Raw genomic sequence first — 140,009 nt, 5'->3', positions numbered from 1 at the left:
ATGTTTTTATAGACACTGGTGATGCTCTCGCTGCGGTGATGCCTAAGCTGCATGCTCTACTGCTGTTTCGCGGGCTCTCCTCAGGGTGGGGGCTCAGCTGACCTGCACATAGGAATATGGCAGCTGCAGATGCAGGAGGATTCCCAAAAGGGCACCAATTAATCCAGCGGCAGTGACAGGCGAGGGCGCAGGCCAATGGGAGAGCCCGGTCGGGGTGGTTGGGGGGGGAGAGCTGCGCTCCCCGTGCCCCCTGCGCCTCCGCGCTCGGTGCCTGGTTCACCGATGTGGTGAAGAGTTTTGTTATCTGCTTGTTAAATAAACAAGCAGATAGGAAAAGTCTTCACGACAAGCCGGAAAACAGGCCATGCTGTCCGCAAGGCCGGTCCAAAAAGCGGACAGGGCGGCAACTAAAAACCCTCCTTTTCAATGGGAAGCCAGCGTTTACCCTAAATGCTGATGCTACCCAATGAAAAGGAGGGGCGGGGCTTGCAGTACCCCTTTTCTTACAAAATCTCTCACAGGGCGTGGCAGCTTCGCTGCTTCACCCACACAAGACCTAAAAAAGATGCACACAGATTTCCCTACACATTCATGGGCATACCATACTATTTGCACTCCACACCTTCAAGTCACAGCTTCACAGGCAAACATAATTAAACACAGAAAGCAATCACCTTAAAATAAACATAGCTCAGGTTCTCAAACTTCCTTATTATATGGTTTAAACCTATTTTACTTTGCTTTCAAATGTATTGTATTTTTATGTTTCATGAATTTTTGCATCCATCCATTCAGTTGAATACTTTTTTTAATCACTGCAGTTTGCTAAAAATATAGTGGGTGCTATGTAAGAGTGCATGCATACTTACCCATTCATTTATTCAGTCAGTGTGTGAACTTATATTTACCAAAATACATTCCCCAATTAAATCATACCCTAACATGCTAACTCTATTTTCTTTCACAGTTCATTTCTACATTATCTGCTCCTGCAAACTCTTGCCTCACATTATTTGTTGTCGCTTCCTGCCACTCCTCATGTTCAGTACTCTGCGTTCCCTCTTGTCTCAAACACATTTGGGATCAAGTTAACCGTTGTATTACCTTAAATTACCTTAAATCGTAGCCATTATTAGAGATAGCAGGAAGTAGCAGTTGGGATCACTGGTGTGATGAAGCCATCGCTACCCCTGGTCTAAGCAGCCATGTAGGCAGAAGTACTCTTTAGGTCTCGACTAGGCAGCGCGCATGTGTTGTTCTAGGAGATGACCTTTAGAAATTGGACAGCTCTTTTCAAGCACTCGTGCTTGTGCTGGCATCTACCTTGCGGGAGCAAGCAGTGGCGTGCGCTCTAATTGAAAATAGATGGCCCGCGCGCCGCTGCTCGCTGCCGCAAAGTGGAGCACAAGTGCTTGAAAAGCTTGAATTAGAGTGGTCGCTTTCACCTCGCTAATTCGAAAAAATGGCACCCTGCATGTGATTGTTAATTAGCGCGTTCGCCGTGATGCACTTCATCAAAGTACTTCAGTTCAACAGCAGTTTCCCTTATGTACTGCTCCCCACTGTGCCACACTCCAGGTTGCTTTCTGTTGCATGTTTGCTGCTCTTTTGCCCTCTGTGTTGTACTTTCCTTTGTGTACTTCTCTCCTCCCCCATATGCTTTCTGTTAGACCTGGCACCATTGGCGTGCGTCTCCCTTCCATTTTTGCTGTTGCCTCATGTGTTTTTGCTGGTGTTAGATGCTTTGGGCACTGTGCCACTGCTGTCCAAGGCCACAGTGCAAGTGCTACCTACTGTAAATTAATGTATTGATTAGTGATTCCATGATTGGCTTGTTTGGTTTACTTGTCAGACCTTAGTATAGTGCACTGAGTGTTCCCAGGGCTTGTAAATCCAAATGTTGCTCGCGGGCTTGCAGTTCTGGTTGTGCCACCCACAGAAGCAGCCTTGTAAAATGTGTCTAAGGTCTGCCATTGCAGAGACTGTGTGCAGTCTGGTACGGTCATGCTGATTGGGCAAGTGCACTCACTTGCCAGTCCCTAAACCTTCCCTTTTCTTCATATCAGACACCCCTATGGTAGGTCCAAGGACAGGGTGCATTGTAAGTATAAGGTAGGACATTCCCTGATGTGTGTGGCATGTCCTAATAGTGAATTACAGCCATTTTCGTTTTTCACTATTGCAAGGCTATCTGTTCCCTATAGGCCAGAATGGGCAGTTAGATTATTACTTCTTATAATCCTAGCTGACTCAGGGAAAACGGTAGAAAATTGAGTTTGTATGCCTGAACTCTGAATGATAAAATACATCTTTTAGTGAAGTTGGTTTTAACATTCTGTGTTTGAAAATACCACTTTTAGAAATTAGATATTTTCTTGTCTAACTATCCAAAGCCTGCCTCTGCTAGGATGTGTATTTCTTGTCTGGAGTTTGAGTGACAGGGCTGGGGGATTCCAAGAGACAGAATGAGTTAGCCCAGTGGTGAATAGAGAGATCTGCATCTAGATGGGTGGGATGAGTTGCACCTGGGACCTGAATAGGGCTGTGCCTGCCTTCCACAATGCTGGCTCCACCTCCTGGGGTGCGGCTGATGTCTCTGCCCTACACTGTGAAAGAAGAGAAGGAATTATGTCAACAAAGTGCTCCAGGGCTGTGCTTTCCCTCCACAATGCTGGCTCCACCTCCTGTGGGGCGTCTGATGTTTCTGCCCTGCACTGACAAAGGAAAGAAGGAGTCTTGTAAACAGAGTACTCCAGAACTGGTTTGGACTGGGCGAAGGCCCCTCTGCCCTCAGAGGACAAAGGATTTTGGGGTATAAATATTGGGACCCTGATCCAAAGAAATTAGATCACTTTTGGACTACAAGAACTGCACTTTCTTTTGGCGCTGGCGGTTTGCTCTCAGCGTGTCTTCTCGTAAAAAGACGGTCACACCTTCTCAAAATGGAAGGGGAAATCCAAAGCAAAATGAAAACGGAGAGCGCTTGATGACGTGCTCTCTTCCTGTATTGCTGGGGCTGGGCTATAAACGGAAGGCAGCGAGCGAGCTGTCAGCTTGCTCAAGCACTGGTGTTTCTGTTTTGACACATGCATCCAAAAAGCCCTACATTTTCACCGATATCTGCCCCACTTCATGTCCCATAGGTCTTTCATTCCCGTCTTGTCCACCAGTAACTCCTCCGGCTGTCTCTCACCCTCATAGTTAAGTCATTTCCTGTCTCAACCCAACTTCCTTGGCCCTCCCAACTTTCCGTCTCCCATGCAGGTTGTAACTGCATGTGGCACTATGCCAGTTTGACACCTCCCGCCTGCCTTGGCTTTCTTTTCAACACAACTTTCCATGCTGGAATTGTCCGAGCCCACCCAGGATAATGTGCTGCATGACTAACCACTTATAAGGTCCCAAAGGCAAGAACTATTGGCTATGCCAATGCTTGTTTCCCCTTCCTCTAGACATTCAGAAATAAGATGCTATTCAGGGACTAATGGTGGACAAAAGGGTAAATCCTGTGGTGTCACCGGGGCAAAAGTCTGCAGTACGTCACTTTCCTAACCCATGGTATTTTTTATAAATCAAAGGTCTATGCCTTAAACTGACTCTCATTGTATAAACCAGTGTCATATGGTTATTACGTTTCTATATATTGTGTTAAGTTAGCATGTGCTTATTAAATGTTTAAACGCCATATTTTCTTTCTGCTTCGGTTTGCACACGACACCTAATTGTTATTACAGCTTTTAACCTAGACGAAAGATGTGATTTATTTGAGAATAATATATTATTGTACTGGTATCAGTCGTGCCTGGAACACTTGGTACAACTGTCTGCACACTGAGAACTGCACACTCTAACACAAGGTTGCTGCAGGCCTGATCTTCGCACTACGTTAGTCATAACACAAATAATGTTTGTGCCAACTTTGGGCTTTACGTGAGTTCAAGATACAGTTACAGGGAATGAGAAAATACACTTGATGCTGGACATGCTGAGAGCTGGTAGCTGTTGATGTGATCTCCTCCTACTGAGAATTTGAGGTATGGGTCCGCCCAGCTAAGAGCCCAGATGAGACCTTCTTAGATATAATATAATATGCTAATTAGGGTGCGCGAAATATAAGTGATACAGAATTCTATAGATTTTTGCATCATAATATGTTATCACCATTTGCTTACTATGGATTAGTGACTATGCTGCTGACTCTGATTTTTATAATATGTATGTTGATATTATACAAGATACTGCGTTTGAGAATGCTGCATTGAAAAATAAACATTTCAAACTAGCACGTGTTTTCATTGCCTCCCAGTTTCGGTTTGTAATGATAATATAACGAAAGAGTGTTCATGTGTTCCACGATACCTGAGGTATTCTAAGTTCATGTTCTGGATTGTCTAAGACATTGGGAAGTATATACTACCGATGCGATACTGTAGCTAGCTAGGTAAGGGGATTTCTGAAACATAGGTGAGTTGTGGGTCACCCTGGCTCACCCAGGTTCTAGATCTCTGTGCACAGTTCTGTGAGAGAACGGAAACCCTGCGACATGGCGCCCATACGTTGGTTGGCCTTATAACATGACACTCGAGTAGTATATCATTCAAACCTTAACGCCTACATTCCCGTTTCCGGAAAACGGCAGTGTCGGAAAAAACCTACCTATTTTTGAAATAGGTCCTTTTCAAGCTTGAATCTATCTAAAACGGTTTCTTTGAATTACTACCCAGTTGTGCTACAAAGTATAATTTGTTTTTTCTAGTTCCTGTGCTAACATGGCTCAAGCCGTGGACATCCCGCAGCATAGTCGCATTGCGGTGCGTGACCATTTGCGGATGTATGATGTTCCTGTGGAAGGCTTGGCTGTGGTTCTGGTGGTGAGTGCGGAACATGCTTACCCATACGAATTGTTTTATTCGTGGGTGACATTTCCGCCGGTGGACGCTAATTCTGGTGTGTTCCACTCATACACTGCTTCAGATGTACCGGCTGCGTACGCTCCGTACAGAGCACTGGAGGTTCCTATTGACGCTTGGCAGCATGGAGTTTGGTTTGGTGGCGCCCTACCGCACGCTTTAACCGCTCCGAGGTTAGGTCCTTTGTCCATTCCAAGCACTACTTGGCCTGCTTTGGCTGGATTTACTCCTCACCCTCAACGTGCCACTTGTAACGTGGCTGATCTGCGGCGGCTTCATGAAGTCGCGGTGGGAGTGATTAGAGCGCTTGTTCATTACATTGGCCGTAATGTTCAGGACGCGGCCCCTAGAGGCGCACAGCTTCGAGCAGAACATGCTGGTCTGAAAATCAACCCGGTCATGGTTAATTCCGTGATGGGTAAGAAGCCCCAGGAAAAGGACGATTTTCCGTTCTGGCTTGCTGAGAAATTCGGCCAGCTGGAAGCTGTGTTTCCCAATACGAGTCCGGGTGATAAACACCGGATTCTTACACTAAGTTTGCCGAAAGATCTGGCTCCTGACCTTGCTGACTGTGAGACCTGGGGAAAAACTTTTGCAGCGGTCTATTCGAGGTGCTATGGCTCCCCGTCTGTGACCAATCTAGGTGGGGTCCTTAAACGTGTTCAGGACGAACACGGACCGGAGGCGGCTGTTGAATTGGGCATGCGCCTGTGTGGCTCCTTTGATGTGGTTTGCAATCTGATCCTTGCGAATGTCAAGGGGGATGCAGTGAACTTTCAAGTTGCTAACGCGTTGGCGATGGTTCCCGAGGCCGACCGGCCCCGACAGTTGGCAAAGATTATTGTGACTGCTTACAAAATGGTGGGTCGCAATGCAAAGGGGGTTAAATCTTTTCCTGACAAGGAGAAGAAACAGCCCCAGGGTCAGACATCGGAAACTGGTGGTCAACAAAAGTCCAAAAAGCAAAATTGGCCTAAAAAGCAGAATCAGGGTAAGCAACAACAACAACAAATACAGGTTTCTGCTCCTGCGTCTCAATTGCCAGCGCAGTCGGAACGTGTTTATGATTTGCGCGACCGCGCGATGATTAAATCGCCTGAGAGGTTTCAGGCTTCTGACCAACGCTCTCCTCGTTCCTTTCAGGACTCATCGGCTCCGTCAACCGGTGGTGGAGGGGGCGGCAAGGGCCGGGGTGGCCAACAAGGACGTGGTCAGCCCCGCCCGCGTACCAGTGGAGATCAGCAGGAAGGCTCTACGCCCAAGAGACCACAGTTTGCCACGAAGAAAGTCGCTGCCCTGACCGCGCATCGTTATGCCGAAGATAGTGAGAACGCGGCTTCGGAATCTGACGTGGGCTCTGACCTTGCTAGACAGCGCAGCAGAGATTACCATAGTGAGAGAGGCCCTCCGTCCACTGTTGAAGGTGACAGCGACTGACATTTATGTTGTGATAGAAACAGCAGATACGCATGTTGCTCCCCCTGAACGACTTTTTGAAATTGTCCTGTTAATTGAAGGTGACATGCAGCGAACTGTAAAAGGGGTATTTTGGGAAAATCTCTCGTCTACGTATGACATTTTGCTTTCGGAGGCTGACTGGCCCCCACCTTTTGTTCTCGCAGCTCCGCGAGGGGAGGAGGTAATCCTACCCAGCTTCGCGCACACTGTGCCGAGGGTGGAGGCGCTGCATTTTGCAGAAGAGTGGGCTCTGGCGCTTGCGCCGGCTGTGTACCGCAATCAATGTGGCTGGGATAAATTGTCACCAAGCCATGAGATTCCTTTACGGTCACAGCCACAGCCTCAACCTCAATATCCCATACGGCGTGAAGCGAAAGCTTCAGTCGCAGCTATCCTTGAACAATTGGAATATCAAGGTGTAATTGAAACGTGTGTGTCACCGATGAATAACCCCCTTTTTACTGTGAACAAGCCGGACGGCTCATATCGTTTGGTTTTGGATTATAGGCATTTGAACTCGCATTGCCGTAACTGTGCAGTACAGAATACGCACGGCTCTGCGTTAGTGAATAGTCTTGAGCGTAAACGGTTCAAAACCACGCTTGACATTTCCAATGGTTTTTATGCACATAGATTAGACGGTGTAAGTTCCCAATGGACCAGTTTTACGTGCGCCGGTGTGCAAAAAATGTTTTAACGACTCCCAATGGGCTACAAGAACAGTCCTGGAGTTTTTTCCGCATGCATAGTCTCTCTTTAGGAGAGCTTCGACCCAGTTGCTTGTTCGTATGTGGATGACATTTATCTCACAGACGACGATCTTTGGGAGCATCTGTGTCGAGTAAATAGCATAATTTGTAACTTTGCTGACATGGGTTACAAATTTAACTTTGCAAAGTCGCACATTGCAGAGTACACGGTGTTGTTTCTAGGTTACGAGCTTAACCATGAAGGGAAGGGTTTATCACCCCATTTCCTGGAGAAATGCGCACATTTGTGCTCTCCGACAACACTGAAAAAATTACAATCTCTTCTGGGCTTTCTGAATTTCGGGAGGACTTACATTCCGGAATATGCCCAGCGTATCAAGCCTTTGTATGCTTTGATACAACCAAATTTTTCCAAATCATGCTGGCTGCCTGAGCATTCGGCCATTCTGCAGTCTTTGCAGGCTGATTTGCTCGCTTCTGAATACTTACAGACTCGTGATAACCAGACCAACCTGGTGATAAGAATTATCCCTGGGGCGGTGGGTTTCACGTACCTGACTTTTAATGAAGGAGATACAGTACCTATTGCTTACAAGTCACACTTGTACACTTCGGCTGAATTGCGTTTTTCCACTGTGGAGAAAGTTTTAACGGCTGTGCAGATGGCAATTCTTAAAGAACGTGCCCTGTCACAAGGAAAGCGCATGTTGGTTGTTACCCCGTGTCCTGCCTTAGAGGCGGTTACGAAAGCCAGTGTACCTAATTCCAAAGCTTTGCACCCTCGGTGGATTCAATGGGCTGCGTCCTTGACGTCCCAGGATGTCACGTTTATTTTTGACGCCACTTTACGGTCACAGGAGTATTTACAGTATGAATTTGTTCATCCTGCTCCATTAGCAATGCGGCCGTTGGAGGATTTCCATTGCATCATTTACACTGATGGTTCGGCGCAGGTTGCGCATGGCTCTAAACATGCCTACGTTTCCGCTTGCGCCATTGTGGTCGGTGCCATGGTGAACGATGAGTTCGAATCCAGTGTCGTGCACACGCAGACGCTTGGAGACTGCACCGCACAATTAGCAGAGCTTCGTGCTCTGATGCTTGCATTAGAGTACGCTGATCCTAGTGTGACGACTTTGATCGTAAGTGATTCTTACTACTGTGTCCAGTCTTACAATGAAAACTTGTTCTTTTGGATTCAGAATGATTTTCGTGACTCCAAAGGTAGCACAATAAAACATAAAACTATCTGGGTCCGAGTGGCGGAACTTAAAGAGACGCTGCCACTCGTGTTTGTGATTCATACTCTCGGTCATCGGCGCGTGGGGGTCCACGCTGTTGGCAACTCGCTTGCTGAAGAAGCAGCGAAGTCAGCGGTATCAAAATACTTAGTTGCAGCAGTCACGAGGTCCAAAAGCAAAATAGATGATGACATCTTGGCAGCTATAGCTGCAACGGAGAAGGGAGGTAAATATCCTGCGGGATTCCCTTCTAAATACACATACCACTTAAGTCCCGATAAGGTTCCTTATGTGAAAATCCCTGAAGTTGGCGAGCGTTTGGTTCCCAACTCGGATCGCAGAGCTGCTTTGATTACAGCGGCACATGAAGGTGTGGCGTCTGCGCATGCGGGCGTCTCGGCCACTGTAACTCAGCTACAACAGAGATTCTGGTGGCGGGGACTGTACAAACAGATGCGTGAATATGTTCTTCAATGTGACATTTGCCAGCAGATTAAACCTTCGACTGCTGCGCGTCCGCCTCAGACACAGTTGTACATCTCGAATAAACCACTTGGATGTGTTTATTTGGATCACTGCGGTCCATTTTCTTCTGATACTGCATATAAGTACATCTTAGTAGCAGTTGATTCATGCACACGCTTTGTGTGGGTATGGCCGCATCGGAGCGCTGATTCACGTACTGTCATTAAGGATTTGCGAGTCTTTGTGGGAATTTTTGCCTGTGGTACCTTCCATTCGGATCAGGGTCCGGCGTTTGCCTCTAAGGCATATAAGGATGCTATGGTTTCGATGGGGGTCCAAGTCAAATTTTCGAGTCCCTACAGACCCGAGGGTAATAGTGTAGTAGAACGAATGAACCGCGACTTAAAGCAATCTTTGACAGCTCGAGTTATAGGCACTGGCAGTAACTGGTTAGCCCACCTCATAGGCGTGCAGCGTGCGCTTAATAATCTCCCTAGAAGGTCTCTGGGTGGGCGGACCCCATACGAAATGCTCTTTGGTATCAAGATGTATGTACCTGACCTTGATGGGCCGGACTACAAGGCCCAGGCCGGGGCCTTTGACGTAGATGAACATTGCAATGTTTTACAGAATCTACAAAAGACCAGAGACAGTCTTGCAAAGGAACATTTGCCCTCCACATCGGATGATGCGTTGCAGATCCCGGTAGTTGGCTGGCTACCCCAAGTTGGAGAACTGGTTCGAGAGAAGATCGATAACAAGAAAGAGTTTAGTCCCTCGTATCGAGCACCAGTTCGAGTCCTTGGAGTGAAGGGAACAAGAACAGTCATTTTACCACCACTTCCAGGTCGTAAGGAAAACAGATTTATTTCTATTAACAATGTCAAGACACACAGGGTGGCCGATTCTTCATAGCATGACACCGGCTGTATCCTGTCCTTCCATGGTGAGGCACTCTGTGCTGGCTATTACATCTGGTGCAGAACAGGAGGTGTCCCTCGAGATGCCTGCCATATCCAGTCCTTTATTAAATACTATTCCTGATACTAACATTGATGAGCTAAACTACACTTATCCTGCTGATTTATCGATGACCCGTTTGGCAGGCCAGTCCAGATTCTCTTTTGACTCTGTTTCGGAAACTTCAAAGAAACCCACAAACATTGCAAGATATGCCACGTTGTTTAAAAAACATTTTTTAATTCCGCCTTGGACATACATTTGGTTAATCCTATTTTCATTCTATCTTTTTATGTCAATTGGTTTTGTGTTTTATTTTTTCCGCCTGATTGATGGTCACTACGTTAAAGAAAGAACAGGAATTCGGTACCTTAATGGAACATTGGCCCCTCTTTCCTCTTCACATTCTGCGCACAGACTGAAACGAAACTTAAATACAGTTAACATTACTGCTTGGCCTGTCCTTGATGGGATTGTGTGGGATGCGGTTAGGTTTCAGATACATGGGCCTACTGAAGTGATTAATGTTCCAAATGTGCTTAGAGTAAACATGGGAGATGTGATTAAACAAAATGTACGTTCTGATGATTGGGATATTCAGGCCGTAGAAGCATTATTCTCGGATTTGAAGTATTATGCTGCCTTCGATGCTGAGGATCTGTATACAGATTCTATTAATTATGGTGATTTGTTTTGTTTTCAACACTATGGTAATCATTTTTTACATAAGACAAATTCCAGGAGGGTTGCTGTAAATTATACACAATGGGAACATTGCCCTGCTCCATTCAGTGGCAGTTCCCATACATTTCTGAAAAAATATACCTATTTTACAGACTTTAATCAGTCTAATCCCGAGTCATTTTATTTTAAAATGACACAAAAGCCCATTTCCAAAGTTAGACTTACCGATACAAAATTGCTGTATTCGAAGTCCTTTTTAGACAGGTTGGCTGTAGATGGCTACGAGTTCTGGAAAGGAACAATTGACCTTAAATCGGTTTGGGGTACCAAAGATTGGCAGGTACAAGGCACTGAGGCTTTGCACCGTGCATGTCTCATCCCGAATCACATGTTGTTTTTAAATTCGACCATTTTCCAGACAACATGCTTTGGATTGGCTACTTCTAAAAAATTAAATACACCGACCATCCCAGATTTAAATGAATATACAGGTTGGGGTAATTTCACTGGTTCCTCCATTCAAGAGTTGCAAACTCTTTTACACAATTCGTCCTTTAACATTTCCAGTTTGGATTCCAAGGGTTGGCTGGTATGGCAAAAGAGTGCTGATTCTTGCCAGCGCCGTTTTATGGGTTTGGCTGAGGGGTTCACAAAACTCAGGCCCGATCCACGTTTTGAAGAAGACTATACTGTCACGACTTACTCTGTGGGGAAGCTGTGTCAAAATTGGTTACAACATTCCACTTTAGCTGCAGTTAAACTACATCTGTCTCAATTACATGATAATGTGGATTTGAACGATTTTATAAAAGGCCCGGCTAAAGGTAGATCTAAAAGATGGCTGTATGCGATTTACAATGAAATTTGGAAAGTTACCCAGGTTGAGGCTGCTAAACGCCTGAGAGCTATTGATCAAGCTAATTTAGAGAAAGTGCTTGCAGTGGTTGATAACAGCATTAACACGCTTTCTTCCCGAATTTACACGTTAAATAATATTGTGTCTTCTGTTGTCGACATTGTATATGATGAAGTGTCCGTGTTATATCATGGTCAAAATCAATTGCGTTCTGTGATGCAGTTTGCGTGGACACTACAGACTCTTAAGTCTGGTCGAGTGCCATGGACTTTTATGAACGTATCATCATTATTTGCCCCGTTTAATCTGACTGAAAAACAGCGCATGTTGTCAATGAGAGATGCTACATTTTCTATGTTACATATTGAAAAATTAGAATCCCTGCCATTTTCGGTGGCTGAAGTGACTGCAGCAACATGGCTTATTCATGGTGTTATAACATTACCTTTTGCTTTGTATAAATTTACAAATTGTATGAAATATATAGCCATTGGGCGATATGAACCATTAGGCAGCGCTTTCCTCCATGAGACATGGTCTTTACCATACACTTACAGATGCCTTAAGGAGGGGAATGAAGTGAATCTGAATGGTGAAGAATGTACACAGTCGCCTGACCGCTCACTTATTTGCAGACACATCCAGTTGCATGGTTCTTGTAATCAGGACAAACCAAATTTGGCCTGTGTTTTGAAAGGGACACCAGTTCCTGCAATAGTTCCCACGTTCACGTTGTTGTCCAACGGTAGTTATTTACTTTTGAATAACGAGTTTTGTTGAGGGTTAGAGGCCGTTATCGCATATGTGGTTACCGTGTCAGAGAGAGTGGTTTGCTGCAAGAATGTGTTGTATCCACCCACGCATGGGAATTCAGAAGTTTTAATTTGGCCAAGAATACCAACCTTGAGAGCTGAATTCAATGGTTTAGGCCGTATAAGAGCCCTTTTGTCTCAAAAACAGGTGGCCCTGAGCTCTGCCCGCGAAACTTATGTCCTTCACATAGCAAACACACGCACAGAAGTACAAGCGCTTTTAAGTACTGATTTGCCGTTTCATTTTTGCGAGCTGGTTCATCAAATCTTTAATGCCTCCTCCACAACAAGCCTGGCTCATTTTTTTAAAATGGTTAGCAGTGGTCTCGTGACTACGTTTGAAAAAGTATTTGGTATTATCCCTGCGTTCTTTCATTCTATATTCGCTAGCCTGTTTGGCGGATTTCCTGTTTTGCTGGCTTTGGCTGCAGGCGTTCTGGTGATATTTTATTTCATAAAACATGGATGCCCGTCATGCGCAAGGAAACGCACAGCCCCTACTGATGCAGTTTCGCAACCGGATGCTTGATTATTATGGATCCCTGCCGCTTGCGACCTTAAGCACGGCTTTTGGATTATCCTTCAGATTTTCCTATTTCACCTGTGTCCAGCCTGTGTTTCATTGCCTGAGCTGTGATTTCGACTGGGCCATTGATTTGTGTCTCTGTTTACCGACTTCTCCTGACGTCAACTTTGATCAGCTGATGTCCCCCGTAGTGGCTCATGAGTTGGTCTGTTCTGGCGAAAGGGTTATGGCTGTGGCAGCGATGCATGGACTAATGGGTCAGTGGGACATATTCGCAGCGGCGCATGACTTTCTGGCACAGAGCGTTCTCGAGAACCCACTGAGTTGTCCTCTGATGTTGCTAGAGGATTCGGTGCTGGAGGAGCACGTATGTTCTTTCCCATTACTTAATTGGATGGCTGAACTGTTTTCAGATGATGACAGTGATTTCATGTTGGAAGCTGTTGCTACATATTTTGCATATTCATTCAACGAGGAATGACTCTGAATACTTCCATCATTATGGCACGTGACTTTTTAGTAATTCTGAATGGTGCCAGTTTCAATACGAACATTCGATTTTTTTCATATGTTCTAGGCCTGTTATTAAAAGTTTAGTTTAGTTTAGTTTAGTTTAAAGGAGTTTGTAAAGCGCCTGGTGACGCCTCCCGGCGTGTCCCCGCGCTGTGGAGAGAGTGAAGTTTTATGGAGAGAGGAACCTATCACAGATTAAAGAGGCATGTTTTCAATTTCTTCCTAAAAGAGGTCTCATTGACCTCTAATCTGGTGTCCAAGGGCAGGAGGTTCCAATGCCTCGCTGCCATCGTGCGGAAGGATCTGCCTCCCATTCTGGCCTTTTTAGGACGGGCAGTTCTGAGCAGACCTGTACCTTTAGATCTGAGGGTTCTGTTGGGTTCGTACAGCGATGCCAGATCCGACATATAGGCAGGTGCCTTGTTATGGATGATCTTGTGACACCATAGCAGAGCTTTAAAAATGATCCTTTTTTTGATAGGCAACCAATGGAGAGTTGTCAGAGAGGGTCTTGAAGGGGCTCTACGAGGCAGTCTTAATACTAGGCGTGCTGCCGAGTTTTGTAAGACCTGTAATTTCTTTATATTTTTCTCTGAAGTACCTAAGAGTAATACATTCCCGTAATCAATCCGGGAAGTTATTAATGCCTGCGTCATAGTCCGTCTGGAGTTGAGAGGCAACAAGTCAAGGGTGCGATTGAGTGTCTTCATCACTCCGAAGCACTTGCCTACAGTTCTCTATATGGCTATCAAAAGATAGCTTGTTGTCAACCCAGACTCCTAGATTCTTCGCCTCCCGGCTAGGAGGGGGCAAAGGACCCAAGCAGGTGGGCCACCATTCTTTTGTCCAATTGGTCTCATTACCTCCAATGATGATGACCTCCGTTTTGGTTCCATTCAGTTTTAAACAGTGCTCTGTCATCCAAGAGGCCAGCTTGCTCATACAGTTATTAAAGTTATCAGCTTCCCTGGAGGGGGCTTGCGTCAGAGATATTAAGAGTTGCGTATCGTCGGCGTAAGAGACAAGCTCCACGCCGAACGATTGCACCACCTCTGCCAGGGGGGCCATGTATAGGTTAAACAGGGTGGGACTCAGGGCAGAGCCCTGAGGCACCCCCTGTTCAAGCAGCACGCTGTCTGAGAGGGAAATCCCTCTTTGGACTTGGAAGCTCCTATTGATCAAGAAGGCTTTCAGCCATCCCAGTGCCTTGTTGGTAACTCCGGCTTTGTTTAGACACTGTAGCAAGATGGAATGTGCTACAGTGTCAAACGCGGCACTGAGGTCGAGCATGATGAGGGCCATGGTCTTGCCCTCGTCTGCTCCCTCTCGTAGGGTTTCAGTGGCCCTGAGGAGAGCCGTTTCCGTTGAGAAGTTGGATCTGAAACCCGACTGGGATTTATGGAAGACATCATGTTCTTCAAGGTGTTCCATGAGTTGGATGTTAGCAATTTTCTCGGCTAGCTTAGCTAAATATGGTAGCAAAGAAATTGGCCGGAGGTTGTCCATAATGTCTTGGCTGATATTCGGCTTTTTCTTGATCGGTAGCACAACTGCCTGTTTCCAATCCGCCGGCAAACAGGCAGTGGAGAATGAGATCTGGAGTAGATGTCTGTAATGAGGTTCTAGAGCAGGGAAGGCTTCAGCTAAAATTTTCGGAGGCGCCGGGTCTCGGGGAGAGCCCGATTTGATTTTATTGCACAATTTAGACAGGACTTCGTACGGGGGAACTTCAAAAGATTTTAGGCACTTTAGAGTCTTAATAAGACTGTCATTTTCTGTGAAGTCAGAGGCCGACTCTACATGATTAGAGAGTTAGGCCTCAAGTTAGTCTTTTTATACTTTGTGTGGCCACCTTAGGCATTCATACATATAATCTTGTGTTTTTGATTTTTACATACATTTACATACATTTAGCTTGGCTCAATATCATTGAACTCTGCTTTCATGTCTTGCCTCTCATATAGTATTGGTATTACTATATATAGTATTGGCTTATATTTTTGTCTTTTAACCGTCCTCGGATCATTGGGGGGGTGTCATATGGTTATTACGTTTCTATATATTGTGTTAAGTTAGCATGTGCTTATTAAATGTTTAAACGCCATATTTTCTTTCTGCTTCGGTTTGCACACGACACCTAATTGTTATTACAGCTTTTAACCTAGACGAAAGATGTGATTTATTTGAGAATAATATATTATTGTACTGGTATCAGTCGTGCCTGGAACACTTGGTACAACTGTCTGCACACTGAGAACTGCACACTCTAACACAAGGTTGCTGCAGGCCTGATCCTCGCACTACGTTAGTCATAACACAAATAATGTTTGTGCCAACTTTGGGCTTTACGTGAGTTCAAGATACAGTTACAGGGAATGAGAAAATACACTTGATGCTGGACATGCTGAGAGCTGGTAGCTGTTGATGCGATCTCCTCCTACTGAGAATTTGAGGTATGGGTCCGCCCAGCTAAGAGCCCAGATGAGACCTTCTTAGATATAATATAATATGCTAATTAGGGTGCCCGAAATATAAGTGATACAGAATTCTATAGATTTTTGCATCATAATATGTTATCACCATTTGCTTACTATGGATTAGTGACTATGCTGCTGACTCTGATTTTTATAATATGTATGTTGATATTATACAAGATACTGCGTTTGAGAATGCTGCATTGAAAAATAAACATTTCAAACTAGCACGTGTTTTCATTGCCTCCCAGTTTCGGTTTGTAATGATAATATAACGAAAGAGTGTTCATGTGTTCCACGATACCTGAGGTATTCTAAGTTCATGTTCTGGATTGTCTAAGACATTGGGAAGTATATACTACCGATCGATACTGTAGCTAGCTAGGTAAGGGGATTTCTGAAACATAGGTGAGTTGTGGGTCACCCTGGCTCACCCAGGTTCTAGATCTCTGTGCATAGTTCTGTGAGAGAACGGAAACCCTGCGACACCAGTGTCTAATTCAACATGAGTGCCACTGGTTTTTCAACTTGGCCATTTTACCCAGGTGATTAATAAACACAAAATCATCAATAAACAACACTGAGTCTGCTTTGCTCACTACTCATTGATTTCTCAAAATCAATAGGGTTCAATTAATAGACTTTTAGGGATGTAACTAAAAACAAATTATAGTGAAAATATGATTTTTTCCCTCATCTAGACTTGGTTGCAACATCTGACTATTGCACTGTTAGTAATAATTAGGTAGAAGACAATTACTTCTACAAACATAGGATATTTCAGTGCAGTATATTCTTACCAGTCACTTTTAGAAATGTTGAGCTCGCTTGCACCCACTGTTTAAAAAGTGTCTTTTGTCAACATTTCTGGGAAGATATTCAATATAAAGCACCATACTAATCTTTTGCACTTATACCACGCTTTAAATTGTATATGCTGGTTGTACAGCCAAAACAAAAAGAAATAACATAACTGAAAGTGATTCCTAGATAACATTTCTTGTTTGTTATCTGTCCCCCATGACCTTCTAGAATATTTGAACCTACTTGCTCTATGCAATAAAAACATTTGCACAAGGAATGGTAGAAATACTAACAGTTCTACCATTGTGGGATGGAAAAAGAAGTGCCATATTTTTGCTCCAGGAGGGTTTCAAGCCAGACAGCACTGCACTAATTCATGCCAATTGAAAACAGAAAGTTAAACTGAAGGACACTTAGGGGTTAGGTCTTAACAATTCTGAGCCAGAAGGGGTAAATACGGGCAAAAAAAGAAAAAGAAAACATCAGTTCTAAGAAAGAAACTGGAGTATCAATCCTAAAGAAGGGCAGTTCTAAGGACCAGCAGTATCCCAAACTTCAAATCTGAGTATGAACTCTTGGACTTTGGATTCACTAAGCTGACTTTGATGCCTCGGATTGCTCTTAAACCTTGAACTCCACTTGGTCCACCCACCTAAATGTTTGTGCCTGCAACGGTTCCATCACTGAGTTTACAGCAGAACAGCCCTATTACTCCTAAATCATCCACCAGTCCTTACTCCAGATCAAATATTTTAACCTCTTAGCTCCTGAGGCTCCATCCCCCATCCCCCTCCTTTTTTTGGCTATTTGGGGTAGTTGGCACTGAGACAATTTTTGTCTTTTTGCCCAACATCCTGGGGATTCTATAGTTAACCAGCATTTGTAGATTACCGTGGAGGAGAAAATGGCCAAAATATAGCTACATTTTGAGTATTTGGGAAAATAAGATAAAAAGTGCTCCACAAAAAAGTGTCTGTTTTTTTCCAGAAAATTAAATCAACAAAAGGTTTGCTGTGGTAAAGACGCCATCTTCCCAGCTTTCCGGAACAAGCAAAGCTGAATCAAAGAAAGATTATTTTACCACAGTTTTGGAAGCCAGTATGAAATCCATGGGTGATCCAGGGAAGCCATATATTTCTGGAAATCAGACAATTCTGAATTCAGCAAAGGGTCATATATGTAGATCCATAAAGGCTTCCTCAAAGAAACCGACTGTTGAAATAAAATGAAAAGGAGTAGAAACAAATGGCCATTTGTGATATGTTTTTATCTGTAACTTTTTGTCACATTGGCCGATTTATAAAAGCAATATATCATTACGTCCACTAGACCTCTCTAGTTGGGAGGATATGTCTGGTACGTAGAATCTCCAAGAGCAACAACCGAGCTGCACCGTACAATGTTTTTTCTTTGTGTACCGAGTAAAAACCAATTCATATGGTGGAATATGTAGAATGAAAAATGAGTATCAAGAAAACCTATGTATTTCTGCAATGGACACAAGATATTGAGTTTAGGAGCAGTAGTTATTTGTACATCTCTGAATTTATGGGTACCCAAACTAGCATGTGAATCAGAGGACATTTTTCAAAACATCATCTCTCTTACACTCTGGAAAAAAAACATCAGATTGGATCATTGAGTGTCTACACACTGGAGGAAGACCGGAGAATGTCCGGGCAAGGGGCCCCCTGTTCCATGCGACATGGAAAACACACTGTTTCATTTCTGCCCCAGGTGCCACCATAGGTTTTCGCAGAAAGATAGCCACAAATTGCGCAACCTCTGTCTACCGATAGCTCACTGATGCGACAATCACAATGCCTGTCCAATGTTCAAACCCAAGACTATGAAGGTGAGGGACAGGCACACTATCTCAAGCAAGGCCAGAAAGAAACTCCATCGCTGAAAGATCTAGGTCTGTCGAGCGAGGAAGAGGATAGTATTACTGAGGTGGTCAAAGATGAGGGCTCGGACATCGAAATGAGGTTCATCAACATGCAGAAGACCGAGCACATGTCGAAGGATAAATGTTGCAGGTGATACCAAAAAACAGGAGGGGAGTGAGTCTTGTTTATTAGACTCAAAAACAGGAAATGTTGCCTAGGTCTCTAAAGTTTTGTTGACCGAGAGCAAGCAGAAGTCGAAAGAACCCGTAATGTCCTATTAGAATGACACAGCAGGCAGCAGAGCTTCAGCTTCGTGGGTTGACTAAAGTCGAGAAATGGCGCAGAAGCAATGAAGTGATATTTAGACAACAGGAAGCTCCGCACTGTAAAGGAAGTTGACACCCCCTACTCGAAGATTGTTCGGCCGGAATCGAGAAAAGGCATCTCAAAGTTGAGATGGCTGCAATTCTTCAGAAGAAGAAAGAGTCTCTTACGATGTTCAAAATTCTGACTAAAGCTTTGATGGAACAGATAAAAGGCGATTAGGACGTTCAAGAACTCAAACCCCCGATAACTCCAGAACTTCCAGAAGGGAAAGAACAATAGATTGTCTTTGTGGAAGGGGAAGACGGGGAGTCTAAGGACATGTTTAAGGACTCCGAAGGGTCTTAATACCACAAGGCCCAGTGGCGAGACCTCAAAACAGACTTCCCAGAAGAGGGGATGGATACTTACTTACCCATCGATCACCTCTAGACACCAACACCATGTATAATCACCTTATTAATGGGGCATCTGATAAGTACAACGAACAGCTGGAGGAAGAAAAGTATTGTCACGCTTTTTATTGGGGACTTTACTACCATCTCAAAGCAAAAGTCAATATCTCCCTATGCTGCCAAGAATAATAGACCACAGTTGAGAGACCTGCAAAGAACCAGCAATATGCAGGTCTGTAACACCAAAGGCTGAAAAAAAGTATAAACATTCATATAAAGACCCGTCATATATTAGAGGAACAGTACCAGCAGACACTATTATTGCAGCAACAGTAAGAAAGAGAGGAAATATTCCCACAACATCTAGCACACCTCTGGACAAAGAGAGGAAGAAAATGGACATGGTGAGAAGAAAAATTGAGAGGGGTGCTGCTACACAATGGCGCATTGCCAACTTTAATGCAATGGTATGCTTATTATCATTGAGAGGAAACCGCAGAACTCACTTCCACACCCAACCACTAGATGGTAGAATAATGCACAGCATGTGAATCCAGAAAATAGTCATGCGGTAAAACGCAACATGGACACATATCTTTAAAGTCAAAACTGACCTTTTTGTTTTTTAGCAAAGTGGGTAGCTGTAGGTTTTGGGCCCTAGCTCAACCAGCATCTAGGGAAACCTGAAAAACTAGACAATCAGGGGAGTGCATGGTTTGTGTGGCTCTTACTAGGTAATTTTAACCAGAATCCCTTGCAAACAACAAACTTTGGAAAACAAAGCACACACTTTCCCCACAGTTCTGTAACAAAACGTTCTCAAATCTATGGGGAGCCTCAAATTTCCTATCACCTTGAGTTCCCACACATCTCCCTATAAGAACAGTACCCCACTTGTGTGGGTGACCCAAGAGACCATGGCACTAAAGGCCCGAAAGCTCTACATGAAAAGATCATCATAAGCGGTTGTTGCATGATTTGGGGCTGTGCTCCGCCACCATCCATGGAAACCTACCAACTGCAGACATTTTTGAAAACTAAGCAACCAGAGGATTCTAGGGTGGTGTGCTTTGCACTGATCCCACAAAGTTTTCTTAGCCACAACATCCTTCAAACCTCAAACTTTACCTGAACTCGCACATTTTCCTTACATTTTAGTGATGGAGTCTTCTGTAATCAGCAGGAATCCACAAAAATTCTACTACCCTGCCTGACTCCACTTGTGGCAATAGAAACGCTGCCCCACTGGAGCGGCTGGGTCTAGTATATGCAACAGAAATGGGTTAAAACAAGGTCTATGGGAGTCCCTTGGCGAGGTACCCACACAAATGAGGTGCCTTTTGTATCAGGAGACATGTGGGAACTCAGGTTGGTAGGAAATGTGTGGCTCCCCACAGATTCCAGAAGCTTTTCTCACATAAATGTGAGGAAAATGTGTGTTTTAGTCAAAGTTTAAGGTTTGCATGGCACTTCCCCGAGTGCCTAGTTTTCAGAACTAATGTGGTCTGGTAGGTATTCCCAGGTGGCAGCCTACCCAAGACTAAAAAGAAAAGCCATTCACCATGCAAGTAGGATGATACTAGGAATTAGCCACACTCTCTGGGCCCATTTGGAAAAACTACACCCAAAAGAATTAAATGTCCTCTCACTTGCCATTGAGATGGGTATCTTTAGTCCACAGAAGAGCAGAAAGACTGACACTCTAGGGGTGAGGGTGGTGCCTGATGTTAGGGAGGCCCAGAGCTATCACAATATTATCTTTACAATATGTATTTGTGCCATACAGTGGGCTTTTTCACCCCCAGGGGCAAATGGGTCAATCCTCCTGTCTGCCCGGGGTGGGGGGCAAAAAGTCTGATTTGTCCCTTTTGAGGTGGCAGCCTCCACCAGTATATATATATATTTTTTTTAAAGGTTCCTGGTGTCTAGTAGACTTTTGGCTCCCCATGTGGGTCAGATTGGGGGTTATCGTCCCAATCCACCGTTCAGGGGGGGGCAGATTGAAGTTAATCATCCCCATCCATCCGCCGGGAGGGAGAAAGACTGTCTGCCTTGTTGGTGGGGTGGGGTTGCGGCCATTCCGATGGTAGCCAGCCCTTAATTTTTTCTTAAATGGCTGTGTTTTTTGGGCTGTCTACCCCCCGGGTGGCATATTGAAGGTAATCACCCCATCCACCCCCCAGGCAGGCAGAAAGACTGTCAGCAAATTTTGGTTTAGATTGGAAATATGGTCATGCCTACCCCTATATTTTATTTTTAATAATCCCTGGTGTCTTTTGGGCTTTCTTCTACCCAGGAGGGCAGATTGAGGGTAATCTACTTCATCCATACCCACCGTGGACTGCCCTCACACCTATATTTTTTTAAATGTCGCTGCTGGGGAAATGGTCATGCCCATGGTGGGCAACCCCTCGCCCTATAAATGTCCGCGATGAAACAATGCAGTATATCCCTACCCCTAAGGACTATTTTACTGAGGCAATAAACATTAATTTGTGAGTTTGTTGGCACAGCCACTGGCTTCTAACTGTAATTAGTTAGCTGTAGATTGGCAAACCGATAATGGTTCGCATCGTAGGTAATACTAAAAATAAGGAAGATCAGCAATCAAGTATGAGAGATCACTCTATCCCTTTGTGAACAGGCGATTAATTTAACATCGCACTCCCTTAACCAATGTAGATTGTAGAGGAATACTAGGCTATGTAACGGTAGTTAGTTCTATGTTCTACCGGACTATTACTGAGCAGATAGAATGACCTTACCTTACCATTCTATGATTACAGGCCTGTCAGGAGAAAATTTTAACAAAACCTGCACAAGTGATCTACACAGACATCAATTTCAGGTAATACATACCTTGTCCCCTAAAAATACTCCAGACAACAGGAAACAAAGTTGGGTGATTTTGTGTATTATTAATAACTTCTATATATAATTCTGTTTCTAAACAGTGGGTAAAACCCATGAATGGTTTCAATTCAAGTCGGTATCCAGTCGCGACTTACAAGTTACATAGGCTCCTTGACAGGCCACCCTGCTTTCCGAGATCCAGTCTCTATAGGCAAGTAATGCTCTAGTTACCATACAGATTTATTGTCTCAAAATTGGAGAGTATAACAGTGGCACAATAGTCAGTTTTGGTTTATTTCCTGCCCAAACAGTTCATGTTTTTATCTTAACAAAACGGTGGCTCCAACGAATGTCATATGTCTCTTGGCATTGACTCAGTGGTATGTAAAATAAATTTGTTATTTATCTAGCTTAATTGGTGAAGGTAGTGGCAAGTAAACTCTCCACCACTGTATTTTGTTTGATGTGATATAGGTTTAACTTTTGGGATATCACCAAGATCCCGTGCCTTCATTTCATTGGCTCAATCTTGATAAGGAGGAAACACAGCCTTCCTTAGATTAGAGGTATGGGAGCTAAAATTTGTTTCACCATATTCATTGTGAGTTGAAAGGAAAAACAGTTAAAGTATAATGTTGACTAGATGACACTTAGTCGTTTCAAAATGTTTAAATAACTGTGATAATAAAAAATATGATATCGATTATGAAGTTCCTCGAATGTAGATAGTTCTTTTCCTTTCTTCTATTGAATGTTATATGTTAGGATTTTAATTGTAAATAGCTATTTTATAGATTTCGTCAGCAACACAAGAATGTATAAATAATAAATTGTTTCCATTATTTAGAAAGCTGTCCTGAAGAAGGTGAACATCTGCTAACTCACCGAAACGCCGCGTCGACATTGTTTTCTAAGAATGTCATTATGAAATGTTTTTTATGTTTTCAAACTCTTGATTGTAATAAATATATGGAACAACTTTTTTTTTATTTTTAATAATTCTTTTTATTTGCAAAAAGAACAACGTAAGGTGGTCGTCGCACACAAGGCATACATTTGGTACATGATGTCTGTCTGAGAATCACAGGAATTACAATTCTGTCAGATCACATTTAATCACAGGAGTAAGTCTATTGCTACGGAGCTCGTCACTGGGAGCAACATGGGGGGAGTTCAAATATATTTCGCCGGTAAGCATTCCAGTAGGACCACACCGCTTTCGTGGACATCCCCGGGCCACGTATACTGTCTTCTCCTGAACCATACTCCAATCCATATCCTTCTTCCAGGAGCTGAGTGTTGGTGGTGTGACAGCCCCCACAACCTTGCGACGTTTCTCTTTGCGATCGCAAGGCCCAACGTCACCCATAGTTTGCCTTTTGATGAGAGGTCGGAGGGCTCCCAGCTGTTAAGAAGGCACCTCTTAGCCTCGGGACGTAGTTCCACCCCCCACACCTCATACATACAATTGAACACCCAAGCCCAGAAGGTCTGTATCAGCTGGCATTCCCGTAGTATGTGTAAGAAGGTAACAACCTCCACACACCCCCTGCAACACAGTCCATCCTCGCTACGACCCATCAGGACTAGCCTAGTGCCAGAGACATAGACTAGATGCAGGATCTTCAACTGGATCAGTCGTAGTTTTGCCGAGATAGCTATCTCCCTGGGGGATGCCAGCGCCTCTCGCCATTCTTCTTCATCAATTTCGAGTCCGTCTGCCTCCCATTTCCCCCTTAGAGCTATTAGTAGGTCCGGGGTATGGTTAATGAGTTTTTTATATGTAAGAGAGATGGCCCACTCCAGGAGGTGGCCGTCAAGTAGTCTGTCTTCGAGTGGTGAGGACTCCGGGAGCTGTGTCCCTGGAGGAATGTTGGCCTGAAGTGCATGCCGGACTTGCATGTAGCGGAAGTGTTCCGTCCGGGCCAAGTCATAGGTGTGTTGGAAGGTGTCAAATGGTATTACCCTGTCTGGCCCAACATATCTTTGATTCGAGATATCCCTATCAGGTCCCAATTTCGAAATCCTTTTGTACAGCTAAGAGTCCCAAAGCGGGGTTGCTAGGGTAAGTTTGTCAGCCCATCCCAATTTCTTTTGGACTATGTGCCACAGCTGAACTGAGTGCTTAGTAGGTCCCGTGAGACGGTACTTACCTGGTCTAGAGTAGAGGGCCGCCTCAAAATTCCCCCCGGAAGAAGCCATTTAGCCATCTCATACCCTGGGTCATTGCACAGTATGTACCCTGGTTTATGGCCGACAGGTGAGGGGGGGCGTAGAGGAGGGATTTCCCCCAATTAATGCTATAGCTGGAGTGTTCTCCAAACCTATTAAAGATATCTAGTGCCCTTGCAATGGACTCATGCAGCGTTGTAAGGTAGAGGAGGATATCGTCCGCGTAGAGCGAGATCCTAGAAGAACTTTTTTAACACTATTTTTGCTGGTGCTTTCTGTTGTTGGTGTTGTGTTATGCTGACGTACCTTAGATTATAATATTTTCAGTTGTCAATAGGCTTTTATCAACAAGTTCTGTGATAGATCCTGGGTAATTTTGTGCCTCCAAGTAGGGACACTCTTTGACTTTTGGTAGGAATAGGAACACGACAGGGTCTAGCATGACTTACTTTACATCGCTCTCAATATGTAAGATGGGCAACACTCCCTTGACGAGTCTAAGGTTGGCTTTTTCGAACAGCTAGTCCTGTGCACCAGATTTCAATTCTAACGGTAGGAAAATTGACTTAATTAATTCATCAGTGGGTCTTCCTTATTTCTACATGGGAGGCCCGAGGCTCTGTAAATCGTTAGGTTGGAAGACAAGCTTGATCTAATCAAACTGGGGGCGGGGCAAGCACTACTCTGCATGTTTTTGCAACTCTGCAGAATTTGGCAGAGTTTTCTGGCAACTTTAGGTAACTCTGCGAGCTCTGCCATGCCTTAATCATGTGCCCTGATCGTCATTACAGTACAAGAAAGAAACGTCTCAGGCCTCTTGGGAACCCCTTCCTGAGCAGCCTCAGTTTAAAATAGAATAAAAGAATCGATCTGGCCTCTTTGCCTCGCCGTTGTCATCCAACGGCTGACAGACTCACTGGGGAGGTAGTGCAGATGTCAGCAATTGGCCAACACCCGCCCTTAAGAGCAGTAACGGCTCACACAGGTAAGAGCACAGGGGGCAGGCGGGGTGCGGGGAGGTGGAAGTGGACAGATGAGGGGTTAAATGATAATAAATACATAATCAAACAAAAACCACTTACTTTGCGATGGCTGTGGCAAGCGTAAAATAAGTGGTTTTGTTTATTTTTTTATTTATCCCGTTGTCTGTCAACTTCATCCACCTCTGACCCCGCCCCATTTCACCACTCTTAACTGTGCAAGCCGCCACTTCTTAAGAGGCTAAGATTTCATCAGAATTTCTAATGTGCAACACAGTCCAGACAAAAGTGCAATGAACAACCAGCAAAAATGAATTTAAGTAGTGGAAAAATTGATTTCTTTTGTGGTTTTGTTACACTTTCTTCTTCAATGATAACATACCACGTACAGCAGGATGCCATCTGTTGTGGGTTTGTTAAAGCCAAAGAGAGATGTCATAAAAAAAGGTTAGTGACTCAAGAGCAATCGCAGTAATTTCTGATATACAGGGAAAATAATCAAGCAAATGAACTGAAACAGTTTTTAGGCACCAAAGAAAAATCTATGAAAATTAACAATTGAATAGTTACTTTACCTCGCAACCCATAGACATCAATCAAGTCGTCATTCAGCAGAAAATTAGGTGTCAGGTGGATATATCTGCCTTGTTGGCCACATCCGCCATACTGCAAGGTGTAGGGGTCATCTCCGTACTTTACGTAGAAATCCGCAACAATGACACTCGCCTAATATTATAAAATAACGTCATGTTAAAGATCACAGTCACCTAGCATGCAGCATAAAGTATAACATGCATGAAACAAACAAGGCTAATCATCCAATATCTTTTATAAAAATATTCAGATATACATACATTTTCAATCTATTATGATAAATTCAACACAGATAATTACCTTCATTGGGTAAGCTGAACGTTACATAGATCAAAGGTGGAATAGCTCCCCCACAAATACAACCTATTACAAGACATGTAGAGGATTAGGAATGTGGACAAGGGACCTACAGGAAATTCCTGAAATGGTAAGCAGTGTAAGGGGGTAAAGGAACTATTAGTAATAAAAAGGTCACTTGGTTTTAAGAGTGCCAAACTAAACAAGCAAGTAATCAAAAAAGATAAAAACATACTGTACTGTATAAAATAGAAGAATTTTAAAGTAATTTCATTTACACAAACAACATATAAGAGGAAAAAAGATAAAATGCAAAAAAACAGGGTCGGATGAGCATCTCTCCTAGTACTACATATAACTGGAGCTGGAATCTGGTAGAACACAGGTGGTACAGAGACACAAGCACTGGCAAAGCCTTTTGGACCTTTTGGCTTTGCCAAAGAGGTTTGTTTATTGCGTGCAGCATTGACCAAAGACATGTTTGCCAAAGTTGTGCAGCACTGGACAAAATTAAAAAAAAACACAGGCTTGTTTGTGGGCAGGTAGCATCACATAAGAGAGAGAGATTGTAAACGCATGCACTTTCAGGGAGTTCTGAGTCTGAGGCGCTGTAGTGTCATGTGCAAGCGGTGGTCGTGTTCATTAAGAGTTGATGAGTACACAAGGATGTCATCGTGAATGTTCATGATGCCTTGAAGGGCCGATAGTGTCTTGCGGATGGTGTTCTGATACACTTCAGCTGCCAAACCTCAGTTGCTTGTAGCTTCACAAACTGAGGTGTGTTGAAAAGATAGTAATATCACAGCCCTCCTTGTCTAGAAGCAGCTGATCGAATTGTGCATACAGACTCAGTTTGGAGAACTATTTTGCTATATTCAGTCCAGTGATCATATCATACATGGTGGGGGGAGCGGTCCCTCGCCCTCTTAATTGCCTTCTTCGGCTGGTGCATGCTGATGCTCAGCCAAGTCAATACTGGTTGTTTGCTCTTCTCCACGATAACCATCAGGGACACCCAGGGGTGGTCCCAAAATCGTTCTCAATGACGTCAAGCTTTTCCAGCTTTTCCAGCATCTCCAGTTCCTGCTCCATCTGTGGCTGCAGGTAAAATGATATTTGGTGCTGCCTAAGGACCATTGGCTTTACTGAATTGTCTATGTGGAGTGTTATAGGAGGTAATTTAAGGCATCCTAGGCCTTGAAATAGTTTTGAAATTTACCCCAGGATGTGTTCTACTTGCGACACTCTGACAGACTGTACCATTCTGAGGTCTTCTGCCATGTGGCATGCCAATAGTGTTCCTGAACCTTCTTTGAATGTGCAGAATCTGGCTAGTGTTTTTTTTTCTCAGTACTCTATCATCACATCTATCAAGCCCACCAGTGTGAGGGTCTTCTGGCAGTGATAAGTGTATATCTTTGTCTTGGTCTGTGAGAGTATGGGTCTTGGTTTTCACTATTATACAAAGTTCCTGATGCTCATGGGTGCCTCTGAGTTCATATGGGCTTTGACTTTTGTTCCCATTATTGTTACCACACACGTTGGTTGTGGTCTCCTCTCCCACTTTGCCAGGGCTGTAGATGAGATAAGGAATAAGTCCTCTTCTGCCAAGATGTCATCCTCTTGGTCGACAGGCATCCATGCCGAGAGGCGTATATGGATGGGTTAATCTTTCTCCTCACGTGTGAGGTACTGGACTACTTTTGACAGTGGCATATGCCCTTTTGGACCTCAACTCCTCTCCCCGCTGCGGTAGACTCACGCAAAGTGGTTGTGCTTCCCACATCTCAAGAACATTTCTCCTCAGCCCGGGCAGCTGTCTAGTGGGTGTTCTTCTCTTCTGTAGTGCGCTTCGGTGTTGCAGGTAATGCATCTTGTTGAACCCTGACAAGCGAGTTGTGTGCTTGTGCCTTGCCTGTGGACTGAGGGTTCGGAGCTGGGATGATAGCATCCCCTAGCACTGCAATGGCACCGTCCACCATGAACACGCATTAGATGGCTCACACATGAGCCTGAAATAGTGATGAAGGCAGCAATGCTGTATGTACCTTTGGTGGTCCCTCCAGGTAATGGATGGCTGTTGGCTAGCTGGAGGTGAAGGGTAGGCCTCTGCCTTGGCCTTGGTCTGCAGGTGGTATCACATGTCTGGACAGGAGGAGAAGCTTTGATAACTCAAGTTGGGCTCCCAAATCCAGTTAGTCTCCCCCACCTTCTTAGGTATTCTGCAGATTGAATCAGAAGCAGGAAGTATTGCCAGGGTGTATGGAGCCTTATTGTGCTAGCCTGGTAGGTGCCTCCTTGTCACTTGTGAAAGGCACTGCTGGGGTCACTGCAAAGCAGCTCTGGTGGCTAGAAGTTCCCCACCCCTGTGGTGCTGCCAACCTCCTTTTTGCTGGGGACAGGAAACCGCAGGCTATGGCCTGGGGAGGGGTGTTGGGTAGGGCAATCCCCTTGTTGCCAGTATTATGCCTTCAGGCTGGCATGGTAGCAAGCTTGAGCTCTGGGTGGCATGTGACAAAATAACATGCAGTCAAAAGGGTCAACTTTCTGGGCTGGGTCACAAATGGTCCCAATCCCCTTTGTTTTTACTTTATTGGCGCGTCCGGCCTGAGGGTTGCATGTGACATAATCGGGGTCAGGGGTTGCTGCTGGAGGGCTCACTACAGGTAGCACACTGAATAATGATATACATTTACATAACCCCTTCCATGCTCATGAGGGAGCGGTTCTGTCATGTGCCATGGTGGGCTTGTGCTTATTGCGGAACCGCTCTATCATGGCACCCAACCATGGGGGAAGCGCTGGTAGTCCCAACGTGGGCAGCCCAACAACTTCCCACAAAGGGGGATGGCAGCAGAAGAGTTTCTTCTGCCACCTCCGACCCCCCAACCCACCCATGGGAATCCCATGAGGTAAGCGCGCACAGCGCACACCAACGTCTTCAGGAAGCCCCAAACACCCTGGAAGCCATTGCTTCCAGGCGTCCATGGAGTAAATGTAGGTTTCCTTGCTCCTGGGGGAGTTCCTGCATGCACAGAGGCATTGGGGAGAGGAAAGAGTTATTCCTCTCTCTTGATGTCTCTGTGCAGGGCACTTCTGCGTCATGATCACTCACAGTGCAGCGATCATGCAACATAAATGCCCCCACTAGGCACCAGGGATTCATTTTCGAGGAATGGTGACGACTCCTTGGGCAAAGGTCTCTTCCAAGGGGGCTAAAATTACAGTATATTTTTTCTGCCCCCCTCCTTCCCTTCGGGGCAGATCGCCACATTTCTTTGGTCTTTCTGGCCCGGGTGGCGTGGGCATAAAACCTCACTAGCCACCAGGGATTTTAATTTATATGTTAAGGAAGCGACCCCTTGGGCTAGGGTCACTTCCAAGCGCTCTAAATTTTCTGCATATTTTTGGGAGCAATCAACATCTTTTTTTGTCCTTTGTGCCCTCGGGGGACCCCCTTGGCCAAGGGTCGCTTCCGAAGGGGGTAACATTTTGTTTATGTTTTTCTGCGCCTCCCCCTCCCCCGGGGGGAAGATCGGCTTGTTTTTGGCCTTTTTGCCCCCCCGGGGGAGGGAGAAAACTCCTCTAGGCACCAGGGATTCTTTTTTATTGTAGATGGAGGCGACCCCTTGGCCAAGGGTCACTTCCAAGGTGGTTAAATTATGTTTATGTATTTTCTGTCCCCTTGGGGACAGATCTTCCCCTTTTTAGGTCGAGGTAATACCCGGACTGCCGAAGGCAGACCGGAAGTCCGAGAATTAATGTTTCTTAGTGGGACTATTTGGCCCGCCTCAGTTTTTGCCTCTCTCCCATTGGCTGGCTTCCTAAACGTAGGCCAGCCATTGGAGAAGAGAGCCGTCCCTCCGAATAGGCTCCATCTTTTTCGGACATGGGGGCGTAAGTTTTGCTGTTCTTTAGCTCGTGACGTCGTCCGTCACTCAGGACAGCAAAACACGCCCCCGAATTCGAAAAATTCCGGAAGCTTGCTGCCGCCATTTTTTATTTCTCGTCTGCCGGTGAGGATCGTCTTGGTCTCGTTCCCCATTTTCAAAGAGCTTTTGTTAGGATTTCTAGCCCCTTCCCTACAGCGCCCTCCTCTGCACGTCAGCCTGTTTCGAGCATCCACCCGCCTTTCAGCCAGAGACGTCCGTTTTCCTCCAGACCAGGGTAAGAGCGGCTGGGTGCAAAGATGTTCGGAGTCGCCCGCAAAAATTAAACTGTGCTGTCCGACCTATCCCTGGAGGCTCCTGTTGCTAGGCCTGTCTTACATTCCCGGTCCCGGGAGGGGGAGGGTGGAGAGGGTAAAATAACGGGTCAGTCTGCATAACGAGTGGGGATTATGGGTGCGGCCAGAGTGTGAGAGTTCAGTTGGGCTCTGTGAAGGTAATGTGTCTGAGGGCAAGAAAGGGCGAGGGTACAGCGCCGAGTGATGGAGAGCACAGCTTCAAGGAGCGCAATGTGACAGAACTAAAGCGTTGAGGGGGGCAGCGGGCATCAAGCGGGGGTGAGGGGAAATGTGAGGGTAAACAACGGGACCACAGGGAGAGAGGGGAGAGAAGGGAGCGCGGCCACCCCTCCTCACCTCACTGGCATATCCGCACCCCCGTGACCCCTCAAAGCACCACTGTCCCGTCCGACCCCCCACCCCCCTCACACACACCTCCTCCCCAGGCCCGCACGGCCTTACCTCTTCTCACTCTCTAATGTCACTGCCACCCCCCCCCCCAACTCCACCTCACTCCGCCTCGACAACCCACGCTGTACAGTAATGGTTTCTATAACCTCCGACGCCTCTTTATACCACCCTTCAGCTGTACCCCCCCCTAACCCACACTCAGCCTGACCAGACTCTCTTCTTTCTCCATCTGTTCTAACTGACCTCATGTACCCTCACTGTCTGACCAACCCCTTTACTTCCACCCAACAAACTCTTACCCTATATACACTTGCTTCACAGTTTCCACCGTACCATGTACCTCCACCCACCCTGCTCCTGCCATGTATTCGCCTGCCTCACCGTCTGTACCACCCCTCTACCTCCACCCACCCCTCTCCTGCCCCCGGACCCCACCTGCCTCAGTCTGTTCCACCCCTCTACGTCTTGGGTTCCTCTAGCCTCCCCTCTGCCCCACCTCACCTGCCTCGGAGCCTGTGCTTCGCCTCACCTGCTCTCCACCTCACCTGCGTCGAAGCCTGTGACTCTCCTCACCTACTCTCCACCTCACCTGCCTCGGAGCCTGAGTGAGAGAAGTTCTATTAATAGGTTCAGTCGATTTCGCACGATTTACAGCCCTGAGCTGCAAGTATGTGAAATCCTGAAATTCTGGCGCCTAGGATGTGCTTGCAGTTTTTGCTAGAGGTGGACCCCACAGTTTAAAGGACAATTTGCATAGTCTTGAAGATTGGATTTTCAGTAGAGAGCGCCATTAAAAGCATGCACTCAAAAGATCATTAATTTGGGCTTTATATTGCGAGTAGGCTTTACCACTATTGACTAACACAAGCAGTTCAAAAGCATAGCATAGCAGGTGCAGCATGAGTTTAGGGGGAGTGCTTGCTTCCCCACGCACACAATTGGGACAGTATAAGCAGAGCGGGGTCAAAACAAAACACACACACATACAAGCATGCACGCACACACACACACACACATGTTAGAATACAGCCAGCAGGAGTGCAAGTTTTCTTCACTCACACACAGATCAGCAGTACAATAAAGACAGCAGCGCAGTTTCCCTCACACAAAGACTATATCCCTATATCGCCCCAATATTCGGATCACTACATCGGCTACTGATTAGGAAGATAATTATCTTCACATCCTTCCTTATGATCCACTCCTTTATCCATTCCTCATCTCCTACGTTTATGGCAGCTAAACCGCACTTCCTTCTAGTGATAAACTCATAGTAGAAATCCTAGTATGGTGGGGATTGAGAATAGAGTGTTCTCCTTCACTGCTGCTCATGGATGGACATCTCTCCCCCTTCAGTTTAAAGTTATCTTTCAGTCTTGTCCATCTTCCATGGTAAGGTTTATACAAGCAAGCAAAACCGAGGTACTCTTTTTCACCAGTGTTCTGTTTTTCTTCGAATCACCAGAGCCTGTTGTAGCTCAACCCAAGTTTGACCATTGTGTGCAACATTCCGTTTCATCAGTTCATGCTCTTTATCCCCATCTCCCAGTTGCACCATTTTAGGCGCAGTTACACGCTCAAACGTAACCTGTTTCAGTTCACTGAAGAGGAACCTTCGGACCGTCCCAGGACAAACAAAGGGGGTGGGTAGGCTGAAGGGAAAAGGCGAGAAGTGGGTGTCACTTAAACAACTTGGATTCCAGCCGATCCCTTAAACCTTGGCTTCGAAGGGTGTGAGGATGTGCTAAGTAGTGTCCTTACCACCCCTTGATGCTTTCGCTTTTTTTATATATGGGAACACAGCACACATTCAAAGTGAATGTTTCCTACAATTTTGTTATGTTATTGTTCCACCTTTCTGGCCAGTTTTTGACTCTTCTGAATAGAATATGTACTTTGATTTGGATGAAATTATCTATTGAATGTTTGTTTGCGAAAAAGAACAATTGATATGTACCAGACAAAAGAGGCTTTGCTTAATTTAAGACCGAGTAAAACCCAGGTCTAAACATAGCTTGAAATTGTTTTTGTTTAGCCCTGAGGCTCCTTCACAAAATTTTAATGGTGTTGGAGGTTGTAAGAAGTTGGTAAACTGATAATCATCTGAATCTGGTAATCCAATGATACAAGAGGGTTTTTTAAAGCTGAATACCACCAGGGAAGCACACTAAAAGTGTATGAAGAGATGAGACTTCAACTACTTACTGAATTTTGTTTTGCTTCCCTGCCCCCTGGCCGTGTTTGCTTCACTGCCCCCTGGCCGTGCTTGCTTCCCTGCCCCCTGGCCGTGCTTGCTTCCCTGCCCCCTAGCCGTGCTTGCTTCCCTGCCCCCTGGCCGTGCTTGCTTCCCTGCCCCCTGGCTGTGCTTGCTTCCCTGCCCCCTGACTGTGCTTGCTCCCCTGCCCCTGGCTGTGCTTGCTCCCCTGCCCCCCTCGCTGTGCTTGCTCCCCTACCCCCCTCGCTGTGCTTGCTTCCATGCCCCCTCGCTGTGCTTGCTCTCCTGTGTGTGTATGTGGCTCTGGGTGTGTATGTGGTCTGTGTGTGTGTAGGGCTCTGTGTGTGTAGGGCTCCGTGTGTGTGTGGCTCTGTGTGTGTGTGGCTCTGTGTGGCTCTGTGTGTGTGTGGGGGGGCTCTGTGTGTGTGTGTGGCTCTGTGTGGGTGGTTCTGTATGTGTGTGTGTGTGTGGGTGGCTTTGTGTGTGTGGCTCTGTGTGGGTGTAAATGCAATCGGTCATGCATTTGCGAGCGATTAAGCTATTGGCATTGTAAATGACAATGCCATTTATTTAGGATTTTTAAAAAAATGTCATGAGCAATGCCCATAGCTCTACCTTTAACAATGCAGAGACCATTGCATTGTAAATGCTTGTTTAGCCTTTCTGCCCCAAGGCCGGAGGGGGGAGGCAAAAAACCCTACTAGGCACCAGGGATCTATTTCTTTTGCGAGGAGGCAAATGTCTGCCTGCTGTTTTCTGCCCCACCTGGGGACAGATCGGCCTGGCAGAAAACCCCATCAGATCCATTGGGCAAGATCACCACCCATTTTTCTTGGCCCTATTTGAAGGCCCATCTGGCAGATTGACCATTTGGGTAGTGACATAACGTGTCATAATGTTAATTGTTTCATTTCTTCTGAGTTGCGATTGTAATGTTTTATTTTTTCCTTTTCATTCTAGTTCAAGGCTTTTGCTCTTTAGACTGATGTTCCCAGGTTGCAGTTTCGTTACTGGTGGTTCTGCAGTTTAAGTAGTTGCATGTGTTTGGTAACAGACTTTCTTTTGTACTGTTTACTGTAAATGAGTTTCATTTCCCAGCATGAATGTGTTTTTTGCAAATGGTGTAATAATAGCAGTATGTTTGGCTTCTGTTTTTTGAGTGTCAAAATCTTTTTGCATTTGTGCTCGATGTGTATTTTGTTGTCTTCTGAGTAATTTGTTTTTTCTTTCTAGTGGGATATTGTTGCTTTTTTGCTGTGTCTCAGCAGAGTAGGTGCTGGTGAGTGTAGCTATCTTTGGCAAGTGAGTCATATTGTTTTGAGTATATAGATATTTGTGCTAAAGCCACACTTTGTTTTTTACTTATTTTGCACACTGTTTGTAGTTGTTGACTTGTTTGTGAAGTCGCTTTTCTTTGTAAGGACTATGATTAGCCGCAGGATTACTGCTCAGCAGGTTGTTGGTATGCTTTTTGAGTCTTACTCTAACCATGGTTCAGAGACTGACTCTGCATCTGAGGCAGGGGAGGCAGTGGATGGTAGATTCTGGCAGTGAGGTTTCTGTCCATGAGAAATCATCGGATGATGAAGCCACTCTTAGTGCAGATGAAGTGCCTGTTTTAGAGGAGGACATTGATGTGCCGATAGTGGAGCAAGAGGCATCTGGGTTGCAGCCTGGGGCTGCAAGGCCTCCCATTGGAATTGCTGAGCTCTGGGTTGTCCCATCCATGGTGCAGCCGACATTGCCAGACTGTTGGTGTTCCAGGGTGTAGAGTGGATACTGAAAACTTTTTGCCTATACATTGTTTTAGGTTGTTTATGAACAATGTATTTTTGGCAGAGATTGTTGAACAGACTAATTTGTATGCTGAACAGTTTTAGAGGGACAACAGTTCCAGCCTTAGGCCCCACTCTAGAGCTACCCGGTAGACTCATACAAATCTGGAAGAGATGAAAAAGCTTTTGCGATTAACTTTTTTTGATGGGCTTGCTAAGCAAACCATCAATGTCTTTATATTGTTCTACTAGTCCCTTGATGGCAATGGCTATATTTCTGGCAGTCATGAGTCGTGATAGGTATTTGCTTCTGCTTCGGATGCTGCATTTTGTCGATAATGGTTTAGAGTTGCCACAAGATCACCCTGATTGTCATTGTCTTTTTAAGATTTGGCCTGTCATTGAACACTTTGTAGATCGATTTTCTTAGATCTGTGCTCCAGGGAAACAAATAGCTGTGGATGAGTCGTTGGTCTTGTTCAAGGGCTTCTTGGTTTTTAGGCAATACATTCCTAGTAAGAGGGCAAGCTATGGAGTTAGGATGTGCTGTCTGACAGTAGGACTGGGTATGACTCTAATTTCAGGGTGTACACTTGTAGGGATTCCAGGATTAACCCCCCTGGTTGTCTGTCCACTTTCGGAGTGACTGAGAAAACTGTGTCGGAACTTGGTAGAGGACCTTTTAACCAAGGGCATCATTTATACATAGATAACTTCTACACTGGTGTGCAGTTGTTCAGGGAATTGGCCAAAGTGGACACTATTGCTTGTGGCGCAACCCACTCTAACCGTAAACGTTTCCCAAAAGAACTTCATTGTCAGAAGCTTGTGCTGGGATAGTGCAGTACAGCGCAGTGCGTAATGAGGAACTTCTAGCTGTGACGTTTGCAGACAGGAGAGATTTCTACATGCTGACTACTTCACCTGTGACTGTTTGGGCTCAGGTTGCTGAAGTGCGCAAACCTGTGTGCAATTTAGACTATATTAGGCACATGGATAGAGTTGATCAGAGGCTGGAACCTTACACTGCTCTTCGTAAGGCTTATATTTGGTATAAGAAGTTGGCTATCCATCTTTTACACTTGGCAACCTTTAATGCTTTTGTTGTATTTAAGGATTGTTGTCCTGAGTCAAAGATGACTTTTGCTAAGTTTCAGGAGTCTGTATTAGGCAGCCTTGTTGTAGTGGAATAGGCCAGTGTTCCTAGAGTTAGAGTGGTGGAGGATGTGACTAGATTGAAAAATTGCCACTTTCCTGATCACATTCCTCCCACGCCTTCAAAAGACTTTCCCAGTAGGAGAAGTAGAGTGCGTTGGCAAAGAGGTACGCGGAAGGTGACTCGTATGTACTGCCCGATTGTCCTTATAACCCTGCGCTGTGTGTGTCTGCTTGTTTTAGAATGTGCAAATACATTTTTGGGAGCATCCTTGAGTGGTAAAGTGAACTGCCAAGTCTGGATTGTTTAAAAAAATTGGTTCAGTTTCAAGGTTAGCATTAGTGCAATGTATTTAGTTTCAGATTTTGTGTTAGTAAATTGAATCTATTCACAATTTGTTTGTGCACTCTTTTTTATATAATGTGTAGCGGTGTGTGTAGGCTGGTGCTTGGCTGGCAGTGTGCGGAGGCTGGCTCTTGGCTGAAGGTGTGCATGGACTGGCGCTTGGCTGGGTGTGTGAGTGGACTGGCACTTGGCAGGCGGTGTGTGTGGACTGGTGCTTGGCAGGCAGTGTGGGTGGACTGGCGTTTGGGTGGCGGTGTGCGTGGACTGGTGCTTGGCAGGCGGTGTGTGTGGACTGGCACTTGGCAGGCGGTGTGTGTGGACTGGCGCTTGGTAGGCAGTGTGGGTGGACTGGCGTTTGGCTGGCGGTGTGCGTGGACTGGTGCTTGGCAGGCGGTGTGCGTGGACTGGCACTTAGCAGGTGGTGTGCTTGGACTGGCGTTTGGCTGGCGGTGTGCGAGTAGTGACTTGCTGCTGGTCACTACACACACTGGTAGCCAAACGCCAGTCCAAGCAATCCATCAGCTGGTGTGTTTGCTGTGTCAGGCATGTGGGCATGTGAAAGTGATGGGCCCTTCAATGGCGCTGTCTGCTGATGTGAGTGTTGTAATGTGATGGGTCCCCGACTTGCGGTGTGAATGGTTTTGTATGCGTCACACAAAAAAAAGGAGTATAAATGCCCTGTATAAGAGGTTGGTGCCTTGTTGCGGCTTTCCAGCTCACAAGCTGTGAGTCACTGGTTCCGTTTTTTGTCCTTTTAATATTTGACAGTGCATTTCATATTTGTGAAATCTCTTGTTAATAATATTTTATACATTGAACCATCATTCACCCTCATGCTAAATCCAACCAGTATGTGTGTGTAGTTGAGAAATAGATGGTGGTCGAGTAATATTTGTGTTTTCTGTCTTTCTCTGCCTAGGTGTATATTCCATCTAAGATACACCTACCAACTCTAGATATTCTCATAAACTAAACACCCAGGGGAGTACATGGTGATATCTTTCTTGTGGATCCCAACAAGTTATCTTTCCCACAATGTCCTGCAGACCTTGAAATGTGACTGTCACATTTTGCTTGCATTACTACACAATAATTTTCATGCTTCAGAAAGAAATATCAACATTCCTAGCACCCAAGTTTCTCGATAAAATTTGTAGCTCACTTGTGTGGGTGGACCAAGTACCTGCAGCAGGGAAAGGCCCAAAACGTATTGTGGAGACATCAAAATTTCATATGTTGAAACAACCTGGTTTTGCAACGGGGGTCACCTGAGTTTTTTGCCCCAGGCTCAGTGGTCATCTTGAGAAACCTACCAAACCCACACATTTCTGAAAAGTAGACATCGTGGTGAGTCCAGTGTGGTATGACTTGTGAGGCTCCAATGTTTTCTTACCCAGAATCCCCTGCAAACGTCAGATTTTTCTGAAAAAAACTAATTTTTCTCAAAGTTTTGTGTTGGAAAGTTCTAGGATCACCAGGCTGACACAAATTTCCTAGCACCCAGCGTTACCCCAGGTCTCCCGATAAAAATGGTGCCTCACTTGTGTGGGTGGGTCAAGTACCCGCAACAGGCAAAGGCCCTAAATGTATTGTGGTGACTTCAAAATTACCTGTCATAAAATGCCTTGGTTTTGCGTGGGGGCACCTGGGTTTTGGCACTCGGCTCAGCAACCATCTAGGGAAACCTACCAAACCCACACATTTCAGAAAAATTGACACCCTGGGGAGTCCAGTGAGGTATTGGTTTGCTTGCCCCCTTACCCAAAATCCCCTGCTAACCTTAGCTTTTGCTGAAAAATAAAATATTTCTCAAACTTTTGTGTGGGAAAGTTGTAGGATCACAGGGCTAGTTTGGTTTTTAAAACAAAAAAAGGCATTGTCATTTACAATGTCAATAGCTTAAACTTGCGTAATTGCGAGACCTATTGCATTTCAAATGCTTCTTTCCTATTTCTTTAAATGTTGATAGTGGCCGCCTGCCATTTCCTTTTCTTTTCATTAATTTTGTTACAATTAATGCACCAGCACGGGTCCCTCGATTGCATATAAAGTAAAGAAATAGAAAGGCACTTTTTTTCTATTTCTTACTTTTGATGCATCATGCACCCGCGCTGGTGCAGCGATTATAAAAAAAGTCATGAAAACGAGAGGAAATTGCAGTCGGCCACTTTTAGCATGTAAAGAAATAGGAAACAAGGGACTTTTGGTAAATGCGCTGCGGGGGTGCAAAAACATAAAACACACAAGGAACCAAAGAGCAGTGTCTTGACAATAACTAATTAAGAGACTGCAGATGGTACAGAATGTGGCTGCAAGATTTATCAAAAGAGTGCTTTTCAGGCAACATATCTCTCCGCACAAAAAACAGCTCCATTGGCTGCCGGTCGCCAAACTGATGGAATTGACAATAGGTTTCAGGGGGACCCCCTTGGCCAAGGGTCGCTTCCGAAGGGGGTAACATTTTGTTTATGTTTTTCTGCGCCTCCCCCTCCCCCGGGGGAAGATCGGCTTGTTTTTGGCCTTATTGCCCCCCCGGGGGAGGGAGAAAACTCCTCTAGGCACCAGGGATTCTTTTTTATTGTAGATGGAGGCGACCCCTTGGCCAAGGGTCACTTCCAAGGTGGTTAAATTATGTTTATGTATTTTCTGTCCCCTTGGGGACAGATCTTCCCCTTTTTAGGTCGAGGTAATACCCGGACTGCCGAAGGCAGACCGGAAGTCCGAGAATTAATGTTTCTTAGTGGGACTATTTGGCCCGCCTCAGTTTTTGCCTCTCTCCCATTGGCTGGCTTCCTAAACGTAGGCCAGCCATTGGAGAAGAGAGCCGTCCCTCCGAATAGGCTCCGTCTTTTTCGGATTTGGGGGCGTAAGTTTTGCTGTTCTTTAGCTCGTGACGTCGTCCGTCACTCAGGACAGCAAAACACGCCCCCGAATTTGAAAAATTCCGGAAGCTTGCTGCCGCCATTTTTTATTTCTTGTCTGCCGGTGAGGATCGTCTTGGTCTCGTTCCCCATTTTCAAAGAGCTTTTGTTAGGATTTCTAGCCCCTTCCCTACAGCGCCCTCCTCTGCACGTCAGCCTGTTTCGAGCATCCACCCGCCTTTCAGCCAGAGACGTCCGTTTTCCTCCAGACCAGGGTAAGAGCGGCTGGTTGCAAAGATGTTCGGAGTCGCCCGCAAAAATTAAACTGTGCTGTCCGACCTATCCCTGGAGGCTCCTGTTGCTAGGCCTGTCTTACATTCCCGGTCCCGGGAGGGGGAGGGTGGAGAGGGTAAAATAACGGGTCAGTCTGCATAACGAGTGGGGATTATGGGTGCGGCCAGAGTGTGAGAGTTCAGTTGGGCTCTGTGAAGGTAATGTGTCTGAGGGCAAGAAAGGGCGAGGGTACAGCGCCGAGTGATGGAGAGCACAGCTTCAAGGAGCGCAATGTGACAGAACTAAAGCGTTGAGGGGGGCAGCGGGCATCAAGCGGGGGTGAGGGGAAATGTGAGGGTAAACAACGGGACCACAGGGAGAGAGGGGAGAGAAGGGAGCGCGGCCACCCCTCCTCACCTCACTGGCATATCCGCACCCCCGTAACCCCTCAAAGCACCACTGTCCCGTCCGACCCCCCACCCCTCTCACACACACCTCCTCCCCAGGCCCGCACGGCCTTACCTCTTCTCACTCTCTAATGTCACTGCCACCCCCCCCCCAACTCCACCTCACTCCGCCTCGACAACCCACGCTGTACAGTAATGGTTTCTATAACCTCCGACGCCTCTTTATACCACCCTTCAGCTGTACCCCCCCCTAACCCACACTCAGCCTGACCAGACTCTCTTCTTTCTCCATCTGTTCTAACTGACCTCATGTACCCTCACTGTCTGACCAACCCCTTTACTTCCACCCAACAAACTCTTACCCTATATACACTTGCTTCACAGTTTCCACCGTACCATGTACCTCCACCCACCCTGCTCCTGCCATGTATTCGCCTGCCTCACCGTCTGTACCACCCCTCTACCTCCACCCACCCCTCTCCTGCCCCCGGACCCCACCTGCCTCAGTCTGTTCCACCCCTCTACGTCTTGGGTACCTCTAGCCTCCCCTCTGCCCCACCTCACCTGCCTCGGAGCCTGTGCTTCGCCTCACCTGCTCTCCACCTCACCTGCGTCGAAGCCTGTGACTCTCCTCACCTACTCTCCACCTCACCTGCCTCGGAGCCTGAGTGAGTGAAGTTCTATTAATAGGTTCAGTCGATTTCGCACGATTTACAGCCCTGAGCTGCAAGTATGTGAAATCCTGAAATTCTGGCGCCTAGGATGTGCTTGCAGTTTTTGCTAGAGGTGGACCCCACAGTTTAAAGGACAATTTGCATAGTCTTGAAGATTGGATTTTCAGTAGAGAGCGCCATTAAAAGCATGCACTCAAAAGATCATTAATTTGGGCTTTATATTGCGAGTAGGCTTTACCACTATTGACTAACACAAGCAGTTCAAAAGCATAGCTTTGGCAGTAGCTGGTGAGCTTCCCTCTAACACTGCAGGTGCAGCATGAGTTTAGGGGGAGTGCTTGCTTCCCCACGCACACAATCGGGACAGTATAAGCAGAGCGGGGTCAAAACAAAACACACACACATACAAGCATGCACGCACACACACACACACATGTTAGAATACAGCCAGCAGGAGTGCAAGTTTTCTTCACTCACACACAGATCAGCAGTACAATAAAGACAGCAGCGCAGTTTCCCTCACACAAAGACTATATCCCTATATCGCCCCAATACTCGGATCACTACATCGGCTACTGATTAGGAAGATAATTATCTTCACATCCTTCCTTATGATCCACTCCTTTATCCATTCCTCATCTCCTACGTTTATGGCAGCTAAACCGCACTTCCTTCTAGTGATAAACTCATAGTAGAAATCCTAGTATGGTGGGGATTGAGAATAGAGTGTTCTCCTTCACTGCTGCTCATGGATGGACCTCTCTCCCCCTTCAGTTTAAAGTTATCTTTCAGTCTTGTCCATCTTCCATAGTAAGGTTTATACAAGCAAGCAAAACCGAGGTACTCTTTTTCACCAGTGTTCTGTTTTTCTTCGAATCACCAGAGCCTGTTGTAGCTCAACCCAAGTTTGACCATTGTGTGCAACATTCCGTTTCATCAGTTCATGCTCTTTATCCCCATCTCCCAGTTGCACCATTTTAGGCGCAGTTACACGCTCAAACGTAACCTGTTTCAGTTCACTGAAGAGGAACCTTCGGACCGTCCCAGGACAAACAAAGGGGGTGGGTAGGCTGAAGGGAAAAGGCGAGAAGTGGGTGTCACTTAAACAACTTGGATTCCAGCCGATCCCTTAAACCTTGGCTTCGAAGGGTGTGAGGATGTGCTAAGTAGTGTCCTTACCACCCCTTGATGCTTTCGCTTTTTTTATATATGGGAAAACAGCACACATTCAAAGTGAATGTTTCCTACAATTTTGTTATGTTATTGTTCCACCTTTCTGGCCAGTTTTTGACTCTTCTGAATAGAATATGTACTTTGATTTGGATGAAATTATCTATTGAATGTTTGTTTGCGAAAAAGAACAATTGATATGTACCAGACAAAAGAGGCTTTGCTTAATTTAAGACCGAGTAAAACCCAGGTCTAAACATAGCTTGAAATTGTTTTTGTTTAGCCCTGAGGCTCCTTCACAAAATTTTAATGGTGTTGGAGGTTGTAAGAAGTTGGTAAACTGATAATCATCTGAATCTGGTAATCCAATGATACAAGAGGGTTTTTTAAAGCTGAATACCACCAGGGAAGCACACTAAAAGTGTATGAAGAGATGAGACTTCAACTACTTACTGAATTTTGTTTTGCTTCCCTGCCCCCTGGCCGTGTTTGCTTCACTGCCCCCTGGCCGTGCTTGCTTCCCTGCCCCCTGGCCGTGCTTGCTTCCCTGCCCCCTAGCCGTGCTTGCTTCCCTGCCCCCTGGCCGTACTTGCTTCCCTGCCCCCTGGCTGTGCTTGCTTCCCTGCCCCCTGACTGTGCTTGCTCCCCTGCCCCTGGCTGTGCTTGCTCCCCTGCCCCCCTCGCTGTGCTTGCTCCCCTACCCCCCTCGCTGTGCTTGCTTCCATGCCCCCTCGCTGTGCTTGCTCTCCTGTGTGTGTATGTGGCTCTGGGTGTGTATGTGGTCTGTGTGTGTGTAGGGCTCTGTGTGTGTAGGGCTCTGTGTGTGTGTGGCTCTGTGTGTGTGTGGCTCTGTGTGGCTCTGTGTGTGTGTGGGGGGGCTCTGTGTGTGTGTGTGGCTCTGTGTGGGTGGTTCTGTATGTGTGTGTGTGTGTGGGTGGCTTTGTGTGTGTGGCTCTGTGTGGGTGTAAATGCAATCGGTCATGCATTTGCGAGCGATTAAGCTATTGGCATTGTAAATGACAATGCCATTTATTTAGGATTTTTAAAAAAATGTCATGAGCAATGCCCATAGCTCTACCTTTAATAATGCAGAGACCATTGCATTGTAAATGCTTGTTTAGCCTTTCTGCCCCAAGGCTGGAGGGGGGAGGCAAAAAACCCTACTAGGCACCAGGGATCTATTTCTTTTGCGAGGAGGCAAATGTCTGCCTGCTGTTTTCTGCCCCACCTGGGGACAGATCGGCCTGGCAGAAAACCCCATCAGATCCATTGGGCAAGATCACCACCCATTTTTCTTGGCCCTATTTGAAGGCCCATCTGGCAGATTGACCATTTGGGTAGTGACATAACGTGTCATAATGTTAATTGTTTCATTTCTTCTGAGTTGCGATTGTAATGTTTTATTTTTTCCTTTTCATTCTAGTTCAAGGCTTTTGCTCTTTAGACTGATGTTCCCAGGTTGCAGTTTCGTTACTGGTGGTTCAGCAGTTTATGTAGTTCCATGTGTTTGGTAACAGACTTTCTTTTGTACTGTTTACTGTAAATGAGTTTCATTTCCCAGCATGAATGTGTTTTTTGCAAATGGTGTAATAATAGCAGTATGTTTGGCTTCTGTTTTTTGAGTGTCAAAATCTTTTTGCATTTGTGCTCGATGTGTATTTTGTTGTCTTCTGAGTAATTTGTTTTTTCTTTCTAGTGGGATATTGTTGCTTTTTTGCTGTGTCTCAGCAGAGTAGGTGCTGGTGAGTGTAGCTATCTTTGGCAAGTGAGTCATATTGTTTTGAGTATATAGATATTTGTGCTAAAGCCACACTTTGTTTTTTACTTATTTTGCACACTGTTTGTAGATGTTGACTTGTTTGTGAAGTCGCTTTTCTTTGTAAGGACTATGATTAGCCGCAGGATTACTGCTCAGCAGGTTGTTGGTATGCTTTTTGAGTCTTACTCTAACCATGGTTCAGAGACTGACTCTGCATCTGAGGCAGGGGAGGCAGTGGATGGTAGATTCTGGCAGTGAGGTTTCTGTCCATGAGAAATCATCGGATGATGAAGCCACTCTTAGTGCAGATGAAGTGCCTGTTTTAGAGGAGGACATTGATGTGCCGATAGTGGAGCAAGAGGCATCTGGGTTGCAGCCTGGGGCTGCAAGGCCTCCCATTGGAATTGCTGAGCTCTGGGTTGTCCCATCCATGGTGCAGCCGACATTGCCAGACTGTTGGTGTTCCAGGGTGTAGAGTGGATACTGAAAACTTTTTGCCTATACATTGTTTTAGGTTGTTTATGAACAATGTATTTTTGGCAGAGATTGTTGAACAGACTAATTTGTATGCTGAACAGTTTTAGAGGGACAACAGTTCCAGCCTTAGGCCCCACTCTAGAGCTACCCGGTAGACTCATACAAATCTGGAAGAGATGAAAAAGCTTTTGCGATTAACTTTTTTTGATGGGCTTGCTAAGCAAACCATCAATGTCTTTATATTGTTCTACTAGTCCCTTGATGGCAATGGCTATATTTCTGGCAGTCATGAGTCGTGATAGGTATTTGCTTCTGCTTCGGATGCTGCATTTTGTCGATAATGGTTTAGAGTTGCCACAAGATCACCCTGATTGTCATTGTCTTTTTAAGATTTGGCCTGTCATTGAACACTTTGTAGATCGATTTTCTTAGATCTGTGCTCCAGGGAAACAAATAGCTGTGGATGAGTCGTTGGTCTTGTTCAAGGGCTTCTTGGTTTTTAGGCAATACATTCCTAGTAAGAGGGCAAGCTATGGAGTTAGGATGTGCTGTCTGACAGTAGGACTGGGTATGACTCTAATTTCAGGGTGTACACTTGTAGGGATTCCAGGATTAACCCCCCTGGTTGTCTGTCCACTTTCGGAGTGACTGAGAAAACTGTGTCGGAACTTGGTAGAGGACCTTTTAACCAAGGGCATCATTTATACATAGATAACTTCTACACTGGTGTGCAGTTGTTCAGGGAATTGGCCAAAGTGGACACTATTGCTTGTGGCGCAACCCACTCTAACCGTAAACGTTTCCCAAAAGAACTTCATTGTCAGAAGCTTGTGCTGGGATAGTGCAGTACAGCGCAGTGCGTAATGAGGAACTTCTAGCTGTGACGTTTGCAGACAGGAGAGATGTCTACATGCTGACTACTTCACCTGTGACTGTTTGGGCTCAGGTTGCTGAAGTGCGCAAACCTGTGTGCAATTTAGACTATATTAGGCACATGGATAGAGTTGATCAGAGGCTGGAACCTTACACTGCTCTTCGTAAGGCTTATATTTGGTATAAGAAGTTGGCTATCCATCTTTTACACTTGGCAACCTTTAATGCTTTTGTTGTATTTAAGGATTGTTGTCCTGAGTCAAAGATGACTTTTGCTAAGTTTCAGGAGTCTGTATTAGGCAGCCTTGTTGTAGTGGAATAGGCCAGTGTTCCTAGAGTTAGAGTGGTGGAGGATGTGACTAGATTGAAAAATTGCCACTTTCCTGATCACATTCCTCCCACGCCTTCAAAAGACTTTCCCAGTAGGAGAAGTAGAGTGCGTTGGCAAAGAGGTACGCGGAAGGTGACTCGTATGTACTGCCCGATTGTCCTTATAACCCTGCGCTGTGTGTGTCTGCTTGTTTTAGAATGTGCAAATACATTTTTGGGAGCATCCTTGAGTGGTAAAGTGAACTGCCAAGTCTGGATTGTTTAAAAAAATTGGTTCAGTTTCAAGGTTGGCATTAGTGCAATGTATTTAGTTTCAGATTTTGTGTTAGTAAATTGAATCTATTCACAATGTGTTTGTGCACTCTTTTTTATATAATGTGTAGCGGTGTGTGTAGGCTGGTGCTTGGCTGGCAGTGTGCGGAGGCTGGCTCTTGGCTGAAGGTGTGCATGGACTGGCGCTTGGCTGGGTGTGTGAGTGGACTGGCACTTGGCAGGCGGTGTGTGTGGACTGGTGCTTGGCAGGCAGTGTGGGTGGACTGGCGTTTGGGTGGCGGTGTGCGTGGACTGGTGCTTGGCAGGCGGTGTGTGTGGACTGGCACTTGGCAGGCGGTGTGTGTGGACTGGCGCTTGGTAGGCAGTGTGGGTGGACTGGCGTTTGGCTGGCGGTGTGCGTGGACTGGTGCTTGGCAGGCGGTGTGCGTGGACTGGCACTTAGCAGGTGGTGTGCTTGGACTGGCGTTTGGCTGGCGGTGTGCGAGTAGTGACTTGCTGCTGGTCACTACACACACTGGTAGCCAAACGCCAGTCCAAGCAATCCATCAGCTGGTGTGTTTGCTGTGTCAGGCATGTGGGCATGTGAAAGTGATGGGCCCTTCAATGGCGCTGTCTGCTGATGTGAGTGTTGTAATGTGATGGGTCCCCGACTTGCGGTGTGAATGGTTTTGTATGCGTCACACAAAAAAAAGGAGTATAAATGCCCTGTATAAGAGGTTGGTGCCTTGTTGCGGCTTTCCAGCTCACAAGCTGTGAGTCACTGGTTCCGTTTTTTGTCCTTTTAATATTTGACAGTGCATTTCATATTTGTGAAATCTCTTGTTAATAATATTTTATACATTGAACCATCATTCACCCTCATGCTAAATCCAACCAGTATGTGTGTGTAGTTGAGAAATAGATGGTGGTCGAGTAATATTTGTGTTTTCTGTCTTTCTCTGCCTAGGTGTATATTCCATCTAAGATACACCTACCAACTCTAGATATTCTCATAAACTAAACACCCAGGGGAGTACATGGTGATATCTTTCTTGTGGATCCCAACAAGTTATCTTTCCCACAATGTCCTGCAGACCTTGAAATGTGACTGTCACATTTTGCTTGCATTACTACACAATAATTTTCATGCTTCAGAAAGAAATATCAACATTCCTAGCACCCAAGTTTCTCGATAAAATTTGTACCTCACTTGTGTGGGTGGACCAAGTACCTGCAGCAGGGAAAGGCCCAAAACGTATTGTGGAGACATCAAAATTTCATATGTTGAAACAACCTGGTTTTGCAACGGGGTCACCTGAGTTTTTTGCCCCAGGCTCAGTGGTCATCTTGAGAAACCTACCAAACCCACACATTTCTGAAAAGTAGACATCGTGGTGAGTCCAGTGTGGTATGACTTGTGAGGCTCCAATGTTTTCTTACCCAGAATCCCCTGCAAACGTCAGATTTTTCTGAAAAAAACTAATTTTTCTCAAAGTTTTGTGTTGGAAAGTTCTAGGATCACCAGGCTGACACAAATTTCCTAGCACCCAGCGTTACCCCAGGTCTCCCGATAAAAATGGTGCCTCACTTGTGTGGGTGGGTCAAGTACCCGCAACAGGCAAAGGCCCTAAATGTATTGTGGTGACTTCAAAATTACCTATCATAAAATGCCTTGGTTTTGCGTGGGGGCACCTGGGTTTTGGCCCTCGGCTCAGCAACCATCTAGGGAAACCTACCAAACCCACACATTTCAGAAAAATTGACACCCTGGGGAGTCCAGTGAGGTATTGGTTTGCTTGCCCCCTTACCCAAAATCCCCTGCTAACCTTAGCTTTTGCTGAAAAATAAAATATTTCTCAAACTTTTGTGTGGGAAAGTTGTAGGATCACAGGGCTAGTTTGGTTTTTAAAACAAAAAAAGGCATTGTCATTTACAATGTCAATAGCTTAAACTTGCGTAATTGCGAGACCTATTGCATTTCAAATGCTTCTTTCCTATTTCTTTAAATGTTGATAGTGGCCGCCTGCCATTTCCTTTTCTTTTCATTAATTTTGTTACAATTAATGCACCAGCACGGGTCCCTCGATTGCATATAAAGTAAAGAAATAGAAAGGCACTTTTTTTCTATTTCTTACTTTTGATGCATCATGCACCCGCGCTGGTGCAGCGATTATAAAAAAAGTCATGAAAACGAGAGGAAATTGCAGTCGGCCACTTTTAGCATGTAAAGAAATAGGAAACAAGGGACTTTTGGTAAATGCGCTGCGGGGGTGCAAAAACATAAAACACACAAGGAACCAAAGAGCAGTGTCTTGACAATAACTAATTAAGAGACTGCAGATGGTACAGAATGTGGCTGCAAGATTTATCAAAAGAGTGCTTTTCAGGCAACATATCTCTCCGCACAAAAAACAGCTCCATTGGCTGCCGGTCGCCAAACTGATGGAATGCAAGGCCTTGACAATAGGTTTCAGGGCCCAGAGAGGTACTTGTCCCAGCTACATTAGGAAACGTATTTACCCTTATCAACAAAGAGGCTTTTTAATATCTAACTCCCAGAATCTGTTGTGCGTTCCCAAATTCACAAAGTCCTGTATGGGAGGAAGAACATTCATGATGGTAACGGCCAGATTATGGAATTCCTTCCCTTCCAGATAGTCTTCGACTAATCCAATCTGAATTGGAGTTCAGGAAAGCACTAAAGGCATGGCTTTTTAGCCTAGGCTAGTCTCCTCACATTCTATCTATCGACTTCATTAGCGCCGGGACACCTCTGTTTGAGGTAGCTGTTGCGCTTTATAAAAGATATTATTATTTTTATAACAACAAAGGAGTTAAGAAAGGCACAAGTAGGAACAAATGGAAAGCCGTGAGTGCGGCCTAACCAACCTGACTAAACACTGCAAGACTCGCAGAGAAGCCCATGCACGCTGCTAGGCTCGACCTAACAACAGTGTACTTACCAGTAACTGGGTATAACAATCATTCCACTCGTCACTTTTTCTTTGTCCCTCCTCTTTTGACGACATCAAGATGATGTGTTTTACAAATAAAATGTTGACTTTAAGGTGGCCCCCATATTTCTATCAAAAAATAAGTAGGTAGGATACATTCAAAGGCCCTGAAGCTCTTAATATTCCATATATACTGATTAAAATGTTAAATATTGATGCTCTCCGATTTTTAAAAAACGTCTGACAATTGAATAATATTGTTGTGTCAAAGTTGGTTAGGTTGCGATACTGTAAAAGCAAAGTTTAATGATCATGTTTTGTTTATGGTACACAATGACAAACATTAATGTTTGATACCACAAAACAGCTCTGAACTGAGCGAAAACTAACCGATAAACAAAATGTAATCAGCACCGGTAGTTCATGTAATCTGTCATGCAGTACAGACTTTTTCCACATTTTAGATAATCAAGGTGCTGTGCTCAGGTAAGCATTTGTCCATATTCACTTACAAACAGTGGTCACCTGACCTATGTTACCACCGTAGTTTTCTTCAGGTGCAGGAAATTGAATCCTACCAGAGCAGGCACATTCATCCTCCATGACAGGCTTACCCACGACAATGAAGGAGTATCTTGTGGTTTCTGACAACGTTCAATGGAATGTTAGAATGTCAATGAAAGAGAATCTTGTGGTTTCTGGCATGGTTAGATGGGCTGACAAGGTGGCAGCAATAGGACTCCATGCAGGTTACAGTACAATTGCTTGAGGTGTGGACTATGTCACAAGAAGGGAAGAATATTACCTTCCTTGAAGTTTCCCCAGTAGTAATAAGAATTGTCTTATAGTGAAAGGGTTTCACAAACAAACAAAATATTACTAGCTATGGCAATGCAACTCTTGTTCAAGTATGGACAAGACGCTCATTGTGTTGTGAATATTTATGTTAAACTTCCTCAATTTCAATGTAAATGGTCAGGACGTGCTTTCCGGAACAACGGTGCACATAATATTTCATCAGTGCAAATGAACACGGAGAAGGTTGTAGCAGGGTCATTTTGGGTCTTGTGTTTTCAGACTGCCCATCTCACTGTTTTATTGTAGTTGGACACAACAGCATTTATGGAACATTGTGAAATGGCTACAATCTGTTGTAGGTAAATGATTTCTAGGGTCCTTAAAATTAAATAGATAAAAACTAAGGCAGGAATTCAGTCATAAAAATTGAACTGATAAAAAATAAAGCAGGAATGAGTATGACAGTAAGCCAACAGAAGATCAGTTTTCCAGAGCGTGGTTAATTTCCAGTTTATTTCTGACATAGAACTGAAACTTTTTTCCTGAAAGTGGCATGACGTAGTGCATTATGGATGCGAAAGTTGAGACATTGGGTTTTTCTCTGCTAATAAAAATAATCAAATCTCGGCTTTCTTGAGCAACTTCATTCTGCAAGGCTCTGAAATTGATGCAAAAAAGTTCGAATTTGCCAATCAGGAAGTGCCATTTAAAGGCATGCAGGCTAACAAGGATTATTGAACTATTTGTACACGAGAAAGGAAGATTCTCAATGCATTTTTCAGGTTATTGAAGACTGTATAGTATTGTATTTGCATGTACATAAAACGTTCTATTCCAACGAGAGACCCACTCATCTTATCCCACTGATCTGGATGGCCAGAAATGTATTGAGGGTAATCTTCGGAAGAGTGGAAAATGTACATGAAAATGTAAATAAGAGACTTTCAGTGGCTACGTAAGTCCACGGGTAAGTAGTCATTTAGAAGACTCTTTATCCTAATATTAACTGCATTAATTGAACCTGCTTGAGAGGAGGCTAGAGAAAAAAGGAACATTACTGTTATGAGCACTCAGCTGTGTGGAAAAATGAACGGTGTCTATTAGCACAGCTCTTCAGTATTTTGGTTGGGAGAGCATGACAGTAGATTAAATGACACTGTATGGGAGTTTGAAGGTCAGAGACTAACCAATTAATTCTGTATGGAGAGGACTTTTTTGCAGGCTTTCATGATTACAGTAGATCAAGAAAACAACATAAAATCTGGCAAAGGGAAACAGCTTTTTTCTCAGAAAGGATCTGTTGAAAGCACAAGGAGATCCAAGAACCCTGACACACTGGTAACAGTGCCACGTCAATGAGGGGTTTATAGAGAAACATATTTCCCATGTCCTGTCATGGGTTTTGTGTATTTATCCCATGTTAATTCAGGAACATAGATTGAAAGCTAACATGAACTATTAATTAATTATGGCTTCCGCTGCAGCAGAGAAAGGTATAAAGAGACAGAGTTGCCTGACCAAGCAAACACGGTGTGTGTAGAAGGGTTAGATAAATTCGATTGGGCAGGGACTGATTCATAAAGAATACACAGGTCTGTAAGACCCAGATAAAACAGGACTACAAAGTCCAGGGAAAGGACATGGGGCAAGTTTAATGAACATCGAACAAGTAGAAACCAACAGACGGGTTAGATGAAGTAGGAGTGGATAGCTGTCCTGGTAGTCAGTACAAAAAAATTACTTTTAATTGTTAACGTGATGGATAACATTTTTAAACTCTCAGATCAAACTATAGTCCACAAAGACATCTGCCTTTTTCAAAAGAAAACTAAGCTTCAAAGCACCATACTTCTATGTTCATGTGTTTCCTATGTGTCCAAAATGTAGTCCCACATATAAAATAGCCAGGCACATATTTCCTCATCTTGTCACATAATTATCCATTCACATGTGTCACACCTTTTGGACCAACGTATCTTATGAAGTGAAATGAACAAAAGACGTATATAGTGCTCTAAACCTAGAGGTATCAAGGTGCTGAGTCTGAAGAACTCCAAACCACATCAGGGAAAAGCCCACCCTGGGAACATCAGAACCAGGAGGGAGGCATTATAACCTAGAGAAGGATTGACAGAGGAGCGCCTTAATCAGAGTGGCCAGGAAAACAGAAACTAACTTAAGAAGAAAAAAGCCATGTCTTCAAGTTTTTCTGAAAGAAGCAAAGGAGTTGACATCTGCAATGTGGGTTGGCATAGTGTTCCATATCCTGGCAGCGGTGACAAAAACAAAGCATGCTCACCATCGAGACTTTTAAAATTTAGAAACAGTGACTTACCTACTTAAAGCTTATCTTAAAGACCTGGTTGGTCAGTACCAATGAAAGGATGACCTATTAGACAACAAGACTAGATGGACTGTGCTCAGTGCCTTGAATATCACCTGATTTCCGGCAGGAAGCCAATGAAGACTACAAAGATCTTCCCTCACTTAAAGATATTTCGGGATGTTCAGTATGAGGCGCGCAGCCGCATTTTGAACCATCTGGAGTTTGTCCAAAGAGATGTTGTTAATAATGAGGTAAAGTCCATTACAGTAGTCTAATCACCAGGTGATCCAAGAGATAGCCACTGTTTTGCAAAGTTCCTCTGGAATGAAAAAGAAGATCTTCTTAAGTGATTTAAACATGAAGAAGCAGGTACCCGTAGTATGCTTTACCTGCAGATTGAAGTTAAGAGAGGTTTCAAACAGAATCCCTAGATTCATTACAGGCTCCACAGGTGTGGGGAGAAGCCCATAGGATTCCGGCCTCCACATCTCTGACCAGATAGATTGCTGGGATCCGCAGACCATGATTTCACACTTTTTATCATTAAGCTAAAAGAAGTTATCCTTCATCCAGCTACTCACACCAGCCATACAAATTTTAAATGTTGCCACCGTCTCAGATAGATTATTGGTGAGTAACACAAAAATTTGTGTGTCATCCGCATATGCCAAAACCTGGAATCCAAAGGATGTCCCTAAGGCTGCCAATGGGGAGACGTACAAGACAAAAGAGTGGGACTAAGTGAGGAGCCCTGAAGCACCCCACAAGGTAAGCTGAATGCCTTAGCGCTAAGCGGACTCCAGCTCACTATCAGATGCCTCGCAAAAAGAAAGGAGAGAAGCAGTTCTAATGCCTTAACCTCTACCCCTACTTGCTGTAGCCATTTGACCATGTGTGTGGACGGGGCAGTATTGCAGGGTGCCGATAAGTCTAGTAGGAACAGGCCAGCAGTCCCGCCCTGATCAATCTGCATTCTGATAATTTTAAGAGGACACAGGTCAGTGGGAGAACTCGATTTAATACTCATCAGCATCTCCCTGACCTGATGTACTGTAATCAGAGAAAACACCTGGAGCAAGGGGGCTGAAAGAGGTACCTCTTGAGTCAAGTTTGCTCCTTGAGGGTCTCAGTGACACTAAGTTCTGAATATTTATTTATTTATTTATTTATTTGAAAGTTTTATATAGCGCGGACAAGATCCTTGCAGATATCAGAGCGCTTTACACAGAGAAGTACATGAGCATGGTTAAAACAGATACATCAATAGGTCAAATGATACAAGTAGGTGGCCGCTAAGCCCAAATAAGTGGCTACAAGGCCACACATGTGAGTAATAGAGCAGTTAATACAAAATCAAAAGGGTCAAACAAGTAGTATAGATCGTGCAGAGTACTAACAGTTCAGGTGTATTTAGCCATGAGGATAGCTTTTACTTCATTTTTAAAGAGTGTGGTGGAAGAGATAAGTCTTGTTTCGGGCGGGAGAGAGTTCCAAATCCTGGGCGCCATTCCCGAGAAGGAGCGCTTATATGTTTTTTCCTTCCGGAATCTTCGAGGTTTCAACAGAAGCTTGTTTGAGCCTCTGGTATTTCTAGTTCCTCCAGATATTGTCAGTTTCTGAGCGAGGTATCTGGGTGAGTTTAGATGTACCGCCTTGTGTGTCAGGCAGGCGATTTTCAGATGAATTCTAGCTTCAAATGGCAGCCAGTTCAGGGATCTCAAGTCCGGGGTAATATGGGAGTATTTTTTTGACCCAGTGATGAGTCTCGCTGCAGCGTTTAGAGAAGCTCTTAGGGGTGCGGTTGTAGTTAGGGGGAGTCCACAGAGGGCGATGCTGCCGTATTCAATTCGAGGTATGACTAGTGCTTGTACTGCGGTTTGGAAGTCCTTGGCTGGGAGGTAGGGTTTAAGTTTCCTCAGAGTGTTGATCTGGAAGTTTGCTCCCTTTGTTGCCTTGCTGATATGTTGCTGCATGTTCAAATTGGTGTCAAGTGTTATGCCTAGTGATTTTGCTGAGTCCACGATGGTGGGTTGGACATTGAGTGCAGTTAGGTCTTTAAGCCAAATTTGAGTGGTGGAGGCCTTCGCTGGAGGTGAGATCAGAAGGAATTCAGTTTTCAGGGCATTGAGTTTGAGATGATTATCGGCCAGCCAGGATTGGGTGCATCTGATCGTTGAGTTCAGGAGCAAGATGTCCTTGGGGGACTGTATTTTGAGATAGAGTTGGGTGTCATCAGCGTACATGTGAAAGTGTACATTGGATGCTTGTAACATGGTGGTGAGAGGTTCCATGACTAGGTTGAATAGAGTTGGGGATAGCGAGGATCCTTGGGGGACACCTAGCGTTACGGGTATTGGCGATGTCATCCTGTTGTTGCTCTTGAATTTCTGCGACCTGTTGTGAAGAAAGGAGGTGAACCACTTGAGAACAGTTCCAGATAAGCCCATTCTTGTGTTTAGGAGCTCTAGTAGATTCTCATGTTTAACAGTATCAAATGCTGAGGAGAGATCAAGGAGGATGAGGAGGCAGGTGTCGTTCCGGTCTAGCATTTGAAGTGCGTCGTCAATTATGTGAGTCATAGCCGTTTCTGTACTGTGCCCTGCTCGGAAGCCTGATTGATGCGGGTTGAGAAGATCAAATTGATCAATGTGTTTGGCCAATTGTAGTTGTGCACATTTTTCCAGCAGTTTGGCGAGGGTGGGAATGTTGGTAATGGGACGGTAGTTGTTGAGATCAGAGGGGTCGGTTGTAGGTTTCTTTAGGAGAGGTGTGACCTGACCAACTTTTAGTGAGTCAGGTATGCTCCCCTGTTGGAGAGAGCTGTTGATAATTTTAGTCCAGAGAGGGATAAGCAGGGGGGTAAAGTCTTTTACTGCTGCAGCAGGAAGGGGGTCCGTGAGGTGATTGGATGGTTTCAGGGTGCTGAAAATATATATTGAGGATGTTGTCCCTGAAAAAAGTTGCCAGGTTATCACAGAATGTTTGGGAGGCACTGGTCTGTTGCTTGCTGGGAGGATTAGACAAGCTTTTGAAAATGTTTAAGAGTTTGTTAGTGGAATTGCTGGCTGACCTAACTTGTACTGTGTTGTAAGTGGACTTAGCCTCGATGATCCTAAGCTTATATGTAGCTAATAAGGCTTTATGCTTGTCATTCTCATTTGGATCTAGGCAGCCAGACCACTTCCGCTCCTGCATGCGACATTGCTGTCTCAGCTCTCTGAGTTTTTTAGAGTACCAATCCGCTGACGTTTAACTCCTACTTAGTCATTTAACCCTAATTGGTGCTTCCTTATCTAAGGCTGACTTAAGACAGCCGGAAACAGCTTCCTCCGGATGGTTCAAGTCAATGTTTACATCAGATGCTGAGGTGTTAGGAGCTAGTTGAAGCTCTTTTTGAATAATCTGGCTACAGTTTCAGTAGACTTGGGCCCATTATTTGGGTCTTTCATTCTGCTTATCAGGGGGGAGAGAGAGGACATACAGATTACCACCTGGTGGTCTGACCAGCAAAGAGGGAGAGTGTCTTTAACATGACAGTCAGTAGTGTTGGCAAAAATGCCATCCAGGGTGTGTCCTGCACTAAGGGCAACATTGTGAACTAGCTGCTAGCAGACAAAATTTAACATAAGCTCCAGCAGCAGGATGAAGTCTTGATAAGTAGAGTCCTCCAAAGGAAAATTAAAATTGCTTATGATGGTAAACTTGTGGTGTATGATAAACAGTTCCAGAACCTGTTCCCACGTAGTAGGGAACTTCATCCGTACACCTGGTGGAGAGTAAATCAGAAGGCCAGCAAAGGTGGCTTTAGCATGCAGTTTTAATCTAAAAAGTGCTGTTTCACAAACATCATGCAGAAGATGTAATATCTGCTCAAACGTGAAGTTCAGGGATTCCTTGCTAAATATCGCTAAACCTCGGGCTATCTGACCTGGTCGGTCTAGATTGAAGATTATATATAGTAGCGGTACAGCTTCCATTAGGTCAGCGCCTGGTTCTTCTTTCGTTTAGGTTTCCATAACTAAGAGGCAATCTTAGGCCAGACTTTGGATAAGGTCCATTACTTCGTATTTATGTTTAATCAATGAGCAGGCATTAATTACTGTACCCGGTAGGTCCAAAGAAGTTCCCACCTTCCAAATATGCGCTGATTAAAGGTGTTGCAGTTAAAGCAAGTAGGGTGTAACATACTGTCAGGAGGGACCACAGAACACTCTGTAAGCGTATCCATAGGACGAAACTTGAATAATTGGGTTCTGTATCAGGTAATTCTGTTGGATCCAGGTTTTTCTGTCTTGGGACGGGCAGCATCCCTGGCACCTGGTGCATTCTGGGAGCGGACAGGCTCAGACGGACTTGCCTCTCAGGGGTTGTGGCCGTGTTTTAATGGCAGAGCTCACTGGCTTGAGTGGCAGCTAAGAAGTGGAAAGCACCAAGGAACGTCGCGCAAGTCTTTTAGGCCAGAAATCTCAGGAAAAAAACAGTGTTGTGCAAGAAAGAAGGACTGATATAAAATGCTGTGCATAATTTTTTTTTAAAGCGTGCCAGTTTTACAAACATTCAGACAGATTCAAAGTGCAACTGTATTCATTCATATTACTAAAATTCAGTACAAAAAATTCAAATGGATTTCCCCCTCGACGTAATTCCTAAATTATTCTTATAGTACTAGTGAAATTCGCCCCCTTAGGAATTATAGAGTTTTTACCTTTTCATATGATTCATGTTTTCGCTTCTGGTAACTCTTTGGTTTCCATGATTTGGGAATTAAAATCTTGACGTCCTTGAAAAAGAATCTTCTTTGTGTCGCGCTGAACATGTACAATGAGGCATCGGTCACCATCCCCTGACAAGGAAACAGAAGAGAAAGTTAATCCTCTGACTGGCTTGAGGCACCGGTTCCTGCTGAACATGCACATTATGAATTTGAAACCGTAAAACAAACATGATCATTTAAGGGAAACTCTTCTTTGTCCAATAATCAGGAAAAGAACGCCTGTTAATTTAAGTAACACAACATTCACCCAAGACAAATGTGGGTGTAAGCTCAGTGTTAAATTACTGCGGGTTGATTGAAAGCAATGATATTGAGATTCTACCTAAGGACATTACAATCAAAAACATTGATACAGATTACTTCTACTGAGTCTCCAAATAATTATTAAGGGAAAAATCTATTTTAGGTTTTGTACTAGTCAAATAAAGTTACGTGATGCAGTATATAAAATCTGATGATGTGGTTGTGGGTTTTCTTTATAAGATTAGAAGTGAGAAATCATTGTCAGATGTCAGAGACTGAAAGACCGAAGAGAGGGTAATATGTAGTACATGTAACCCCGTACAGAAATATCGATAATGGAGTGCGAAGCAAACCTTGTTGACTGAGGTGACAGATGAACAACTCATGTATAAGCATTTGATACACCATGCATGATCCCTGCCATAATAATGCACTGCACGTTTATTGTTCATTGTAAAATGGCAATAAGAATGTTTTTTTAAAAAGATTAGAAGTGGGACGCACACATTGCACATGTGAAAAACAAGTACAGGCATTACACAAGTGAAAGATGTGTGGAAGGAAGTTACCAACCTTGGAAGGTATGTTGTGCTCCCTTACTAATGGGAATGTGTGTTGCAACCACTAACAAAGAGGTCTTGCACGTCGTGAATAGTGTCCATGTTCCCACAACAAGCTAAAAGCAGGACAAGGGCCACGAATGGCCACCTTTCCAGTCTGATTTGATACCTGCTGCCGGATGCTCAATTTGCAATAAACCACCTTGCAATTTATTGTGATTTTTTTGCCCCTTTCAGGAAGATAGGTGTTGTAATTCAAGTTCTGTTCCAAGTGCAAACGCAAATGCAGGTGTCTACTGTCCCATACAGTCATATGCACCTAAATAAAATTATCTGTGCCATAATATGACCAGGTCATATATTGGATGCTGAATATTTATGTGGTGTGCTATAAATGTGCATAAATCTCTTGCGCAGTGTTGATTTCTGCATTCAGCAATGGTAAAGTAGGACCAAGGTCACAACGTAATGGTGGACTTTGTCATACTTAAGCTTCCACAGTTCATTCGCCCATCAGTCTTAAACAACACAGCATTCGCTGTGTGTGCAAACATCACCAGTGCCTAATACTGATTTTTCAGAAGTATGGAAAGAAGTCTCTGCAGGCCTACAACAGACGCAGAACTCACATTTCATTAATAAATGATCCACTCTATGTTTTCGTGCATCACTTTTATTAAACAAAAAAAGTGTGTGAGTCGGTGAGTGAGCGAGAGTGAGTGTTTGGCAGAGATTGTGTGTGTGTGTGTGTGAATTCGGGACTGAGAATTAATGTGTGTGTGAGTGAGAGTGAAATTTGAATTGGTCAAACTGTATAATGGTCCTTCAGAATTGTCTGTAGCTGGATAGTATAGGAATCTTCAATTCACCTACACGTACTCCCTGTTTCTTTATTACTATGTGTCTACTTATAGAGAGTCATATCCCTGGTAAAAAGAAAAACTTTATTAAATAAACAATTAGGCATGAACATAGGGCAAATTGAGTTTATGTATGGGTCTTGTTTTAGCATTCTCAAGTCTAGAAAAGCTGGAATTATTTTTATTGATAGCGTTGGTGTATTGGCACAGTTCGAAAATGGCTTAAGGCATTACACCCTCTTGGTGTTTTTCCACCTCTAGACTCACATGTAAAATCTCTTGGCTTCGGGAGGACGGGGCCTGGAAGGTCAAGCTGATGGATGCTCCGATCTGAGCTTCAGTCTGCTGTGCTTCCATTGCCGTGATCGTTGGTACTGATGTGGGTTTTTTCTTACTAACAATGCCTGGGGCCAGTGCAGCAGCAGCTAAGACGAGGGCTTATCCAAGGCCTGCATCTGGCTACTGACCTTTGTTCGCAGCTCTTCTAGTTATCAGGATCTGCACATCAACTTATTTTACCCTCAAACTGTGCAACCAGCGGGTGGGGTCCCCGGCTTGATGTAAGCTCCCTCACCTGGCCGCCTTCACCACCTGGGTAAAGGCCACATGGTCCAAATGGCTTACAGTGGACCACTACATCAGCCACACCCCTCGGAGATACTCACATGGAATCCACCTCTCTCACATGTTGAAATTGATGGCTGACCACATAGAGGATGCTGAGGGATGATATCCACTATGGAATCTCTGTTTCGTTTGCATTCTGGAGGCAGTAGAGAGTCTGTCCTGGAGAAATTCCTGGAGTCCTGGAACGCCATATGGCTCTCTGCCTCCCTGCTGTCCACATACTTCATTCAAGAGAGAGAACACCATTCCTTGGCAAAGAGGCCCCATCGAAGCCCCTACACCCTATGATTGCAAAACTCCTGAACTACAGGAACCACAATGTTATCATAAAAGAGGCATGGAGAGTAGGAGACCTTCACTTCCAGGTGAATCACATTAAGAAGTTCTTCGAAGTCTACACACTTGTGGTACAACAACAGTGACACTCCTATGAAAAGGCTAGGCAGCAACGTAGAGCCATGGGCCTCTAATATATGTTGTTATTCCTGGCCAAACTCAGAGGGATCCATGAATCCAAATCCCTTTTCTTTGAATCTCAAGAGGAGACCTGGACCTGAGCAATATAGAGGGGCCCCTTAGGTGTAATGAGCTCCTCCCATGAGGAGCGTCTACATGGAGGCAGCAAGATGCCAGAGGGACACCGTTGTGTAACCGCAAGCATTCTATGAGGAAAAGATTGCTTGATTCTCAAGCATCGACTTAGAGGACGATAGCCTTATTGGGACCCCACCTCCCACTCACGACTCAACACAATGGACTTTGCTCGCTCTCCCCAGAGCGGGCCTCCAATCCTCTGGTTACTGAAGGATTGCATCAACCAGCTACTTACAGGCTCCTTTGTCAGCAGCACGAGGTCTGTCCTTAGATATGGTTGACCCAGATCCTGCAGGGATGCAGTCAGTGAAATTACACTTAGTTGTCAGTTTGTGTTTTTTGGGGGGAGGTGCGACAGATGCTTCTGGTGTGAAAGTGTGGGAGGTTGTTGTGGCTGGCACCAAAAAGGGGCTATTAGGAGTCTCTTAATTGCTAAAGTTAATACTGAGTTTTTTGTCTAACTACATATTTTTGTCTGCACTCAACTTATCTTGCATCGCACCATTTACAGCTAAGATCCATTATAATATCAACCCGCAGTGCACCTGGGCCATTCCAGGTGAACCCTTTCTGATGACCATTGCCCATTGTGCAGTGGCAGCCGGCAAGGAAATGTGGTGGTCGGGGCCAGGAGGCAGGGGGACAGGGAGGAGGGGTAAATAAAAAACAGAATCAAACTGACCTCCTCGCTGCATCCTCCCTCGCCGCATCTCTCCTCCGGCCGAAACATGGAATAGGAAACATGCAGCCTGAGGCTCCCCTGACCCAATCACAACGCTGCAATGCAGTATGTTCTCCACCCAGGCTGTAATGCAGCCTGGGTGGAGAACATTCATGGCACTGAGAGAGTGAAAAGCACTCCTCCCCTCCCCTGCCAGCAGAGCGGCCCAGCCTGGCAAAGCTGCTGCGCCCGCAACAGGAAAAAATTAAATGATAATAACTTTCTGTTATTATCATTTTATTCATTTTTGCACTGCTGAAAAGCAGTGGGGCGACACTCCTCCACCTTAGAGTACTGCCACTGCCATTGTGGTTATGTATGCATTTACCCTTATAACTTGGACCGCTAACAGTGTTAATGACCAGATAAAATGGGGGACAGTGCTACAATTTCCTAAGCACCACTCACCGGCAATACTCCTTCTTCAAGGGACACAATTGATGAGGACTAAATTCCCATTCCTGGCTTGATACAGGTATGATAGGATCTACCATGCCAGCCATTCCCGGAGATCCAGAAGAGTGGTGATCCTCCTGTATAAATCCTTCCCCTTCGTAGTTTTCTCTCTTTGCCCCACCCACTCGGGAAGTACATTGTTGTGGAGGGCTCCCTGGAAGGCCACCTTTAGAATCTTAATAAAAGTATGTCTGTCCTCCCGGGCTCCCCAGAAAAACTCTGGAGACCCTATGACAGGAAATGCTGAGTCTCATAATGGGGGTCACGGTCATAGCAGTGACTTTAATGATACTATGACGCTTAACCTGGACTCCTTTGGCCATGGTGGAGGAGACACGCAGACACCAAAGCGGACTGCACCACTGGGTAGACTCCATTGCCCTATGTGATGTGTGGCATCCCACTCAATGTGCCTACACCCATCTATCGGGGGCCCACAAAACTCTATTATGTATTGATTCCTTTCTCCTTCTAGCCACTGGCCTCGCCTTGTAGACGGGATCCCAAATGTTACCCTGGGGCATCCCAGATCACTCGCCAGTTATGCTCAGCTTCAGCAGACATAAATCAACACAGCCATATTTGGTGACTCAATACCTGGCAATTAGCTGACAAGCAATTTACACGACATATGGCTGAGGAGGAAAAGCCATACTTAATGGTGGTATGGTGGCTTCCCCAGACACCCTGTGGATGACAGGAAAGGCTACAGTCCGCGGCATAGCCAGATCTTATTTAAGAAGGAAGGCACAAGACTAATATCATCAGATAACCGACCAAGAAATCCATTCCCTCTCCTTGGAAAAGGAATATACCAAGCACCAAACAGAAGTGCTGCATCGCAGGTTAGACATTAATAGAGCTACTTGTGTCTGACGTATACAAGGACAGTCTACAAATTTGGGAATACATCCAGCAAATTAATATACTGGCTGTCCACCCGGGACACAGTCTCCCAACTGGTCAGACCCTCAAGACTGAAGATGGCAGGTCACTCACACCAGCTATAGGCATCGTTAATGAATTCGCAAACTACTATCAATCCCTATATTTACATAGGGGTTGCCCGATAGGGAGACGTCTGCCCCAGGCACAGTTCCATCTAGAAAAATGGCTGAAATTGGAACAGGACGTTGCAAAGGGGGATAATGTTGAGGCCCTTAAAACTATGGACTCTGGTAAGAAAACTGGCCTGGATGGCTTGCCAGTGGAGAACTATTAGTGATCCCAGTTGCTCCTAGTCACTCTACTCCTAGGCCTCTACTGGGAAGCAGCTGAACATGGCTGCTTTCCGCCAGACCTGGATATGACCACTATTGCATCATTCACAAGCAGGGCCAACAGGCGATGCACTGGTGGACTTATTACAGGCTGAACAGTTTCTGACTGAAAACACGCAACTGCAAAAATTCAGATGTGTATGTATCTTTATATGACAAAGCAGTGCTTAGACAGATTTACTTATTTGTCAGCTGTTTTCTTCAAAAGATAAAAACTAATAAGGTCTTGATTATCAAAAATTAAATCGCTGGGCTTCATCAAGACCAAAACACAAATGATCATATTGCCAAATTAACCAAAACTGCCTGCACACAAATGCACCAACTCATGAAACCAAAGTTCGCTCAGACTTCAGGAACACTGTTCAGTCTATCATTATCATCCACCTGGATGGCGGTAACACTGTGCTGCCCAAAACTTCAGCTGCTTTTCTATAAGCTATATACTTCATGCGGTGGCCAGAGACATCATAGACATCAAGAAATTACACCATATCATTCCCATCCTAAAACCCCACCACTGGCTTGCCCTTGAGGCAAGAATCAACATTGCAACTATAATCTATCAACCAATATAGAAAGTCTTACCCTACTACCTGAAAAAGAAACCTAAATCAAGGAGGGAGAGTAAAAGAGAAGGAACAGGGAGAGACTGATCCTCAAAACCCCAAATTCCAATAAAGTAAAACATCTCAACAAGCCTTCTCCTGCTTTGCACTAAGACTTTAGAACATCGCCTGTGACTACATAAACTGTACACCGGAGATTTTAGCTTTACAAAAAGATCTAACTCGCGTCTGACTAAAGATCACTATTCTCTTTTACTGTAACTGTCCTATATTTCCTCCTATTACGTCTTTCATCAGTGGTGGTATGTATAAAACACTATTACACTATATATGAGTCTCAACATTGTCTATGTATGTGATCCACAGCTCTGAACTAGGTTCGATCTTTAGAAAGATCTTAATAAATAAATACAAATTAAATAGATTACACAGCAATTCATGCTCAATATTTTACTCGGCTATGTATCAGAGGGTTATCCCTATACAATGTGTATGTGGAAATGCATTGATACATAAGGGCATATATGCTTTATGTGGTCCTGAATCAGGTCGAGAAATATTTGTTTTGACAAGATAATCAATTTCAATTACATTTTTTGCGTTGGAATTAAATATAGAAATATGACCAGATTTTTTTTTTACGTTATAATCTGAAGCCTATTTCGAAATCTGAAAAAGTACATAATTGAATTCCCCTGTGCTCCAAAAGATGAGCCTTGTAAATAATCACGTTTAAAGTAGCAATGGGATAATATGACATATATTTTACTGAACACTTAAAGGCATATATGCATTGCAAATGTATATTTATACTTGACCCTGTGTAGACTTATTTAGAGACTGCTTGCAACGATTCTGGAACTAAAAAGCATATTGTTTAAAAGTTAGCTATATTTCAATAACTTCCTATATAAACAAATGAAAGCAAAGTAGCCATGAAATCCAGTCTACATTATCAGCAGTCACGTGCCTTATAGAAAGCAGCGTGGCTTGATAAACGGCTTATGAGCCTGTGTGGTAATCAACTATTTTGCCCGAGGCATCACAAAGCTTCGACTTCCGGGAAAATAAAGAACTTTATGGTGCAGACCGACTCTATTAGTCTGAAGCATTACTCAGCTGACTCCGGAAGGGTGAAGTGCTCTCTCTATAGGGGTCACTTTCTAACCACAGACATCAAAGAGCAAAGCACTGCACATTCTTTCACTGATTGAAAACATCTCAATAAGGAAAGAAAATGCCAACAATTGTACTGAGCCTTCCCCACAATCCAAAGAGATAGCCCAATGGGCGTTATTGTAAAGTATGGAATGACAAGCATTTTAACCCTTAGTATAGCTGTCAGAATATGTGAAGCAGCAAACAATACTAATACGTAAGTAGTATTTTTCAGACCTAATGAATGCACCTTTAAAGTTGAATTCCGTCGTTGATATAGGGGCAATCCCAAATAAAATATTCTCCATTTCCCATAAGCATGCCCCATGTTATGGAGAAGTACAACTCAATAAAAGAACACAGCATTTATGTCACTTAAGAGTGGTATACAGCTTACACCAGACCAGTGGGAGTGGGGGTTAGTTTTTGGGATTGAATGTGGGAAACATTATTCAATCCATTTTGGGGCAACCTGATGATTCACTGCCCTGGCGGGGAGAAGCTGTGATGGCCCGTATTCCTCTACACGTGTTCAAGCATATTCAATGGTGCTGTGTTCCCTTGATCTTCTTCGCCATCTGTCTGACCAATGACTTTGCAGGTAGGGTCTGAGGACCACTCGAGGTGGAGTGCAGTCTCTGACTGCACAAGGCTGGGCAAGGTCCATAGTGATACAGCAGATGATTGTTCTTCTGGCATCAGAAATGATGTAGCTTTAAGTAACCACTAAAAGCCTGGGGTACTGCTGATGAAAAGTCATGGATGAATCATAATCTAATGAACTTTGGGGGCCAATTAAAAATATGTAGATGAACAGCCTCCATGCACAAGAAGATGGCTTGGTTGTTAATGCATGCTTATAAGTATGCATTTTCATAATTAATATAGATAAATATGCTAAATCTGCGTTGTCAGTCAATGTGAGATCCAAAAACCTTTTGCGGGTCACCAGATTCAAATGGATCAGTGAAGTGCATGTGTGCCTCCAGTGAATATACTCGTCCCTTTACTGCTCAGTACCATGACATATTTTGCTCTGGATACACTTTCATTCATCAAATCTATTAAACTGGTAAAGGATATATTAAATAACTGTGATGTGGATACATTAATCACCAATGAAAATGGGAAAAGGTCCTGAAATTTGCTTTGGTAAAGGGCATTGTTGACTATCTATAGAAGAAGGTCATGGCCCTATCAGTCTTGGAAAGATTGTAAGCTAAGTTTTAGGAAACACATATTGAATTTTGGCAAAATGTGATTTTGTTACATGAAGAAAGGAATGAAAAATGCACCTGACAGTTCATTACTTTAGAAGAAGTGATGTTCCTACAGATATGTGGAGAAAGGTGATTGCAATGAACAAAAAAATAACACCCGAAAGTAGAGACTGGTAATTAGCAGCTTAAAATAAAACTGTTTCCAAATACTTTTACTGATTTCCACTGAATGACCAAGGGTGTGTAACTTAAACATTGTAACAATGGCATGAGCAATATCTCATTTCTTCTAGCACAAGTGGTTGATTTGCCTAAGTTTGTGGCTAATATGGGAGTGGCGGCCAGGGCAGCTGACTTCAGAGCACAGGGTTCACAGATCGATCCTCGGCTCCGGCGGAAGCTCTGCTCAGCACCATGTGACTCTGGGCAATTGCTCACTTAATTTCCACGACGGCCCTCAGTGTCTTGAGACCCGCAAGGGTGAGTAGTTCGCGCTTTACAAATATGGATTTACATAATCTATAGTAGCTGATAATTAAAAGTCAGCAGCAGCAGCTGGTAGTGGGAGTACCTGCCGGGCGGTTACGTGGGGAGGGTGAGGGGCAGGGTGGGGGGTAGTAATGTATGGATTACGGAGTTTAACAGGTAAGTAAACATAAAATTAAATAAAACGAATTTCGTTGCGTGCACTGCATCACCAAATACGATGCAGTGCGCGCAACAAAATGTGTTTTCTTTATTTATATGTTTACTTACCTGTTAAACTCCGTAATCCATACATTACTACCCCCCACCATGCCCCTCCCCCTCCCCACATCACCGCCCAGCAGGTACTCCCACTACCGGCCGCGGCTGAAAGTCAGAGAAATAAATGTTTCACTTTGAATTCCAATGAGAACTCTAGAGGAGGGAAATACAACAAGGGATTATAGGTTCACCTAAGGATGCTTGCTACAGGGCCCTTTGATTCCCCCAGGTTGTGGTGGGAACTGATGGGGCAGCCACTGACATAATGGATTCAGGCTTAAATTTGATCAAATCCATTAAAGACCTAAGGTGAAAAAAGGGGAAAGCACAAGGAAATCACTAACAAATTGGTAAGTGATGGAAAATTCATCCCTGGGCAATTATGACAGCTTTTGACCCTGTACCTTTACATATCACATCTGTCAGGATGGTGAGATTATCAAGGTGCACAGACTGCTGTTCAGATTGTACTATGTCCTCATTGAGGGAAATCAATAGCCATGATATGGAGCTTTCCAGGTTTGGATAAGACAAAAACCTGCGCAACCACAAATTAATAAAGAACTGTAATAAATTCTTTGGTGTTGATTAACAGCAACAACAAAGGACAGTTGGTAAATGCAGCAATATTATTTATTGCGCATTTACCAACTGTCCTTTGTTGTTGCTGTTAATCAAGACCAAAGAATTTATTACAGTTCTTTATTAATTTGTGGTTGCGCAGGTTTTTGTCTTATCCAAATTATATGTAAGTGTTTGCACATTACATTGTTTAGGGGTTGTACAGGTCACCCCTTTTCCTAGCTGCACCGCCTTAGCACAATCATTGTATAGACCATTCCAATTACCCAGTGGTGGGCATAGTATCCCTTCAGCTAAGTACCTGCTTCTTTGTCTGGAGCTTTCCAGGTTTGTTGGCAAAGTGATATTGGTGGGAGTTCTGAATCAAATAAAGTAGTGTACTAATGATATGCACATCCTTGGATAGATTATACTCCGAGAAATAGTTAAGAACAGCAAAGGATTCAATGTGTCAGCATCCGAGAATTGACAATTTCTTACATTATTAGATTGTGAATTTGGAGGTATTAATTGATTCAATCCTTTTGGAAAGAGGCAATGGTGACCAGAATCTGATCATGCTGATCAAACTATACACAGCCACACTTTAGGTCTGAGTACAGATCTAAATTCTTTACCTAAATTGTGGATTAAAGCTGTCCTCTTAAGTTTCTGAGTAGAAGATTGTGCCTTTTTTCAATGATCTTTCTCTAATATGTTCTGTAATTGCCAAACAAGTTCATGAAGTATGTGAACTTTGGAGGAGGATTGTCAAGCCGACGTTCATAAAATGCTTGCGGTGCCATAGTTACCATGAAATGAAATTAAATGAAATGAAATGAAATGAAATTGTGTTTTGTAAAGCGCTTAACTACCTGGAGGCCTCGTAGCGCTGTAGAACGGTAGGTTTTGTTAGAGATTGCTATCTAGCTTAATGGAAAGGAAGTGTTTTCAAGCTTTTCCTGGACTTTTTTTTCCTGAACTTTTGTTCACATTCATGCTGGGGGAACCAATCACCCATCTTCAATTATATTACAAGCCATGCTCCACTCTGCACCACGTTTGAACAAATTTCTTGAACTTAATGAGAGTTGCATATATGGTGTCACCATTACTCGTCCTGAGGAAGATCATTTTTGGAAGTTATTTATATAACAGGGTTGAAACAATTGTGTAGGAAAGTGCCCCTTTTTGCATAGTCCCCCCCCCCCCACACTTTTTGCCTAATGTGGATGTACTTTGACTGCGAGTGCCCTGGGTTCCAGCCAACCAGGTAGCCAGGGCCTATGTTCTTTCCCCAAATTGTACTGTTGCAAAACCCAATTGGCAACTCTCTGGTCACATGTAAGCCCCTTGTAAGAGGTACCCTAGATTCAAGGGCACTGTGACCAGGAAAGGCCTCTAAGGGCTGCAGCACTTATTGGGTCACCCTTAGAGGCCCTGTACCTTTACACACACACTGCTATTACAGGATGTTATGTTATGTTATGTTATGTTATGTTATTTATACTTTTGTATAGCGCAACGGTTACTCAAAAAGAGTGTCCCGGCGCTTTGGGTAAGGAGAACTAATTCACAATAACATAACACATTAAAAACAACAGAAAGCACATAAGACAGAAGAGGGGACTGCTAACAGGACTATTGAGAGAACAACCAGGTCTTAAGACCTCTCCTAAACTCAAGCAGACTTGAAGCCCCCCTAAGAGGGAGCGGGAGCGAATTCCACATCTGTGGGGCCAGCAGGCTGAAGGAGCGGCCACCCAGGCGCGCTCTCTTAACACGAGGAACAGCCGCCAAGAGCAAGGATTCAGATCTCAGAGAACGAGCAGGATGATAAAAAGCCAGTCTCTTTTGAAGATACCTTGCTCCCACCGCATGGAGAGCCTTGTATGCCAGAGTCAAAGCCTTGAAGGCGATCCGTTTGCGGATGGGTAGCCAGTGCAGGGTCGATAACAGGCCCGAGGCACTGGCACGTCTGTTTAGACCAAAAATGGCCCTGTGATGCGTGTTGTGGTGCAGAACAAAGTGAAGAGTAGACATGGCACACATCGCTGTGTGCAATGATGTGTGCCATGTCTACAATCCACTGGTCTGGCATGGGTAAGCCACCCCTCTAGTTGGGTGTACTATATCAGTGGTGAGGGTACAGGTGCATGAGCCCTGTACCACTACAGTGTCTAAGTCAACTCTTAGACATTGTAAGTGTAGAAGTGCAATAAAGATTATATAGTCTGAGAGTTTGTCATTACGAACTCCACAGCAACATATTGGCTTTACTCAAAACTGGAAAGTTTGGTATCAAACTTCTCAGCACATTAAACCCACACAGGTGTCAGTGTGGGATTTAATGAAAGATGCACTCAGAGGGCACTTAGAGATGCCCCCTGAAATACAACCTAACTCTAGTGTCCTGGATGAGTGGCTGCTTGCCAGATACCACCACCAGACATGTTTCTGGACCCCTGGGTCGAGAGCCTGCTACTCTTGAGGGCCTGAAACAAAGCACAACCTGGGACGAGGTGCCAAGCCTCCTCCCCAGAATGGGCTGGGTCCACGAAGGGGAAGCTTCAAAGGCTTGTCTGCTTTTTGAGCTACCCCAGCCATTTGCTGCTCCCCAGCAACTGCCCCCACTGGTTCTGACTCCCACTTTGGGCGGGAGAATCGGCCAAAAAACTAAGTTAGGAGGGGAGGTGTACTCACCTTTGCCAACACCAACCCACAGGTGGGGAATGCGAGTAGAAGCACAACTCTCAGTCCCCGCCATCTTGAAGATGGGGGGGACACAGCCAACCAGAGTGAGGCTTATGCCCCCCTTCCACTGGAGGGTGGCATAATAGTGGGCTTACCCATACCAAGGGAGGTACCCATTGGTCCCGACTGGTACCTACACCTGTAACACCCCTAAATTTAGTAATTAGGGGCCAACCTGACCCTTGCCTCCTCAGACGAGACAACAAGAAGAAGACGGACTGAAGAGCCATGCTGAAGAAGAAGAGGAGGACACCAACTGGCTTGTCCCGACCTCGACTGACTACAGCGAAATCCTGCAGCCAGCAGCCCTCCAGAACGCAGAGGACCTGCCCTGCCTTCGCAATCCAAAGACTTTGTCTCCCTTGAGCATTGGACTTGCTCAAGACCAACCAACTCTGATTCTGGCCCTCCACCACTCAGCACTCTGCACCCTGAGCCCAAATCCAAGTGGCCCAACACCCTAAGGAGGTCCCCCCTGAGATCCTAGCTGGGGTTACAGTGACCCTTGAACCGCCACAAGCTCAGCCATTATCTGAGAGGTCCCTTCCAACCGCGACCGAAGGAAGCACGCCGACCGTCTCTCTGACCGAAGCGGTCCAAAGAGCCCAACCACAATGGCCCGACCAGCGCCGTCTTCCGAGTACTTGTGGTCACAAGGTTGCAACTCCCAAAGACCCCATTTGCTGACCTGGTTACTGACCGCCTCCCAGAAAACCCCGACCGAATCTGCTGCTTGGACCAAGACCGTAAGTCTCTACTGAGAAACCCTGGGATTCCTGACAAGAGCATCCTACACCCGTCCGCCTCTGGCCACTGGCGATGTAGATCTTGTGCTGCCCATTGGGCCCTTGAGTGTTAACCTCAACACCAGGAGCTTTTTGTTCCATCAAACAGGTGACGTGGTCATCCGCAGTCCCCAAACCAACGACCTTGCTTAGCCCATTCGCTAACGTGTGGTTCCTGCACACTGCACCCGGCCACCTGCCACTGGTGGTACGAACCGAGTGTCCATCTGAGAAAATGGGTTTACGGTCCTACTCACAGACCGTAAACCCATTTTTGTTCTTTCAGGACTAAGAGTGTCTCATGAGTAATTCTGCAAATCTGTAATTGTATTAACAAACACATTAACTTCTTTCCACTCTGTTAGGAAATGTACCAGTGTGGTATCTAGGGATACCTGGCAGAGTAAGAAAAGTAACTATAAAGTAATTTTGACTGTTTAATACCAAAGTTTACAAACCTGTAAGAAAAGCCAAGTTGATGTTAAATGCAATTGTGATACCTCGCCTTTGAGAGTATGATTCTGCCTATGATTTGGTTGTAGTAATAAAATAACAATAAATAATATTTATATACAAACAAATTGGTCAGAATTCAGTCTTTTAGTGTGTGACATCATTTCTTGCCTGGGTGTGTACAATGAATGCTTAGCACTACCCTCTGATAAAGCCTTAATGCTCACCCACACTAACACAAATAGAAAATAAGGTGTTATCTACTTTTACCTCTGCCTACCTTTAGTGATCCACTGGACTCTGTGAACACTGTACCTTACTTCGGTATAGCATATACAGACCCAGCTTCCTACAAATGATGATTCTAAATCTTTTACTTATGACCCTGATACATGTGTGGTAATCATAATCGAGTCATGTTTTCTCACCTGACAAAAATGTTGAACTATATAACCAAAACACTTCTGTCTTGTTTTATATATTTTTTTGTGCTGTGAATCCTCTCAAATTTCTCACTTATAACTAGCACTTGGTTGTTTTTAGGTCTCGCCTAGTGAATGCAGCGCATGCGTTGCACTCGCTATTGCTAGTACCTTTTGTAATCAATTCTGCGGAGGGCTTGCATGCAACGAGCCTGCGTGGACAAACATGGCTGCTCTCGCCATTTGCCCAAAGCAGACAGTATGCGCGTGCCTGTTGGACTGTGGACAGCCCGACGCCATCTTGCAATGCTTTAGTTGTCATAGCAACGAAAAAGCGATCGCTTTCACTGCCGCTTGTCCCGACGCACGTTCCTATGTCCTCTTGTTTATGTTTAAAGCAATCACTTTCACTGCCGCTAGTCCCGACACACGTTCCTCTGTCCTCTTGTTTATGTTTTGAAACCACCATGACGTGGTGACTGTACGGATCTCGGCATGGTGTAAAGCCCCTCGCCTAAACAGGGCAAAGCGTTAGAACCGTCACACACACATGGGCCTCGGCAATAGAAGGAAAGGCTCACTCACCCACCTTGTTCTGGATGATGTTCTCGGTAGCGGAATGATCCTGACAGCACGCATTTGCTTATTATAGGGTATTTCTCACATTTGATTATTTATAATTCTGAGTCATTCTCGCCTCTAGCGCAGCGGTGGAGGGGTTTGAGGTGCTATTTAACAGCTCATTAAAGCTCCAAGCTCTGGAGCCGAGGGTGCTACGTGTTACGAGCAGGTGGTGGTGTCCGCTGCTGTGACGCGCATAGAGGGGCACAGGGTATTGAATTGGAGCCTGCCCTGTGGGAGCTGGCACCTGTGCCTGCCTCTGCCACCCTAGCGAGGGTGTAAGCTTTTGTGGGCAGCCTCCTGGCACCATGGTATACTGTGGGATCGGTCTGCGGAGGGCGCTGTCTCAGAAAATTCTTAAATGTGAAGCCTGCACACCTCAGCTGCGGATTAAAGACCGGCACAATATCAGAAGTGATGTGTTACAGCTACTCTGTGGCTTCTAGGCACATAGACAGGGACCACCCAACAAAACAGATGATCTCTCGGGTCGGTCCTGGGGTCAGAAGCCAGTTAGCCTGCAACAAGGGAGTCCCTCTACCCTATTCAGTTTCTCTCTTGTGCCTGTCTGTGTGACCCTCAGGAACTCTGGGGCCCTCGCCCACCTGTATCCTAAGGATGCCCAACTCTATTTGAGGCTCACATCCCAAGACAGCATCACCCTTCCATCAGGCACCCTAAGTATTCAGTAATGGATGTCAAGTCACCATCTTACCATAAACCCTTCAAAAACGGAAGTCCTTCTTATAGCTTCGAGGAAAGCCAATCTATCTGCACGATATGGGATGGAATCACCTCCCTGCCATAAAGAGCCAACTCTCCATGGTTCAGAAACCGAAGTCCCTTGCCTTCACCCTCGACAGCCAGTCCAACCTCTAAAGTCCTATCAGAGCCTTGGCCCAGAGCGCTTGTCCAACTAAAGCTGCTGGAATTAATCTGGCAGCTCATCCCAGAAAAGACACAAAATCAGTTGTACAGGCGCTGGTTCTTCCTAGACTTTGCTATGAGACCTGACTCTTACAGGCACCCCCAAAGTTCAGTTAGGCCTGCTCAGAGCAGTTCTAAAGGTTGCATCCCACTTTGATACCAGTGTCATGAAGTTTGACCACGTCACTCCTTCCTGCCACCCCTCAAGCGGCTGCCTGCAGAGGTGAGAGCTCAGTTTAAAACTGCCTGCACCACATACATGATGGGTATGCTCAGACGTGAGTCCCATGCACTCCACACCACTCAAGCAAGCCGGGCTGAAGACGGCTGGAATGCCAGAAACCGGTCCTCGGAAGCTTGTTTCCGGTCCAGGGAAGGCATGGCTTGGCAGTTCGGGCTGGACTGTTCCCATGAGGCACAGGGTCAGACTGATTTGCATATGGCCATGTCTGAACTGGGGTGGTGTGGAGTGCTAAAAAACGATGGATCTAGGCCCAGATCTCTGTACTGGGGTGAATGTATGACATTGTTCTGCATTCTGTCCATCAACTGTGGTTTTTGCATTTGCACCAAATACAAGGCACTGCCTGCTCTTCCCACGCATACCTGCATTACAAAGTCCAGGCACAAATCCGGGTTCTGTGCCTTTTCCTGGGCTCCACCTTTAAATGAGCGTGATTCATGAGCCAGTCCTACTTTTGAAGGCCCTCCCACCGGCCCACGGTATGACCACATGCTGTGCTACCTACAAGCAGGTCTCGCCTTTTATTAAGTTAAAGACATTTGCTTTTCTGCACAATACCATTAGCAAAGCAAATGACTTTAAACTTAATCAAAGACGAGACCTGTTGCATTTTTAATGCCCGTTTCTCTTGGTGCTCCTTGTTAACAAATATGACTTATGGATTATTGTGGCCAAAAAGTGCACAAAGTATCCTTTTTTCTCGACAGAATATGGTAAATCGTGTTTTTTTTAAACAATGACAGATGTGCTTTTTGTGGCACTGATAATAAAAAATGAATTTCTTGCTAAAGCATTAGACTTAAATGATATACTTACCGGAGGGATATTTCTCAGCACTCCTTTAATCATAAACCCAAAAAATTTGCCCAACAGCATACCTTGCAAAACGTGATGTACATTTTTTGGGATTAGAAGTACAAATCATGTCGAAAGAGTGTGCCCAAACGCGTAGGTAATCATGGCACTGTCTTGAACCAGCTATTTTTGGTGACACCTTTGACATATATGTATAAATGAGCCATCTCGTTGGTGCTTTATAAATGAGCAATTTTGGTGGATATGAGCTTTTAATGCCTCTTTATGGTGAGTACAAGTATTAGCATGAACCAGAAATTGATCTATTGTGAACATGTTGCCTTTCCATGGACTTTAATACTGTGAACTGAGCCCATATGTGGTTCAAAATGTTACTTTAGAGTGCTCTAAGAAGTCTTGCCCATGTCTTTTGTGAACTATACCCTAAGCCCTGGGACCAAATTAGAATATTTTGTGTTGAAGCCTATTTATAACTGTCAAGATATCAGGCATGGATGTGTACTGGTGCCTTTCATCATGAATATACATCATCCACCTGAAGCAGGGGATGGGGAAAGTTTGCTTCCCGCCTACGTTTTACGAGTAGGCCTGCATTATCTAAGTTTATTGTAGCGAATACTCTGCTTCTTGACTCAACACCGGGTGGGCGCCAAAGGAGGGTTGAACCATTCGATTGACTATGTCTTAGGGAACAATTGAGTAGGAAACTGGAGAACGTCCCACAGGTTTACCGCAAGATGGGTAGGAAATGGAGTAGTAAACTGAAATGCGTTTTGCAATACCTAGCAATACCAGTAATGTACTTCTATTGGTTGTCAAGATATAGAATACAAAATATACGCTCAAACTTATACTTATTATACCACCAGAGACTGTAAATGTAATTGCATTCAAGCACACAAAGCATCAAATGTAAAAAACAAATCAGAGAATAATGTTTTAGAAAAATATATATATATTTATCAAATTATTCAAAAAGGTACATTATCAAACACAATTATAACAAATCATTAAAAAACATACATATTGCATGTTGTTACATTTATTAAAAAATTTTTTTAAAAGAAGCAACACATAAATGGCTCACAATAGCTGTGGATGATTAAAATACATTCAAAAAAACAATATGTGCTTCTATTGCTTTAACAGAAGGTTGTACTTGGCACAACGGAAAAGTGGGTAAAAGGTATGTGTTATTCAACACGATTTTATAGCCCAACTCCACTACAGGATTATTAGCCCTGTTCTTGTAAACGTGCACACGCCTATCTGAGTGGATGCTTAAAACACAGGTGAACTGATAAGACTTCAGTTTAGGGTGTTGTACTCAGAGGTCCCCCATAACAAAGATCACCCTAATTGGATTGTGTCTCTCATGTCCTTTCCGTGGTGGCATTGCCGCAAGGCATCCCAGGTGCTATTCGTACTGGAGGAGTGATACTGGAATTTGAAGGAGACAGATCAAGCCTCTCTAATCGTCCTCCCGCGAATCGGCCACGGACACTGGAAGGTTTACATTTATACCTTGGATTGCCGATCCGAGTCATAGATTTGGAGACCAGAGCCGGCCAGGGACATAGGAAGGATCATCTTTTTTATACCTTGGATTGCCGAACTGAGCCTGGAGACCAGGTCCATGTGGCACATCTGATTGATGGTGCACGCCTGGACATTACACAAGATTTTTGGGACAAATAAGCTCCAAACCACAGCCCTCTCTCCATTGTATCCTGATCAGGATCTACTTCTCCTTCATAGACAAAGTGAATAGGAAGTTCTTCTCTTCTATTTTAGAAACATACATCTGGGCAGTGTATAAAGCAGCGGTTATCACAACATTTGTCTACTCTCACATGACCTGCCGAATCGTCCATGAGGTATCAGTTCATCTCGCCCTGAAGAAGTCCCATCTGGGACGAAACGCGTCAGCTGTTCTTTCTCACAAATGGAACAATAAAGAGGATTTTTGAAAAAAATTTGGACATTACTCTTTGTGTCTTTGTAACAAGCTTATGACGTAGTTTTCGCAATTCTTACATGTGGTGCACCTGTGCTTATGAATTAATTAACATGCCTTCCTGGAATTGTGACGGGCGGTGCTGAATGCACCGCCCGCCACAATGTTAGGAATGCAGGATGTGCCCGCCACAGTTGTGGGCGCATCCTAATGGCAGCCATGGGACCCCCGCCCTTATGGCAGGCGGTCCCTTTGTTCGACGGGATGCCATCCTAATCTGCCCCAATGTATCCACCTCGCACTCTGAGGACCAGGCTGGATCCAAGGAGATAAATAAACAGGCAGATGGCCATTGTCGACAAGTATGTCATGCATGTGTGCAAGTGTCACTTATTGCTGCCTCAAGGTTGACACCTTATTCCACCACTGCCAGCGAGCTGCGCTCGTTACAGTCATTTAATGCAACCATTTTAGGCATTCATTATCGCTTATCCTCATCTAGACATTTAATTAACAAAGTACCCTGTACTATTAAAAAAGTACTAATAATAGTTAACTGGTCTATGTAAAAAATATCAGAAATATACAGACGCACTCATTAAGGAAAGTTAAGTGAGAACAGAGTGGCATTACACAAAAGTAGAAATCAATAGAAGTCCACGCAGACAACCCAATGGTTTCTAGGCGCAGAAATTTTTATTCGCTCCATGGAAGTCACCTTCCTTGTTGTTGAACGGGCCTAGATCATTGCCAAGTACACTATCAGTGCAGAAGTGACTGAGTTTAAAGAACTCGACAACCATCTCACAATAGCTGTGGATGATAAAAATACATTAAAAAAAACAATATGTGCTTCTATTGCTTTAACAGAAGGTTGTACCTGGCACAACGGAAAAGTGGGTGAAAGGTATGCGTTATTCAACACGATTTTATAGCCCAACTCCACTACAGGATTATTGGCCCTGTTCTTGTAAACGTGCACACGCCTATCTGAGTGGATGCTTAAAACACAGGTGAATTGATAAGACTTAAGTTTAGGGTGTTGTGCTCAGAGGTCCCCCATAACAAAGGTCACCCTAATCGGATTGTGTCTCTCATGTCCTTTGCTGCTCACTTGCATACACAAGGCCATTTGTGCACTACCCACAGTCTCCTGGAGTGATTCAAAGGCCACTATGAAGAGGGTTCCCATAGCTGTCAAGATTTCAGATTGTTTATGAGTGACATTTTCATAATTTCAGTGTAATTATAAGTGACATTGAATGACCATGAGTGACACTTTTCTTGTGAGCAAAATCAAGCAATGAAGACGAGGGAAACACATAAATATCAGAAGTTACACCCATTTGACCAACGAGAAACTGTTTGAAGATCTTATAACTTCTGCAAATTAGCAAGAATGGAAGGGCACACCAGTGCCCTTGTAATCTGAACATGCTATGAAACAAATGTGTAACCATCAGGGCGCGCGCCCCAGACCTCTGAGGCTGTAACCTAAACCAGGCTGCATGTTATTTACACAATCCCCCAAATGGGGCTTTTAGGAGAGGCACTTGTAGGGACACATACTATTATCGTGCAGTGCCGGTCTGGAGGCGAGCCACATGGCCGAGACGACTTCCGGCCCAGCACGGGCACGACAGCAGTCCTCCAGGAGTCGAGTCGGAAGACTTCGACCGGCCACGCCCCAGCACTCTGCACTGCAGTAGAATGCCTGTGAGGCACCACGCTCTGGCAGCAGCGGTCTGTGTCAGGACCTGCAGGTCCACAGACTTGAGTGCTACACACAGCACAGTCTGACCGAGTCAACAGAAGAAATGTGTGAGCAGCGGCGACTAGGCACACTCACCACTGACAAACTTCAAGTCAAGGTTGGCCTGGCCAGCCCGCCAATGCATGAGGTTGTCTCCCTCGGCAGTAGCGATTGACCATTTTAAAGAGTGGCTCCCTCCATCACGCGACAGCACATCACAATGAATATGAATGCATTGCCGGGGCTGTGAATCCTGTTACTATGTAGCCTCACAGCCTGCTTGAGCCAGCCACTCCTGAGCCAGCCGCAAGCAGCACGGACCGTGCGCTGCGACCTGACTTTCTGAGAGTGCACCTAACAGTGCTCTGGCTTGACAGCTCAGGTGCTAGATGCGTGACTTTGAACTTCAGTGCAGTGATGCGGACCAACAAACTGAAATGCGTTAGTCTAACGCCTAATGGCTGGTACTTGGCAGGGCTGGATGTCTCCTTCCTGCACCAGACGTGGAAGTTCATACAGTGCCACATGATAGCAGATTCCTTCACACAGTCACCCAGTGAAGAGCCGATATCACAACGTTTACAGGAAGTTAAAATGGAAACCACTGAAAAGAGCACAGTTTCCAGCTCCAGAGTTTGGGGCCATAGCAAACGGAAAGTCTTGGGGAGGTTTTATACCCTGCCCTGGAATGGACATCGGCAGCAGCCTCAAAAGCTTTTTTGTGTGGGAACGGGGCGGAAGTAAGTTAAAGGGCCTCAGGCTGTGCTTAGCACAAATCCCAGATTCCTTCAAAGCCCCGCCCACCTCCACAAATAAACAAAATCTCTCGCCTCCCTTGAATTCCGCAGAAAGCGCAGTAAATCACCCTGTTCTGTTCTACGGAGATGTGCAAACGTTCATAAAGTACAGGTGTGAGCGCATTTCTCCCGTGCCAAAGAGATGGGTGTATTGGCAACACTGCCGGCCCTTCGCGTTCATCAAAACACAATTTTTTGCTCGAGTCAAAATTGTAGTTTCAAACTGGAAAATGAAAAACACAATTCAAGACAGGTTTATCAGCGAATGAAGCCAATTCCGATGCAAGAGCAAGCCTGGTCTTGACCCTAACCAATCCTAGAATGCAATCCTAAACAGGATAAGAAAGGACGGCACATTCCTACGTTCATAGTGCAGGGATAACGACAGGGCGTGCCATTCCGTAGAAAAAGCTAGGTTGTCTGACTCCTGATGTAAAGTGCAAGGCACGCTTTTCAGTGGTCTTAAACATGTTGCTTTCAAATCGCTAGACAATTTGTAAACATACACCACTGCTCCCTGCACTGGCACGGCATCTTGTAATACTATTAGATAAATGAAAAGTAGACTTGTCTGAACATTTCTAAACCTTGCAGCCATCTGCCATCCCTAAAAATCATGCTCCCCACCCCCCATCATTTGCATACCTAATAAGTGTGTCATTCTGAACACAGCTGGGAGGCTCAGTGTTTTGTCTGACATGTCCAGTCACTCCTGGGGTTGCACACAGCGTCACTTTGCATCATGTGACTTGTACTAGTTTTGTGTAATACACATGGGCTTTAAAAAAAACAGCATAAAAGGCATGTTGAATTGTTGATGGCAAAGTTAGTGCTGTCTGAAGCTGCAACTTGCTACCCACCCTACCTCCAACTCTTTATAACACCCGCCACAAAACCTTAAGTAAGGGTATTATGCTGACGTTTGTCATTTAGTTAACATGCACATCACAAAACAGAAGTTCCTTCAATCATGGAAATGCGCTAGAATACACATGTTGTCTGTCAAATTGATTACAATCACAGCTGAAATGCTTAGGATATAATATACGCACTGAGTTTTGCCACCTTTTATCGCCACGAATGAAAATTATTTTGACATTAAAATGTACCAGTCATCAAAAAGAAATACTATGTACTGGCTTGTACGTAAATGGTAGGTCGTGGCTGCATACATTTAATACAGAAAATAATTATGGCGCTCGGAGCCCTTCTAAATTTGATGTGAACGGTTAAAATTTACCCAGTGAGGATATATATGTCTTTGGAAGAAGTACCATCCTCGCCTTACCTTAATTTTTGCGATGATATCTTCATTTTCACGTACGCCTGGGTTGATAGCAATAACCACATTCTCGTAGCCGTTGCCTTTCAGCTGCACCGTTGACTGCTGCAGGGCATGGGGCGGTAGCTGCAGCAGGAGAACGAGAAAGAGAGTTCCGATGAAAAGCATGGCCAGTTCTTGCACAGAACTACAGAGTTGGTGTGGACTTCAGAGGCACGTGAACTCGAAGGTACACACAGCGAATGTGAAGACAGCTCTTGGTTCCGCGGGAACATCTTTCTGCGGTCTGTGACGTACCCGAGCGATCCTCCCTCTCCCTCACATTCCCTCTGCGGCAGGCACGGGCCCCCTTGCCCTCTAGGTGTCCCGTTACAAAGCACTGCAACTCTCAGACGAAAAAAAAATCCGTCTGGGCAGCCGATCTCACCACGTGTGGCGTATGTTATTTCTGACATTGCGATGCCAGGGAAATTCCAGTTGGCTAAGGAATTATGAATGAACAGTAAAATATGCAGAGGATCTCCCGAGCTTGGGAAATTCCGCGAGTGCGAGAGGACGGCAGTCTGCTTGTAAATCATACATTTATATATTATAAAATGTCTGCACAGCTCTGTTCTTTGCAAAGGAAGAAGAATAAACAGGGAATACATAAAGCAAAGAGGAATTAATACCCATGTACAATGGAAGGCAAGAGGAATGGGTAGTTATAGTTAGGACCACTTTTTAATAGGAGTTTTTTTTAATATGCCTATTACTTTGGCTCCATTTGTCATATTTTCACAAACATTCCTCAACAAAGAATGGAAATTACAAACCTCATGATGGTTCATTGGTTGAAACAGTGCTTTTGAGTGCCAAAACGTAAGTAAGCAAATATGTCTTTGCACGATTACTTAAAACCATTGCACAGTAACAGTGCCAAAACTTGCCGGAATAGGAAAGGCTTACAGATGTAGTAATTTATATTTAATGCTTGTAATCAAACTTGTTGCAGAAATGTTTCAGTCATGCGGTCCTCACCCATGACGTTTCTTTCCTTACCACGAAAACATTTATCTTTGAGAAAGACCTTTGAACATTACTTCCAGAGAATTCAAGTGCCAACTCATGCAAAACAAACTGAAAACACAGGCTGCAGTTGAAGCATGCTCTCACTGAGTCACTGAAAAGGCAGCCTTGAATGGTACTGGCACAGTATCATCCAGCGATCCCTTCATGAAAAAACATAACCAGATAAATCCAACACACTCAACTAATTTATTTCAAAAACATAGGGGCATATTATCAAGGGGGTTTATCTCCGCTTTTTTGGCTTTAAAAGCGGAGATAAAATTATCTCCCTATTACCAAGCTGTCGCTAACACCAGTTAGCGACAGCTAATAGGAGATAGCGACCATCTTGGGCCCCGCTTTGCATGTCAGTGATATTTATCACTAATGACATGCAAAGTGGGCGTGCCAAGATGTTAGCGACTGGAAACAGTCCCTAACATCGCTATCTCTTATTACCAACTTTTGGAGATATTCGCGCTAAGCGCGAATATCTCCAAAAGCTAACACCTGCCCTGAGCAGTTCTTAGCCATGTTATCCAATGGGAGGTGGATAACATGGCTAAGAGCATTTGCTCGATAATGCATGAATATCGCTGACTTTTCAGCGATATTCATGCATTGCGGCCGTTTTTTATCGCATTTGCGATAAACCTTGCTAATAGCAAGGTTTATCTGCGATAAAAATCGCCGATGTGCGGCGATAATTTTTGTCTCTAAACAAGTTAGAGACAAAAATTATCGCTAGTTGTTGGTATAGTTCCTGTTGGGACATTTCTCCGTACTAGGGCGTGCCCTTTACCTCTGCACTGTAGAATAAAACATGCAATACCTCTTTTTGTTTTACTTTGGCAGGCATTCCAGCAAAGGAAATGGTGTAGGGCCACTATTGCTTTAAGAGTTCTGAGCTTTTTCTGGAAGCCAAGTGTAAGATCGAAAGAGATGACATTGTAAACTAATATATTTAAAAAATTTCAGCTTTTGAATTACATAAACTGCAGATCAGTCATGGATGGTGACTTTCGAAAGTGGTAGGGCGCAAAAGTTCTTTCCAACGTTCACATTGTGACAGGAGGAAGGTCGTGAGTCAGACAGCCACCAGGTCTCAATGTCTGAATTGCGCAATGCTATACAAAAACGTTGGTATTATTCCCTGCTTGCTGCTTAATGAAACATGTGATCTTTAACAATATTTTGTTTCACTGATCCTCCTTTTTCTTCATTATCATATGTTAGAGCACCTTGAAATGCAGAAGTTCAGGATGTACGCTGTACAAAACTTCTTGTGTTTGATTTAATAGAATATACTATTGCTTCATGTATAATAATAATCTAGGCTGCATCTATAGTGGACATGACAACTGACTTACCTCTTTGCTAATGATGTAGCTGTTATATTTACATATGTTTTACATTCTATAAATGTATCTAGTTATATTCCATGTTGGCGTTATAACATTCTAGTTCTGGCCTGGATCTTCACTGCCGTTCTGGATTGTAGAACACGGCAGTGAGGGACAAGGTAGTTGAGGCAGCAACTGATGGATGACTGTTTGACTCGGGGTTGTATTACCATTAAACTTATTTTCATGAAGAAGTTGCCTAACTATTCATCTTTGCAAAAGTGGCGACGAGGGAAAAGCAAACCCACATACAACCCCTGGGACACTAAAGACACATTTTTCGAAAAGTAGACAAAAGCTACGTGTTACATTTTGCGTCCAAAGTACATTGCTTAAGACTTCTTATGAAGAAAAGTGTTAATTTTGCTTGGAATTCTGAGTGCCAATCTGCTTTTGATAGCATAAAAGATGATACCATCAGAGCGGTAGCCCTCAAGCCTTTTGATCCCAACAACAAATCATTCATTGTTGTGGATGTTATTGCTTACGGTTTAGGCGCTGTATTACTACAAAAAAAGTACAAGACTGAATGTGTAATAGCTTTCGCTTCCCGTATTCTGAGAGGTGCAGAAGCCTCTTACTCAGTAATTGAAAAGGAAGCGTTAGCTTGTTATTGGGGAGTCAATTTTTTCAAAACTTATGTTTGGGGCACAAATTTTAAACTCAGGACAGACCATAAACCTCTTGTAGACATTTTCACCACTAAAGGAGCAGGTAAAGCAACTCCTAGAATAGCTAAATGGATATATAAATTACAAGAATTTGATTTTCAAATTGTGCATGTACCAGGCATTAAGAATGTGAATGCTGATTGTTTATCACGGCTTCCTCTTTGGATACTTCAAATAAAGTTGAAGAGTGTGCAGATGTTGAGGAAGAATGGTCAGTAGCCACTATAAGTGAAGCAGGTAATGGAGCCATCAGTCTGGGGGAATGGAAACAAACAGTTATGGATGATCTTACTTTACAACGTGTGATTTCATACATGACACATGATAACGATCGTAATGTCTGGTGTGACCAAGAACTTTCAGAGTATAAAATGGTCTGGTCGGAATTATCTTATGATTCTGTTTGGGGAATTGTCAGGAGAGCAGACAAATTACTTGTACCCTCTAGTTTACGTTCCAGATTATTGGAACTCGTTCATGAAGGTCATTCTGGCATGTCAGTCATGAAAATGAGAGCCAGGTATGATTTTTGGTGGCCTGGATTAGACAAATACATCGACAGGTGTGTTAGAAATTGCGTTGCATGCATGTGTGGAGACAAATCTCACGTATCACAAGACACCACTATCATTCCCATTGCATTTCCAGAAAAACCTTGGCAAAAGTTAGCCATGGATATTTGTGGTCTATTTAGTGTAGGGAGTATCGCAGGAAAATTTGCATTGGTTCTAATGGATTACTATACTAAGTGGCCTGAGGTAGCATTTGTAAGAGAAATCAAGCTTCTAATATTGTCAGTTTTTGTGAAGAATTATTTCATAGGTTAGGTTATCCTGAATCTATTACAACAGACAATGGTCCGCAATTTGTGGAGGGGGAATTTCAAGAATATTTAATTGCACATGGTGTAAAGCATAATACCACTGCTGTCTATTGTCCAAGGGAGAATGGTATGGTTGAAAGGTTTAACCGTGTGTTGAAAGAAAGCATTCAGTTAGCTGTTCTAGAAGGTGTGGATCGCAAGTTGGCTATTAAAAAAATGATTTGGAGCTATCGCAATACCCCACATTCGGCTACTCTAGAGACTCCTTTCAGTCTTCTCAAGGGACGATCAGCTTGCAGTAAAGTGACTCCTGCATGGATGTGTAAGGCTTCTTCTAGTGTTGTTTCCAAAGATATTCTGCAGCAGAGGATACATGATTACCAAAGTAAATATGCTCAGAGACATAACAATAAAATTAGAAACCATGTGCAGAGTTTCCATGTGGAAGACTGGGTGAGAACCTCACAGGTTGAAATGTCGCAGGGAAATTTCTCTAGATGGTCCAAACCTAATAACATTTTGAAAGTAGTTGGCAATTGCATGTTGTTGGATGATGGTCGTAGGTGGAATTTCAATAAAGTAACTTTATGCAATGATTCGGAGCGCAACATTTGGGTAGGTAACAAAGATAATACCAATGTTCCTATTCAGGGCGAATCAAATCCTGTTGATGTTCCTATGACAGCCAAGGATTCTGTTTCCTGTAATCCTGGATTCAGAAGATTGTCTGGGCGCATCATTTCTAAACCATCCTGGTTTAGAGTTTGACTTAAACTTATAACATCATATTATCCTTGTACATATTATATCATCATAATTCTTAATTTATTCTTTTCATTTTTTTTATTACTCATTTCTCATATATTTTAGGAAGGGGAGATGTGTTATATTTACATATGTTTTACATTCTATATATGTATCTAGGCATATTCCATGTTGACGTTATAACATTCTAGTTCTGGCCTGGATCTTCACTGCCGTTCTGGATTGTAGAACACAGCAGTGAGGGACGAGGTAGTTGAGGCAGCAACTGAAGGATGACTGTTAGCCTCAGGGGTTGTATCACCATTAAACTTATTTTTATGAAGAAGTTGCCTGACTATTCATCTTTGCATAATTAGCCGCCATGGCAGAGGGGCAAGTGTGTTTCTAAGTTCATATTTAAAAACTGTCACTTTTAAAAATGTCTATCAATACAGTTGCTTTATCTGATGTACTAAGGTGAAACTTTGTGTTTGGCGGTGCTGCGCGTTTCAAGGAGTACTGCTAAGTGGTGGGTACCAGCTGGCTCACTAAAGCTGGCTCACTACTGGAGCTTGGAGTCCTCGTGCAGCCCCCTGCAGCTCGCTCCTCTCGGGATGGCTTTTAGTGTAGGGTGGTGTCCAGTTCCCAAAGCCTGTGCCCGCCCGGCAGTGGACTGTGGGCTGTGGAGCAAGGGCTGTCAGGCGCTGTAATGTCTTCGGGCCCCCAATCATGACAGGAGACAAACGGTCAGTATAACAGCTTCTTTTATTGCTTCGTTACAGCCTCGGTAAAGTACGTCCTATCCTCTGCCCTGGTCATTTCATTCTGCTCACTTCCTTCCCTTGACCGGAACTGGTGTCCTGTGTCGGCCCCTTCCTGCACTCTGGTCCCAAGGTTCTAATGCCCTCTATCCAGGGCACAACATCTGCCAGTGTCAGGAGCCGTCATGGCAAGAGCACACCCAAAGCACACTGAGTAAGGTGAGCAGTGCCAACAGCATTTGTAGAATCTGCTCCGCCTCCCTGTACACCCTACCACCATTCGCTCTCGACCAATTATCCATCGCCTTCATGAATTACATCTGTACGTCTCCAGCCCCTGCCCTATCATCTGCATCTGGCCAAAATAGTCCATGCTTAGACACAGTGGTTTTGTCAGAGATGAGAACACTAGTTTTGAGTTGAGGAAAAGCAGTTAATGCCAAAGAGAGCAATGACATGTGTAGCCAGGGACACATGCAATTCAAAATAACATTTGTTATTTATTTTTTCAATATGCAAAAAGATATAGTACAGGTGCTCACATTAACAAAGTGACAACAAGCGTGATGTGATAAATGAGAGTGACTTTAATATATATATACATCGTATTGACAGCAACCTAGAGAACTCCTTATGAACCAATTATACAAAATGCATAGAGTTCTTGCTGTAGGGGGTTGACGGCATTTCGATCTCAGTGATTTGAGATCATCTTCAGGACATAGAAAATGTGAGCAAGCTGAATTATGAGACCGGGAGAATCTAGTGAGAATGTAGAAGAATAGTATAGTCAGGATTCAATTAAGGCGTTTAGGCGATGACCGGTGTGTGAACAATAAGTGATGAAACCTGGGAGTGGCGTGAAGCCGACGGTTGCTCAAACCCAGGTGAAAGGTATTAATCAGAGCGAGTGATGATTATCTGAGCCTATTGTTCCGGCTGGGTGAGGAGCGAGTATGTAGGTTCCAGGTGCTCAAGTGACAAGATATGATCTACTAATTTGGAATTCAGCCGGAGGTGTAAGACGGCGATGTTGAGCAAAGGAGGATAGTTAATTACCTTCTGTGGTAGTAAGCCTTGTAAGCTTCACTGCAGGAGTCAGTCTGTTTTCATCAGGAACCAGAGATACAGGCCGTTCTCGCACACAGACTGACTCCCACGGTGCAGGCGCTTTAAATCAGGAGCCAAACAGTGACCCTTTCCAAGAGGTGCATAGAGGGACCACTCGGAGACTTTCAGCTCACTGCTTTGAACACCCATGTGAAGCAATTGTTAAAATGTGCCTTGAAAAATCAAGGGGACCTATGGTGGCACATAAGAAACGGAAGCGGAGGGTAGACCGTTCGGGACCGACAGTCACGTCTGATCAGATACTTTCATCTAACACCAAGCACACCATCTAGAGGCATGCAAATTAACTCCACCCCACTCCGACTGTCACATTTGGCATTAAACCTTGGTGCAAAGCATGACCAGTACAAGACGATAAAGAAAAAATCAACATACTAGCCAGTAATGAAGCCCCTATATCAAAGCCAGAGGAAGCTCTGCCACAGCCTTCATTTAATTCATCAGTGGGCAGGGAATACCTATCTCACTTAATTTCTCAGATAGAGGAAGAAGAGAGGAAGAGGTGGCCCCAGGTGAGACCAAAAGCTCTGCACCCCTGACAACAGGTCAACTAGAGGAACAATAACCACTCATGGATGCTGCGAAAAAGCCAGAAAGCAAAACATGACAGGAAAACAGATGAACCCAGCTGACTCCCCCAGATGGAGACTCTTATTACCTCGCAAATGACTTATCCTATCTCCACTGTCATTCCTCCCTGGACCCACCCCCTGGTCTCTAGTTTTCAGAAATGTGTTGGTTTGGTAGTTTCCCAAGATGGCCGCTGAACCCGGAGCCAAAAACCCAGGTAACCCCCCCTTACAAAACCAGGTCATTTTGTGATAGGTAATTTCAATGTCTCCACAATAAGTTTTGGGCCCTTGCTTGTCGCGGGTACTTTGCCTAACCACACAAGCGAGTTACCATTTTTATTGGGAGACCTAGAGGAACACTGGGTGGTAGAAAATGTGTGTTGTGCCCGGTGATCCTACAACTTTCCCAAACAAAAATGTGATGTCTGCCGGGGATTCAGGGTAGGAAAACATTGGAAGAGCCACAAAAGCTGTAACTCACTGGACTCCCCAGGGTGTCTAGTTTTCATAAATGGGCCCTTGCCTGTCGCAGGTACATGGCCTACCCACATAACTGAGGTGCCATTTTTATCTGGACACTTGGGGAAATGCTGGGTGGTAGTAACTTTGTTGTTTCTTTCTAGAGTGTGACAATGATGGCACAGTGATGCAAGAAAAATGTGACAGTAGCATTTTGAGGTTTGCAGGACATTGTGGGTAAGATAACTTGTTGGGATGCACCGGAGCAACATCACCATATACTCCCATTGTTGTATGGCGTTTTAGATTCCAAATGGATTTTCCTGATTCATACCCTTATATAGGTACAATTCAAGTTGCCCTTATATAGGCATAGAAATCAAGCCCTTATTTAGGCATAGCCCATGCAACCCAAATGCAGGCATGGCTACTTCCATCCATTCACCAAACGTCACAACGATTTCTTGGAAAACCAGCTTAAGCCGTTAGGGACTTCCCCTTGCTTGAATATTGATTTCTCCAAGAACTCAGTTAGTTTTACAATGAACATCTATTCCTCAGGGGTTCATTCATGATGTTTATATGCCTGACTTTACGTAATTGCTGGCATTCCTAAACACCTTCAAGGAATAAATATACCTTCACTTGCTATGGCAGAGGACGCTGGTTCGGAGCAGTTCGATGACCTACTTGCCCGACGCAGCTCGTTACAGCAAGTGCCGAAGGAAGCCGACTCTCCAGCTGATGCTCTGATCAGGAAGCTGCCCTCCTCTGCTGAGAAATCCAGCTCCAGGATTTCTGACTCCCCTTGCGGGGTGTTGGGAAATCGAGTCCAGAGACAGAGATACCAGACCCCCTTCATTCTAAGGTATGGAGCTGATTAGAACCTAGAGAAACCTTTGGTAGATTCTTGTCAAAAACTAAACCTATGCTAAAGACCATACTTAATTCTTCCCTGGTACTAGACCTAGGTTAGGTACATTGGGGTAGGCGTATTTTAGAAGCACCAGTTGAGTATTTTAGCCTGTGTTATTTATGTATGTATTTTTATATGGCTTAGAAAGCATACAATGCTATTACAGTATTATTTTATTAATACTATTCTCGCTGTACGCATTATACTTTGCATTCTGTCTAACGATTCTAGCAGTTCACCTCTCTTGCATGAGAAAGAAGACTATTCAATAAACCTTTTATTGAAAACGCAACTCTCACTATTTCTCTGAAAACTCTGTAGAAACGAAGCATACACGATTGACTAAGTGAAATACTTAAAGTATCAACAAGAGAGAGAGGGCATGAGCGGACACGCCTATACCCCTGTCAGTATATGATAAACAACTTAGGAGTGACTCAGTGAGAAAGAAAAATATATTTAAATATGTGTGAATCTATTTTACCCTCCACCAAAAAACGGTGAACCAGCTTAAGGAAACACCCATATTGGGCAACCTTCGCCCTTGTGTGTTTAAAGGAAAAGAGAAAGACAAGTCTTTCTCTTTATAAAAGGACCCTCACTCACCACTAATTGGTGACATGCTTCATCATTGGGTCCCCGCCGGGGTGGCCGAGTGCCCCCCCAGCGTGCTACAACGCCTGAGTTAAAGCGGAGCGGGATGGTGATGTGTGTAACAGTGCTCTAACTGAAATGTGAGTATAACTGTGAGTGCAAAAATACAAGGTTGAGGCCTATACAACATTTTTAATAAAAGGCCCACCCGTATTAAGTTAAAAACAGTGTAAACGGACAAAACTAGGTTCTATATTAGGAAACCTGTGTCCTTAAATAAAATAATCGGTCAACATGTATCTGCTGTTAATCATGCAAAATTGCTCAGCATTCGTCAGGACCTTTACAGAAAGCACTCCGGTGGTGTGCGCGCGCTAAGGCGCACCCTCCCGTGAGGCTTTTAGTGTGAAAAGGAAATTTTCATAACAGTGTTACTCACGGTTGTTACCCGTGGCAGCTCACTGAAATTCACAGGAGCCAAAAAAGGGGAGATAAACCCCCTAATAATATGTCCCTAGGTTCTATATTAGGAAACCTGTGTCCTTAAATAAAATAATCGGTCAACATGTATCTGCTGTTAATTATGCAAAATTGCTCAGCATTCGTCAGGACCTTTACAGAAAGCACTCCGGTGGTGTGCGCGCGCTAAGGCGCACCCTCCCGTGAGGCTTTTAGTGTGAAAAGGAAATTTTCATAACAGTGTTACTCACGGTTGTTACCCGTGGCAGCGCACTGAAATTCACAGGAGCCAAAAAAGGGGAGATAAACCCCCTAATAATATGTCCCTAGGTTCTATATTAGGAAACCTGTGTCCTTAAATAAAATAGTCGGTCAACTCACTGAAATTCACAGGAGCAAAAAATACCTCTAGAAATAGAAGGAAAAACAGGCAAAACATAATAACACATACTGACATATAGTTCACTTTCTAATAATTGCCAGTTAGTCTATAGCGATATGACACGCTCATTGTCATATAGAATATGTGAGCCATTATTCTGTCTTAGTAACATGATGGAAAAACCTCCAATTACATAATCAGAGAATGAGGTCCCCCCTCCTTTGTTAATTGTAATTAATTACAAAGAGGTTGAGAAACCGATAGCGCTGTATTCAGACAGCTATAGGTTAAATTAAGCAAGCTATCGCGGGGGCATTCCCTCCTGATTACATCATTCTGGTGCTTAAGGTATTAATAAAAATCAGTGTAGCAATAGGACTCAGTCGTCAATATTTAAGAGCTAACGTCATGAGGACTAGACACCATGACTTCTGGTGGGCTCATTATCGTTAAACACAAAGAAGAGAAGCACTCACGTATCGAGAGAAAAGTGCTCTCTCCCTGTGTTGAGACGGCGCGGGATACCTTCACGCGGTGTCAAATCTAAGCAGAAAACAAAAATACAGTTTACCCTCCAAGCGGTATCTGTTCCACGATCGTTCTGAATGGAGACCGCTCTCTCGTATTGCAGCAGAGTAGCCACTTACTTGTGCACACGCGACTCCCCGCCTAGTACCTACAATCAGTGATGCCGTCAGCCCGGAGGTAAATGGAGTCTGCGGGGATCGTCTATTTGAATCTGCAGTAGTCCCGATCACGTGTACAATGTGATCGTGCGTCTGTAGGTTGGAACTCCGTATATTAAAGGGGAATTATCACAATTCCCAGTACGGACCAGGGTTCAAATCCCCCTTCTCGTCAGAAAAGCGAAGGTGGAGAGCGGGAGGCTTCTACCGTCTTTCGTTTTCTTTCAGAGAGCCCGACATGCTCATACGGGTCTCTCAGCACATGAAGTATCAAAGCACTCCCAGACGGCGGGGGTCGATCGTCTCAGGTTCCTATCAAGGTGACGTGGGGTCCGGACCATTACCACCCCCTTTTGTACCGCTTTTGGCCACCATAAGTGTGGCAGGGTATGCTCAGACGTGAGCCCCTTGCTCACTTTGCCACTGGATTCAAGCAAGCCGGGCTGAAGACGGCTGGAATGCCAGAAACCGGTCCTCTGAAGCTTGTTTCCGGTCCAGGGAAGGCATGGCTTGGCAGTTCGGGCTGGACTGTTCCCATGAGGCACAGGGTCAGACTGATTTGCATATAGCCATGTCTGAACTGGGGTGGCAGAGTGGGCTAAAGAACGGTGATGGATTAAACCCAGATCTTTTGACTGGGTGTGAGTGTTTGATTGGTTCAGATGCTCCGTCCATTACCACCCACTTTTGTACTGCTTTTGGCCACCATAAGTGTGGCAGGGTATGCTCAGACGTGAGTCCCTTGCTCACTTTGCCACTGGATTCAAGCAAGCCGGGCTGAAGACGGCTGGAATGCCAGAAACCGGTCCTCGGAAGCTTGTTTCCGGTCCAGGGAAGGCATGGCTTGGCAGTTCGGGCTGGACTGTTCCCATGAGGCACAGGGTCAGACTGATTTGCATAGAGCCATGTCTGAACTGGGGTGGCGGAGTGGGCTAAAGAACAGTGATGGATTAAACCCAGATCTTTTGACTGGGTGTGAGTGTTTGATTGGTTCAGATGCTCCGTCCATTACCACCCCCTTTTGTACCGCTTTTGGCCACCATAATTGTGGCAGGGTATGCTCAGACGTGATTCCCTTGCTCACTTTGCCACTGGATTCAAGCAAGCCGGGCTGAAGACGGCTGGAATGCCAGAAACCGGTTCTCGGAAGCTTGTTTCCGGTCCAGGGAAGGCATGACTTGGCAGTTCGGGCTGGACTGTTCCAATGATGCACAGGGTCAGACTGATTTGCATATAGCCATGTCTGAACTGGGGTGGCAGAGTGGGCTAAAGAACGGTGATGGATTAAACCCAGATCTTTTGACTGGGTGTGAGTGTTTGATTGGTTCAGATGCTCCATCCATTACCACCCCCTTTTGTACCGCTTTTGGCCACCATAAGTGTGGCAGGGTATGCTCAGACGTGAGTCCCTTGCTCACTTTGCCACTGGATTCAAGCAAGCTGGGCTGAAGACTGCTGGAATGCCAGAAACCGGTCCTCGGAAGCTTGTTTCCGGTCCAGGCAAGGCATGGCTTGGCAGTTCGGGCTGGACTGTTCCCATGAGGCACAGGGTCAGACTGATTTGCATATAGCCATGTCTGAACTGGGGTGGCAGAGTGGGCTAAAGAACGGTGATGGATTAAACCCAGATCTTTTGACTGGGTGTGAGTGTTTGATTGGTTCAGATGCTCCGTCCATTACCACCCCTTTTTGTATGTACTGTAGGCCGCATGTACATGTTATTAAAAATATAACATTGGCAGTGTTGCAGTTTGTATGGCTGCGCTGTTCCCATTGTTTGCCATTAGTCAAGTCCAATGATTTTGTGTGGGTTGTAAGATGGCAAATGTTACAATTCCCACAGGGGAAATGCCCAGTAACTGCAGGTAGACCCCAGGCATTCAGGACAGTCGCTTCCTGTTTTCAGTTGTCATAGCCCTAGGGCGTGTGTGGACCAATGAGTCTTTTAGGCTCGTTGCTCTTTTATATGAAAAAAGAGGCTTCTACCATTTATGCTTGTGACTGGTGATTATTTTCCAGTGTTTAGAAATACATTTACTAACTGCATTCGATAAGGGATTATATGTGGTTACACATGTCAAGGGGATTTCGTTGTTGTTAGTCTTGGGATGGTCATCCAAGAGCTTGTCCCTCTGTTGATTTCTGGCTCGTTTCTGACTCCTGTCAATAATTCTTTTTGGGTACCCTCTATGCTCCAACTTAGTTGTTAGATCTCCTGCCTGCTGTTTACAGTCAGACAGGTCACTGCAATTTCGGCGTATCCGAAGATACTCTCCGTACGGGAGGTTCTCCCGCAAGGCCAGAGGATGGTAACTCGTAAAGTGCAATAGGTTATTCCTTGCAGTTGGCTTATAGTAGGTTTTAGTCTCCAATTGGTTTCCCCGTTTACTGATAGTGACATCCTAAAAAGTGATGGTATCTACAGCATGCTCATGTGTAAATTTTAGATGTTGGTCACATCTGTTAACCCAGGAGAAGAAATTGAAATTGAATAGTGAGTGCTCTTCGCCCTTCCAAATCATGAGCACGTCATCTATATAGCGCTGCCATAAGATGATATCTGCTGAGTATGGGTTTGTCGGACTCAGTATATAGTTACACTCAAAGTTGTACATGTACAGGCCTGCCACCGTAGGGGCAAATGCGAGGCCCATCGAGGTGCCCGTTGCCTGGAGGTAGATCTTACCCTCATATTCAAAATAGTTTCTCTTTAACGCCAAAGTGGCACAGTCCACCACAAATGAACGAGTCTTCTCTCAATGCTCAGAGTGATCACAATGCCCGATGAACCTTGCTTTCTTGTCACCATGGACATCGAAAGCCTCTACACCTGCATTCCGCAGGACGAAACTATAAAAGTTTTAAAAGAGGCTTTGGACAAAGCACCCTGAGATTTTATGACGACTCGTTCATTTGTGGTGGACTGTGCCACTTTGACGTTAAAGAGAAACTATTTTGAATATGAGGGTAAGATCTACCTCCAGGCAACGGGCACCTCAATGGGCAGCACATTTACCCCTTCGGTGGCAGACCTGTACGTGTACAACTTTGAGTGTAACTATATACACTGATTTTTATTAATACCTCAAGCACCAGAATTATGTGATCTGGAGGGAATGCCCCCGCGATACCTTGCTTAAGTTAACCTATAGCTGTCTGAATACAGCGCTATCGGTTTCTCAACCTCTTTGTAATTAATTACAATTAACAAAGGAGGGGGGACCTCCTTCTCTGATTATGTGATTGGAGGTTTTTCTATCATGTTACTAAGACAGAATAATGGCTCACATATTCTATATGACAATGAGTGTGTCATGTCACTATAGACTAACTGGCAATTATTAGAAAGTGAACTATATGTCAGTATGTGTCATTATGTGCTATTATGTTTTGCCAGTTTTACCTCCTATTTCTACAGGTATTTTTTGCTCCTGTGAATTTCAGTGAGCTGCCACGGGTAGCAACCGTGAGTAACACTGTTATGAAAATTTCACACTAAAGCCTCACGGGAGGGTGTGCCTTAGCGCGCGCACACCACCGGAGTGCTATCTGTAAAGGTCCTGACGAATGCTGAGCGATTTTGCATAATTAACAGCAGAAACATGTTGACCGACTATTTTATTTAAGGACACAGGTCTCCTAATATAGAACCTAGGGGCATATTATCAAGGGGGTTATCTCCCCTTTTTTGGCTTTAAAAGCCAAGAAAGAGGAGATAAAATGATCTCCCTATTACCTAGCTGTCGCTAACACCAGTTAGCGACAGCTAGTAGGAGATAGCGACCATCTTGGGCCCCGCTTTGCATGTCAGTGATATTTATCACTAATGACATGCAAAGTGGGCGTGCCAAGATGTTAGCGACTGGAAACAGTCGCTAACATCGCTATCGCCTATTACCAACTTTTGGAGATATTCGCGCTAAGCGCGAATATCTCCAAAAGCTAACACCTGCCCCTGAGCAGTTCTTAGCCATGTTATCCAATGGTAGGTGGATAACATGGCTAAGAGCATTAGCTCGGTAATGCATGAATATCGCTGACTTTTCAGCGATATTCATGCATTTCGGCCGATTTTTATCGCTTAGGAGATAAACTTTGAAATAGCAAGGTTCCTAAGCGATAAAAATCGCCGCAGCTCTGCGATAAAAATATCGCCGCTAATCCAACATAGCGATAATTATCGCTAGTTGTTGGTAATATGCCCCCTAGTTTTGTCCGATTACACTGTTTTGAACCTAATACGGGTTGGCCTTTTATTAAAAATTTTGTATAGGCCTCAACCTTGTATTTTTTAACTTTGCACTCACAGTTATACTCACATTTCAGTTAGAGCACTGTTACACACATCACCATACCGCTCCGCTGTAACTCAGGCGGGGACCCAAAAATGAAGCATGTCACCAATTAGTGGTGAGTGAGGGTCCTTTTATAAAGAGAAAGACTTGTCTTTCTCTTTTTCTTTAAACACACAAGGGCGAAGGTTGCCCATTGTGGGTGTTTCCTTAAGCTGGTTCACCGTTTTTTGGTGGGGGGTAAAATAGATTAACACATATTTAAATATATTTTTCTTTCTCACTGAGTCACTTCTAAGTTGTTTATGATATAAGTGAAATACTTATCTATTGTTTCCACGACTCTGAAGATAGTTATTCCAGTCCTAGGGAAACAAAGTTGTCATGTTTATGCGGTTGTCAGAAACTAATCCCTTCTTGTGAATTCGAGAAAGTTTCTAGTGACCTCTGAGCTAGCTGGCACTCACAATTAAGTTTAGTATATTTGATAGAGACCTACTGACCTAAGCCCTACGTCTTATCTATAGGATATATTATTCCAATGCGCAGAGCCTATTGAGAATATAGAAACTACACTACATGGCGCCCAACGTTTGTTAAGGCACTAATTTAACGCTAGATACTAAAGTAACTCAGTCGTGCCTTTCTCAGGGACCCCTTTTTCCGTAATACTCCAATAGATGTCTGGAGTGGATAAAGGGATAATATCCGCCATAGCTGAGTAAGAAGAAAATCCTAGATATTAGCTTTTTGGTTTGTTCAACGTTGAAGGATACAGTGTTCCAAAATATTGTGCACCTTATCTTTGTTTCCTTGATACTTACTCTGCAAACTTTCAGTCAACAGAAATGTCGAATTACGGCAACAACACTGAGAACGGTGGAGCTGCGGCTCATCCAGCAGCTTGTGACACAACTTGTTTTAATGAAACCGACGAGGATGCTATATGCATTCCTATAAATTTAAGGAGAGCCATCACTATAAAACTTATAAAAAATGGCCTATCAGCAAGAGGTGGTAGGGCAGTGTTTGTGATAGAGGCACATGAATATCACCAGACACAGGTATTCTGTTCTTGGATGGTCTTCCCTGAAGCAAATCCAGTAACAAATGTGTTTCCCTTCTACAAAGAAGATGAACCACCAATGGAATACATTCCTTTCAAGGATATAGAAATTCCACTAACATACCAGGAGCATGCGCTCTGGTTTAAAGGCTCCCTAAAACATATAAATCACGTTACCAGGCTCGGTCCACTAGGTAGACCAGGAGCAACATGGCTAGCTTTATCCAACTACAGACCTGACCCAGCCATTGAATCAATGTCGGATGAACAATTACTTAATAATATACACATTTTAGTAGAATTCCATAGTTAAAGGTCTTTACTAAAAACACTCGTACTCCTATTAAAAAGAAGTGAGAAAATAGCAAACAAACTTCTAAAGAGAAGCGTTCTCAATCCTGAGGTAGATCTCCTCAAAAGGAGCCCTCCGAAAGGAGGTATAACCTCAGGAATAGGGATAATTTGAGAAAACCTGACAGATATCAAGATACTGATACACGCTCCTTTGTACCTTTCAGACTTCGTCAGAGAAATCCAAAAGAAGAGGACGGTCAAAACACAAGGAAGAACGCTTGAAGTCCAAAGACGATCAGCACGTTCAGAAAAACAAGAAACCTCAATTCACCAAAAACGGGCAATGGGCTCAGATAATGTTGGACAGCGCAGCAGAAGTCACCATAGCTCGCAAGAATTTGAAGGATCATCTGGAGACAGTGGACTTGAATGAATTTATTCAAGTTGAAACTGCAGATACCAGGTTTCGTTCTCCACATAAGTTATATGAAGTAACACTTCGAATGGAGGGAGACATACCAAGAAAGATAAGAGCACTCTTTTGGGAGCGACTCTCTGAGGGTCAAGACATTCTTCTAGCTGAACAAGACTGGCCTTCAGAATTTGTCAGGGAGTGCCCACATGGCGAAGACACATTAAGCCAGCCTTCTCCAATCACATTCCAATTTATTTAAAATATACATATGCCAGAAAATGGGCAGTAGCCTAGGCTCCAGCCTTATATACAAATCATGTAGTATGGGATGAGGATTCCCCTCACCATAAAATCCAGTTAAAAAATCAAGCAACTGCACAACGGCAGTACCCAGTTAAGCAAGAAGCTAAACAAGCATTTGCAACGCAATAGGTCTCGTATTAGTAAAGTTAGAGGTATTAGTATTATAAATGACAAATTTTTTATAATGTTTTTGTTTTGAAAATAGCTAAATTAATAAATTTGTCATTTACAATGCCAATAGAGTTATTTATTGCAAACGTGATACCTATAGCATTTGTTATGCAATATGTGTTGTATTTACATGACTTAGATGTATTAATATTAAAAATAACAATGGGTTGTATTTTTTTCAATAATTAATACTTAAATAAAAGTTATTGTAATTTATAATGGCAATAGCTTAAACTTTTGCAAATAACTTTTGGCAAGATTATGTTTAGTGTATTTTATTGTGATGAAAATTCAAGAACAGAAGTGAAATATTAACATTTTTTTGTGACATTTGTAATAAAGTTTGAAACATTGAGAGAACATATTTGAATCAGTTGTTGTTGAATGGTTGCACAGATTGATGCTGTGGTGGCTCTGAATGATGTTGTGGCGGTGACGAGTGATGCAGTGGCGTTCAGTGATGCTGTGGTAGCGCATAGTGATGTTGTGGTGCCCCTGAGGGATGCTGTGGTGATGCGATGGATAGTGAGGGTGATAGATAGATAGAGGGAGGGCGAAAGATAGATAGAGGGAGGGCGAGAGATAGAGGCAGGGTGATATATAGAGGCAGGGCAAGAGGGCGAGGGATGGAGTGTGGGTGAGGGATGGAGTGTGGGCGAGGGCTGGAGTGGGCGAGGGATGGAGTGTGGGGAGGGGGAGGGATGGAGTGTGGGGTGGAGGAGGGATGGAGTGTGGGGCGGGTGAATGGATGGATGGATGGAATGCGGGGATAGATGGATGGAGTGCGGGGATGGATGGATGGATGGAGTGGGGGGGTGGATGGATGGATGGAGTAGGGGGATGGATGGATGGAGTGGGGGGATGGATGGATGGAGTGGGGGGATGGATGGATGGAGTGGGGGGATGGATGGATGGAGTGCGGGGATGGATGGATGGAGTGGGGAGATGGATGGATGGATGGAGTGGGGGATGGATGGATGGAGTGGGGGGGATGGATGGAGTAGGATGGATGGGTGGATGGAGTGGGATGGATGGAGTGGGATGGATGGATGGATGGATGGAGTGGGGGGATGGATGGAGTGGGATGGATGAAGATGGATGGATGGAGTGGGATGCATGGATGGATGGAGTGGGGGGATGGATGGATGGAGTGGGACGGATGGATGGATGGAGTGGGATGGATGGATGGAGTGGGGGGATGGATGGATGGATGAATGGAGTGGGGGGATGGATGGATGGAGTGGGACGGATGGATGGATGGAGTGGGATGGATGGATGGAGTGGGGGGATGGATGGATGGATGAATGGAGTGGGGGGATGGATGGATGGATGGAGTGGGATGGATGGAGTGGGGGATGGATGGATGGATGGAGTGGGGGGGGTGTATGGATGGAGTGGGATGGATGGATGTATGGAGTGGGGGGATGGATGGATGGAGTGGAATGGATGGATGGATAGGGTGGGGGGATGGATGGATGGATGGAGTGGGGGGATGGATGGATGGAGTGGGGGGATGGATGGATGGAGTGGGGGATGGATGGATGGATGGAGTGGGGGGATGGATGGAGTGGGGGGATGGATGGATGGATGGATGGAGTGGGGGGGATGGATGTATGGAGTGGGGGATGGATGGATGGATGGAGTGGGGAGCCGAAGACAAGAAAAAAAGTACAATCAGGGAAGCAGAAGGCAAGAAAACGAGGGCAATCAGGGAAGCAGAAGGCAAGAAAACGAGGGCAATCAGGGGAGCAGAAGGCAAGACAAGAAAAAAAAACGAGTACAATCAGGGAAGCAGAAGGCAAGAAAACGAGGGCAATCAGGGGAGCAGAAGGCAAGACAAGTCAGCTGACGACAAACAACACAACAAGTGAAGAAGCACAATCGTAACACAAAGTGAAATGTCTCTTAATTCGGTCCGAATCTGGGCGCTCTGTGGTTGTGATGGGGGAGGGTGAGGGGCAGTTGTGAGAGGCGCCATGACGAAAGGCAGGAAAACAATGACAATAGCACTCTTCAAATATAATTATTTGACGGCTAATAGAAACATGCAAGTAAAAAACTATGTCATTTTCAACGCCAATAGCTCTTAGTTTAACAAATGTGAGACCTCTTGCACTGCAAATGCTTGATTCTAACTGGTGTTTCTTCAGTTTTTAGAGTTTAGAGTTCGGGCAGGATTGCTATTTCTTTATTTTGCACTCAGTGGTGCACCTTCCTTGTTAGTACAATGAGCAACGTGTCCGGCAGCTCAAGTGTTAAGGAAAATGTTCCCGCAGGTGGCTCCACTTATAGGACAGGGGTTACCTTAAGTAAAAGACAGTCTAATAAACAAAAGCATGCCTTTCGTTGCTATCCATGCAGTATCCAGAAAGACTGTCATGAAAAAATGCATTGGGTGAAAATGTGAACTATGTTTTAAAGTACCGATGCTTAGTACTGCCAGGGTGAAGCCCGGATTCAGAAGAGAAAAGTTAAAACCCAAAGCATGTCACCACCAAAAATCACCAGGCAACTGTCTTTCAGATGCAAATTTGTCACCCTGAGAATTCCTCTAAACATTCTGCATATGCAACCGATTTTAGGCACGAAGGGGCCGGGTGCTGCTGCTGCTGTGAGGTGCAGCTGGCGGATGCAATTCCCTGCTCTTGACACCATCTACAAACACACACGGGCCCCAGATTAGAATCCAAAAAGCGGTCAAAGCCCTGGAAGGGATGCGCAATAGGTCCATTTAAATCCAGTTCCACGTCTTCAAGCTGCACAGGATAAAAGCTGCTATCGGGTGGCAGTATGGTGTCTCTGCAGGATCCAGCGCCGAGCTTGGCTGCACCTACATTAATCCCTGGCTCGTCCTGATAAGCCTAATGTCTACTACAAACGTCCTCTGAGGCAGCGTCGGCTCTTGCATACGAGTATTTGGCTAATGCACTCAAGAATGCTTCTCTGACGGGGTATTTGTAAATTGTGTACAGCATAATGGTCTCATAGCGCACTTCTTGAGTAAAAGTCCCCCTCCCTGCCTTCCGCTAAGAGACGCGCTGGCACCAAGCAGCCTCGTGGGGGGTCAGAGCATACATCAAACACAGACCACTGGCGTGCTGTGCACTCACTGCTACAAGGATTCAGCAAATACAAGAAGGCTATCAAACCCCTCTTTTAAATGTCTGCAGAGGCCAACGACGACCAATGCTTGCGAAACAGGAGGAAGGCCTTCTCGGTTTATGGCTCTATTTTTATTGTCAGAATAAAAATGTGAACTATGTTTTAAAGTACCGATGCTTAGTACTGCCAGGGTGAAACCCGGATTCAGAAGAGAAAAGCTAAAACCCAAAGCATGTCACCAACAAAAATCACCAGGCAAGTGTCTTTCAGATGCAAATTTGTGACCCTGAGAATTCCTCTAAACATTCCGCATATGCAACCGATTTTAGGCACGAAGGGGCCGGGTGCTGCTGCTGCTGCTGCTGTGAGGTGCAGCTGGCGGAAGCAATGCCCTGCTCTTAACACCATCTATAAACACACGCGGGCCCCAGATTAGAATCCAAGAAGCGGCCACAGCACTGGAAGGGATGCGCAATGAGTCCATTTAAATCCAGTTCCACGTCTTCCAGCTGCACAGGATAAAAGCTGCTATCGGATGGCAGTATGGTGTCTCTGCGGGATCCAGCGCCGAGCACGGCTGTGCCTACATTAATCCCTGGCTCGTCCTGATAAGCCTTATGTCTACTACAAACTTCTTCTGAGGCAGCGTCGGCTCTTGCATACGAGTATTTGGCTAATGCACTCAAGAATGCTTCTCTGACGGGGTATTTGTAAATTGTGTACAGCACAATGGTCTCATAGCGCACTTCTTGAGTAAAAGTCCCCCTCCCTGCCTCCCGCTAAGAGACGCGCTGGCACCAAGCAGCCTCGTGGGGGGTCAGAGCATACATCAAACACAGACCACTGGCCTGCTGCGCACTCCCTGCTACAAGGATTCAGAAAATACAAGAAGGCTATCGAACCCATCTTTTAAACGTGGGCAGAGGCCAACGACGACCAATGCTTGCGAAACAGGAGGAAGGCCTTCTCGGTTTATGGCTCTATTTTTATTGTCAGAATAATAAAAAGCAACTACATCAAATCAAGGTCCAATGCAAAGAAAATACACGCACATCGATTATATATGCCCCCGTTATCCTATCTCTACCGTTAATGCAGCCCCTCTTATTAAATCAAGCCATTGGGTACTAGCACCGTCTTGTGCTTAATAAGAACAAGCTCTTGGCATTGCTGTGGGGAGAGGGGGATGAGTAATGCGAGACACGGCCTGGCGGCCATAAAGTGTGAAGCAGTGGGCGGGGAGCCCTCTGAAGAGAAGCTCTCAGAGGGAAAAGCGAGTGCTTGTGTTCACGTGAACTGTCGGAAATCCGCCCGATGGTTTGAGAACTTATTTTGCACACTAACATTCTCCCCTATCCATTCCTTGCGGAATGGGATAGTCGAGCCCTAAAAACAGGTCAGGGAGATCTTAGATCAACTTGAATACCAGGGGATGATTGAAACATGCATCTCATCAATGAACAATCCTTTGTGTCCTGTCTCCAAATCAGAGAATACGTATCGTCTAGTATTGGATTACAGACATCTACACTCTTGTTGCAAAACATTTGCAGTACAAAATGCACCCAGTGCAGCATTAATGGATAACATTGTGCTTAAAAAGTATAAAACCACATTAGATATTTCTATCTGATATTTCTGTCAAAATATTGCGCCAGAAAATAGGTATTTGACTGCTTTCTCAATTATGGGGACACAGCATCACTTCTGTCGTCTCCCACAGGGATTCAAGAATAGTATGGGGTTATTTTCAGCGAGAGTAACAGAGTTACTACAAAAGTATGATGACTAAGCCTTATCATATGTTGATGACTTCTATCTAACAGACGATGACTTGGATAGACACTTGAATAGGGTGAATACAATTATATTTTGGGATTCGTCTCTGAAGGGTACAAATTCAATTAAAAAAAATCTAGAATTGCCCATTTAAACTTCCTCTTTCTAGGATATGAACTTTCAAGTGAAGGCAAAAGCCTGGCAGCAAACTTTCTAGAGAAATGTGAACTGCTCCAACCTCCAAAAACACTGAAAAACTTACAGTCGATTCTAGGTTTCCTGAATTTCTGAAGAACAAACATTCTCAAACTACGCAAAAAGGGTTAAACCTCTCTACAAATTAATCAAACCTGATTTTAAAACAGCAAATTGGACACACAAACACATAGAAATTTCGAGTTCATTGCAAACAGACATGTTTGAAACAAAACATTTGCAAACACGCGTAAAGGTACGCAAATTAGTGATCCAAATCATTCCAGGACAATGCGGATTCACGTATTTAACTTTTAACGAAGGTGAAAAAGTACCAATAGCTTACATATCACATTTGTACACACAAGCAGAAATGAAATTCACTTCAACAGAAAAAATTCTGACAGCGGTTCTAACTGCAGTAGCAAAAGAGAGAGCCCTCGCAGAGGGTAAGCGCATTATGGTGGTAACGCCTGTACCTGCCTTAGAGGCAGTAAGAAAAGCGAGCATTCCAAAGGCCAAAGCTTCACATCCAAGATGGATACAATGGGTTAATTAACTTGCTGTAACAGATGTTGAATACGTTTTTAAACCACATTTGAAAACACAATCATTTCTACAATACGAACAAGAATGTCCTCTGCCTACTGAAATTCTGCCTCTAGATCAGTATGAATGTATAATTTATACTGACGAATCAGCTCAATCCGCTTCGAGGGGTAAACCAGCCTATAGTGTGGCGTGCGTGATCGTTAAAGGTCGTTGGCACGATGGCAAATTCAGACCAATGGCCACTAACACACAATCTCTAAGAGATTGTACAGCTCAGCGAGCTGAACTACAAGCATTCAAGATGGCGCTTGAGAATACGGACCCCGAATTCCCCACACTCATAGTGTGTGATTCGCATTATTATGTGTTCAATCTTACAATGAATATTTGCAGAACTGGATTCAAAACGGTGGCACAAACAAGCATAAACTGCTTTGGGAAAAAGTAGTTTAGTTACGACAGGGACTACAAAACACTCACGTGATACATACGCTGAGTCATCAACGTGATGGCGTTCACGTTGCAAGGAATTCATTGGCTGATGAAGCCGCAAAGCCAGCTGTGCAAACGGTTGCCGTAGCTGTAATCACTTGTTCAAAAACGAAAATATAAGGCGAAATAAAGCTAGCTATCAATGCTACAAGCAAAGGCAGCGGTGCAGCGTTACCTAATAAGTTTCCACTCAAATACTCATATATAATTGATGCAAACTCCATTCCTTTTGCTCGAATCCCTGGAGTAGGGGATAGGGTAATTCCAAACAGGAGACGTAGAGTAGCTTTGATATACGAAGCTCATTTGGGAGAGGATCTGATACATCAGGGGATCTCTAAGACTATATTAGAATTAAAAGAGAGGTACTCGTGGCCAGGAAAGAATGCACACATTCATACATTTGTAATTAACTGCAATGACTGCAATAGAGATTGCAGCACAGAACGCCAACCAGATTCCTGACTATAGCATAGCCAGCCCAGTACAGACACCATTGTTAGACAGCATTAGACTTTCTACACGCAGACGTCCCTGTGGACAAATGCAATCCCACAAATATTAACCCCTTCGATGCTCATGACGGAACAGTTTCCGTCATGAGCATCGGTTGAGCTGTGCTCATGACGGAACCGTTCCGTCATGACCACACCCATTTTAAAGGATTCAGCACTGGAGGAAAATCTCCGTAGCAGCGATGAGGTTAAGGCAAAGTTTATTTGGATGTGGCCTCAGTGCTCGGCTGACGCTCGAACTGTTATAAAAGATTTGCAAGTCTTTATCGGCACATACGCAGTCGGCATGCTTCATTCTGACCAGGGTCCTGCATTTAGCTCTCGAGCTTACAAGGAGGCCATGGCCAAATTGGGCGTTGCATTGCGGTACTCTACCATTCCATCCTGAGGGAAAGTCTGTAGTGGAGTGAAAAAACAGGGACATAAAGCAATCTATAACAGCTAGGGTATTAGGCTCGGGTGAAGGGGTGGGTCAAACATCTAATAAATGTCCAACATAGTCTTAACAATCTGCCAAGAAGTTCTCTAGGGGGTATCACTCCATATGAAGTCCTTTTTGGGACCAGAATGAAAGTAGCGGACCTCGATTGTCAGACTTCTGTGGTAGACCAAAAACCCTTTGATATCAAAGACCATTTGACTGTTTTACAGGACTTAAATGAAATAAGAATGAAACAAAGTAACGTGTTCCTGAAGCCAACCACCACTGAAGAGAAACCGACCGTCCCAGCAAGGCCTGTCTGGATCCCAAAGCTTGGTGATCTAGTCATAGAGAAGATCGCGGATAAGAAGGAATTTGGGCCTTCTTACAGACACCCAGTACCTGTCCTAGCAAGCCACAGATCAAGAACAGTATTACTGCCGCCCCTTGCTGTTAAAAAGGAGAACAGGTTTGTGTCCATTGACCTAGTCAAACCACATCATGTGGCCGATCATAAGCAGTAGGCCAAGTGGACTCTGCCAATGTAGCAGACGCCGAGCTCTGGCTACTATCCAAGAGGTTCAAACTGAGAGACTCATCACCTTTGAAGAATCTGCAGTGCGAAATGAATGTCTATGCCTATTCCTCTTGAGACCCAAATAACAGTTCGTCAAAAAACACCTGTCTACAACGAAGTAGCATCAGACTACACGAATGTATCAAGTGATCAAGCGGTGGAGAAGTGTGGCTCACTGGTTAGAAGCGGCAGACCCTAAAGTAGAGGTCAGGCACAGGACCAGGGTTCAATTCCCGACGCGGCAGGGTCTTAGGCTCAATGTCCAAGGACTCGATAATTCTCGCCTCGGTGCCAACTCTAATCATGGGTCCCACTCTGCAATTCTGGGCAATAGCTTGCTTAATCTCCACAAGGGCCCCAACAGCGCTGGGATGCCTGGCTTCACCTTGGGGGTGCCCAGGAGGGGGCACCTCACGGGGAAAGCCAGGAAGGGTTCCACAGCGGTATACAGCGCCAGGATGCCCCGAGATGGGGCGACAGTGCGCTTTACAAGTATACACACATTTACATATTTACATTTACATTTAAATTCCAGCGATTTCAACAAATCCTGATGCAATCCCAATAATTGACAGAACTGCCTCTGGCTATTTCATTAACATTGATAAGTTTTCTTAGGATCCCAGCAAACCTGAAACAATGCCAGTAAAAAGAACTTTGAAAGAACAAGCAACAGACCCTTTTCATCACTTGGAAAAGACTTATCTGGTTTCACCATAAATTGAACTTTGGATTGTGTTGGGTGAGCTTTTTCTTCTACTTTGGTTGACTCTGGTAATAACTTTGGGAATGCTGATAAATGGAAGATATGTTAAAAAGGACACAGCAAGTAAGGACATCAACTTACTACTCAAGCCACACAAGTCATCTCATCGTGAACAAAGAGACTTGTTATCAGTGAACATCACAGCCATTCCTATACCAGGGGGTATAGCTTGGGACAGAACTGTTTATGACATTTTTGGCCCTGCGGAGCTGTTGAAGATTCAACACCAGTTAAAGGTTTCCTTGAATGACTTTGTTTCATCTAGTACCTGTTCTGATGATTGGGACTTCGAGACTGTTAATAATATGATGTCAGACTTAGAAATGTCTGCTGTATTTACAAATCATGAATACTTAGAAGGTTAATCAGATTATGAACAACTGTATTGTTATAATCACTATGGTCATCATTTCTTGCACAAATCTGCAAACCCTATAAACGTATTGATGTATAACCTATGGGAACATTGTCCCTACGCCACCAAAGGGTAGCTCAAAAACACTTTTGGGAAAATTTCCATACATTCACATTTAATATTTCCAATCCAGAATCATTTTATTTTATTTTAAAAATGTCAATACGACAGGAATGAAAAGTATGTTGACAAATACCAAGCAAATTTATTCTGCAGCCTTTTATGCTCAGCTGTCTTCACTAGGTTTCGACTTTTGGAAAGTCAAAAGATTGGCAAGTGCACGGGATAGAAGCTATATTTAGAGCCTGCCTCATCCGGAGCAAATTATGTTTCTGAATGACACTGTCCAACAGACATCTTGTCTTGGGTTAGAAAAGGTAAAAGACCTAAACAATCCGTCCATACCTATTCCTACACCTGATAGTGATAACACTTCAGAGGGGGAGGTCGACATACATACTATTTTGCATCACAACAGATCAGATGCAGATTGGTAAAAATGGTTACTCTGGCCCACAGACACAAACAACTGTCAAGATAGATTCCTGAATAAAACACAGGGTTTCACATTCACTAGGCCAGATCGAAGATATGTTCAGAGACAGCATTCAGGAATAGTAACAACATACAGTGTAGGGAAACTGTGCCTTGAATGGTTACATAGATCTACACTCAAGGTTGTAAAACAACACTTATCTTTAATTAAAGATGGTGCTGATCTTAGGAAATTCTTGCTAGGACCAAGGAAACCATGTCATAAACGTTTTATATATGCCGGTATCTATGCTGCTTATAATGAAGCATGGAAGATTACTCAAGCAGAAACTGCAGAAAGAATAAGAGAAATTGATTGTATTCATTTAGAGAAAACTCTCACTTGACAATAGACAATAGATTAACGACTCTGTCATCCAGGATATATTCTTTGGACAGCATAGTATTCTCTGCCATAGACATCATAGAACAGGACTTGGTCATGTTGCAACATGGTCAGTCGCAATTACGTGCTATCATGCTACGAGGCTGAACATTACAAAACCTACGTTCAGGCTATGTGCCTTGGCATTTAATCAATACTACATACCTTTTTTCAGAATTCAATCTCACTGATAAAAATATCACACTGGCACAGAGGGGAGCAGACTATATGGTGATGAGCATTGAAAAACTGGAAAGATTGCCATTTACTGTCACTGAAAAGCCAGCCACAGAATGGATTATACATGGAACAATCACTCTGCCTGTTACAATTTGCCATTTTCAATATTGCCTAAAACACATACCAGCAGGCACATTTGATAGGTTGGGTAAAGAATACATCAAGACATCCTGGGAATTACTGTACTCTTACAGATGTTGGAGTGGGGGTCGTGAAGTTTTTCTTAGCGGGAAAAACTGTGAAAACGCACTAAGCGGTTCCCTCTTTTGTCAGGGTATAAGCCTACATGGGGCCTGCGATGGTTCCTCTAACAACTTATCCTGCCACCTGCAAGGTTCTCCGGCTGGGGTGATTGATCCACTTTTTGGACAACTTTCAAATGGAAGTTACTTTATGTTGAACGATCACAGCTGCTGTGGCATGTTGCCAGGTTTACCCTATCTAGTAACTGTGTAAAAAAAACTAAAAACTGTGTCAGCTTGGGTCACTGGCTGTATGCAAGTATTGTTTCCAAAAACCAAGACAGACCGGTAGTCGCCGTGATGGCCTTTGCTGAACATCTCTTCTATACAAATTGATATTTTAAGCAGAATGAAAGCCATTCTTTTACAGAAAACTGTGCCACTGACCTCGGCCAAAGAAACCTATGATCTGCAAGTTGCAAGGACTTCTTTAGCGATACATGCCCTTTTAACTACAAATTGCCCTATACATTTCTCATAAATGTTAAGTCGTATCTTAAACATGTCTGATACGAGTGGTAGTGTACATGTATTTAAGACAGTATTTTCTGGACTGTTGGCACCTTTTAAAGCAGTCATAGGAATATTTCCAAACTTTGTGCACTCTGTGTTTGGCAGATTCGCTGCAGTGATACTATTTTTGCTCCTACTGCTGCGATATGGCAAGTCAATCGAGAAGCGACACCCAGTTCACCTTGGAGACAACTCTACTGGCGATGAAGTGTCGTGAGCGCATCGTCCAAATTTTGGGATTGACTCGCTTAAGAGAATTCAATACCACATGGTTTCTGTCATTCAGACCAATTTGGCAAGGTTGCATCTTACCTGTTCTGCGCTGCCTGTTATGCAGAGAAGAATGCGTGCTAGACACATGTTTGACACTCCCATCAGTCATGCCACCGGATGTTGATACTTTGCTTGAACCAGTAACAGCCCATGCACTGTGTTGTCCCCAGCGGCCACCAATTCAGATGATGGCATTTATTGAGATCTGACAGACGCAAATTGCTGATGGTGAGGTACAAGAGGAAACAGGCACACAGGTGTCAGTCAGTCAGTCAGTCAGAAACCTTTATTCGATTCCAAATGAATCATAAAAGTTCACAAGGAAGACATACAATCATAAAATAAGACAATATTTACAAAAAAGCATAAATGATATCTTATGCAGACAATATAACACCCAATTACGTACTTTACATTGCCTATCGTTTCCTCATTATACATTTTTTTTTAAATAAAACTAAGTACAGAGCTACAAATGGAAACATTTGCTAGGGAATGGAAATAATTAAAACCCTTTCTAAGGGAGCGGAAACAATTTTTGTTTAAAATTGGTTTAAGAAAACACACCCTGGGGTCTTTATATAATGTGCAAAATAACATAAGGTGCATGGTATTTTGTTGGGCTGTGCTGTTACAGGGACAGGGGGTAGCCTCTCATACCACCCCACCTGTTTTGGAAAAGCCACAAGAAAGTGCAGTGTGCCTAAACGGAATCTAGTCATCAAAAACGTGCATTTCCCTGTAAGCTAAAAGACAAATAAAATTGTTGCTGTTTTAAAAAAAGGGGGGCCGGTCTGTCTGTGGGCCTAGAAGATATACTCAGCTCAGATCCAAAAGCTTCTTTTATGGACATTTTCATGTTTGGCGGTATATACTCAGGCTTATCATAAAAATCTTCTAACCCTATTTTATAAAAAAGTTTGTTTAAGGTAGCGTAACCAGGGTACAGCCATTGCATTGTCCAGATTCATGCAATCTTTTGAGACAAGTCGGGAGAAATTAAGTTCCTCTGAAGACCAGATTTTCCCCCATAAAAACAGGGGTGCCATGTGTATTCTGTCTGTAATATAATCCATGCCCACATCCGAGTGACAAAATGAGGTAGGCGAACTAGACGGGATAAATAAGAGTCTCTTCAAGAATGTATTCTCAATTATTTGGATCTGTGTACTCCTTTGGTATCCCCATACTCCTGCACCATAAGTTGCTCCTGACAGACATTTTGATTTGTATAGGGTTATCAGCTCTGCAACAGGCTTATGACCAAGTTTGGCCGCAAATCGAAACAGTCCCTCAATAACTCATGAAGCTTGTTGCTCCCGAGATGCTAAAAGTTGGTCCCAATTTAGGTTAGAATTAAAAACATTCCCCAGATAACTAAAGTGTTTTACCTTCTCAATATCTATCCCATTCACTGTGTATTTTTGTGTTTTCATTAATTTGGGCCTGCATGCCATGACAAAGGATTTCCTATAATTCACCTTCAAATCTAGTGACTTTGGCCCACATGCATCAAGCATTTTTGGAGTCACAAACGGTGCGATTCCTTAAAATCGGCCGTTTGCGATTCCAAAAATGCTTTTTTGGATGCATCAAGCAATTTTAGAAATCGCAACATTTTTGCGATTTCTAAAATTGCGATTGCTTTTAAGAAATCGCAAATTTGCGATTTCTTAAAAGCAATGCATGATTACTTTTTAAATTGCGAATTCGCAATTAGAGGGATAAATTTACCGAGTAGTTGAACTACTCGGTAAATTTGCATAAAGTGTGAATAATGCAGAAAATGCATTTTTAAAACATTCATGTTACGGACACACATGTCCTTAGGACATGTGTGTGTGCAACATGATGCGAAAACAACATTTCATGGGTGCAGGGGGGGTTCATTTGAACCCCCCTCACCACCCTTGAAATGCAATCAGGATTTGCGATTTTTAAATTGCGAATTCGCAATTCCCATTCATTCCTATGGGCCAAAAGGCCCATAGGAATGAATGGGAATTGTGAATTTGCAATTTAAAAATCGCATTTTTTATGCGATTCGGTAAAAATAGCGATTTCTACCGAATTGCATAAAAAATGAAAAAAATAATCATGCATAGGCTTTTGCGATTTCTAAATTGCGAATCGCTATTTATCGCAATTTAGAAATCGCAAAAGCCGATTTTGATGCATGTGGGCCTATGTCTTCTCTCCCCCTAAACCATACCGGATGACTACAGAAGTGGAAGCATGTAGTCTGCAGAGGAGAGTGACAAGTGGTTCCTCGAAGCCCATATCTTCCATCAGCGCCCACAACTAGATCCTGTTTACCGTGTCGAAGGCACTGGACAAGTCCATGAAAGCCAGGTGGATTGACGCTCCCCTGGCCTTCCTGTACTTGCCCATGATTATCGACAAGTTAAGGCACTGTTCGAAAGTTCCCATTCCTTTCCTAAACCCATATTGGGTTTGTGATATTAGTTCAGCATTATCGGCCCATAACTCTAAGCGTGCCAGAATCACCCTCCCCATCACCTTACATGTGGCATCTATAAGGGAAATCGGCCTATAACAGGTCGGATCATTTCTATTTCCCTTTTTGAATATTGGCACTACCACTGCTTTCTTCCACCTGGCCAGTTATAACGGCTCTAAAGACATTTAATAGAACAGGGCCCGAAAGTGCCGGATTTCTTTTAAAGAGGTCCAAAGGTACCCCATCTGGGCCTGGGGCTTTATAGGCAATGCCCATTCTAAGAGCCTACTCTACTTTGCCTAAAGATAGGGATGTACTTAGTTGCCGGGCAGATTCAGGGTTAAAAAATATATCTGGCTGGCTGTCCTGTGGGCTAACATCATTTGAGTTAAAAATCTTCGTAAAATGGGACTCCCAAGCTAAACCCATTATATTTGATTCCGTGTTCCTGCTTACATCCGTCAAGAGTGTACGATTGATCACCTCCCAAAAGGACCTGGAGTCTCTTAGCATTCCTGCCTTCTCTAAATCTTCCCAGGCCTGGCGTCTCAATTCCTCTTTTCTACTCTCTATTGTGTTTTCATAGGACCGTCTAACTTCCTTAATCAGGGCCCTGTACCGTGGTACTACGCTTAATGCTGTTTTTAAAGCTCTATTTGCTGCTGAGAACTCCGAATCAAACCATTTATGTTCGGGCGATTCATTTTTTCTCACTCGTCTCAGCAGATTTTTTGCCACATCTTCACATATCATTTCAAAACTCCCTATAAGGGATTTCGGGGGGGCTAAATAAGTTAAACAGATCATCACATCAGTTAAGTTAGACTTAATTATATTCTCCTCAAATTTTACATTATCCAAAGTATCCCATTTCAACCTTACCCCTAGATTACAGTTATATTTTATAGGACAGTCCAAATCCTTCCCCTTCGAGGCCTTAATTTTTAGAGAGGCTGTTAGAGGATTGTGGTCACTGGCAGCATTCGGTTCAACCAGGAAATCTTCTACAAAATCAGAATATCTCCTGGTGACCCACATAAAATCCACTACGAACATTACTAATGCGACCAATGCTGACGGCGATGCTTCACATCTATGTGCGGTTGATCTTCTTAACGAGTTAATCCAACTTTCACCTACAATGGTAGACGAATTCTTTACAGACTTAGAAGATTTCATGTTTTCTCCAAACAATAACACTGACTTTTGATTTGACACACAGTGTTCTGAGAGAAACTGAATTTGACCTTCATTTTTTCAAAACAAAGTTCTAACTTTGGATCTCTTTTTTCCTATGATTATTAATTTTTCCACATTTGAATTTTTCATTTTTTGGCACAAAGTAATCTGCTTAAAGTAGAACTATTCATAGAGAACTAGAATTATTTGAAAAACTTCCAGAGACAATATTTGACCTTGTCCTCATACCAACAGTTGTATGTAATATGACATGAAATGGTTTCTGCACCTTCTTATTCTGTATTAAAGAGCCATTTCATAAATGTATTTTCGTGATTCATTCAGACAGCATTTACAAATGTCAACTTTATGCTTAGAATGAAACAATACTTTTAATGCTTACAGCACCAATGCGCTTTTGTGTGCAACCAGTACCATTGCATTTTTACATGTTTTGGGTGGGTTTTAACACATCATGTTTAGATATGTTTAACGTGTTTAGAACTTAGTAATGTCGTACATAACAAAGTGGAGTGGGTGTTGTATGGCATTTTAGATTCCAAATGGATTTTCCCGATTAGTGCCTTTATATAGGTACATTTCACGTTGCCCTTATAAAGGCATAGAAATCAAGCCCTTATTTAGGCATAGCCCATTCAACCCAAATACAGGCATGGCTACTTCCATCCATTCACCAAACGTCACAACGATTTCTTTGAATACCGGCTTAAGCCGTTAGGGACTTCCACTTGCTTGAATATTGATTTCTCCAAGAACTCAGTTAGTTTTACAATGAACATCTATTCCTTAGGTGTTCATTCATGATGTTCATATGCCTGACTTAACGTCAATGCTAGCATTCCTAAACACCTTCAAGGTATAAATATACCTTCACTTGCTATGGCAAAGGACGGTGGTTCGGAGCAGTTTGACGACCTACTTGCCTGATGCAGCTCGCTACAGCAAGTGCCAAAGGAAGCCGACTTTCCAGCTGACGCACTGATCAGCTCTGCTGAGAAATCCTGCTCCAGTGTTTCTGACTCCACTTGCGGAGTGTTGGGAAATCGAGTCCCAAGACGGAGATACCAGACCTCCTTCATTCTAAGGTATGGAGCTGATTAGAACCTAGAGAAACCTTTGGTAGATTCTTGGCAAAACTAAACCTATGCTAAAGACCATACTTACTTCTTCCCTGGTACTAGACCTAGGTTAGGTACATTGGGGTAGGCGTATTTTAGAAGCACCAGTTGAGTATTTTAGCCTGTGTTATTTATGTATGTATTTTTATATGGCTTAGAAAGCATACAATGCTATTACAGTATTATTTTATTAATACTATTCTCGCTGTACGCATTATACTTTGCATTTTGTCTATCGATTGTAACAGTTCACCTCTCTTGCATGAGAAAGAAGACTGTTCAATAAACCTTTTATTGAAAATGCCCGTCTCACTATTTCTCTGCAAACTCTGTAGAAAAGAAGCATGCACGGTTGACTGAGTTAAATACTTATCTATTATTTCCACGACTCTGAAGATAGTTATTCCGGTCCTAGGGAAACAAAGTTGTCATGTTTATGCAGTTGTCAGAAACTAATCCCTTCTTGTGAATTCGAGAAAGTTTCTAGTGACCTCTGAGCTAGCTGGCACTCACAATTAAGTTTAGTATATTTGATAGAGACCTACTGACCCAAGTCCTACGTCATATCTATAGGATATATTATTCCAGAGCTTATTGGGAATATAGGAACTACACTACACCATGGGTATTTAGTTTATGAGAATATCTAGAGTTGGTAGGTTTATCTTAGATAGAATGTACACGTAGACAGAGAAAGACAAAAAACACAAATATTACTGCACTACCATCTATTGCTCAAGCACACACACATACTGGTTGGATTTAGAATGAGGGTGAGTGATGGCTCAGTGTATAAAATCTTATTAACAAGAGATTTCACAAAAATGAAATGCACTGTCAATAATAAAAACTGAACTAGTGACTCACAACTCGTGAGCTGTAAAGCCTCGACAAGGCACCAACCTCTTTATAGGCCATTTATACACCTTTCATTCGTGTGACACATACAAAGCCATTCACACTGCCAGCCGTGGGCCAATCATATTACAACACTCACATCAGCAGACAGCGCCATTCAAGAGCCCATCTCTTTTACACGCCCACATGCCTGACCCAGCAAACACACCAGCTGATGTATTGAGTAGTCTGGCTTTTGGCTACCATTGTGTGTATTGACCTGCAGCATGTCACTACCTACACACCACAAGCCAATCGGCAGTCCACGCACACCACCTGCCAAGAGTCAGTCCACGCACATCGCCAGCCAAATGCCTGTCCAAACACACTGCCTGACAAGCGCCAGTCCACACACACCGCCAGTCAAGCGCTAGTCTATGCACACACCCAGCCAAGTGCCAGTCCACACACACACACTGCCAGCCAAGCACCAGCCTACGTACACCGTCAGCCAAGTGCCAGTCCAAGCACACCACCTGCCAAGCCCCAGTACACGCACACCCCCTAGCCAAACACTTGTCCACGCACAAACCTAGCAAAGCGCCAATCTAGGCACACCACCCACTAAGCACCAGTCCACACATACCGCTAGCCAAGCGCCAGCATATGCACACTGCCAGCCAAGCACCAGCCTACACACATCTTCGTCATATTTAGATTTTTTTAATGCAAAATAGAGAACAAAAAACAAATTGTAAATAGATACAAATCTACTAACACCAAATCTGAAACTAAATTCATTGCTCTAATGCCAACCTTGAAACTGAACACAATTTTTATACAATACAGACCAGGCAGTTCACTTTACCACTAATGGATGCTTCAAGAAATTCTTTTGTGTGTGGTACATTCTAAAACAAGCAGGCACACACAGCACAGGGTTAGAAGGACACTCAGGGCAGTAAATCGAAGTCTCCTCCCGCCTACCTCTCCGGCACCACACTCTATATCTCCTACTGGGAAAGTTTTTTGAGGGCGTGGGAGGAATGTGATCAGGAATGTGACGATCCTTCAATATCGCCACATCATCCACCACTCCAACTCTAGGAACACTTGCTTGTTCCGCTGCAACAAGGCTGCCTATTACAAATTCCTGAAACTTAGCAAAAGTCATCTTTGACTCAAGACAACAATCCTTAAATACAACAAAAGCATTTTAGGTTGCCAAGTGGAAAAGATGTGTAGCCAATTTTTTATAACAAATGTAAGCCTTACGAAGAGCAGTGTAAGGTTCCAACCTCTGATCTATTCTATCAACACCATCCATGTGCCTATAATAGTCTAAAATACACAAATGTTTGTGCACTTCAGCAACCTGACCCTGGACAGTCACAGGTGAAGTGCTTTCATCTTGAATGGTAGTCAGCATGTAGACATCTCTCCTGTCTGCAACTTCACAGCTAGAAGTTCCTCGCTACGCAACACACTGCACTGTCCCCGTACAAGCATTTGACAAACAAGTTCTTTTGGAAAACCTTTACGGTTAGAACGGATTGTGCCAGAAGCAACAGTGTCCACTTAGGATAATTCCCTCAACAACTGCACACCAGTGTAGAAGTTATCTACATATAAATGGTGACCTTTGTTAAAAAATACTCTACCAAGATCCTACATAATTTTCTCAGTCACTCCAAAAGTGGACAGACAACCGGGGGGGGGGGGGGGGGGGGGGGGCGGTCAATCCTGGAATCCCTACCGGTGTATACCCTGAATTAGAGAGATATCCAGTCCTACTGTCACACAGCATATACATCCTAATTCCATAGTGTGCCCTCTTGCTAGGAATGTATTGTCTAAAAACCAAGCGTCTCTTGAACAAGACCAAATACTCATCCACAGCTTTTTGTTTTCTTGAAGCATTGATCTCAGAAAATCGATCTACAAAGTGATCACTGACTGGCCGGATCATAAAAAGACGCCCACAATCAGGGTGATCTCGTGGCATTGCTAAACCATTATCAACAAAATGCAGCATCCAAAGCCGAAGCAAATACCTATCAAGACTCATGACTGCCGGAAATATAGCTGATGCCAACAAGGGACTAGTAGTCCAATATGAAGACATTGAAGACTACCTTAGCAAGCCCATCAAAAAAGTTAACCCAAGAACTTCTTTATATCTTTCAGATTTGTGGAAGTCCACCGTGTAGCTCTAGAGTGGGACCTAAGACTGGCACTGTTGTCCCTCAAAAACTGTTCAGCATATAAATTAGTCTGCTCAAGAATCTCAAAAATACATCATCCATAAACAACTGAAAATAAGATATAGACAAAAGGTTTTCAGTATCCACTCTATACCCTGGAACACCAGTAAAGTCTGGCAATGTCGGTTGCACCATGCCTGGGGCAACCAAGAGGTCAGCACTTCCAATGGGAGGCCGTGCAGCCCAAGGCTGCATTCCAGATGCCTCTTGCTGCGCTATCAGCACATCAATGTCCTCTTCTAAGACAGGCCCTTCATCGACACTAAGACTGGCTTCATCATCCGACGATTCCTCGTGGACAGAAAACTCACTGCTAGAATCTTCCACTGCCCCCTTTGCCTCAGATGCAGAGTCAGTCTTTGAACCATGGTCAGAGGAAGACTCAAAAAGCATACCAACAACCTACTGAGCAGTAATCCTGCGGCTAGCCATAGTACTTACAAAGCAAGGAGACTTCACAAACAAGTCAACAACAACAAACACTGTGAAAAGTAAGAAATATACAAAGTGTGGCTTTAGCACAAATATCTATATACTCAAAAACAATATGACTCACTTGACAAAACAAAATACACATCAAGCACTAATGCAAAAAGATTTTGACACTGAAAAAACAGAAGCAAAACATTATTATTACACATTTGCAAAAAAACACATTCATGCAGGGAAATGAAACTCATTTAGAGTAAATAGTACAAACAAAGTTCCCTTACCAAACACATGCAACTACACAAACTGCAGAACCACCAGTAACGAAACCTCAACCTGGAATAGTCTAAAGAGCAAAAGCCTTGAACTAGAATAAAAAGGAGAAATTAAACATTACAATCGCAATTCACAAGAAATAAAACAATTAACATTATAACACGCTATGTCACTACCCAAGTGGTCAATCTGCCGGATGGACCTACAAATAGGGCAGAGAAAAATGGGAGGTGATCTTGCCCAAGGGATCGGGTGGGGTTTTCCACCAGGCCGATCTGCCCCCCAGGTAGGGCAAAAAAAAGCACTCAGAAATTTGCCTAGTAGGGTTTTCTCCCTCCCCCTCCCATGTAGGGGTAGAAAGGCCCAAAAAAGGGGCAGATCTGTCCCCAGTGAGGCAGAAAATACATAAACACAATTTAACCCTCTTGGATGCGTTCCTTGGCCATGAGGCCGCTTCCATCAACAATAAAAATCCCTAGTTCCTATAGGAGTGTTACCACCCCTCCCCTGCCCCCCCCCCCCCCGGGGGCAAAAAGGCCAAAAACAAGCCAATATGCCCCCAGGGGGAATAAAAAAACATAAATTTAATTTCCCCCCTTTGAGGCGACCCTTGCCCAAGGGGTCGCTTCCATCTGCAATAAAAAAGAACTCTGGTGCCTAATGGGGTTTTCTGCCTCCTCTTGGGGCAAAAAGGCAACAAAACCAGCCGATCATCCTCCGGGGGGCAGAAAAAACATAATCTAACTTTTACCCCCTTGGAAGCGACCCTTGTCCAAGGGGTCACTTCAGTTACATAAATAAGAAAATCCCTGGTGCCTAGTGGGGTTTGAAAGGCAAAAAAAACAAGCCGATCTGCCCCTGAGGAGGGGGGGGGGGGGCAGAAAAAACTTGCCCAATAAATCATTGCCTTGTAAGTGACCCTTGCCGAAGGGGTCGTTTCCAATACATAAAAAATTAAAATACCCGCTGTCTAGTGTGGTTTTCTGCCCCCCCTCTCCCCTGGGAGCAGAAAGCACAAAAAATGGCCGATCTTCCCCCAGGAAGGCAGAAAAAACATTTAAAAAATGTAGCCCCTTTGGAAGCAACCCTTGCCCAAGGGGTCGCTTCCATTACTTTAAAATGACTCCCTGGTACCTAGTGGCGGCATTCCTGCTGCATGATCGCGACGCTGTGCGCGATCATGAAGCAGAAATGCCCTGCACAGAGACATCAGGGGATAGGAAAAACTCTTTCCTCTCCCGGTGCCTCTGTGCGTGCAGGAACACTCCCCCCCCCCCCCCCCCCACCCACCCCCAGGAGCAAGGGAACTTACTACCTTCCTCCGTGGACACCTGGAAGTAAATCGATTTTCCATTGGGGGGGTCAGGGTGGCAGCTGAAACTCTTCTGCTGCCATCCCCTTTTGTGGGAAGTTGTTGGACTGCCCATGGGGGAAGTGCCATCACTTCCCCCATGGGTGGGTGCCATGATGGAGTGGTTTCGTCATGAGCACACATCCACCCTGGCTCATGACGGAACCGCTCCGTCATGAGCATGGAATGAGTTAAAGAGACTAAATCTGATAAATGTTTACATACGCCCCAATCCAGTCTCAAGGACAGCCCTCTCAAATAAAATTACCAGCATGATTCTAAATCTCAGATCAGAAAACTCCAGCAAAGATATAATAATTACAGGAGACTTCAACGTGTGGCTAATGATCGATCTACCCGCAAATGAGATAATGCAGACACAAGAAGGCGATTGGGCAATACCACCCCAGGAACATCCCTGGTGGCATAAAGATGACTCGAGAGGACACACCCTGCAAGGAAACCTGGAACACCTCGGACTGAGAGCCATTAATGGCCGATTCCACCCCAACATGCCACCTTGCCTTTAATATCTAACCAAAACTGGGGCCTCCCTGATCGACTGCACATTTGCCAGCCTTCCTTTACTGAACCAAATCACTTCATTTGGCTTTGCAGAAATCATCGCCCTCAAGAGTTTGTTGGACTGAAAAGTACGTCTAACTGACACCCTCTAGCATTGTGTTAGTTAAGTTAGCCTTTATAGCACCATTTTGTATTCAGCCGCCATTTGTGCCATGATCGAAATGAAGCTTCTGTCTCTTACTGTCTGCCTCAGCAGAAAGCAGACTCCATTGTTTCTCTTCATTATTCAAGGTTGAGCTTCGCTGCACTAATGAATAAATCCTTCTGTAGGTAGCTCAGCTCCCACTCTCAGAGAGACGGGCACGAGCTGAGTAACTTTGAAGCTAAGATAGTGTGTACCCGGTCTCATGATGGCAGCTCGTCTTTCTGTACCTCTTTTGTTCATCAGTGTCCAGGCTGGAAAATTCCAGTCTGTGCAGACCTGAGGGGTGTTGGAAATGTATATCTGACTTTACCTTGTGGTCAGTCCCTCTGCAGTCATCTAAGGAGGCTGGTCAGACCAGAGTTCGCTCAAGCACATACTAATAAAATAACTTTGGTTTGTATTCTCTTTTGTCTGACCGACTCTTCATTTGTATGGAAGGCTGAGAAGTGGTCACGAGTGACCCGGGTGGCCCTTAATCGGATCACTTCCTTCAGTTGGTACCTGAACAGGGACCCCATCAGGTGAGTGAACCTTCCTTGCCTGTGGATGGGTGAGGGGGAAGGGGCCACGTCTGGTCGGTCGGGCGGACCAGGGATCCCTGCACAAGAGAGTTTAGTGCTCGCAGCTGCCCCGCCTGTCTGACCGGGCTGTGCCACGGCCAGTAGGCATCCCAGCTGGGGTCCTGAACTGTAAAATCCTTGGAACTGGCCGTTTGGTACGAAGAATCGACAGGGGAGGATAACTTTATTTGACCTGTGTACACCAGGTGAGTTTGCTTTGGTTTTATTCCATGGCTATGCCACCACTTGTGTTTGGTATGGTCTTAGGATCGTTTTTGGACAAGAGCGTGAATTTGTGTGAGTTCTTTATGAACCTGATATTGTTTTCAACCGGATTTGGTGAGGTCTGCGGACCAATTTTGGTAAGATATTTGCAAATATCTGCTTGGCATAGATAGTGACAAGTTTTTGTTTTAAGAGGGTTTGCTTTAGTAGAATATGTTATGTGAGCTGTCGTTGTTCTACTGAGGCTCAATTGGAAAAGAGTCAGACTGCGCCTACAGAGGGCACCCCAAACTTTGGAATGTATGTCAAGCATGGCCTTGGCCCTATTATGTTTAGTACATTATGGCATAAGTATACGAGTGACAACGCTGAATTGTAGTGGACGTTGACAGGCACTTTTGATGAGCAAAAGAATAATTTTGTGCAGGATAGATTGTTTGCAAAGAGAAGTAGGCAGTCGAAGTTTAACTCCCTCAGAACTTGGCAATAGAAAGCTAAACAGAGATGAATGAAAGCAAAAAAGGAGGCCAGAAAGGGAAGGATGCAGACAGTGACTCAGGAAACTGTTGAGTATGATAAAGAAAAGACTGAGGAGGGAATAGAGTGTGCCAATAGGAAGTTTTGATTCCAATGCAAGAAGTCTTATGTGGTTCGTGAAGACAATGATATATTTGTGGAAGCATTGTTAGACACCAGAAATCCACCTCCATACGCCCCACAGACAATATACCCTGATGTGCCACATCCCCAGTTGTCTGACTCTTCTGCCCCTGCTGTGTCTGTTTCCTTTGTTATTGACTCAGTTGCTTTAACCGCTGCACCTCCTGTCAATTGTGTGGCTTCGCCCTCTGTCTTGCCTATTGTGTCAGTGTCTTCTTTTTCTCCAGCCCTTATCCCCACAACACAGCCATTAACGGCATTGGTGCCTACTCTTTCAGTTACTACTCCTTCCCTCTTCCCTCATTCCCTTTCAGTTATGGGTAGTGGAATGCTTGTACGTGGACTGGGGAACGGGGACTGGGCAACCGCTAGGCAGCGGTTGGGACGAATCTTAATACGATCTGATGTGGGGGAGAAGAAAAAAGTGTGGTTTCAAATCAGTCCGCTCAGTGGGCCCGTCATCCCATCTATAGTACTGAAGATGTGTATAGTGTGATGAGGGGCTATAAGCCATTTGTGCAGCAGCATGCCCTTAAGCACATGTCGGCTACACTGATTGGATAGTGGGAACAGTGCTTCAATGCTATAGCACCCTAGATTATTTATGATATCAGAGATAAAGTATACGTAGCTGGTATGGCACCTGAGGAGGTTTTTGGAAATGTTGCGACATTGGTAGCTTACCGAGGTAGGCTGTTCGAGAAGAGCTCGAAGACAGTGTACCAGTTTCAGATGAGGGAAGTCCACCCCATATATCACCCTGAATTGCCAGAGCTTCGAGATCAGCATGATGCTGTCATTAGACCAAAGGTAGAGGCCCGTTTCCATGAACAGTGGGTTTATACCCCATGGAAGAGGAGTGAGGTGTTATCCCTTAAGACTCAGTTACCTGACCCTAGTAAAAATCCTACTGCATACTGTAAGGAATAAACAGAAACCGCTTCATCATCTGTAATGACGCTTGTGGATATTGAAATGTTCTTTGGTCTGCTGGTGCCCGTCGACATTTGGAGGCAGGTGCACATGCAGGACCACGCTGTGGAATTGGGTGGTACTTGGGACCAGAGTAAAGCATGGGAAAAGGAAAGGAAGCCTGAAGAGAAGCCAAAGGCAGAGATACTAGCTTTACCTGGTTGAATTATTACCTATATGCACTCCCTTATTCCTCTGAGAAGGGTAGATTGGGACAAGTTAGCAGCGTGTCATCAGAAGAAAGATGAGAGTGTGTATGATTTCATTTACAGGTTCGAGGGTGTGTTTTGGGATTTTAGTGGACAGGATTTGTCTGTGGAAGATGTGTCCGATTGTTCGTTAACAGGTTCGTTACGAACCTGCTCCCAGAGATCGCAACTCGGTTGCAGGCTTCGGAGAGCACTTGGATGACATACTCCCCTTCTGTAATTTTGAGTGTGGCTTACTATTATGAGCACAGGGAAAATGAGGAGAAGGAGAAGGTGGAAAAGAAGCATAAGAAGTTGAAGATGAAGGTGTTGTTACAGCAGGCGTCTAGGGGTAACGGTAGAGGACGTGGAGCTGGTCCGGCCCAGCAGCGTCCCCGTACGAGTAGGAGCACTCCGCTTGTGGGACCGAATAAGTGTGCGTATTGTAAGGAGGAGGGGCACTGATGTAGGGTGTGTCCAGTGTTGCATAAAGTTGCAGTGCCCGCAGGACAAGGATCTCATGGTCAGGGCCGTGAAGCAAGTAGTCAGGCTGGGGCTCGTGAGGATGGGACATCGCTGGGTCACTCTGATCAGAAGTACTTTGAAGACCCTCAAGAGAAACGGTATTATCACGATGATTATGATCTGGATGAGGTGACAGGGATGTCTCACAGCTAGGACAGCCAGGGACAGGGTGAGGGACAAGTTCAGATACCTGTAAATCAACGTGGTCCTTATGTCACTGCAGATTTGCAAGGCTCAGTTAAGAAATTCTTAGTGGACACAGGTGCAATGAATAGCTCTGAGTCTCGTTCGCTGGTCTCCAGGGCAGCTCTGTCTGGCCAAAATAATGTTTTGGTAGAATTTTCGGGCATACCTGATGTAAGCCCCATTTCCAAACCTCTTGCTTTGACTATCGGCCCTTTTACTGTAGATTCACAGTTCTTATTGATGTCAAGTTGTGGAGAAAACCTAATGGGCTTGAATTTATTAAAGAAGTTTGCATGGAACAATTTTTTGTTCTCCGGATGGTGTTTACATAACAATGTGAGTAAATGTGATTAGCTCTAAGCAGTGCCTGACCAAAGATGCACCCCTTCCTGCTGAGCTTCATGCTGTGCCACCCACTTTGTGGGCAACAGGTGACATGGATGTAGGATTACTACCCCAGTTTCCAATAAGGTTAAAGACAATGCCATCTTGCCCCATATTCCTCAGTACAAAATACCACAAGTAGGGGAGCGAGCTTTTTTGCGGATTATATAGGACTTGATTGAGTCAGGAGTTGTAGACGAGACGACTGTGAGCGTGTATAATAGCCTTATTCTTGCCATTCTTAAGAGGGCACCCTCAGGCTCATCTGATGATAATTTAGTAATCAACAGGTAGGGAGGAGGAATTATGGTCCATTCAGTTCCCCAATTCAATATATCACATAACCAAGTGAGAGAATGGGCACTTAGGTTAATTGAATCACCCTCATAAAGGCTATGTTGATTGTGCGGTGTATATCGTTTTTCCGCCCCACATACGCGTTACGGCATTATCATTGGGTGTCCAAATTTGTGCTGTATGCCAGCCTCAAACCTGAGGCAACCTCTGGTATGAGTAGTAGTGTCCAGAGATAGGAGGGCACCCCCAAAAAGAAACGAAGGGTAATTGGAAGGCTGTGTCTAAAAAACAAGACTTCACCAGAAACTATTTTTAATTTAAGAATGGTGAGGTTTTGTTATTAAAAGATGGTGGGTATAAACATAGATCGAGTTACTAGATCTCTTTATATCAATAAATTGACAAAGTTGACATGTTTCTGCTCCATTTTGCCCAGCAGGGTCTATGGAGCATTCGTCAGGATAGACAAAACGAACAACAAATCAGTTACTTACACAATTTGTGATGTACTCAGTAGAGTGGTAATGGCTCGAATTGGCAATTAAAGTCACCCCCTACCACGTAGGAGGTGCCTTGCGGGATAGTACTCAAAAACAGGGCTAAGTCCTCAATTGCAGCTGAGACATTAGTTACACCCACTGGTCTAAAGTATACATTGACCAGTGCCAATTTGAGAGCGTTTGGCCACTCCAATAATACACATTGAACATCCGCGGAGTTTGTCTCAAGGGATCTTGCCTTGCACCCTAAGTGGGAGCCCACCCAAATATGGAGTCCACCGGACGGACGACCCTTCCCCCCCCATTTCACTGGGATTAAGAAAGTGACAAATCCTGTGCGCCAGTAATCTTCCCTGGCCCATGTTTCCTGAAAGAGGCAGACATCTTACATGTCTATAAATGACCCCCATTCTGAGGACTCAAGTTTGTTCGGTAGCCCCGCCAAATTCCAGGAAACAATGGAGATTGAACCCAAATCCCCCTTATCACTCATAATGCAAGTAGTTGGCCTAACAGCATCCAAGTCTTGTGGAGCCTGGGATACTTGAGAGCAGTTCAGACCACATGGGTGGGTACTCCTGTCATTGGACCTAGGAAGTAGTCGTTCACATACCCCTATTTGGTTAAACGATTCAGTATTAACATCTCAGGACTTGCCTTTATTCGAGTTGTTGAGAATGGGTGCCCTTGTATATACACTACTGCTAGACTCAGCTGGAGGAGTAGACCACCGCTGATCTGCCCCAGCCCTGGTGTGATGTCAGTCAACCATATCCAGACAGCTGAACCTATTGTGATGTGAAAATTGGCTATACGGACCATATTGATAGGGGATATTCCAATCACCCCTCCCACAGACTCTAGGTGGCGGCCTAGACCAGTTATCTCTACGTGATCTTCTGGGTGTTACCTAGGACCAACCCTCATCCGCCTCTCCCCCAAACCGCTCAAGTTTGTCAGGGTAGAAGGCCGACAGTGGCAAGGCCTGAATAGAGGTATTTGGGGTTGCTAAAGGCGAATTACAAATGTGGGCCACCGTCATCGGTTGCCTAAAGTTTATTAGGACACAATCGCCAATGTTTTTCCTTGTAGATGCCACCCACGGTACTCGTCTGACTAGGATAACTTCGCTGTTAATCCCAGGGGGGAGGGGTCTGTATTTATTAAGCCAGCTTAGGACATTGTTTTTTATTTTTTTTATTTTTCATTAACAGAACCAGCAAGCTCTGGGACCCCGCTTAGAACAACCACGAACGAGCTGCCTCAGGGGGAAGGTGTATTGCTCGCTTATTGTGTTGAATTTTTCCCTCTAAAATGTTACGCCCCTCTGTCTCCGTAGTCCTGTTTGTACCAGTGGCAGAATTAATAGGGGGAATGACAGGGGGAGGGGGCTGGGTGGGTGGGGGTGGGATACTCGGGAGAGAGGGCACTATTGTAGGTGACGACCCCACTGGTTTAGCAAACGCATAGTTGTTACCCGTATTCCCCTGTTGGAGATTTGCTGACTTAAGGTAATCTATAGTAGCCCCTGTTACCTCTCCTATTTTGGCCAACCTAGCCTCCATTATAACAAGTCTAGCTTCTAGCAGATGGAATAAAGACTCCAACAAACTGGCCAAAATGTTGTGCTCTGCTGCAACTTCACCCACCCCCCGGGGACCACTAGCTGATAGTGAAATAACTAGATGTACCGGCTGATGATCTGCCTGAGTACTATGTTGAACACTAGTGTCTATAGGTATTGGTTCAACGTCGTTGTTTCTCCCCCTATTGTTCTCTATATGGTTACGGTGCTTGAAAACCTTCGCCTTTTTACCCCCTGATGTGTGTGGCCAACGCTTCCTTTTGGGGATTGCTCCTTCCCTATACCCTTGGGACAATCGATTTTGTGGCCTGGCATTCTCAATTACAGGTGAAGCTACTGCTATGCTCGAGGTTGGGACCGACTCAAGGTTAACAGAAACATTCAACAGAGGGTCCCTCAGTAATGCAGTGGCGCTCCCCTGATTCGACGGGGTACTAATTATCACATTTGTCTCCACAGGAACTGGCTGTCTAATGGGAGTCAGAGCTTTGGCTATGTGGCCTAGGGAGGATCGCTTAGCATTCTCAATTCCCTGGGAAAGTCTACGCTCCAGGGTTGCGATTTCATGTGTCAGAAGTGAATTAGCTCTGACAATAAAACTATCCATGGCACCAACTGTTTGGGCAGCAAAGTTTACAGCTTTGCTCCTAGTTTCTCGGCCCGCCATATTATACCAGTGTTTTCAATACCTAGACAAGGTAAACTTAGAGTCTTACCCCTATAAGTAGTTGGAAAAAATGTCCCAAAACAAAGCCAAGGGAGGTGGCCCGGTCCGGTCTCGAACGGGCTAAAACGGGCCCGCACCTGGCCCGGGCTGTGCCCGGGGCATGCCCGCGCGCGTCCCTCGGTCCGCGGGAATGAGTGTTGCTATATAGGAGGAGGCAGTGGGCGGGAAGAGGGCCAGCTGCGTGTAATTGATTCACGCACTGGCTTGTGGAACTGGCAGTCCTCGCAGTCCCACACGCCTTCCAAGGAACACCTCCTTCGGTCCAAATTGGCAATGACAATCTTCCTGCTGCCTTTGCGGAGCCTTTCAGACACCCAGCACAGTTCAATCAGGTAAAACGATAACTCTGCACCCTTTAGTCCCGGCTGCAAGCGGCACCCCAAGGGGAACTATATGTTGATGACTCTTGTTTCAATTTGCTAGATGGCACTACTACTGCAGCATATGCACTCACTACACTACATACGGTAGTTGAGACATCGCGAGTTCCTTATCAGTCTGCTCAGGCAGCTGAGTTAGTCGCCCCTATTAGAGCTTGTGAATTGAGCCAGGGACTGGCTGTTAATATTTATACTGAAAGCCAGTATGCCTTTGGGGCCGCTCAAAATTATGGGCGGCTCTGGGCAGAGAGAGAGTTCCTCACCTCTCATGCGACTCGTATTGAGTATGGCCCTCTTATACATAGGCTTCTGTCCGCCCTGACACCTCCTAGGAAATTGGCTATAGTAAAGTGCAACGCCCACAAGGCAATTACTGATGATGCGGTAAGGGGAAATGCATTTGCAGACCAGATAGCTAAGGAGACAGCTCAAACAAAAATTAAAAAGATGTTTGTAGCGGGTCCTGCCAGGTGGGTGCCCAAGGTCACCATGTTTGAGGATACTCTAGACAATGTGAAAGAAATCCAGAGCAAGGCAATGGTTGAGGAGTATTATGGCAGGAAAATACAGCATGTTTAGATGAAGATAGATGTTGGACGGATAAGTCCAGAAAACAAAGGTGGATGTTGCCAGATGCATATGTTCTCCCTGTGGTCACTATGGCACACGGGCCAGCCCACATTAGCTCAAAGGGCATCTGTAAATTGTTAGATCCTGTACGGCAGAATGACAAAATTCCCAAAGTTGCTGCTCACTTAGTAAAGTACTGTATGGTATGCATGATGTATAATCCTGGAAAAGGCACCCCTACACCTTCTGGTCATTTTGCACCGCCTTCCTTCCCTTTTGAGGTTCTCCGAATGGATTTCATCAAAATGGAACGAGTCAACAATCTTAAATATGTGTTGGTAGTTGTTTGTGCATTCAGTAAATGGATTGAGACTTACCAAACTAAAGAGAACACAGCCATGGCGAGGGAAAAGGCACTCCTAAAGGAGTTCTTCCCACGTTTTCACTTGCCCCGTTTGATTTGGAGTGACAACGGAAGTCATTTCAATTTGAAGGGTATTCAGTTGGTGTGCAACGGTCTGCACATCAAGCAGAGATTTCATGCTGAAAACTACCCCCAGTCAGCGGGTTTGGTTGAGAAGTACAATGCTACTCTCAAACTGAAACGTGCAAAGATCAAAGAGAGCAAAGAATTACAGTGGCCAGATGCTTTACCATGAGCTCTTTTGTCTCCAAGAGCTACGGCTCACTGTAGGACAGGATTGTCGCCATACAAGGTCGTCTTTGGACGTCCTGCGAACGTCTGGGGCGTCCGTCGACTTCGGGGCTTTTCTGAAATAGAATACCCTTTGCTTGTAGATTATTTATTTGAGTTGACAAAAAATTCACGCTCTATTCATCAACAGCTCCATGAGGCCCTGCCACCATCTCCCTAGGGGCCAGGTCACGATATCTGGCCTGGTGACTATGGTGTGGTGAAGAATTTTCAGAGGAAAGCGGTTTGGAGCTGCGCTGAAAGGGGCCAATACAAGTTCTCCTAGCCACTTGCACAGCAGTAAAGGTGGAAGGCCGGAAGAACTGGAACCGTTCTAACCATTGCCAGATGGTGCCCCTTCCGTTGCCTATGACTAGTGGGTACTAGATGGAATAGGCGACTCTGAAATAGAGCAAGTGCCTTGTTTTATTTTCTTCTCAGATGCCCGACTGACGCGGGCACCTGCAGAGAAGGAGAGCAACACAGTGTTGAACAAGGCAGTGCCACCTGATATCTAGGCTATCCAGGAGTCCCAGCCTGCTGGCCCATCTGTGCTTGAGTCCCAGTCCATTGGCCCCTCTGTGTCTGAGCTCCTGTTTGCAGATCCCTCTGTCCCTAGAGTAGTTAGGTACAATTTGCGCCCCCTACAGAGAAACAGTGCACCAAAGGAAAAGTCAGATTAGCAGTGATGGACTCGACAAGTCAGGCCACAGTAGAATAGGGAGAGGTGACATCGGTGCATTGTTCGAACATTGGACAGGAATGCTCAAGTGTGCTTCCCTGGAAAAGGGAGTTCCTCATCCTGTGCGACGTGGGATTTCTCCAAAGAGTTAGGATCCCCTAGCTCCAACGTTGGTGCTCAACAGTGCCAACACTTAATGAACAATAGGAGTCTACCAGCGAGGCTCTGGTGGAGGCTGGGGACATTTTACCCTTTTCTTGTTTCCTTATCATTGGCTCCATTGCGTGCCTTTTCCCCTGGTTTAAAAAAAATAAACTGTAACCGGGCCGAGGGGCCGGTCCCCCTTTCGCCCCGGAGTGTGTCTAAACTCTGTGACCCCCCCCTCTTCTCTCCACAGGTGACAGATCCCCCGACTTGGGCCCCGGGGGCGATCCAGTATAGTGGCGAGGAAGAGGATTTCGAACACGGCCCCTTTAACTGGCATGGAGCAGGTGAGGAGGAGGAGGGACTCACCTTCCCTTTAAAAGAGGATCGAAATCTGGACCAGGTGTGTCTATACACCGGAGGAGTGGTCAGAGAGTTGCAGAGTGGAGGAGCGGCGTGGAGCAGAGGATTCGACAGGAGAGAGGAGCAGAGCGGAGAGGCGACGGAGAGAAGAGGAGAACACCAGGATCTCGGAATACAAGGGAGAGCAAGCACAGCGGGACTCGACGAACCCCCGGGGAAATTCCAAGGAGCACCGGAGGTCCGAGAGGAGGAAGTACCCCGTTGCGCCGAGTCAGACGGGTTGCGGAGGGAGGCAACCCCCACGATCCCAGGAGGGCACCGGATCCACGATTCGCCCAGCCACTCCCCAGGAGGGGCGTGGCTAACAGAGGTACGGGGTCGGGTTAAAGGGTGGTTGAGGTTGGGAACGGGACGATCGGCTGGCCCGTAGAGTAAAGGGACCCTCGTGCACTTCCCTCACTGAGCGTATCGCTAAACAAGCACACTGTATTCCCTCACTCCTTTTCCCCACTGTATTGGCTGTAACCTCGTACTCCTTACTCACCCCTCCTCTGTTTTCTGTTTCTCCCCCTCGGCGGTGACTGGGTCGAGACGGAGTCCGGAGAGCCTGAGAGGAAGAGGACCCCGACAAGACGACGGGAGCCCGACGGACAAACCAAGACGAGGAGAGAGAGAAGTCGTTCACCTCGACCTTTGTTTTCACGCCCCACCTGTACTGATAGACTTTTTCAGTCAATAAAACCCCGTCTAACACCAACTAAGACTCGCCTCTTGCCTATCCCCACCCACACGGCCACAGTGGTGGAGAATGCGGGCACGACATCCATCGGTGTAACAGAGATGGAGGCTATTTTGGAACGCCTGGCCAAAGGGCAGGAACGGCTGGAATGGGTGGTGGAAAAGCAGATACAATCGGCGGACGCCGACCGGGAAATAATGAAGGCGGCTGTGACAGCGAATGCCTTGAACCCGGTAATTTCTACAGTATCCTCCACGACCGGAGTAACTCCCCACAGCATAGGGGGAGTGTCCCTGCAGAAGTACATACCGGGGGAAGATCCGGATGCGTTCTTGTTGAACTTCGAACGTGCAGCCCGCGCCTGCGGATGGCCGGCTGCTAAGTGGCCCTTCTTTTTGGCTCCTCTACTGGTGGGTGAAGCACAGGCCGCCTATCAGGTGGCGAACCCCACCGGAGACACCCCTTATGCCACCATCAAGGGGATAATCCTGGATCATCTAGGTCTAGACACTGAGGCCTATCGGATCAAGTTCAGGAAGGAGAGGGGTGTACCTGGAGAGACCCCTAAGACCCTCTTCGTGCGCCTGAAGATGGCTGCAGACAAATGGCTGACCCCCCAACACAGCACTAAAGAGCAAATTATGGATAAAGTGTACTTGGAGCAATTTCTGGAGGCTCTCCCTTACTCCACTCAGCGTTGGTTACGCCAGCATCACAACCTAACTACAGCCCAGGCAGTTGAGATGGCGAATACCTACGCCCGGGCACAGCCACGAGGCCCCAACGCGTGGGAACCAGAGAAGCCCCGAGCCCCAGCGAAGTTGGAGAAGAGACCCCTGCGGCTGTCAGAAGTGGCGAGGTCCAAGCCCTGGAGGCCGGAGCCTCACCCGCAGAATGGCCCGCAGTGCTTTGACTGCGGCAACTGGGGACACATTGCCAGGTTGTGTCCCCGGAGGAAGTCCACCGAAGAACCGATGGAGGTGGGGTACCTCCCCCGAACAGTTCTGTACTCCGCCGAGATGGGACCCGCCTTTAGAGTAAGTGTGAAAGTGAATGGGGCTCGCATAGAAGCCCTGTTAGATTCGGGGTGCCGACAGTCGGTGGTCCAGACCAAGCATATCACCACGGATGATTTGATACCCAACGATCAGGTATTTATACGCTGTGTACATGGGGACGTCCGCCCCTATCCAGTGGCGATGCTGCCCATATACCTGAGGGATGGCCGCCCCCAAAACATCAAAGTGGGAGTCCTAGATAACCTCCCTGAGGATCTGATCATCGGGACTGATAACCCCTCTTTCCTAGAGATGTTCCGTCATAGTCTGGGATCGAACTCTGAAAACAACCCTAGGCCCACCCTCTTGTCCCAAGAACCCTGGGTCCTAGACCGCAGCTTCAAGTTTGCACAGGCCAATGACAGCACATTGTTAAATGCCTGGGACACCGCACAAAGACTACAAGGACAAGACCCCCCGACATATCCACGCTTCTTGGTCCGAAACAATCTGCTTTACAGACAAGGAAAGAAGGACGAACCTGAACAGCTGTTAGTCCCCTTGGTGTTCCGTGAACAGATCCTGTTCTACTCTCATTCACACCTGGTTGCCGGACACACAGGGGCTGAAAAAACGACACAGTCCCTCCTTCGCCACTTCTATTGGCCCGGAATCTATAAGGACGCCTTAGAGTACTGTCAGAAATGTGAAACCTGTCAGAAAAAAAACATGACTCGTCCCCCAGCGGTGCCTCTCCAGCCTCTGCCCATCATAGGGGTGCCCTTTGAGAGAGTCGGCATGGACCTGATCGGTCCCCTACCAAAGACAAAAAAAGGCCATCAATATGTGTTGGTCATGGTGGACTATGCCACAAGGTTTCCCGAGGCTTTTTCGTTGGCATCAACTACCACGAGGCAAGTAGCTGATAGAATGCTCGAACTGTTTTCCAGAGTGGGGTTCCCGAAAGAAATTCTCACGGATCAGGGGACCCCCTTTGTTTCCAGACTGATGAAGGAAGTGTGCCGGATGTTAGACATCCAGCAAATCCGCACCGCGGTGTACCATCCACAGACAGACGGACTAGTGGAGAGGTACAACCGTACCCTGAAGACCACGCTGAGGAAGATGCTGGAAGTGAATGGAGCGGATTGGGACCAAGTATTGCCTCTGGCATTGTATGTGATACGGGGGCAGAAACAAAGCAGCACCGGATTCTCGTCCTTCGAATTACTGTACGGGAGACAACCAAGGTCTCTCCTGGATATGACGAAGGAGGCATGGGAGAACGAAGCCCCTGAGGAGACCATGCTTACCTTGGAGTATGCCCAGAACCTCAGGTCCAAGCTAGGTAAGCTGAGGGACCTGGCCTACGCCCACCTGGACAATAGCCAGAAAAAACAGAAAGCGTGTTACGATAAGGGAAAGAAATGGAGGAAGCTACAAAAGGGAGACTGGGCTTTGGTGTTATTACCTTCCTCCCTTCAGAAGTTCAAAGCTGAATGGAGTGGCCCTTACCTGGTGGTCTCGACCATTGGCAATACCAGCTATAGACTACAGATACACCCAAAGAAAACCCAGGTGTACCACATCAATTTGCTAAAAAAGTGGCTGGGACGCCCTCCTACTGCAGTACACTTGGCCGACACTCCTCCCTCAATTCAGGGGTGTTCCCTGAACCAACTCGTGATCAATGAGGAGTTGCTGGCCCCAGAGAGGAAAGAGTTATTAACCACCCTGAACAGACATCACACGGTCTTCTCAGATCAGCCAGGAAGAACTTCGCTGGCTGAACACCGAATTAATACGATTCCGGGAAGAGTGGTGAAGATCCGTCCTTATCGGGTCCCCGAAGCCAGAAGGAAGGGCATCCAGCAGGAAATCGAGGATATGCTGAACCTAGGGGTCATCCGCCCATCCAGAAGTCAATGGTCTAGCCCTATAGTGATGATACCAAAACCGGATGGGAGTCGCCGGTTTTGTATGGACTTCCGTGCCCTTAACGACATTTCCTCCTTTGACGCCTATCCGATACCCCGGATAGACGAATTGATCGAAAAACTCGGAGAAGCAAAATATATAAGCACGATTGACTTAACCAAGGGATATTGGCAGGTCCCCTTGCGGGAAGAAGATAAACATAAGACCGCGTTCTCCACTGACTCAGGCCACTATGAGTTCAATGTCTTACCCTTCGGGTTGCACGGAGCCCCTGCCACCTTCCAAAGACTGATGAATTCCGTCTTAGCGAACCTCAAACATTGTGCCTCCGCCTATCTAGACGACATTGTCGTGTTCAGTCCCGATTGGTCATCCCACCTGGCTCACATGGAACAGGTGCTGGACACCCTCGCAAAGGCAGGACTACGAATCAACGCCAAGAAGTCCCGGATAGCCTTTCAGAAGGTTAAATATCTAGGTTACGTGCTGGGACACGGTATGATTGAACCACAAGTTGAGAAGGTCCGAGCAATAGAGGAGACGCTGTTTCCGAGCTCTAAGAAGGAGATGCGAGCCTTCCTGGGACTGATCGGATATTATAGGCGGTTCATCCCCAGGTTCGCCCAGCTGGCCGCCCCGCTTACCCACACCCTTCGGACCAGCTTCAAAGCAGCAGGGCTGGCGAACCCTACAGCGGAGATGTTGGATGCCTTCACAGCCCTCAAAAGAACTATCACCACGACGCCCGTTTTGTCCTCCCCTGATTTCAACAGACCCTTTTCCCTACACACAGACGCCTCGGAGTATGGCATCGGGGCGGTTTTGTCCCAACCCGGGGAGGAGGGGGCGGACCACCCGGTACTGTATGTGAGCCGTAAACTGTTCCCCCGGGAGTTAAAATACTCCACGGTAGAGAAGGAGTGCTTGGCAATTCGTTGGGCCGTGGAGAAGTTGGCCTACTACCTAGAGGGGAGACCCTTCACTCTATACACCGACCACGCTCCCCTCCAATGGATGGCCCGCAACAGGTCTAACAATCCGAGGGTGTTGAGGTGGTTCTTGGCCCTTCAACCATACACCTTCACGGTGTGTCACAAGAAGGGGGTTGACCACACGGGGGCCGACTACCTGTCCCGTAATCCCCTTCCCGAACGGAAGCGTCCAGGGGGGGAGGTGTGTAACCGGGCCGAGGGGCCGGTCCCCCTTTCGCCCCGGAGTGTGTCTAAACTCTGTGACCCCCCCTCTTCTCTCCACAGGTGACAGATCCCCCGACTTGGGCCCCGGGGGCGATCCAGTATAGTGGCGAGGAAGAGGATTTCGAACACGGCCCCTTTAACTGGCATGGAGCAGGTGAGGAGGAGGAGGGACTCACCTTCCCTTTAAAAGAGGATCGAAATCTGGACCAGGTGTGTCTATACACCGGAGGAGTGGTCAGAGAGTTGCAGAGTGGAGGAGCGGCGTGGAGCAGAGGATTCGACAGGAGAGAGGAGCAGAGCGGAGAGGCGACGGAGAGAAGAGGAGAACACCAGGATCTCAGAATACAAGGGAGAGCAAGCACAGCGGGACTCGACGAACCCCCGGGGAAATTCCAAGGAGCACCGGAGGTCCGAGAGGAGGAAGTACCCCGTTGCGCCGAGTCAGACGGGTTGCGGAGGGAGGCAACCCCCACGATCCCAGGAGGGCACCGGATCCACGATTCGCCCAGCCACTCCCCAGGAGGGGCGTGGCTAACAGAGGTACGGGGTCGGGTTAAAGGGTGGTTGAGGTTGGGAATTGGACGATCGGCTGGCCCGTAGAGTAAAGGGACCCTCGTGCACTTCCCTCACTGAGCGTATCGCTAAACAAGCACACTGTATTCCCTCACTCCTTTTCCCCACTGTATTGGCTGTAACCTCGTACTCCTTACTCACCCCTCCTCTGTTTTCTGTTTCTCCCCCTCGGCGGTGACTGGGTCGAGACGGAGTCCGGAGAGCCTGAGAGGAAGAGGACCCCGACAAGACGACGGGAGCCCGACGGACAAACCAAGACGAGGAGAGAGAGAAGTCGTTCACCTCGACCTTTGTTTTCACGCCCCACCTGTACTGATAGACTTTTTCAGTCAATAAAACCCCGTCTAACACCAACTAAGACTCGCCTCTTGCCTATCCCCACCCACACGGCCACATAAACATTTACCCATTTGGTCGCCCCATTATGGAGGAAGAACATCCCTTTGCAGCCCCACGTTTCAGGCAGGGTGAGTCTGGTTGTTCTAGTTGGTCTATAAGAGTAAAATTGTCTTCGTAGTAATTGTCCTGAACTTTCTGATAACAGTACTTGAAATAGTGAGGTTCCTTGAGGATAAATATCCTGTGCAATCCTTGATTGGCACAACACCAGTTCCCTCTGAGCACATGTATGTTACTTTGGCCTCTCACAAGGGCGAGCACAGAAAACATATGTAGATAATGTTTTCTTCCAGATGCTCCACCAGGCACATAATACATCAAATGTTACAAATTGTTGGATTTGCGGCCTGCTCCCTTCTGCAACACATAAAAACAATATATTAGTGTTCATGCCGTTTTCCTATCTCGGGAGCTGTGAAGCCTGGTTTCAACTGTTTACCATGGTTTATACCCATTTCCATTCTGATGTCATGAATATGACATAGGCTGATTATGATACCGTGTTAGAATACATACGTGTTCACCAAGGGTTTACTCCAGGAAAGCGAGGGGCCCCTGATACAATGTCCCCAACAGCCTATTTGAATGTATATGAGAATGAAAAAAAAGGAAATGGCTTCGAGATTAAATGTTGGATTTTCAGAGATTTAATGTCACTGAATATTTTAAGTCTTTCCAGGTGCGCAATATTACTCATAATGAAGCAATGCCAGTGCCGATAGTTAACACAACAGCTAGTTTTTGTGTTCAAGGCCTTGGGAATGTTCAAGTAGGCCTGACTAATTGCAACTATACCTATGTGTTGAACACAACAAGTAGTCCACCTTTGCTTCCCCCCATAATGTTTATTTCGTTTGTGGGTCCCAGGCTTATGTGCGGCTTCCTAGGGGATGGTCTGGCATATGTTCTGTTTCTTTCCTCCTTCCCCTGCTGTATATAGCAAAGTCTAACTATCATAGAGATCACCAATTGCAGTGTAGGCATTCCCGTATTAGAAGGGTTATTAACACAGAAGATATAGATAAGACATATACTACTCTACAGCAGTTAACAGATGCTCTGAAGGGTATCCTTCCCTTTTGGGGCCCTATATCCAATAGTCTGAATATCTGTTGCATCACCAGGGTAGTGGAAGTGGTCAATAATACCACGGCTGGAATTCTGATAAATATTACAATTGAGCTCAAGACTACGAGGCTCTTCAGAACAGGATGGTGTTAGACGCCATCCTTGCTGATAGGGGTGGGGCCTGTCGCGTTATCGGCAGTAGCTGCTGTGTAAAAATACCAGACCATGCTCATAATGTATGTGCTGCGATACAGAAGTTGCACAGGCTTGCATCCGACATTCACCAAGAGAATGGTACTTGCACTCTTTCTGGTTGGTTGTGGGGTTTAATAGCATCCTCGGGTTGGAAGATCCTTATGTTTCTAGTAGCAAATGCTGGTGTCATTTTCACTTGTTGCTTATGCATACATTGCCTTTCTGCCTGTTGTGCTCACTGTATTGAAAAGTTACCACCTACACCAAAGGCCCCAGTACATAATGTTAAGTCTTCAACTATGATGATGCAAGCCGTCCTTGATTTAATGTCCATCGACAAAGGTATCTTTGAGCATTGATAATGTGTGAATAAAAGGGTACCAGTAGTCTTATGATGCAAGCACTTATTACTATCCTATGCATTAGGCAAAATTGTTAGCAAATCCTAAAAGGAGGGTCGTTTGGACTTTAAAGTATGTCTTGCTGAATCCTTCTAGCATTGTGCGAGTTAAGTTAGCATTTGCGGCACCATTTTATATTCAGCCACCATTTTGTGCCGTGATCGAAATGAAGCTTCTGTCTCATACTGTCTGCCTCAGCAGAAAGCAGCCTCGATTGCTTCTCTTTATTATTCAAGGTTGAGCTTCGCTGCACTAATGAATAGATCATTCTGTTTTTGAATGCCTTTCCTAGTAGGTAGCCACGCTTCCACTCTCAGAGAGACGGGCACCGGCTGAGTAACCTTGAAGCTAAGATAGTGTGTATGCGGTCTCAGGATGGTAGCTCGTCCTTCTGTACCTCCTTTGTTCATCAGTGCCCAGGCTGGAAAATTCCAGTCTGGGCGGGCATGAGGGTTGTTGGAAATGTATATCTGACTTTACCTTGTGGACGAGGGTCAGTCCCACTGCAGCTACCTAAGGAGGCTGGTCACACAGGCTTTTTCCAATTCGCAAACGGGAAAAAGACTTGATACATATGGCCCTTAGTCAGTTTCTTTGGGCTGGTCCACGACGGTGGCCCAGTGGGCAGTCCTTCTTTGGATCGTGGAAGTTCGGTTTGTGCCTGCCAACTGCAGGGGATGAGTACCTCTAGTCCTAGGGAAACCTAGTGAAGTCTTTAGGTTGCAGAGGGGTTCACCTTCCTTTTAGAAGGGGTCTCTAGTCCTGGACGAGTCATAGTACTGCTTGTGCTGGGAGCTCCACAGGTGCAATCTTTGCACCTCTTCTTTGTGGAGTCCTGCCTTGTGCTGACAGAGGTTGCTTCTTTGTCCTTTTCTTCTTCAGAGCAGACCTAAAATTCTGGCATCAGGGATGCCCCTGAAATCCTGGATTTAGGGGATTTTTGGGTGTGTAGGGGCTAGTAGCCAATGGGCTACTAGTCCTGCGGTTAATTAGCTCCTGAGATGACTATACCCAGTGGGCATATGCCACCAAACTACCCAGAACCCACTCTTTTTCAGACTTTTCAAGATGACACAGCCATCCTTGGCTGTACAGACACACAAGCCAACCCTAGAGGTGTGGCTAGTCTTTGGGGGTTGTGCCCCTTCTGAATACCTAATTTCCCGTCTTCTGATGAAACACGGGTGGCTAGGGGCAGGGTGGCATTTGTCTCCACTGAAAGACAAATCACTTATATATCAGAGGCAGTGAAGCCTTTGAGGCTCACCACCTTGATGTGTCTTACACTAGCACTCCTGGGAGGGCAGAGGTGTGACCTCCTTCCTGCCCAAGCCATTTATCTCAGGTCCTCTGTGAGTGACAGAACTCACCAGCAGGAGGTCAGACTTCTTTCTTGGTGGTAAAAGGCTCAGAAAGCCCGCCAAGGCACAAGGGAACTCAGTATCTTGGTGTGCAACCTCAAAGGATGCCATATGGGTCCATGCCATCTCACCCTCGACATCAAAATCATGTCAGGGTTATAAAAGCACAGTGTTTGACACCAAACATGACCTCCATTGTGGAGCTAACTCTCTTGGTTTGGACAGTAGCCAGTCCATGTTAACCCTTGGACCACCATTTTCTTACAGTAAACTAGAATGGCAAGGTAACTATAGCGGTATATATGTTTGTATATGTATATAGGTTGGTACATATATGTCATTACCATTAAAATAATGCACCCTGCCTCCTGGGCTTTAGGAGGCCTACCTTAGGGGTGATTTGCATACCTTAAGGCAGTTAGGAGACTCTGCCACACTTGGTGTGGGTAGAGTGGAATTTGAGCAAAGAAGCTGTTTGCGCAGACTGGGGTAGCAGCCCTGTAGAATTCACTTTTACTCAGGTCACTCAGGGTGACACAAATAGGGCTGTAGCCCTGCTGACCCCTTTAACTCCCTTGCCCTGGGTACCACTGGTATCATATACCAGGGTCTTATATGGGGGGTTAAAGTATCTTGCCAATTGAGTGTACCAATTCATAGTACCTTTTGAGGGAAAGAGCACTAGCACTAGGGGCTGGTTAGCAGGTCCCAGTGCACTTTCAATTCTAAAACCACAGCATCTAGAGAAAAACATGGGGGGGGGTGGACCATCCAAAAATGGCTCTTTCCTACAATTTTCATACCTCAGGACGTGCAGAGGGCTACTCTTGGCTCAGCTCTCCCATGTAATTTTTTGGCTTGCATGGTATTTCTGTGGCCACTTCTCTAGAGTCCCTCTACCCCAGTCAAACTCAACTACATGAAATCATACACAGTAGGAGCAAGTGCAGCCTCTCACTTACAAACATGCTCAGACATCAGCACAATATATAGGTGGTTGATCACTGAAAGCTCGAGCCAATTTCAAGTCAGAAGCCTGGATCGGGCTGAGCTCGAAGTCCTCTTGCAACCTTGAAGCCAAACAAGCAAAGCTGATATGGGAGATGATGTGGTCTAGTGGCTACAGCTGCTGAACATGCACAGTAGGGAGACAGGGTTCCATTCCAGCTGCCACTCAGTATATTTTAAATAGTCCTGTACAGAAAAAAACCCACAACCTAGTATGCTGTTGAATCTTTTGGCAGGTTTGCGCTCTATAAAACTGCCAAAAATAAAATGTGGATTCTGCCTTTCGCCCACACTCTAATCTCAATAATGATGAAGCACTAACCTTTCATGTCAGACAGATATGCTCATCTACTGGCTGAATAACAAAGTGCTGAAGCGGAAATTCTGAGATCAATCCTAGCTTTACTGCTTGACCAAACTGTGTGAGCCTATACAAAAACGTTATTTCAGCTAGCCTTCTTTTTGTTCATTACCACCTTCAAATATGTGAGTTTGGCTAGAGGATGGATACTGCGGAGAATCACACCTCCGAGTATCATCAGGTGATCTTTGGCTCCTCCCCCGGGATTGGTGGACTCTACCTGATGGCGTTCGCTTGGATTGCTGCTGCTACCGAGTCTCCACCGGGCTGCTGACAGTGATGTTTTTCTCCCGCTGATGTGTTCGGCAAATGAAGGGGGTAGCGCTTGGCAGTATGCAGCGTATGGTTCGAACTTCTGCAGCTGAAAACCGCGCAACTCAGAACGAACGGTGAAAACGGTGAGACTGACGGTGGAGCCCTGCCGAGAACCGCAGGGGAAGAAGGGGGGAAAGCGGCTGCAAAGCGCTTTGGTTAAAGACACGGAAAGGAGGCGGGGGAGGTGAGAGGACACTGCCTAATTTGACTTTTTACTCATTTGGAGTTTGGACCTATATCTTTGAGTGGCAGGGGAAAATCTTGGAGACAGTGGCTGAGGGGGAGGTGCGGAGCCAATTCGTATAAGCAAGCTCACTATATTGTATGGTTAGAGACACGGAAGAGAAAAACCAGAGTCAACACAAGCATTCCAAACCGCCTATATGCCCGGCACTCCAGAGATGGGGAAACAGCTGAACACCCGCCTCGCAAAAGCCAAGGCGCGGCGGCTCGCCAAGGAAGCAAGGGAGGCAAAGAAAGCGACGCGGATGGCAGAGCTTGCAGGACTGGGTAGCACCCCTCCGCCCTGTATCATAGATTCAGCAGTCGAGAGCTCTGAGGGTGAAGTGGAGGAGGAGAACTTGGATATGACTATTCAACCACCAGTACTCTCCGTAGAAAACTCGAGTAAAGATCCGGGTGTGATATCAGCTATAACCACTACAGCACAAAGTTTGGAGCAAGCAGAAGGTAATCTGAATAAAGAGTTGGTTACGCAGAAGATGAGCTCTAAGGGGATTAAGCAATTCCCATTATTTTGGAAAAAACCTACGCTGCAGGTCTCCTTTTCTAGCCCCTCACTAGATTCCCAGATTACAAAGAACACTCAGCACACAGGTGATATGTCAGCTAGGTCGGAGAGCCCAGGCTCGGGTGTGGGCTTGGACCTAAGCTTGCAAGACAAACTTAACAGGGTGGATTGCCACACTCAAGCCTCTCTGTTTAATCCATCAGCTGCCACCAATATGCATGATGACACCTGCTCTAGCTCCGTTAACCAGATTACAGGGCCAATGCTCAATCTACCAGATTCAGAGGTGGATCAGTCAAGCGGGCAGCAACCAGACTCTGTGGAAAATTCTGAGCTTGTTTTATCAGCATCAACAGTCCTACTATCTTCTGTTCAGCAAGAGAATGCAACGGCAGTAGATCTGAGAGCTCCTCCCCCTGTCATGCCTTCATCTCAACCATCAGCTTCTTCCATTTCTCCCCCTCATGCTAACGCCGACGCCAATGCCAATGTCAATGTTAATTTCGACACCGATTCTAATATATTGATGGATACCATGGGAGAATTTCAGATGAGTGTCAAGGATATGCTGAATTTAATCCTGGATAAAGTGTGGGACTTGAAAAGGGTCCACAAAGCAGAATTGGCCTCCCTCAGCTACGTCTGGAGAAAATTGAAAGCACAATGGGGAACCTTCCAACTAAGCTTCAAGAGGCAGAGGAAAGAATTTCTCTCTTAGAAGTTCAACTTGTTTCTGTTTTGAAAGAGGTTAAAGTAGCGGCTAAAAGTAAACAGATAATGGAACTGAAACTGGAAGAGTTGGAAAACCATTCTCGTAGATCGAATCTCCGCTTGGTTGGTGTCCCCGAGGGTCTGGAGTTGGGTCAACAAAGTCATCAAACAGAAGGTTATGCCTGATTTCCAAGGGGACCTCACGATAACAAGAGCTCATTGTGTTCCACCTCAACCTTTTCCCAACTCAACTCTTCTGCGTACAATCGTGATCAATTTCACAGACTTCCGTATTAAGGAGGCAGTTCTTACAAAAGCTTTTCAACAAAGACAATTTTCCGTCAACGAAACTACAAAATGTCGTATCTTCTCAGACATGTCTGCTTCTGCGGCTCGGTGTAGGAAATAATTCGTCAAAATGCTGCAATTGTTCAAGGCAAAGGCCTCTATAGCTCAGCAATCCAAGCTAAGAGTCCTGTTGAAAGGGAAATTCTTTATGTTTACTAACGTTGAGGAAGCCCAGGGACTTCTAGATCAGATTTCCCAGAATGGTTAAGGTTTGAATAGTTAAGTGTCAGGATTGTGATGGAAATTGTCATTTAAATATTTCCCCCTTTCTTTCTTTTCTTTTTCCTTCTTCTTTGTTCCCTTTGCCATCACTTAGAGTTCTACAGCTACAGCTGGTTTGCCGGCTAGTTTTTGAGGCCTGGGGTTAAGGGGAATAGGCGGTACACGGTCCTGGCGGGAGGGGGTCAGAGATTACCCGGGTGTAAAAACATGACACCCGAATTTAGAAGGGGTAGGGGAGAATGGTGGGTGTGGTGGAGGGGGGCAGTCCACTTTCTTGGGTGTGGTGGGGTTTGCAAAGGGGAAAAAAATGAAGCTGGTTGTTTTTTCATATTTAATGTACTTTTTTGTTTTTTGTCTAAAATTATTATTATTTTTTTCACTGCGGGTCTACTTCATTAGAAGAGTCACTACTGCTACTGATTATGTATGGCTAATACGTCAATTTTAAAGGTTGTTTCCTTTAATGTCAATGGGATTCAAAATAAAAGAAAGATGCGGGCTATTGAATTATGGTTAAAAACAGAAAATGCAGGGGTTATTCTTCT

General features: G+C 45.0%; 1 protein-coding gene across 1 annotated transcript; it reads right to left on the bottom strand.

The window, feature by feature from the left end:
• Positions 1-22,891: 22,891 nt before the first annotated feature.
• Positions 22,892-78,792, bottom strand: LOC147747682 (calcium-activated chloride channel regulator family member 3-like). Its single transcript, XM_086936348.1, has 3 exons — positions 78,386-78,792; positions 55,904-56,041; positions 22,892-25,752 (listed from the first exon to the last, which is right to left on the bottom strand). Exons 1-3 carry the CDS (start codon positions 78,545-78,547, stop codon positions 25,525-25,527), a joined length of 528 nt encoding a protein of 175 aa, XP_086792474.1. The 5' UTR covers positions 78,548-78,792; the 3' UTR covers positions 22,892-25,524.
• Positions 78,793-140,009: the final 61,217 nt, after the last annotated feature.

This window comes from Lissotriton vulgaris, chromosome 1_1, assembly GCF_964263255.1.
Source record: "Lissotriton vulgaris chromosome 1_1, aLisVul1.2, whole genome shotgun sequence".
In the NCBI taxonomy this organism is placed as follows: domain Eukaryota; kingdom Metazoa; phylum Chordata; class Amphibia; order Caudata; family Salamandridae; genus Lissotriton; species Lissotriton vulgaris.
This window is presented reverse-complemented; position numbering and strand designations above follow the sequence as displayed.

What these genes read in the sequence shown, in the direction of transcription:
- LOC147747682 (XM_086936348.1), bottom strand. Translation starts at nt 78,547, where the DNA reads ATGCTTTTCATCGGAACTCTCTTTCTCGTTCTCCTGCTGCAGCTACCG. An exon ending in ATATCATCGCAAAAATTAAG is followed by an intron (nt 56,042 to 78,385) that starts GTAAGGCGAGGA and finishes TTTCCTTGTCAG; the next exon opens with GGGATGGTGACCGATGCCTC. An exon ending in AACATGAATCATATGAAAAG is followed by an intron (nt 25,753 to 55,903) that starts GTAAAAACTCTA and finishes TTATAATATTAG; the next exon opens with GCGAGTGTCATTGTTGCGGA.